The following is a 130968-nucleotide window of genomic DNA, read 5'->3' as shown; positions in this document are numbered from 1 at the left end:
TAAGTGAGTTTAGGTTCCCTTAAATACAAGATGGCATAAAGCAAATCTCCTGCTCCTTCTACAAACTTGAAGTGGGGTACTACAAGTTCAGCATTTGGGGGACGTAGGAGGAAGCTACAGGTTAGAGAATGAATGGGGCAGGAAGGAGGACAGTGACTGAACACTTGGCATTTTTGAAGGGACTTGAAAGTAATAAATTCCTCATGCCTATTTAAGTTCTTAAAAGAAAAATACCTTTTGACTTGACTGATTACAATAAAGTTCAGCTTTTCTTAACAAAAACAGAAATAAGGTGAGCATGTTGAATTAACTGAAGCTTGAATTAACCTGAATAAAGCAAAAAGACAGATAGTACAGTTAATCTATAATGCTGATATAGAATGAGATTTATTTTAGGGTGTCTTGTTTAACTCCCCAAGGGTCTAATGGTGTGTAGCCTCATACATTGCTCTTTCAAGTTTGACTTAATTTCTTGGAAACAATGCTTGTTCCTGTAAAAAGTCCAACAGATTATTTGGACAAAAATACGTCACCATGCCATTTCACATGAAGAAGGTGAATAATCAGAGTCTTAGAGCCTGAGATGAAGGGCATTCTTATTATAAAACTAAATAAAGTAATTGCATGAAAAAAAAATGTTGTGGAATTTGGCAATAGAGGACATTTCTGGAAGGTGAAAGTAAAAGCTGCTTCAAAATAAAGGTAAATAGATTACTCTTGCATCCAGAACCAAAAGAACTAAAGATCAAGGAACAACTTCCAGTTCACGAAGTCTCTAATATCAAGAGCAGGAAAAAATCAGACTATATTGATCTTATACCTGCCCTAAGGACTTGCTATGGGTCTTCTTTCTCGTGCCAAATTGGGGTGAGGAGACATGGAGAATGGTTGACTGGATCTGATATCAAATACATTAATCTGCTACCACTGAGGAAAAAACAGAGCACATCTCAGGTTCTAACCTTGTTTATCCATCAGAACACAACCTCAATGCAATCTATTTCTGCAACATATTCTGAAACACTGAGCACACTTTTTTCTTGCTCCCTGGCCTTTTCACACATGCCCTTAGTGAGACAGGTTACCCATGCAGAACAAAGCTTGAGAGTGTGCTGCTGCTCCTGCAGTTACAGTTGTTCCAGGACCATTCTTATTTTCCTGGATATTTCTAGTTCATCTAATGTTAAAGAACTTGAAAATGGATACGAGTTCTTAGCATTGGTTTGCTGTATCAATTCCAATGCAAGAGAGAATGTTTCCCTTACATCTGACAGAATTTTTTCCCAACTTACACAGAAATTCCAGAAATCATGCAATCTAGCATTGCTTCCCTTTACTGCATGTGCTCAGAGTTACACACTCCCATTCTAGCACCACCCTCAAAGAGCATTCCTTCACAGTATTCAAAGGCTCCTTCTTGTGCAAGTGATTTCACTTTCTGTTTGCAAGAAAAGAAGAAAACTTAAAGAAAACTTCAAGCTGAGCTTATCATTGATGTAAACAAGTGTGTTTAGCCACTACTATCTCAATTAGTCTCAGCTATGCCAAAACTAATGTTAAGAGGCTGTTAAACAGTGAGACATGAAATTTATCACTACCTGCTTAACAAGATTAAAAGGGTATTTGCAAAAATTCCTTAAGCTAAATAACAAATACCTCTACAAAGGTTTTCTTCATTTCCTATTTATATATGTAGGATTTCAAAGTGTAACTCGTCCATTTTGTATGCAGCTACTTATTTTAGATCAGCTCTTTAGATAACCATGAGCAACTATAACTACTTTTTGGTTGCTCATTTCAGACCTTTATGATAGAAAGGGCAGCCAGTGTTTCTTTTGAAATTCTACATCTTACTGTTACAGGCAATCTTTCACCAATTCTGCTTTACTTCAGCTACAGCTGCCCTTGGTTCTGTACCAAGGCTTCATCTGTCAGTTTGTGCCAAGTATAAGGTAAAAATGCTGCTGCCTGAAATGGAGTCTACCTTTCCCTTTAAAACTGCCAACTTAGGAAGCTGGAAGAAGACATTGGTTCATAGATTAAACGAAAGAGTCGGGGACAGCTTAAGCAAAGATCCACTCCTGGGAACCCAAGCAGACACCTGAGCTGGGGACATGGCCGTGGTTACTATTTCTGGTTGGCATACTCATTTTATGGAATCACTTTTGGGTCAGCTTTGCAATGAAACCAAGAAGGTAAAGAATCACTCTTGTTGCTAAGAATAAAGCAAAAGATGAGTATGTTAGTGAAAGAGTAAAATGCTTAGTTTATAAAATCTAAGTAATCTAAAACTAGAAAGTGTTATTTATTAATTGTGTATTTTATATATATATATATATATATATATGTGTGTGTGTGTGTGTGTATATTTAGTTTTCCTGTGTCTGGAGGTAATGAAAGTTTAATATAGTTAGCTCTGAATTATAGCAGGAAAAAAAAAGCTACTTTAAGGGAGAAATCTCAAAAACTGTAAACACCTACTCTGATCTGTCATCTATTTAATCAATTACATCCTTACACTGCTTGAGTTGAGATTTAAGTTTTTTATAAATTCAGAAGCTACTTTTGGGAAGCAAGGGGAACCTATGAGTATTGGTAGTAAAAGCTCACTGAATTCCACAAACATGTTTCCTTCACTTGGACTTGGTGGGCAGAGAAAGAAGCCTCATATAAAAAGAAGCAAATGTGGGGGAAGCATTATCTCAGGTTTCTGAAGCATAATATACATCTCAATAGATACTGTCCATTACATACCCTTCACAAGACCTGAGTTCTTTGAAAAGGCTGTTGCAGATCTCAACTTCTTCCCCTTCCTACCTTTATTACTACAAACTATTTTTTGTGTATAGTTCTCACACCTCCCTACTTTTAAAAGAAGAAAGCTTTAAGATTTTTATGATGACCAAGTATTATCTACACTTTACTTTCTATGCTAACACTGAAAAGAAGTCTGCTTACTAAATTTATTTCTGTACTGAAAGTATTTGTTTAAGTATCACTGTTGCAGGGTCACCATATTATGCATTAGGGAACTGTCTGCTGCCATAGGGATTGGTGCAGCACAAACTCAGGTTGATGAGAACTCCCACTAGCTTTATTAATCTGAGGGAAAGCACTGTAAAAATAGGGGGGGGTCTTATCTATTACAAATATGAGAAGGGTTGTAAAACCGTAAAATTTTAGCAATCACTGAGAATTTACATTAAGAATAATAAGGCAACCCAACACAAAACACAGTCACTCAATAACTTACCTCAAGCTTCAATGAAAGCTTTCAGCCCTTCTTCTGGAATCATTCCTTTCTGACAGGCAGCAGTGCCTGAGCTGAAGGAGATGCTCCTGTAACTCCTACAGAAGGATCAAGGCTTACAACTGAAAACAGCAACTTTATGTTCTCAGTTTCCCTTATTTTTATTTAAGAATTAAGTGTTTCAATTTTAAGGTCTTTTGGGCCTGCATATTATCTTAAAAAAAAAAGAAAAATCTAACATAAGCCTTTAATTAATTCTTAACCAAGCTGACACTGAAACAGTGTGGTCTTAAGAACTAAGCCCTTTAAAAATCCAAACAAAACCAAAATGAAAAAGGGAAATCACATGTATAAATAAAGTAGGCTAACTTGAAGAATTTTTATTTTTAAAAATAGTGAGTAGTTTTTGTGTTCTCAGGATGTTTTGACAAAAAGCATGACTACACAATTAATTATATGTATGACTAAGAAGCAGATTTTGGGCTGCAAAATGTCATCACTACAACTTTGCACACAGGGAGTTTTGATAGGAGCTACAGCAAAGACTCCCTTCAGAGGAGCCAGAATCCTTGAGTGCAGAGAACTGTGATTTTCAGGCGAGTTTGTACACTGCCAGCATTCCTCTTGTTTGATTTGTGACTCCACAATGCTTTAAGTCATAGGCTGTATTTACATTCAAGCCTTGAGTGAAAATTGTATCACTTGTTTATAAAGAAAAATGTTTTTTTCATCCTCTCTCCTCTCCACTGGTTTGGAGAGATTAAAAATCTCCTCTACAAAGGTCAAGGTTATATTCACAGTTAAAATGTAAAAGAAAAACTGAGATAATAATTAACCAGTAACCATTTAAACATGTTTCCCAATAAGCTGCTTCAAACTCACCTACTTCCAGCTACATATAAACTAGACCAAACTGTTTTATTACTGCAGGAAAAATGTGTGCTGTTCTCATTCAACTCTAGAAGAACAAAGAGATGCTGACTGTTGATAGAAGTAAACATTATCTTTTAAAATACTGCAGGGAAAAAAAGCAGTATTAGTCTTTCCCAAGTTCACTATGTAGTAATTTAGTTAAATTGTATAGGTATAAACATAACATGATGGAATAACACTTGAAATACCTGAAACTGTAAAATGTTTAGAGAAACGACACATGGAAACCAGAGCCACTTGGGAAGTAATTCAACCAATTTTCCTGAGGTTAAAACAGCTTTTGGAAAATGAAAAGAAGCAGAATCCAGGCTCAAGTGCAAAGAGCTAAATGGAAAACCTCTCTTTTCACATAGCTTGTTCTGTTGGTATATTTATTATTACAATTGTTTGAATTAATTTTAATGGCTGTCCTAAATCCATCTGAAAATAAAAGGCAGTGTTGACTACCACTGGAAAATTGCAAATAAAATGTTTAATTTCAGAAACTGAGTTCACCATTTATAAATACACTAAAACATAATAAATGCAAAATTAGATTAGGCATAGGTAGAGTATTTTAACAAAGCTACAACTTTTCTAAAAGGTCATAGGCAAATGATGACTTGTTTCCCAAAAATGTATTCAATGAAAACTGAAATTAAAAGATAAGTCTTTCTAGAGAAAAACTAAGGAGAATGTTCCTTTCAAATTAAAATGCTGGCTATTTTTTCCATCTTCTTTGAAGCTTTAAAGGCTTTATATCCCATTTGCCTGATGGACACCAACAGTTAGGAATCAACCCTACTACATAAAGTTCTAAGCAGTGCACCATATCCATAAGGCTATTACTGAAAACCAGAAGATCAGTTATTTCTGTACTAGGAGTTTAAGAAAGGCTGTTCTACACAATTGAAATTACATTAGGAGTAAGGGCTCAATGTTTACAGTAGGGACCTTATAGTTTTGATGCACTAAAGATCAGAAAAGGCTTCAGAATGACATTAGAGTCTTCTTGGTAAGTTCCTTGCCTTTTTTGTACACAGCATTAAATAACAAGCATTAATTCACAAACCTTGAGAGAACTTCCAAAGACCTTTTATAAATACCCAGAATATTTCTGTAATTCACATAAAATGTAAAGCCTGAACAGGAGAACCCAGAATGGGAAGTTTTACTACAGATTGCTGTATAAGTGACGTTCCATTTCATGTTAAATTTAAGATTTATTTTCAGATATTAAGTCAACAGTCTCCTGTAAACACATCTTCCTCAATAACTCTTCTTAATCCTTTAAGTACTTTAGGGCTTGCAGTTAAAAACACCATATGATAAAAAGACAGCTTGAACCCCATCTTTCATGTACAGCTTTCTTTTGAAAACTACAAAACCTGTTTTCTTGCAATTAAAGCAATGTTCAACTAAAATACAGTACCTGGTTTATGGTTTTTACATAATAATTGAATAAAAAACTACAGAATAGAACTGTTTACATCTTTTTTTTTTGCCATTCTATTAAAACAAATGACTGAGCTTTTTAAAGTTCATTTACAATTATGGATTAAAACCTACATAATTTTGTATAATTTGACAAGACAGGCTATCTCTAGTGTGAACTTTTAAAAAACATATATACAATATCTGGCCTGAAGTACTATGAATAAGGCACATGTAGACATATTGAAAGCTGAAAAAAATGAATCTAAAATTTGGAATTATAGTCACTGATTAGATGTCATACATGGCCCCTACTGGAGCAATTTAAAAATCCAAGTTATAGATAGTTAATATCCAGTGAGCAACAATAGATTTAGCCTAGCAGTTTGTTCATTAGTTTCAATACTGGAAGTATATTAAAGGAAGATTGACTTTCAAAAAGATAAGCTTCTCAAAGTGTTCAATCATTAACCTTGACTGACTAAAGTTGTTGCTTTCATTGGATGTATTGAACAATCTCTCTGAAGGAACAATGCTTGGTGGACAACCCAAGAACCTGACAGCCAATTTTGACAGTACTGGCCAAGATGACTTCTTAAAGTTCCAGTAAGTTAGAGGATCACAGTTATGCTCAAGCACTTCTTCCTCCAAGTAAGAAAGCACCATTTCCTCTGGTAACTTTGCTCTCTCTTTCAGGTCTTTTGTTTTCTTCATGTCACCCATGAGTGACCAGAGATTATCTTCCCCATAAGAATTTGTAGATGGTGAACCTATATCACATCCATTGGAAACAGGTTTATCATCATCTGAGGTAGAACTCATTATTTCCAGCTCCCTGATTAAGTCTTGTTTATATTGTTCAGCCTCCTCTTCTGTAAATAACGATGTTTTATACCGGGGATCCAGAAGTGTAGCAAAAATGTACCTTGGATCATGAAGCGTGGAGGACAATCTACTCACCATAGCTTCTTTCAAAGATTTCAGCATAGTATCTATGCCCATAGTTTCCTCAAAAAGCATTTCTATTTTCCTGTTAAGTATATGAATCATTGGAATCACTTGGCTTAAAGTAGACATGTGTGTGCTCATCTCCCTGCTTGCAGCTTCAAAAGGTTTGAGAGCATGACACACTGACTGCATGACTTCCCACTGGTCACAGCTTATTAGCTCACGGAAGCTGCACTCTATGGACATTTCATCAATTGCTCTTTTCTGTTCGATAAGGCGTTCAAGCATATGAAATGATGTATTCCACTTGGATGGAACATCTTGTATTAGCTGATGCTGAGGCAACTCATACTCTTTTTGCAGCTCAGCTAACTTCTCTTTTGCTTTTGCTGACCGATGGACGCGTTCACAGATCTTCCTTGCAATACTAAGCAAATTCTGAACCATTCTCTGGCTTTTAATAGCCTCGTTTACAATCACATTAACAGTGTGACTAAAACACTGTACACTCGAATGATCACCTTCATTTAAAGTTTTCTCTATACTCTGATTATCGGTAACAGTAATCCCAATCTGAAGTCCAATGGAAGTAATCCACGTTTCCCACCAGTATTCTAGCTGCTTTTGAATACTGATTCCATTGTAGTCGCAATCGATCTGTGATACATTTAATAGTGCTGAACAATGGTAATCCTCACACTGCGGTCGAAATGAAGACTCAAATGTTACCCAGTGGGCGGTCAGGGTTAGATATTCTCGTGTTTGGTTGCTCATCCATATTCCAGATGTAAAATGGATCACTCCACTTTCAGCTTCTTTAAGATGTGAAATAATTATTTGTTTTACGTTATCATACATATCTGGAATTGCTGTCCTAGAAAAGTAAGATGGAGAAGGTAAAGAATACTGAGGTTGCAAATATTCAAGCAGCCTGTTAAAGCCAATGTTGTCTACAAAAGAATATGGCTGAAGGTCAAGTGCAATCATTTCGGCTACAAGACTTGTGATTTTTTTGGCAACTGGATGTGAGTCACAAAACTTGTCATTGGTTTCATCAAAATTTGAAGATCCTAGTAATTCTGTGCGGAGTGGCATGTGATTATCCGTAGAGGAGGATAATACTGTCTCTGGGACATCAGGTTTCAATACATTGTTATGAAACCGCTGCAAATGTCTTAGAAGGCAACTTGTGCCTAGGTTTGTTGGCTTTTTCCCCCTACTTATTATACGTCCACAGTGTGTACATATTACTTTTGTTGAATCTGCAGAACAAATTGAAAAGTGATTCCACAGTTTTGAGGTCTTCTTACTATTAACAGGAAATATAATTTGATTATCATGTGTAACCATTGTAGGCAAGTCAGTCAACTTTGAGGATGAACATTCTGCAGAAGCCAAAGTGGCATAAGGTGAATTTGCCAAACTCACATCGAGAAAGCTCTTTTGGTTTCCAATTACATCAGGATGGCGTCTATACAGGTGTCTCATTAAGCAGCTTGTGCCCACATCTCCTTTCTTACCACGACTGATCATACAACTGCAGTATCTACATACTGCTTTTAGACTGTCTGCAGGTGAGAGTGAAAAGTGGTGCCAGACTTCTGACTTAAGCCTTTTCATAATCCTTTTATTTTGCTGAAACACAGCAGTAGGTTCAAATATTAGTGGACCTAATCCCTCACACTGTTTTTCAGGAGATGAAACAAAGGAGACTTCACCTATATCATCAGAAGATGACAGCATTGAGTCTTCCACTAGAGTATCTCCAGAAGTGAGATTAGTATGGATCTCCTCGGAGATTCTGTCTGGAGAAGAGGAAACAGAAGTTGGTTCTTTCATTAGTTTTCCAGGAGAGGATGACATAGAATTCAGATCACTGTCTGATGGGAGTAAAGAAGGCAAGAGAGTAGGAGGTGCGGTGTAGAGAGGTGGTATGCTGGTACCACCCCCATTCTCTTGCAGGACAATGGAACGATGGGCTCTCCACATGTGTCTTATTAAACAACTCGTTCCTAGGTCTTTTCCATTTTTTCCTCTACTGAATTCATTCATGCAGTGGATGCAAACAGCTTTCGAATTATCTAGAGGTGACAAATAGAAGTGTTTCCAGACAGCAGATCTCCTTCTAGAACCTGATGCACTCTTTGGAATTACAACTGTTTTTTCTGCTACATTCTCAACAGTGTCATCATATTGGTTGTTGGCTTGCTGTGGAGATGAACCAACCATGACTTCTTCTTTGCTGCACTTTTCAGAAACTGAGAGGTCTGATATTTCTTCAGAAGAAACAATAGAAACAGATTCCTCAATTATTCGATCTGGAGATGGTATTTTAGAAGCCATTTTCTTGACCAGTTTTATGGGGGATAACATAGAACTCAGATCTCCAACATCTGCAGACTGAGGTGGCAGCAATAATGTAGATGAAGAAAAGGATGATATACCTGGCATAGTTCCATTTTCTTGAATTAGTACAGTGGGATGTGCTCTCCTCACATGTCTCATGAGACAACTTGTACTCAGGTCCTTTTCATTTTTACCCCTGCTAAATTCTTTCATACAGTACATACATATTGCTTTAGTGCTATCTCTAGGAGATATAAAAAAATGGTTCCAAGCAGGTGACTTTTTTCTGGAGCTTATGTTTCTGCTAGAAAGGAGGCTTTGTGTCACAGCTTCCATTGCTACATCATACAGCGTATTACTATACTGAGAAAAAAGAGATCCATAATCATCTTCATTTTCTGTAGACAAATATTTGCCAGAGTTGTTTGTAATGAAGTTCTTTTCTTTGTCTTCCTGTTCATCACTGCTGTCTGCATGTTTAAACTCATCTTGTTCTGTCTTTATATCTGTTCTTTCTAGAGTACACTTAATGCTGTCGTCTTCTTGCTCTACTTTCAGGTTATTGATTTTACCCAACACAAACGTATCATCCATTCCGGGGCAATCTGCTCTACTCATGTCCATGGATGATAAATTCTTGCCAAGGCTTCATTTATTAATAAATATAGATAATTTAAAAGATTATTTAAAATTTGATTAAAATTATGTATCTTGTATACTGAATGTAAAACAAAATGTGTGCATGTGTTAAAATAATTTCTGGTTTATGAATTCAGTATCTGTATTGTGCATAAGCAAATATAATTAGTCATGAAAATGCATTTAAAAATTATAGACTTAATTAATGGAATCCCATTTTTTTTCCCAGGATCGGGATATTTCAGGTCATAGATGAATGTTCTCAAAGACAGCTACTGCTAAATGCTTCATGTTGTAGATATAATTCTAAAAAAAGGATGTTCTGTTCTCTTGTTGAAGAAAGCCATTCTGTTCATCTTGATTGGGCAACTGAGATTCTTTTACACCATCTACAAAAAAAAATCAGAAGACAAAGTTGACTAACACACATTAAAGAACTACAGTAAAAGTGAAATGAAAGCAGGCACTAGGTATTCTGTATGTTTTGGGTTTTTTCTACTTTGAGAAAAAAACAATTCAACATATGCAGCTTTGGTTCAACTTTGACAAAAAGAGTCCAAGCATCACTTTTGTATTTGCTTGCACAAACCTGTGCCTCATCCTCCATCATCCTTCAACCACTGCATGCACACATATACCAAAGTACACACACACATCTAAACCCATAAAATGCACAGGTGGCTATAGCTACCAATATATATGAACACAAGCAGGCATTTAATTACGTTAGCACAGAAATATGTACTTAAAATCAAATGGTGCATCACAGTCCTGTACATGTGAGCCTATCCTTACGGACAGCAGCCTTTAAAAAGAAAACAAGTAACTTCTGTAAGGGTGTTCAGCACTGTCACACTAATCACTCTGCTTCTGACCATAGTCTCATGTTTGTGTTCATGTCACAACACTGCCAGACAACAACATGCTATAGAAACAAGCTACCTTTAGAATTTCCTGATTAAAAACTGACAAGTTTAATTTAGGACAACTGAGCTGTATAAATGCCTTACAGACAGAGGTCTTCCAAAAGCGTAGCAACATCACTCAGAAGAAAAGACACACAGAGCTGCATATGCAGTGCCCAGTGCAGCACTGCCAGCTCAAGTGCCTCACATGCCCTAAGGTTACACTACAAAGCCCATTTAGAAGACAGTTAATTTCAGTTGTGAGAAAAGATTATTCACTACCAATTCCAGTACAAAGAGTAGGTTTTTGAAGTTGCATATAAAGTTGCATACAAAAGGGCCACAGCAGCCTCAGAAACTGGAACCGAGTAGTCCCTCACAAATATGAAGAAGCTGTCTGCATTCATCAGTCACTTTTTTTTCCACCAAACTATATTAGAATTTTAAATTTTGCCAAACCCTTTCTCATTTATTCTTCTGTGTCATTAATGCAGTTATTTATGCCTTCCTTCAAGATAACAAACGTTTCTGGCCATCACATCGGTGATGCTACACTATACATTGCAATTTTTGCAAACTGAATTTTATGGAACTCTCTCTCCACAGCTGAAGCCAAAACACAAATTTAAATTATTTTAAACATTTTCCACAACTTTTATGTGTTGCTAAAACACAGGCAGAATTGGGGTGCTTCTTGGGGTGTCTTGTGCAGGGCCAGGAGTTGGACTTGATAATCCTCATGGGTCCCTTCCAAATCAGCATATTCTATGATTTCAGCAAGGGTAAAATTAGCCACAGCCACAAAACACATTAAAAAGGCTGTTTTTCACACTGACATTTCCCCCCTGTATCAAGATCAATGTCATATTAGCTTTGTAACCTCTTTTAACTAATTTTTCTCTGAGGTTTGTTTGCAAGAGGAATTAGAAACATTCACTTTCTGTGGATTTCTCATGTATGGAAAGCCTATCATGGTGATAACGTCCTTTCTTTTCCAATGCAAGGAAACAGGCAGGGAAAATGAGAGGCAATGGTCTTACTGCAGCTATTTTAAGAAAAGGGAGATGGAACAGTCAGAACTCGCTAACAGGTAGAGAGCAATTCTGCTTTTCTTTCTGTGCAAGTTCAGTATTTGTGCCTTTCTTTCTATTTCTTGGGGAAAAAAATATTTTCAGGTACCAAAAGATAGGAGGTTTGAGCATGAAGAATAATGAAGGGAAAGACTTAAAGAAAAACCTTAGATTTCTACAAGAAACTTATATTACGCAGGACTTTCCCTTGACTTATGAAATCACATCAGAAAACAATTCTAGCAGCCAGACTAAATTTACATGACTCAATATAAAATTGAATGAAACAGAAATTAGGGATCACACACATACTGATGATATGAACGTATGTGGATCTGGGACAAGAGAGAGAGTGTAACACAGTCAACTTTTTAAAACAGCAATCAATTCGAGAGGATTTTTGTTTCATCTTTACTTTGATCTAATCTGTGAATTTGGAGCTTGTACTGCAAACAGGAAAAGCAAGAAAATATAATAAGATGTTGTGTCTTAAGATCACAGAATAGAAAGGCTCACAAGCAAGTGGCTTGATGCAGAGCTTACAGAACATAAATTATGCATGGAGTGCCAAGTTACAATAAGGACGTTACAGATTCCTAGCTAGATTCACACAAAATAAATGCATGTATCCACTGGCATTGGGTTCTAATGAAGCTGTGTGCAATTTCTTTGACTCAAAACAGGTAATCACATCTCCATCTTGTGATTCCTGTAATTTCCCAACGATGCAATACCAATCCTAGGCTTTAAACAGAAAAATCTGCAGAGCCGCTTCAAGTGTCCCTGTCCTGATAAGCAGTTACTGCTTAACACAGTGAAGCTTAAAGCAGCTGTGATGGGAAGATCTGAAAACCTGATAAATAACACCAGTTGCAAACTTTATAACCATGCTTAACTACATTGACATTCATTAACAACACATTGCCGGTGGTTAAGTTCTTAATCATTATCAGCCATTATCACTACATATTCAAACACTTAGCCCTAATCACCTTATCCTAAATTAGCTTTGAGTACACAATACCACTGAGCTGATGCCATGTAGTTAAATACTGATGGCTGTAGTCCTGGACAGCCTTAGTTACTGAAGCTGAGGTAAAGAGGTGAGGGAGCTGTTTGGACTCTGAAGCAGGAACCACGGTGGTAGACTTCTTTCTTCCCTATGTCTCCTTGCTGTAACTGTGTCTTTTTAATAGTCATACTCTCCTGCACCAAAAAATGTGGGAAGCAATCTCATCTGCTCCTGACCCTATTATCTTCATTTCTTTAGGACAAAAATTTGTTATTGGTCCACCAGAAATCTTTCCTGACTATTTTGTATCCTTGGTTTCTGATTGCAGTTTTTACTGCTTGAATTGAATAAAAACGATTCACGTCATTTTTGTCCTCCTTTTGTGCAATTAAACCTAGGTCTCCCTTTGCAGCTACATGTTATTTCTATATTTATGCTTAGCTGTGAAAATGCCTGCATGCTGTTAACAGAGTTATTATGCTATTAGCAATGTTAAAAAGCACTTACAGATGGTGGTCAGTTACACTATTCTAGTGTACTTATGACTGAATGTAAGACAAGAAAAAAATATTTATATCTTATCCACTTTATGGCTGTTATAGGTCTCTGGCTACATAATATGTATTTTTCTCAACCTTGCTGCCTTCTAGAAATGAGCAGAAATAGCTGAGATTAGAGGAGACAGTCACTTCCTGGGAAATCCCCAAAGCTGAATGCCCCGCACAATATTTTGAATGTATTTTTTTTTCCATTTTCTTTCAAACATCTAATAATTATTTTTGTTGCTTTGAGAACTGGCCAAATGGCAGAGCTCAGAGGGTTGCAATCGGCAGGGCAGTCTGGTTAGAGGAAACCTAATGAGAACAAACCTGAAACACAGGAGGAGGGACCATGTGAATACAAGGAAAAACTTTTCTTTTGACAGTGACAGAGCATTGGAAGCAGCTGCCTAGAGTGGTTCTGGAGTCTCCTTTGGAGATATTCAAAACCAGACTGGACAAAGACTTTGTCCAAGCTGCTCCAGCTGAACCTGCTTTAGCAGGGAAGTTGGAGTAGATGATCTCCAGAGGTCCCTTCCAACCCCCACCACTCTCTGATTCTGATTCTGTTATGATGTTACATCATGCAAAATTAAGTCAAGCTCCTTCCTTTCAAATACCCTTGCATGTTCAACTGAAACTTTCTTTAGAATACAGTCCCCAGAATACTATGGGTCAGAAATGTAACTACGTTTTTCATCTCCTCTTCCCATGCCAACTTTATGCAAGAGTCGGTCTGTTTTATTAAGAAACAAAAAAGGATGTTTTAAAATATTTTAGTCATCTAGAATGAAGTATGAATTTGATTATGACCATGTTTAAATAGCTTATTTACCCTCGGACCCAAGCTACTCAAAGTTAAGGACTACTGTTAAACAAACAGGATATTCAAGAAGGAAAATGCTTTCTAAGGTACAAAAAGCTATAAGCAGTTAGCTCCAAGTGATTTATGCTTTTCAAATCTCCACAATGAGATACAGAGACACCCTGCAACAAAACAATCTTCAAAGAATATAAACAGATCTGAAGAACAGCTATCTACTCAAATGCACTACTCTGGACTATTAGTTCCTGAACAGCAGTTTGCTGTGGTAAGAAGCCTACAGAACATTTTATAGGATTTTCCATTCAAAATGGGATTACTGAAAGCGTACAGTGGTTGACAAGAAATGTCTGGAGAACATCACTGATCCTGAGTGCCACAGCAAACTGCCATGACCAGAGGAAATCACTGCTGAAGGAAGGAGGTAAAAAGCAAAACACTGGTGTCTCAGAATTGCAGAGACATACATTAACACATGGAGAAGTATGAAAAGTATGCAAGAACACCAAAACACCAAACCATAAGCCTTTTTTTTTTTTTTTTTTTTTTTGTAAAGCAGAGAGTGGCCTGTAAGCTTTAAACCATTTTAGATTGAATAGTCAGGCAATAATCATGAACTTGATTATATCACAGAATCTTGGTGGAAATAATGGTCTAGAAAAAATTGTTTAAAACAAAAAAAATTTACATTATTATTGAAGAGCGTGTAATGTAAATACAAAGACACACCTGCAAAATGCAAGAAGAGTTTTTTTAAGAAAGATGTGAAATGTGAAGACAGTGAAAGTAAAAGCATTTACTAGTGTGAAAAAAAACCCCAAAAGTAGTGACAGATTTTGAGCATAAGATGTACATAAAAGCTCATTAACAGTATTTTGCACAAACAGATGTCAGTTTTATAATAGCATTAATCTTCTTTATTTTTGGAAATGTACAAGCATCATTAGAGATACCTCAGAGCAAGCAATACAAGCAATAAGAAATACATACTTTAAGAAATTATTTGCTTCAACTGCAATGGCAAGTACTTTGCTAATAAAGGGATATTTGCTAAAGCAAAACAATCAAACAAAACAGAAACACACACACAAAAAAAAACCCTCAAAAATACAGATAATACACATCCAAAATCATAAATGAATCAGCAGAATATATTCGTATAAATTTCTAATCCAGATGAACCTTACTGCTTTTCCAAGTTATAAATCCCTTGAAGAAGGAAAACTAAAACTAGTGGATTTTATCTATAGTAATTTCCTGTGAGAAAATATTAGTACTAGCTCACCTGTATGAAAGAACAGAGATTTGCAAGATACTGATCACTAAAAATGCAAAATTAGAAATGCAAAACTGGCATGTCAGTCCCACTGAAACAAGGTGCGTCCTAGTCTCGTCTCACAGAAGCTCATAGGAATTGGCACAGATGTAGAAGCGTGAACTAGAGGTATGCAACAGTTTAATCTTGAATAAAGTACAGAAAGGCTTAATAGAAGACACAAGTCATTCTGGACTTCATGGGAAGCATGATTTGTACAGAACTGCTGTAAGAGAAAAGAGGTGACACCTTTACTATTCCATTGCTTTTAAGTCACCTGAAAGGCAGGTCTTATGAAAACCAGGAACTGTTGTGGTTTTACAAAGGTTTTCTCTCTAACTTGTAAAACAGCCTCTCACATCCACAACCCCAAATGCTCTGTGTGGACTCAAAGGAATGAAGAGTGGAAACAGCACCACCATAATTGATAATAACCCTGCTCCTTGTTGACATGAATAGTGTTTTGTGAGCTCCCCAGTGCACTCATGCTACTTGTCAGGACATAACACAGAGACCTCTGATTTGCTGAGGCATGAAGATCACTCATGTCCCTTCATGTTACTGGAAAACTCAGGGCTTGGTGTAAGCTGAGGCCTAAATCAGTCATTGCAGGCAGAGAAAAAAACAAGATTTAGAAAGCTGAGTGTAACAGTCACCATTACACTCTGAGTACTCAACTCTAATTATAAATGGAGGAATTTAGCTGAAGCAGAGACTAAAAAGATAAAAATGGCCACTAAATGTAAATACTCCCCTCTTTCTTGCCTCACAAAACTTCAAATAATTTTATGGTGAACACAAATAATTTTAAGCAGTAAAACAGATCTGCTAGGGCCAAGTTACACTTTTCTGGTTTAGCGGACTCTTCTCTATGTTTTCTGTTTTCCCCACCAGCTCTAAATGAATAATACTTCCAGGAGGTAAAAGCTCAGAAGTGAAAATTTTAGTCGTTTGACTATTGTTAAATGGACAGTGTTGAGTTAAAATGAAACCAGCACACAGAAAACACCAAACACTGCACAAACTCAAACTCCTCAAATTTAGCTTCTTACACTTGAAAGATGTTTTTATTTGTACAGCTGTTTTCTTCTCTTGTTGCTGTAAACACAGAAAGTCAATGGGATGCTGTTTACTCATCATTTTCAAATAGTCCCTAAAACTTCAGAAGAGATTCAAAACTAAAAGCTCCAGCTTTGTACCAATATCTCCATCTCAAACCCTAAATCATCTGCAACACAGTGTGCGTGCCAGCTCTGCCTGCACAAAACTGCACTGGCTCATACTCCAATGTGTAAAAGATTGAAAATAATTCATGACAATGGTAAAACTGAAGACAAATAACATGATTTCCAAAACAGTTTCATTAAAAAAATACTTTGGAACAAAGTGGAAATGAAGTTATATTTTTAAAGTAATATTTATTAAAAAAAAGGAAGATCCAGTTCTTCATTCAGTTCTTATACTTGCATATCCTTAATCATAAAACTTGTTAAAAGAATTGAGATAATGCTTTTAAAATATGGTACATTACTATTATACAATATTATACATTTCATATTAATTGAAGCGTGATAGAAATAAGGATGTTCAAGTTAGCATGTATATAATTTACATCAGGCTGACATTTATTTCTGGTATCCCTGTTTAGTGGTGTAGCAGGATGCTCTGCCTGGAATACTGTAAACCAACTTGAACAATGCCTTTGCAAACTTACAAGTGGTAAATGAAGAGGGAGCATCATGCTGCTTTTGGTGTTGAATAACGCTGAAACCAGCCTGACTCGTCAGTCCCAAAGCTAAACATCTGGATAGTGAGATGAAGGTGTGGTAGATCTGTTCTTGGATAAACCAACAAACAAGTGATATTACTGATAACTTGTCCAAAGCTGCTGAGCTGACACAGCTGGACATATCTGACCTGACATCTGACCATCAGTCACTTGACATTATAAAAGCCCAGTCCCAGTTTTTAAGGCAGGGTTTTCTGACATAAGCCTTCTTGGAGCGTATGTATGGAGAGTCCTCCCTTAAATGGGTAACATCCCTCAAGGTTACTCCTCTTACTCCTCGAGGCTAAGCTAAAGAGATTTGCCCAAGGTCATTGTTACGGGTGAGTAACATCAATCTACTTAATTGTTTTGCCAGATTTGATACAACTGCTTCATAGTGCACTATATTATAATAGTTCTTACAGTTCCTGCACCGTGTAGTAAATAATTCTGTAAATTATTTATATCTAGTCATTATCATAATACATTGTACATATTTATATAAATATATATGGTTTGCCATCCTTAATCCTGCAGGACAAAGTTGTATGAAGGGTCAATTACACCTCTGTGATCCTTTAGACAAAAAACCATTGAAAAGTCTGGGGCAAGACCGGATCCAGCCACACCACGGCTCCTCTCTGAAGGAGTTTAGAAAGCTTGAGGTCCTTTCTGTACCCTGAGACTCCACAGGAGGACTTCTTTAACAAACTTTGAAGCTCCCATTCAGCTCAATGGGTTTTGTAAAGAAGCTCAGTACTCAAATGTTTTATCAGACTCAGTGATGCAGGCTCACTGCACAGCATGTGTAAGAATAAAGCAGGTGTCTGATACAGGGTACTGAGTCAAAGCTCAACCTGATTTCTGCAGAAATCAATCTTCATCACTTATCTGCCAATGTATTAAGCATATATCTATTTGAAGCATCGTCCTCCACCACGTAGACTTAAGTAACACTCTTTAACATGTTAAAGCCCACAGCACAGAAATCAACCGTTCCACGCGGTTTTGAGCAGCATTTATCTTAAAAGTAAAATAAAAATGTAAAGCTACAACAACAAAGCAATAACCCTGGTCAAAACAACATTACCCCCAACTTTTAGTAAGAAAACAAAGAAGTGTGTTGCATTACCACCACACATCACCGGAATTAGTAGCACTATTCACACCTACAGCAACCTGATAAGCCTTTAATTGTTGCTATTTTTTTTTCCTTAGTGCTCTAAAAATAACAGCAGATCTCAAATGGGGCTATATCCCTTCACATGTCCTTTACTAACTTCCCATTGCAGCACACTGTAATGAAACACAAAAAAAACCCAGGTTCTACACATGCTAATAATTTGTCCCAGTTTCTACTTAGAAATTACTCATAAAAAACAGATCTATCACACTATCTATCAGGATAATCATGTCAACATTTGTCTAAGATCCAAACTGTCTCAAGTGCTGAAGTGTTACTTCTCATTATCAGGCATGCAATACTTGCAGGATATGTTTCTGAGCTATTGTTCACACCTACCAAATGTCAGATCTTTCATTTGTTAAAATGCCAATGTTTTAAGCAATAGTTTCATTAAAACTTTAAGGAGTATTTTCTCAAGCCTTAACCATCAGTTCAATGTTGCTACAGCAAATTATACATTTATTTTGATATTTTTATACTTTATAATTTTGACAAATACCATATGCTGATATGATGGGGAAAATCTTAGTGTTACAAGAAATAAGCTAGTTTTCTTAAGAAAAAAATAGATTTTTTTTTACACAACTGAAGCATTGTTTGGTTTAGAGCATTTTTAGAGCAGGACATCAAAGCTACTTTTAGTATCACATGCTGTACAATTTGGGGCTGACAGGAGACAAAGGTTGCAGTAACACAACACAAGAGTAAAACAGAGAAGACAAAAATAAGAACAGAGTAGGAAAGATGCATCAGTATTATCACAGAACAAGAAAAGCACACAACCAAAACAGCAGTAACAACAGCTAAGTCAGAAAAGAATGAAAGGCAAAAGACTAAAGATTTACTCCATATTGCTAGAGAACAGCAGCCTGCTTTCAGAAAAGCATGAGAAAATTCCAAGCAAAGCTCCTCTAACAACTCTTCTCTCCAAGAGATCAATTCTCTGAACAGCCCATTAGACTCTTCTCTTTCTCCTCCCATGCAGCCCACAGCTGACCAAGTAAAAGGGACAGGATTAGGACAAGTGATTTTTCTACTGACTACTCTACCTTCCTAGCTTGGAACACAATAAAAACCATACACTTTTGTGAGTTTTATTTTTGTTAAATGTCTATCTTTAAATCCAGTAAGAGTGAAATTTCAAGCACTTAAAGGATTATTTAAAACAGTAAGAAATGAGGCACTTGTGAAGAAGAAAGCTAAATAGGCAGGATGATGAAAAACAAAAACAGTTAGGAGAGACACACCATGTTTTGTGTTGTCAGTCTTCTTGGAACTCTCGCTGAAAACATCCATGTAAGTAGAAAGTAGAAAAAGACCTCACAGAACGTAAACTGAGTTCTTTGCAGAATATATTACATTAACCTGTTACAACTATCATTTTTCTGATATACAAAATGCAACTATTTGGAACTATTAAACTGCTAAGACTACCATATAGCAGAATTTATTTTCATGCTAACCAGATGAAGTCTGAAGATGTCTGTTTTAAAAACCTTTCATAGCTACCAATCAACCAAATTCTGTGCTCATATTGATGTCAATTAGTTATATGTCCTCATATAGTTTCAACAGTGCTATTGAGAGGTTTTCCATGATTTATATAAATAATATTTGTATATGTGTAACATGACATAATATTATGCTTCTATTAAAACATTTGTATCCTGGAATGCTTGTGAACTCCAAGGAAGGTTAGAAAGAAAATGCAATTCATAGTACCCAAAACCACAAAAGCATATTTTCAAGAGTATGAACAGTAGTTTAAATACTTCATAGGGATTTTTTTTAAACGTAACCTTAATCTTTCTTTTGTCACAAAACTTTATTTCAAGTCAGAAGACACCCAGTATGGAAAAGAAAAATTTCTTTAGAGAATCATTTGCAACTGAGGGTACCTTCTTTCTTCCTCATGTAATAAACTGGATAAGCATGTCTAGATTTTTTTTGAAGTAAAGATCATCTCTTTACTAAATCTACTAAATAAAACAGAAAACAACATTCACAATATTGTCCAAGGTAATTAGAGTTCAGGAACACTCAGTTTCACCACCCTGCCAATGACTACAAGAACTGCAACAATGCAAGAGGTAACTTTTAAAACCAAGCTTCCATATCACATGCAGGCATAAGGCCCATGCCCACAATAGGGGTGAACGTCTTATGCCTCTTTCAAGTATTTTTTTCATTCTGTGTTTTCTAAGTAAACTCTACACTCATCAGTAGCATCTGAAAGTTTCACCTGAAATCCCAGTTAAAAAAAAAAAAAACCAAAAACAATGATCAGATCTCTCTCCCTCTCAAAACAAACCTTCCTATTCATGGAACAGGGAGAGGGAGGGAGAAATGAATGTGCATACCTCCTTGTCATCCAGCCTGTTCCTAGCCTCCATGACAAGAGGCATTCTGCTCTTAACCTCATTTAGGGATATATTCTCTTTGTCTTCTTCAAGGTAAGGTGAGATTTTGCAAAGACTTAACTGACTCAGACAACCAGGCTAAGGGAAGCCAACAGTTTCTACCAGCAGGAAGTATACTCTCCCACCCCAAGGAGACAAATAGCTCCTTCTCATAGCTTCTTCTCTCAAAAGAAATGATTTATAGAAGAACCCTCCTACTGCCATAAATAGATTTTATTTTGACCAAATAAGGTTTTGTTCAAGGAGCTAAAAATACAAGAAATTTAAAATTAAGAATAAAGCTTTTTGTAGTACTTATTCTAACCAGGGCAGTTCATGAGCTTTAATTAATGTAATGCAACTTGTTTTTTAAATAAGTTTTGCATAGTACAACTACATGGGTCTCCTATTCAGAGCAGGATCCACAACACTATTAGTACAAGAAAAGCTAAAGAAATGGATAACCCTTTCTATTCACTTTATTATTATTAATAATTACTTTAATAAACCTAATCTTTTTCTGAGGAATAGAAAAGGTAAATAAAAGCATTTAGAGAAAAGGATGAGGAATCTTCCTGTTCTTTATGAGCATCATTGTATTTCCTGTCATAAATGGATTATGATCTCCCCACAGTTCAGTAAGCCACTGAAGAAACTCAAAATCACTAAAAAAGGAAATGAACAGAACCCCAATTTCTCCTGTTTCCCAGTACCAAAGCAAGGTTGCTGCTGACAGCACAATCTGCACACTATTTGACTCCCTGAAAGCTGACCCACTCTTCCCACTGTTTCAGCAGAGCTATTAATGCAAGTCACAGCAAGTGACAATCTCCCATAAAATCAGTTTTACATTCTTGTCTTTCAGTTGTTTTTTTCCCTGCCATCTGTACATATGCTCTCAAATCATGCTTATCATGCTTCCACCTTAAATGAAAAATAAATACGGGGAACCGCAGAGTAAAAAAAACTTATATGATTAAAACAAAAATTATATGATTGCCATGAGCTATGCCACATCGTAGCACTGGGATTTGCAGTCTCGAATCTTATATTAAGAAAAGTTGTAATGATCTAGGAGCCAGTAGTTGGGTGTAAGACAAACAGGCAGAAGTGTTCACACTGCTTTGTTCTCTCCCACCTTCTCAGGCCACATCTAGCACTACGAGATCCCTTTAATTAGGACCTAGATTTTCTTCAATGATCTAAACTGCACATCAAAATTACTGCATAGGATATGCATTGAAAGAGGAATTCTTACAGTGGATGCTAGAGGACTTAGATAGGTAACATTGCTGACCTACCAAAATTTAAAATTTTAACAGAAAAGGTAACATCTGGACAGCAGAATCTTTGCTCTCAGGAGATTGCAGCTCTAGATAAGTATCTGTTTTTAGGGTACCTACTGTCAAGAGAGTGCTGCTTTAATCACAGATTAAGAAAGGATCTATCAGAACACTGAGCTTGCAGTCAACAATTATTTCATATGGGACTATAAATCAAGAAATAGTTCTTGAAGGTACAAAGACCAGATACTCATTTTCATTAGACAGGTAGTACTAAAGTGGATTATTTTCATTGAAGGCATTTAACTTTGAGAGTCACAATGGAAAGGCACTTTAAGTATAATATACTACAGTGCTTGACATCATATAATGAAATGGTGCAAAGCATTCAGTGATCTTGAGAGGAGTATATTAGAATACAGCATTAACTACATGGAGAGTCAACTTTTGGATATTCTGGAAAAAAACACTGTCCCCTTTGTCAGATTTCTTTACAGTGGTCTAAAACTGACCTGGGAAGCTGGTACAAACAACTACTCTCTCCTGCTCTTCAGCTCTCCTCTGTGTTTGGAAAGCACTAGCAGCTCCTTTTTGCTTAGAATGATTAAGAACAATCCACAGGCAGATTTAGTATGTAATGAAATCTCCCACATCTTCTGTATGTGTCACCTAAGAACAGTTTCCTTCAAGGAATGAATCTGAATCATACTTTTAATTTTCTCTTCCTACAGAGACCACAGTCTTACAGGGAAAGGCTGTGAAAGTTGGGGTTGTTCAGAAAAGAAAGCTCCAGTGAGACTTTAGACTAGCTTTTCAGGAAGAGGAGTTTGTAAGAAGGATGGGGATGAACTTTTTAGTAGGGTCTGCAATGACAGGAAAAGGGGTACGGTTTTAAATGAAAAGAGGGTAGAGTCAAAGCAGATATAAGGAACAGATTTTTACAATGAGGATGGTTAAATGCTGGAACAGGTTTTTCAGAGATGTGGTAGATGCCCTGTCTCTGGCAGCACTCAAGGCCAGGCTGGATGGGGCTCTGAGTGATACGGTCTGCTTGAAGATGTCCCTCCTCATGGCAAGGGGTTTGACTAGGTGGCCTTTAAAGGTCTGATTCCATGACCCCACCAAGACTTTCAAGTGCAACATTTTCTCCATCTTAAACATTTTGTCCATCTGTTGCTAGCATGCAACCAATGCTAGCATGTTAACCAATAATACAGATGGCTTTAAAATTGAACTATTTTATTCAGGGCACAGAGGGGATGAGATAAGAAATGAATACAAAGCTCTGAAACACTATACAAGAACAATATTTATTGTTACTCCACATATAAATGCTTATCTTCATATGGACAATTTTTTCTCTATGGCATCTTAGGAATCTCAGGCTTCCAAAAAATCTGTATTCAAAAGCTCAAATGGAATATATAATGTTTTAATATTTTCAGACAAAATCCCTAGAAGAAAATATTCAAACTAGCTTGCTCAGTGAAGACATAAAATCTGATTAGGACGCCTGTAATTTGAGTACAGTATGAATGCAGCACCTAAGTGATCTCCCCTTTTTAAACTGTGTAATTCAGAGTAAGGATGTATATATGCCAGCTGATACCACAGAGTAAGAGGTGCCCCATAAATCATAAAATAGTTACTATTTCTGTACCACTCTAAAGATATCCAGGCTTCCAAACTTAATTTTTAAGGCTCAGGCACTCATACAAACCTCCTGCTAAATTATTAAGCTCCATACAAGTCACTGCACAGGCATACAATTATTCATTACCTTTTTCCATTGTCTTCCTTTAAATTAATAAAAATAATGATACAAGACCCAAAACAAACAAGCTGCTCAATAGTTTATTGAGAAAAACAAACAAACTTACACATCTGCTCCACTGCAGGCAGGCGGCTTCATATGAGGTTAAATACTTGCTACTCAAACTTAATGAGATGATTGTATCTAAGGAAAAGAAGAAAGTAATTACTTTTGTTATTTTTTAAACATATTAACTGTCACAGTGGCGACTCATGGGATGTTTCAAATTTCTCTTTAGGTGACAGCTCCAGGAGCTGCACTTACATGACTCTCGCCTTTTTTCAAATCTCTAGCCCTCACAGCTATCAAGAAAAAACAGACATGATCACTTCTAGAGCTCCAAAGCAAAATAAAAATTAAAAGCATAATAAAAAACCCCTCAGATCATTGCTAAGACAAAATTTAAATGTAAAATTTTTGTATTTATTTTAGCGCTGCTCCTTTTTTTATGCTTATGCTGAATGAAATGGAGTCTACATTACATGCAAGATTTCAAAGGAGCTTGTTGACACCTTTCCATGCACTACAGGATTCACCTTGTTGCGCCTTCTCTTCCTAAGCTAAACATATTGCTTATACACTGCACCAACCAGATGTATTAATCAACATGCAATAGCACAGAATCAACACAAGATTATCATTCCCCACGTATGAGAAAGAAGTGATTGCAAGTGGAGCATATTAGATCACGTATTTTGACTTGGCAACCGAACAGACCAAAGCAGTCCATTGTAGGACACATTTTTTGAGTTTTGCAACTTCAGTCCCACTGATCTCATCAATATACAGACATGAGTGCCATAGTGCAGAGGCCCCAGTACACCGAAAAAACCCCAACCCAACAAACCAAGAAAACATTTTGCCACCTTAGAAAATGCATAATCTATAAGGCATTCTCTCTTGTATATATATATATACATACACACACTCATATGCACATATATACCCACACTTAAGGATATTTTTCTTCAGGAAGGAGATGACCTCTCAGAGGGCAAACAGTCCTGATGACTGGCTTAGTGTGCATTGTGAAATGAACTATGTATCACTTCTCTTACTGACATTTTTTATTTAAAAACACTCCTATAGCGCCTCTTAAGCAATTGAAACACCTCCAGAGCTCTGCCGCTGGCTAATTTGACTGTTGAGATACTGTAGCTATCCCTATTACAGCAACATTTAAATAATGTATGCAGAGAGGAAGGTGTCAGCCAGGGAGACACAGACCCACGGGAGGCAGGGTGCTCAGTGGAGCATTGGAGAACTCTCACATGTGGATTAAGCTCCTCAGGCAAAGCAGGGAAGTGAACCTGGCTCTCCCACATTCCTTGCAAGTGCCAGAGCCATCAGACTACAGGCAAAATAAAGTACAAATATTCATCTTTATGCTTCCTGATGTCTTTAAAAAATACCAGAACCCCTGAACCCTTCTATTTCCATTTTCCCCCTCTCTGGTTTGTTAAAGATGACTATAGTTTCAAGCCCAGCCAAACATTTTGTTCAAGTCAAATTAATGTTTGGGTTTTCTTGATTGCTTATTTTTGTGAGAAGAATAACAAAGAAAAAACATTTTTTTTCTGGATCACAGATTATTTTATTTAGAGGCAGACACTGATTCAGCATATAGAATTACAGCAACAGGTAAGCAGAATAATTATTGAAAAGCCACTTAACCAATTTGGAGTAAAATAGGCACAAATTCTTTGATCATTGTCAAATCAGAGAAACATTTTATTAAATATCTTTTCCCATGTATTTTGCAAATAATTGCAAAAAAGTATTGCTAAAATGTTCAACTGTTAAAAATCCTATTTTCAGCCTTGATTTTCAAGCTAATGAGTACACCCCAGAACTAGCTTTTATATTAAATATACAGAAATTCTGAACAGTCACTGCAAAAATTACTTTAACACATCAACACATCATAGGAAAAACATATCTGTAGGACACCAGTGAATGCAAACTAGAAGACAGTGTAAAGAAAAAAAAAAAAAGGAGGAAAAAAATCCAACAATCTTTCACACAGCTGTAACAAAAAACTAGTAACCTTCTAAACCTTCAGAGAGGGACTGACCAATCCTACATGTCTTTAAAAAACAAAGGGGGAAGGGAAAGAGCTGAGAGATGGAAAGGACGCAGGTGTGCAGGAATTGTTAAAGAGAGCACACAGGTTGTGAGTTTACATATAAGAAATGTTATTATATTTCTATAATCTTTGTCAACATCCACTGAAAACCAGCCTTAGACAATAGAAAATACTCATACCTCACCTTCCAATACATTGTTCAATATACAAAAAAATTTTAAAAATCACTATGTATCCTGAATCATCCTACCTGAATGAAAAGAAGAGCCTTAAAAACCAAGTTATTTCCCTGTTGTTGCTTTAACAGCCCATCATCTTGAGTTCTATCTCATCACAAAAAAAAAAAAACCCAAACCAAAACCAAATCATAACCCCAAACCTAAACCAATACTACCATGGTTAAACTACGTATCACACTAATTTAGGACAGAAGTTCCTTTGCTTCAGAAAACAAACAACCAAACAAACAAAACAACAACAACAAAAAAAAAACCCAAACCAAACCAAACAAATAAAAAGAAAAAAAGCAAAAACAATTATGATAAAAGCTTTAGTTTTTCTTCTTGACCTGAGAGCTTTAAACTCTAGATTTCATTTGAAAGCTACCATTAGGCCACATATAAATTTTTCCCTAATTGGCTGAAATGAAACAATTCCATGATTGTAAATTGACCAGTACTAAGGATGCCAATAACAAATACAAAAAATAGTCAAAGATGTGCAGAAAACAAGGCACATCTGCCATATAAGAACTCTTTCTTTGTGAAGTCTGTTTTGAAAGTATACACTACAACAGGTAACATTATGTAAATTACATTAACTTATGTTGATACTACCAAAATACAAAGATCGTCCCTGCTCCAGAAAAAATGTCAGTCATGATGAGTTAAACATTCTGCTCTATACAGTGCAAAATTCCCCACTAAACTACCTATAATATTCTTTTCTATAAAAAACTAAGCCAATATACATGTATCATCATGTTATTTACATATGGCTGATTATTTCAAGTGTTCATTACAGGGGCAACTCTATAGCAAAACATGCTCACTTTGAAGATGAAACTCTTATAAAATTAAAAGCAAGCTGCAAGAAAACAGGATTTACAAACTCCCCTGTAAATATTCTTCAGTGTGAATGGCAATAAAATGCAGCAAGCTGTTGGGAAATACAACATGTACATTCTTTAATTCAAACTTTCTCAGAGGAAAAAAAAATCTCTCAGAAGTTAATGTATTTAGGATTCTAAAAACTCAAAGAGAACAAATTTCAAGAAAAAAGGGAGAAGAAAACAGAAAGACCCAGCAGGCTCAAAGTCTGCTTCCTTCTGCAATACCTAGTTTTTGAAAGTATTTGATAGGATATTCTACTTTAGTGGATGGACAATTTAAAATAAACATATAAAATTCTGCTGCCCTCCTGTATTTCCAAGGCCCTGTTAGAAGCCTGAGTGATATGTTAATACTTATTGAAGAAGACCTCCTCTAACCACCTGCGACACTGGCTGTTCTACAAACACAGATTCTTGCTCTGGACATTTACTGGCTCAGTACAAAATAAGCCATGGTAAGGGGAAGCAGTGGATAGAGAGGCTGCAGCAGACAAAGTAACAGAAAGATAGCAAACATTACTCTGAGCTCATCACCTCTCTAGCCTTCTGCTCGTCTATACTTTGCCTCTCACATTTTCAGTGAGGATGCTGTCTGTACCTGTTACAATTTTGCCTCACATAGATTTCATGAATGAGTGGTTTGGCTGCTTAAAGAAACACTATCTATGGTACTGGCAAAAGCAGGGTTTAACATGGATATGTGAAAATGCAACTTTACAGAGTTCAATGGCAAGGTTCACTCTACCACTTACTACACAGACTAAAGCATGCAAAGAAAGATCAAATAAGAAGCAATTTGGAATGATTTACACAAAAGCTGTGAGTGCAAAAGCAGTAAGACTGCAAAGGGTATGTATGGGTGGAAAGATAAGGGTGCAGAAGGATTTAGCAGCACTTAAAACCTGAGTACTTTAACATTTACAAAGCGGTTTGATAGTTTTCACAAAACTATAACAATGACTTAACTATGGATTCAAAATATTAACATTTGTACCACAATCAATCCACACACACACAGGTAAATTATGTATACACCTATTTCTACTTATGTAAAGGCTAATATGAAAAATTCCCCTCAAATTCACTACAATATGTCAAATCCCTTTGCATTTCCCAACAGGCAATGGTTGCATCTTGAGGAACATGGAGATGGGGGGAGAGGGGCTGACAGTCCTTGAGTCCCACAAACTCCAGGGTTTGCGAGCTCTGGGAGCCGCTGGCACAGGCTGCTGTGGTCCAGGCAAGCCCAAACAGTATCACTTAGGATTGCCGTTTAGAGGGGCAGAAGATGACTGACTTTGGCCATCAGTAACCTTCCTTCCTGACAGTAAATCAAGCCAGTAACTAGTAAGCTTTTTTCCCCAAAGTGCAATAACAATGGTACCGTTCCACTCGGGCTACAACCAGGTAAATGGTTTACCAAGGCTACAAGAGCTAATTGCTTATCCTTTGTTTCCCACCTTTACCATGCCAGAGCTCCTGGTACGATCAGGGAGTGCCTCGCAGCCCAGTTGGTACAGGCAAGGGACACCTCACCACTCAGCTGCTTTGGTCACAGCTCACCAGGAGCTTCCAAGAAGGCAGAGTAGTCACAAGAATAGGGGGGTGTTACACCACAAGAAGTAAAAGAGCCATTGTTACGTAACAGTACAAATGTTTACAAAACTTTTATCTGAGATGCTTTGTTTAGATACTTCATTTTACTAATTCTCAATAAATTCTTTCATTTGACTGCTCTGGAGAACTCCTGTGGAAAAAATTCCTCAACACCTGTTAAGGCTGCAAGGTACTAGCAACATAAAGTACCAAAACGACACACATCCAGCTGTACAAAAACTGTCAGCACCTTGTCTGTTGGTCTTATACCTAGTGGACAGCACCCAAATTTCTTAAAGTACACAAAAGAATTTGTTTTGTTTTGAACATTTTTTTTCCTCTGCAAAACCAGTCTCCATAGTGAATAATAACTAGAATGGCCCTGCCCAGTATTTGCACAAACACAGGCTTCCTATGCTATGGCACCATAGTATCTTGGGGATAGTTGATAAAGTCTTCCAGACTTCACTCTCCCCAGTATGTAAGCCACTAATGTCCTCCCAAGGGTGCATGCCTGCTCTTAAAGTGGAACTCTGCATTAGTGGAGATAACCTTTAGGAGAAAAGTGCTGTGCTCATGCTCCTGAAAAGCAAAACAGGTACACATGTATAGTGGGTCATAAAGACAACAACACGTAAGGAAAGTCTGGAAAGTACATTCACATTATGGGGGCTTGAAATGCTTTCTCTGCTTAGTATTATAGGTGCAGCATGACAGCTCATGCTAAATTACTGAAATTTCTCGGACCCCCCCAGAAACAGGACTGCTTCTAACACATAAGCACTATGGAGAAAGGTCTCTACACTGCAAAGCTTAACTCTACTAAACTTAGCGATGATAAATAGAATCACCATTAATGCAAGAGACACTTTAACCTTTCAGTACAATAATACATGTTTTTATACTTTTAGTAGGCTGCATACGCAGCAGACAACTTTAAGTGTATCGGACACCCTGAGAACTCCGGTAAGCATTTTAACACAAGCACTCTAACATCAGCAGCTGTCTCAGTGAAGATCTAGAATCTACAAAAGATATTTTTAAGCAAAAATTACCACGCCCCAAGTAGAAAACGAGAGCAGTAGTACATGAAAGCTAAATTCTGCACTTTTCCGAGACACCATTCTTGAGCGACTCTGCCCAGGAGGGATGGCTGGAACTTCACCGCACACAAGCACAGACGCGGTGCTTATACCGCGACCGAAGCCGCTGGCGGGCGCCTGTCCACCTCGTGTCCTGTTTCCCGGTGGGGGGGAAACGCTTTTTAGGAATTCCTGGGCTTTCCGGTCCCGGTACCCGTCTCGGGAGCCCGTACCCGAGGCGGTCCCCGGTCCCGGGCTCGCACCCTGAGGAGGGCGATGGGCTCTCCACGCCGGGGCCGCCTGGGCCATCTTGGGTCGGGATGGCAGCGGCCACATGGTCACCGCGCCCTCCGCGGGCCCGGCTCCTGCGGCCCCGCCAGGTGGGCGCGGGCGCTCAGTCCCGGCGGGTCCCGCCAGCCCAGCCCGGCCCGGCCCGCGCCGCGCACGACGCCGGGGGGCTCGGGGCGCAGCCGGCACCCCTCCTGGGGCGGGGGGCGGTGCTGTCTGCCGGGCGGCCCGGGACAACACCGAACCCCCAGGCACCAGCGACCTCCGTTCACCGGGCCGTCCGGGCCCCCTACGGGGCCCCGCAGACAATAGAGCCGGCACCGCGGGCCTGGTTCGCGGCTTCCTGCACTGCCCCGCCGCCACACGCCCCCTCCCCGGCCTAGCGGCACTGTCCCGCGGGCGTTCCCGGGAGGGACAAGGCGCCGCCGGGCCCGGCACGCAGGTCCCGGGCCGCGCAAGGCACCGAGGCCGCCGAGGCCAAACGCGGCGGTGGCGGGCACGGGAGGGGGAGGGGGGGTGCGGGACCAGAGAACCGTACCGCGCAGCCCGGCGCTCTCCCGGTGCCGGAACAGCGCTACTCACCTCCCCGGGCGGCCGCCGCGGGGGAAACCGGAGGTCGCCGCTGCCGCCGCCCGGCCGGGCCCGAAGGAGTTAAGAGGAAGGGCCGGGCGGGCCCGTCCCATTCATTACCCGGCGCTTTGTCTCCGCCGCCGCCGCGGCGCTGAGCAGCTGCCCCGGCTCGGCCGCCGCGGGCGCGGGGCGCAGGCGCGGGGGGCGGCGCCACGCACGGCGCGCGACATGTCAGCGCGCCCGGCCGCAAAATGGCGGCAGCGGTGCCGTGCTCGGGGGTGCCGGGTCTCTTCGCGGCCGCCGTGCTCGGGGGTGCCGGGTCCTTTCGCGGCCGTGTCCCGACCGTGCCCCAGCGGGCTGGGGCCCGACGCCGGCCTTCTCCGCAAGAGTGCGGCCGCCGGTCGCTGCACTCCGCTTCGTTCCTGGGGCGGCTGAGGGCCGTGGCTCTGCGGGCCGGGGTCGGGTTGGTTCCTGCGGTCCTTCAGGCCTGAGGATGCCTTCAGGGCTTGTGCTGCGCCTTCCCCGGGAGGCCGCGCCGGGCGCTTCGCGTTCCCCGTGGGCCGGCCGCGGAGAGCCTTTCCTGGGCATCGCAGGGACACGCTGTTCCGAGCGCAGCCCTCGGCTTGTCAGGAGCTTAGCCTTCATTGTTCGTATCCGCAGTTAAACCCACCTGGACGGGTGTACGTGGTCTAACGCACAGCGGCTTTGGTTCTGAGCGCTGTTTTGGTGTGCTGAGTCTGCCTCGGGAGGGGCCCTTGGCGTGGCGCTCGAGTCTCACCTGAGCAGGCATCCTGGGGAAGGATGTTCAGGGCTGGAGAGAATCAGGGTCAGGGTCAGGCCGGGTCAGGGAAGCAGTGCTAGCTCTGTGCTTAAGGTCGGGTTCTGGATAAAGCTCCTCCAGTTCCAGTATTCGGTTGTAGATCGATGTTTTTCTTCTCTGATTGCAAAACATTAGTTGAGGTTATCAATGGGCCGAGTGATCCAGGCTTTTCAGGTGGGGTGAAGGTGAAGAAGGGTGGTTTGTTGGTCCTTTTGACGTATGTCATTTCTCCGGAGAGCTGAGTGAGATTTAATCTGCTGTGATTGTGACATTTGTTGTTAAATTCCCAGTGGCAGTCGTAGATTTCACTTTCTTTGCCTTAAGTGTTGATAGTCATAGCTCGCTCCTTACCTTTGGTAGTGAAAACAGGAGAAAAACCTTAAGAGTACTGTAAACAGTACTGGTTTGGAAACAATGTTAAATATTAGATTTAAGACAGTGTTTAGAGAGACAGTGCTTGAGCAAGTCCTTGCTTTTTGATCTGAGTTATTTTCATCAGTTAATTTTCTTTTTTTTTTTCTTTGTAGTTTGAACAGATTTAGTAAAGAGTGTTTTGGTTGGAATATATGGCAGTATATGAAGAGATCAGCATCAGCTTTTTGATTTGAAATAGTGGAGCTCTTCAACTTTCTCCCATATTAGGTGTATGTTTGTACCTAAGTAGTGGTGTGATTTTCTAAATGGATTCTGCCAGTCAACATACAGTAAATGGTCTGTTGTGGTTAATATTTCTTTGGAAATCTCGTGTCAGGTTGTTTTTTTTTTTTATTCATACACTACTCAAACTCCCAACAAAGTAGTTGTTACACTGTGTGCAGGCAGTCCTTTGTTCGTTATTACTTTTTAATTTATATTTTCTTTTTTATTGGTAGAGTTCAACTACCAGTATCAACTAGAGTATCAGTGTGTGTATATATTCATATACAGACAATATTATATATACAGACAATATTATATATATGTATATTATACATATATATAATACATATAGTATATGTATTATACAGTGATTGAGGCTAAAGTGATGTGAGGTGAAGTGATTTGGACTTGCTCAGTTTTCACTGTTACAAAGTGCAGTTATACGAACAGAACTGCTTAAACATGAAGTTTGATCTTGGCTAGATCTGCCAGCTAGACACAGTAATAGAGGTGTGAGAGCTTCGTTAAGAACTCTCTGTCACCAGTCTGTTGACAGGAAATTACAGCAGTGATGATAGCAACAATTGTTATTGTTAGTATTGAAATACATGACCTCATAAAGCATCTTTTGGAGAACCATAAAATTGCAACAGTTGGAATGACATAGTATACTTATCACAATATGTAAAGATTAAATATCAGAGTATGTGGCTTTGTTAACTGCCTTTCTTAACAGCTGTGATTTTGGAGAGTTTCACAATTCATAGTTGAAAATTTTATAGTAAATTAAAAAAGACTGGAAATTAATTTTGCACTTTTACACTGCATATCTCTTTTTCTGTAATCACCTCTCTGTATCTCTTCATTTTTTGATACATCTTATTCTGAAAATTTCCTTAAGGATTAGGGAAGTTGAGATTAATGAAAGTTAATTATTTATTTAAATTTTCTTTAGGTGGCTTGAGAACCAATCAGTGATTCTGTATCTAATCCACAGGTGTATATCACAGATTGAGTGAAATAACTGGAATTTTTCTGTTCTCGTTCTACAAAAATACACTGGAAACTCAAGAAATTGGGTCTTAAAAATCTGAGCAAAGCTGGATCCAGAACATCTTCTCACAAACAACCAAGTAATGTGATGAATAAAACACAGGGGTGGTGATCCGGTGACAGGGAAAAGAAAGAGTAAGTAACTGCAATTCCGAGAGAAGGCTCCAGACTGCCAGCTTGTGGTGAATGCAGCAGCACTGCTGTGGTGATAGTCTGAAGGTACAGATTTTCCCTAGAAGTTGCAGTCTGAGGTGTAAGTATGTGAAAGAACATAATCATTTAGGAAGATAATTAGGAAAATCTGCAAGGCATCCTGACAGGAAGAACCCAAAGCTTCCATTATTTAACTTTAGAAGAGTAATTTTTTTTTTCTTTGATTTTTCTTCCATTTATGCATTTGCAATCTTGTTATCTGTTTCAGATATTGTGAATAAACATCTTTATTTGCATGGTTAACTGAGCCTAGCATGAATTAAAAGTGATATGATATAAATGAATATAAAGAAGTAATTTCTCACTCCAGTCCCTGGAGCAAACTGCAAGTATCTGGCTCTCCATTACGTTTTGTAGAATGGCAGAAAGCTAGGAGAGCATGCTTCCAAGGAAATTGTTTGGGTTCTCTGGAAAAAGCTATTACAGGTTCAGAGAAGGAAGAAACATCTCTGTCATTCTCAGTACTGGGGTATACTTTGAACTTGGAAGGCTCTCAGGGAGCCTATAGCAAGAGCCTAAGACCAGTTGGAAACTAAATTAAATTCTTATATCTTATCCTACTGTGACAGAACTTAAAGTATGCCTTCAATACACCTATTTCAATATTATGTTATTAGCCAAATGTAGATGTTTAGTGCAAAAGACAGAGTTTTGTGTGTTGTGGTCCTAGGGTCAATCCAGTCACTGGGCTGTTCATCTTAATCTAATTTTATTGCTTCCTTCCTTCCATTTCTTTCTCGGTAGTAAACATAATGTTGATACTGCAGTGATAAATTGAAATTGATTTAGTTCTGTCTTTCTGCATGTGCATTCATTTGAAAACACTAAACGTTGATGATAACAGTGCAGTTAGTAGTGTTGATGCGGTTACCTTGTTTTAGCAAAATTAAGCACTTAATATTTATCTCCAAACCCACTCTGGTACACTTATTTTCACTCAAACCTTTGGTTTCACCTCTAGTGACTTCTGCATCAGTGATGCATTTTCTGTATGATGTCATGAAGACTAAGAGATAACAGTTCGTAAATAAAGCAGAAAGAATTGCAGATTTTTGTATGTGCTGAGGTAATGCATGTAATAAAATGATCTCCTTTCCTCCTTGTATAGACTCCAGCCTCTTCCAGGAACCTATCCAGGCAATGTCAGCTTAATGATCCAAACCTTAAAATAGAGGTCAGAAGTACTAATTTTGGATGTCCAATTATCTATCACAGGGGTATGATTTCTAAGAACTTGTGACATAGGAAAGTACTTATATTTAGCATACATTCCCATTTATTGCAGTGGGTACTTGGCTTTACTCATCAGATCCAAGGTGTCAAGGTGAGTGCTCAGGGAATAAGGAATGAGCAATCACACAGTAGTTAGGAGCAAGCATTCACTGCCAAAACCATGGTGCCCTTGTGCATCTATATTAATTACCTCATTTGTTTAATCTGTATCATCCTCACTCTGTAGCACATCAGAGGTGTATGTCACTGACTTTTGACTTGGAGTTGAGCATATAAGAGCATGTTGACAGGATTTACTCACGCTTGCCCTTTATGTGGAGTGAACATGGTGCTGGCGTATGTCTTTCAGGAGTGGTCAGTTTGAAATTCCTATTCTAGCATTTCTCTTGGGCCTATGAAGATTTTGTCTACCTGGTGAAGCCATCAGTATCAGAACTGTTTACATACACATTAGTTTGGAAGTTCTCTTTATTAGGCAGCATCAAGCCTTTGCTGAGACAGTAGCGTAGCAAGTCTGGGACAAAGAAAGTTGTGTTGGGCTCATCACTTGTTAAATGGAACACACTAGTTGGGTTTCTCTGTACAGAGGAAGCTACAGGCCATGTCAATGGCTCTTGGTGGTTCAGGCTTTTTTGTGGATGTCATGTGTTGAGTCTTACTTTTGACTTATTTTTCACATTCTTTTTCCTTCCCAGATTTTGATGTCACCTTCTTGTAGTCCTTCCCCATATAAACGAGGAGGCAAATTTTAATTTTGAATGAGCCCATCTATTTTTGGATTCCTGACAAATGACTAGGGATTCTAACAGTCAAACTTCCTCCATTGCAAACCATCTTAATCATCTGCAGACCAGGTTTGTCCTCTAGAATGAATGAGGAAGAGATAGTAAAGTAATTAAGACTGGATTTGGGTCTCATTACTAATTGAATTTTAACTTAATTATACTAAGGCTGAAGTATTAACTCATTGTAAACATTGGTGATTGTGTCTTTGATACATGTTTGTGAGTGAGCTAACTAGGAAAAGAACTTCCCTCAGAGCTTATGCCTCATCTCATATTACATTTGCAGGTTTTTAAACTGACACCAGAGGAATTGAGAATAGGGAAGTCATTCTAAGGGTTTCAATAAATAAAATAAACTTTATGTATAATTAAAAATTATTAAGGCAATGAGCAACTTGTTTTTGCTTGGATGAGTGCTGTGTAGAGAATCCTTTCCAGTGCAGAGGAAAGGAAGTAGGAAAGAGAGACAGTAACAATGTATTTGCATAATATTGTTTAGATGGGTTATGCTATCTTAATAAGTTACTTCATTTATCACAAACTCAGGTATCTTCTGAAATCCAAACCTGATCAGGAGAACAACCACAGAAACTAAAAGAAATTGTATTTCTCAAAAATCATTGTGTATCAGATACAGGTATGGAGCACACTTTGTTTTCCCTTTGCTATGGCTGCATTTGGCAATTGTTCAGTTCAAGTAGGTCCTTTTTTTTTTTTTGTTGCCTTTCTATAAATTCTGTCTTATGTCTGCTGCTCAGGTTTCCTCAGCGTGTCTTGTGAAAAAAGAGGTCAAAATCCAATGTAGATTAGCCACGCTGTTTTGTAATTCTTTGCTGTGCAAGTATGATATTTTTAGAACTTTTTGTATAGCAATTACTGTTTTGTTTTTTGATTCCTACCCATTACCATTGACGTTGTCTTTACCCATAACTTGGCTCAGTTAGTTGTGCTGTGTGAATTGACAGACACTTCAATTCTAAATATGCAGCTGCTTTTGTAAGCTAAACTAATAACGGCTAATAACTGGGGATGCTGAAGAGGCACTCCCAAATCCTGGGTTTACTTTACTGCTGCTCTCTTGTGCTGGTAATCATTTTCATCTGATCATGCAGGGAGGCACACCTGGGAGCTAAACAGGAGATTGGTGACTTGTTTATGAAGGGGCTGTTCAGATGGTAGTTATCCTGTGGCAGGAATAGCTTCCCACAAAGACTTTTGCAGGGGAAGTTACTATGCAGAACATAATAAAGGTGTCAAACTGTAAACACTAGGAATTGAATAATTGATACTGAAGAGACAATGATGTAAGAGAAGGAGAATTATTATTCTCGTGATTATGGCTCTGTCTACTCTTTTGGAAACAGCAATATCATTATACATAAGAGTGCCAATAAGTCTGTTCCAAGGGTTCTTGATGAAATAGTCTCAAAAACAGTAGATGGTAGTTTTGTGTTTGGCATACCTACAGGTCAGTACACGGGCAAGCTCTGTGCTTGTGTTGCAGCATGTTGTAATTTGGGTGTGGTTTTTTGTTTTCTATTATTGAAGCATAGCTTATAAATGTTTTCATGTATATCCTAATAGTGAAGTTTGGTTTTGTGTCTTTGCAGTGTCCAGAGGAGTGAGCTCAATCCTCGCCTTCCACCATGCAACAGTTATGAGCACGTACTGTAGAGAGCATCTTAAAACTGCAAAATCCTGAAGGTACATGATGTTAAAGGATTCAAGATAGTGGATAAGTAAAGCAGGCAGTAGTTTTCCTTGTCAATTGCATATCTCAGCAAAGTGCTTGGTGTATCTCTCTGTCAGCAAGTGACAGGATACATACTTCTTCTTGCAGTAGTTGACCCCAAGCAGTAGTTTTCCAGCAAATGCTTAAATGGAAATGGGGTAAGGGCCTTTGCATAGCAGCTTTACTACTTGAAGACCACTCTGTCAAATGATCTCAGCTTATCTATAGATAACATTCCATAGGACTGCTTAGCAGATGCAGCTTACAGAGATATTTCTTAGCAAGCACCCTGATCAAGCGTGACTTCTGGTGGAGCTCTGAGAATAAAAGGTCTCTGGACCTTCATCAGTACCATAAAAGGCACTGACACAGCTCCCAGTCTGTTTTTAAACTTGTGTTTTGGTGAAGACTGTTCGTTTGGATTGACATGAACTGTTCTGAAGGGTCAGACTAAAGGGTCTTAGCAATTCATAAACAAAGAACTGCTTTGGCTGTGAGAATGAGAAAGGTGGTATGTGCAGGAAGTAAGAGTTACTGAGGCTGTAAGAAACAAAAAATCCTCAATTCCATAGCAGTTGGTGAACATTATATACACCAATATTATTTAATTTTATTCCCGCTTTTGTCATAATACAGCTAAAGCTTCCAAATCAGAGGAATGAGGAGGAAAATCCAGACAATTCTTCCTAACTAGAGAACAAGGAATGTATTTAGTAAACAAGTAGGAGTAAAATGGACCAACACTTCTTTTATGTATTTGAAGCCAAAAATTTGATCTTCATTCTGGGATGGTCATCCAGGACTTTGAACCATATATCGCACTCAGTCTTGTACGATATACCAGTCTTTTTACGAGATACTAATCATAACTAGGAGATGGATCAGTGATAATGTGTATCTTTCTGTAAATACAAAAATTTGCAAAGATCACCCAGAAGACGCAGAGTGATCCTGCACCACCACCCCACAGAGTGAAAATAAACAGCTGAAATTATGTGAGCACACTGCTGTAATATGTCTGTTGATAAGGTTGCAGTCTTTTCCATGGTGAATGCTGTTCTGGCTTCTGTGAAGTTTGGGAACAACCTTTTGTGAACTTGCCAAGTCATGCCTGCGAGTATTCTACCAGTGCCACATACCCTGACTGATGTAGTGCGTGAGATCTAAAAGTATCCTCATGTAGGATGAGAGGACCATGGTAATGTTGTATCTCGTAGATGAGTGTGAAGGTGTAAATTGTGTAATGCAGAAGCCGAACTTGAAAATACACTGGTGATACATTACCTTAAGGCATCATACAGAAGTATCGCATGCAAGGTTAGGCAGATTTGTCATCATGATAGGAAGGAGACCCACACGTGTATGCTGTGGCAGACAAAAACCTTTCTCAAAATGCATATTGTTGTAGGTTCTGAGGAGAGAGGAGTGAGTTCTGATTCCTTTTTGTCCCTTCAGCAGACAGCTGTCCGGGCCAGGAGAGGGATACAAAGTTGCATCCAAAGTAGGTCAGTACCTCTGCCAGTATTTACTGCTGCAGTGAGTCTTGAGTTGACTTTTATTAGTCTGTGAAACAAAGCTGATACACTTTAGAAACATAGGAATGTGTCTCATGAAGTTTGATTCTATGAGAAAATAGAGGAGGATGCCGAGGCAGATAAATAGTGATTGTGTTTCTTTAGACGTGATCTTTCTGGCAGTGATTCTGATGAGAATTTTAAAACTAGTGGAGGTGAAAGCTGGTAGGCTGAACATCCTCCTTCTGTGAAGTTTTCCATGCAGAGTGGGTCAGCATTGGCAACCTGTTTAACAGTTTGATGCTGCCAGGTAGGGGTGCGAGGATTCTGAAGGACTGGGATTGAAGCCCCTTGCACATGTTGAATTGGTGTGGAAAAAGGTGCTGAGGGGTCTGTTGCCATCAAACTAGGGATCAGAGGGCTTCTTATTTTTGGCTTGAAATTGAACCATATGCTAGTAGAATTGTATTCTTTTGAGTAACCATGTCTCGCTTGTGAAGTGGAAAAGACGAAGGTAACAGATCTTTGAGGTTATAGGCACATGTGCTGAGGACTGGTCAGGTGCCCCCAACAATACTACATACCATTCTACATGGGCTCATGTACTAATACTTGACATGGAGAGGTTGAGCATCCTGCTCTGGTAGCCTGTCATATGGTCAATGAGAAATTATTTAGAAGTCTAACACTCCTACTACAGAGCTTTTGTTGAGCATACCCTGATCTTTGTGCTGTTACTCTGAAATACCATATGAAGGAATGGCATGAGGGCTGTGTCCTAGCCTGGATGCTCCAGAGCGGAAACTCCACACACCACCTTCTTACGGAGAGTAATTGGAAGAATCTAGAAGCATGAGTTTAAATTACAGAAAAGTGGTCAAATGCCACAAATACCAACAAGGAATACTGTGTTATCAAAGGTATGTCCAGGGACTATGGAATGCTGTAGCCCACCTGGCAGAAAAAAGAAACTGGAAAAAAGCCAGACTTGTTGTGTGTCAGACACATTAGAATGAGGACAAGGTTTCTGTGGAAAATTTGTCTCCACTTCAAAAGTATTTGTACAGCTGCATAGCAGATACACATGAATTATCCCTTAAAAGATAAACCAATGTATTTCCTTATCATAATCTTGTTAGGTTTTTGACATTATTCCTATTCATTTTTATACTCCGCACACTAATGTACATGATATGGTATGGTATGATACTCGCTCTTTAATGCGTTTCTATCACAGGTTGTATTCCAGTGCAACAACACTAACTTATATCAGCATGTTGTAAGACTTCTGAGACTGGTGGCAGGATCACTAAAACAATTTAACTGGAGAGTAGTTCCTCACAGGCAAGTACACAAATGACCAGATGGCCTCCACAGTTTGTACAAACTTTCTTGTATTAGAAGTTGAAGGTACTTTGTGTGTCCGAGCCTAAGGATCTATTTCTGCACTGAGTGGACTGCACGAGTGTTAGCTGCTTTAATAGCTTGTGTTTTGTTCAGAGATCAGTGTGCTAAATGGTCCCTGATAAGGAAAAAAGAATTTGGAAAGTACTTTCACATTCTACAAGACTTCCATAGCCTACTTGCTTAAACTCTCTTAATTAACTCTCTTAATTAACTTTTTCTACAAGTAATAACAAGCATATCTATTTCTGATTCCCTAGTCATATATTTATTGTAGGACCAACTGGTTTTTGAGGCAAGGAAACCTCTTACTGCTGGAGAAAATATTAAAATGAATTGGTAAGTTGTTTTGCAGCAATTTAGCTGAGTGGATGTGAAATACAGATGGGGAAAAAATCACACCTACTCTCAATTGCTTTTTACTATATGCAGGACTTGCTCTGGATGATCAGCACAGGCAAGCGTTTGTGTTAGGCTGGGCCAGCTAAAACGTTGTTTTCTAAGTATGTGGGTGCAGCTGCCTTGCAGAAATGTATTGCAGTAAAATCCTCCAGTTCTCGAATATTGCTGTAATCGCTGTCTAAAAATAATACCTAACAAAGGGTGTCCTTCGCAGGGAAAGCCACAAATAACCTTTTTCTCTGTCAAAATGTAAGGCTTTTATCAGTTAACTTACAAGCAACAGCTTGACCCAGAGACCACGAAAGAGCTGACTTTCAAGTACATTTTCTACATAAGGAATCTTGAGCTTGGACTTCCCCCCAAAAGATAATAAATACCAGTCGCTTCAACTTTTTAGCCTCGGTTTTGTAACGAGCCGCGTCCCGCCTCCATCCGTTCCCGAGGCCCCGCGCTGGGCCGTTCGCACGTTGTACCAGGGACGCGCGGCGGGTTCGGGCTCGGGCTCGGGCCCGGCCGGTCCGGGCGGGAGCGGGGCGCTCTCGGGGCCAGCGCGTTCCCGCCCCGAGCGCGGCCGGTGCCGGCCCCGGGCGCGGGGAGCGGCGGCGCGCAGGCCCCGCCCCGCGGCGGCGGCAGCGGCGGGGCTGGGCGGTGCCTGGCGCCCTCACGTCCCTTCCCTCGCTCGCTCGCTCCCTCCCTCGCCGCCCGCCTCTCCGCCTCCCCCCCGTCGGCGCAGCGCTGTGGTGAAGCCGCATTGTTTGTGCCGCGGGGGGAGGGGAGCCGCTCAGCCCCGGGAGCCGAGCGCCGAGCCCGCAGCCGGACGGCGACGCGCGCCGCGCCTCACGAATGCGCCGCGCCCGGCGGCAGCAGCAGCCCCGCACCCAGCGCCGGGTGACCGCCGCGGGCAGCGCGGCCCTCGTAGCGCCCGCTCGGCCGCCCGCGGCTGCCGGACGCGGGGCCAGGCGGCAGCACCGGCGGGGCCTCCGCCATTAACCCGGCCGAGCGTCGGCCGCAGCGGCGGAGCGGGAGGTCTGTCAGCCGCTCCTCGGCGGCTCCCACAGCGTGAGTACGGCCGGGTGGGCGGCGGGGACGGGCGGGCGGGGGCTGCGGGGCCGGGAGCCGGCGGGTCCCGCCGCAGCCGGACGGGAGAGCGGCGTGGGGGAAAGAGCAGGGCGGACTGGGCACGGCGGCCCGTGGGGGAGGGCAGCGGCGGGCGGGCGGAGAGGCGAGGCGAGCGCGGCGGTCTGGGGGAGGGAGGGAGGGCGCCGCTGGAGCTGTTTTGTCAGCCGCCATATTTGTGGGCCGAGTATTTTCGCGGCGGGGAGGGAGTGACTGTTGGGAAGGGCTGGAGATGATGGGCCCGGGCAGGAACCATCCTGCCGGGGGCCGGGAGGGGGGAGCGCCGCGCCGGGCAGGAACCATCGGCGGGAGGGGAGGGAGCGCGCTGGAGGCTGCCTGGGCGTGGGCAGGAAGTGTCGGCGCGGCACCGGCGGGGGCGGGCCCGGGGGCGGGGGCAGCCGCGCGCGGGAGGCAGGATTCCGGCGTGGCCGCGGGAGCCGGCGGCGTGCGGGATCCGCCGGCGGTGGGCTTTTTCCGCCGGGCCGGGAGAGAACGGCTCTGGTGGTCCCGCGTGTCTTGGCCGTGCCCGCGCACGTTGGCCGGGCTCCGTGAGCCCCCGCTCTGGGTCGTGCCCCGGGGAATCGCTCCTGCTGCGCGGCTGAAGCGGCGGGCGATGTCCGCCTAGTGTGCGTGTGAGCGCTGTTTGCTTACCGTCCCTCATTGTCTAGGACTAAAGAGTGCTTCTGTGTCTTTCTCTTTTTAATGGCCTACATGAAAGTGCCATTGAGAGTGGAATTCCCTAATTCCCTAGTCCATTGAGCAGGGATCCTGGGACTAAAGACAGTTTTTTGAAGAGGAGGAAGGTAACTAGGACAGTGATTGTGGTTTAGAAGTATATGGTACTGTACCTTTTGTGTTGGTTTTAGCTATCCTACACCTTGATAAATAGCTTTTTAAAATTTTATTTTTGCCTCATACCATGCATTTCACAGAAACAGCTATCTCAATGTACTTCTGTTGGGAAGGAAAAACGTCTGCTGGTGATTTCCTTCCCAAGTAGCTGATGCAATTCTAGGAGATGAGAGCTGTGGATAACTTTCCTGGTTTATATCCCGCAGTCTTTGAGGGCAGGATAGTGCTAACAGAAGTGCATTAAAATAATTTTGTGTGCGCTTAGTGCAGTATCTTTGTGGTCATCGAATGGAAACTTGCCTTAGTTTACGCTTCAGTTGCACATCTTGGTCCTCATTCCTATTGATCTGCAGGATCCTGGGAAGGGGAGAGGGTAGGAGGGAGAAATGCCAGCTGATAATTGCGTAGGAAAAGCAAACCAATTGTGGGTCATGAATTTGCTATGCAGAACTCTGATCTTCATCCGGAGTATTTATAGAACATTTGCAAACAGAAGAATTTTGGAGAAACATAACACTGCTTTGGCCTCTGGGGCATTTAAGTTATTCACGCTAAATTTGCATGAAATTCGGCCTGAGTACTACCAGTTTCGATTCTGTGTGCACTACATTGTATTTGTAGGGTGTCCATTCTGTGTTTGAGACTGTAACTTCCTTCCCAGGTCAGCTGTATTTACTGTTGAGTATTACAGTATACTTAGGTGTTAGCACAATAATTTTTTTTATCAGTCTGGTTTGTACAGTTCGTTTTACTTTTGCAACAGCCGCCCTAAATCTTTTAGCAAGATTAAAGAACTTGTGCTTTTGAGTATTTTCTTCCTATTTTTAATTCCTGCCTGAAGCCATACTCAAGAATCTTGGGAACAGAGCAGAGTGGAAAGCTTGGAAACATAGCATTAATGTGTTTTTCTGTGGTACTGGGCTAACTATTGGTACTGTAGTGTGGACAAGTTACACATGTTTTTGATTTCTGAAGGTCACCTTTCACCCCGTCCTTCTGTATTTTTTGTGAAACAGTCTCTATCCTCAGGAGCCACTACGAACAGATACACAACCAGCTAAAATGTAGGAAGGGGCATTAGAAGTACCAAAGCAGGCTTTTGCTTCTAGACAGAATTGAAATGCAATTACAAGAGGTAAACATGCTGTAAACCTTGTTTCATGATTGACAAGTAATGTCATTCTGGTCTGTAATAAGTTGCTGTACATGGACACATCAGTTTGTTTCAGATGAAAAATCCATCATTACTTGTTCACCATAACACAAATCAGGGCCATTGTAATGTATTTGGGTCTCTGAATTACAAAATCTCTATTGAAGCTGGAAACTGATTTTTAGTTTTGATTAAATTACTGGTATGTTTTAGTGGTTGGACCTTCTTTGGCAGTATTAGTTTTTTAAACTGTTTTCTGCACTTAAGAAACAAGTATGATTGAATCCTGTGTTGTTTTACAGAATTTAATTATTAAATGCTTCTTCCAAAGTTGTTTGAAGAAATGGAACCTTTAATATTCTTCTGTTGTTTATAAAGAGCAGAACAGAGATCTGTCATGATTAAGCACTGACCGTTGTCTGGCTATAAGGCATAGAATCTAGTAATGAGGGTTAAGAATGAGTTGTGTAAAAGTCAGATTTATGAGAAGCACAATTCTTGCATGAATAATAAAACTAGCTTAGATTATGAAAACAGAGTCTGTTTGTGAGAGCAGACAGATCAGAGACTTTTGGGAACTAGTCTTAGTGTTAGTTGCCCAAGTGATCTAGTAGTCTTCCTGTGAAAGGAGTTCCTTCAGTGCTTTGAGGTCTCTAGAAATTGGCATTTTAGACTTAAGCAAAAGGCAAGCAGCATGGAGTAATTAATGGAGTTTGTTGTTCAGTGCTTGCTGTTTTCTTCCCGAAATAGGTACACTGGTCTTGCACAGCAGTTGTGTTTTGATTTCTCTATTTCTCCCTTTTTTTGGCAATACACGCTAACACTACTTGTGTTACAGTGAGCAGCCCTGACTCAAAATGCAGAGTTGAAATGGGGAGGCCTTAATAATACTTTAGGCTGTGATTAAAGATCAAGGGCTTTTTATGTAGCTGAGGTTGAATGATGCTATTTATTAATGATTTATTGGGAAAAAGGAAGGAGTGAAATAGAATTTTAGACTTGACAATGTCAGTCAGGTTTATAATATTTTCAACCCTTATAGGAGAAAAACCCCACCCAGTGTGAACATGTCAAAAGGCATAAGTATGTATGGACACTTTTAACTTAACCTTTTTTGACCATCTTAGTCATGGGGCTTTGGAGTGGGGGGAGAAAGCTATCTTTTTGTATGGTATGTGATCTTTTTGCAGTAGGTTGTAAACTTAAAAATTGTTTTAACGAGCTTGGGACTGGGTTTGTAAACAGGAAGATTTCTATCTCTCAGCAGTTGGTTTGAGAACAGCTCCTGAAGAATCTGTTGAAGGAAAAGACTGTGTGTACTTAAAAGCAGGGAACATGTTTTGGCCCTAAGTCAAATCTGCTTTACAGGTGAAATATTTACTAGTTGCAGTCCATACTGCACCATATTGGGCACTAAGAATTCTGTCATGTTCTTGTCATGTTGTGAAGAATAATGGGCTCACTAAGGATTGAGGAAAGTAAAAAAAGTATAGGGCTGTCAAACTGCCCACTTGCCAAATGTGGAAGTATGTGTGCTTTTCTAGCTTTTAAATACAGCTATAAGTAGTTGATAACATGAGTGTTTCAAATTGCACTGGAAAAAATTCAGAGAAAACTCATTTTTCTTTCACAATTGCATTAGTTCTTTTGAAGAGAGGTCTAGAGGACATAATCTGTAGCTGTTGCAAAAATTTTCAAACTGCAGGCGCCCCTAAGGTGTTAAGTATTGTATTAAAGGTTTTCTTACAAGGCAACAAATGTAGTTTTTTTTAATGTGACACATCTGAAATGTTTTTGTTCTCATGCAGTGGTCTTGCCAACAGTGCATCTGGAGGGTTTCTAGCAAGGATTTTGTATAGCTGTGTTTACTCAGGGAAGCTGATATTTAGAAGATATATTGATCTTCAGGTTAAACCTGTACGAAACCGAGCAGTCCTGTTGAGTAAGAGTGACGGGCTTTTGGTTTTGTTTACTTTTAGTTAAATAGATGCATAGAGGGCTGTAGAACTGGAGGTTTTTTTCCCTTACTACAGTAAAACTAATCTTTTAATATGATTATTTGGAGTTCATAGTATTAACTGTTGCTCTAATTTTAGGTAAACATTACCAAATGAGGAGAAAAGGAAGATGCCATCGAGTATCGGCAGCAAGGCATTCTTCTTCCCCATGCAGTATTAAGCACTCCCCGACACGAGAAACCTTGACATACGCTCAAGCTCAAAGGATGGTTGAAATAGAAATTGAGGGTCGCCTGCATAGGATCAGTATCTTTGATCCTTTAGAAATTATATTAGAAGATGATCTTACTGCCCAGGAAATGAGTGAATGCAACAGCAATAAAGAAAATAGTGAAAGACCACCAGTTTGTCTAAGAAGCAAACGCCATAAAAATAACAAAGTGAAAAAGAAAAATGAAGCTCTTCCGAGCTCACATGGTATACCTGCTACAACAGCTCCTCTTCCAGAACCAAAAGTACGGATTGTTGAATACAGTCCCCCTTCAGCTCCTCGGAGACCTCCAATTTATTACAAATTCATTGAGAAGTCAGCAGAAGAACTTGATAACGAAGTTGAGTATGACATGGATGAAGAAGATTATGCATGGTTAGAATTGATCAATGACAAGCGGAAAAGTGATGGAGTGTCAGTTGTTTCCCAAAATATGTTTGAATTCCTTATGGATAGGTTTGAAAAAGAGTCTTATTGTGAGAACCAAAAACAGGGTGATCATCAGTCTTTAATTGATGAAGATGCAGTGTGTTGTATATGCATGGATGGTGAATGTCAGAACAGCAATGTGATCCTGTTTTGTGATATGTGTAATTTAGCAGTACATCAGGAATGCTATGGGGTGCCATATATACCTGAGGGCCAGTGGCTCTGCAGACACTGTTTGCAGTCCCGCTCTCGGCCTGTAGACTGTGTGCTGTGCCCAAACAAGGGAGGTGCCTTTAAAAAGACAGATGATGATCGTTGGGGACACGTGGTGTGCGCTCTGTGGATTCCAGAAGTTGGATTTGCCAATACGGTTTTTATTGAGCCAATTGATGGTGTCAGGAACATTCCCCCAGCCAGATGGAAGTTAACATGCTACCTCTGTAAACAGAAAGGTGTTGGTGCCTGCATCCAGTGCCACAAAGCAAACTGCTATACTGCATTCCATGTGACGTGTGCTCAAAAGGCTGGTCTGTATATGAAAATGGAACCTGTGAAAGAGCTAACTGGCAGTGGAACAACGTTCTCTGTGAAAAAGACTGCCTACTGCGATGTGCATACTCCACCAGGCTGCACACGGAGACCACTCAATATTTATGGAGAAGCTGAAATCAAAAACGGTGTTTGTAGAAAGGAGGGATCAGTCAGAACTGCTAGGTCTACATCAAAAATCAGGAAAAAGACAAAAAAAGCCAAGAAAACAGTGGTTGAACCCTGTACAGTTATGCCAACAGTATCTGCTCCTTATATTCCCCCCCAGAGGTAAGCAAACCATCAAAATATGAAAAACCTTTACTTTATTTAATCTATTTAATTTTCAACCAGTGCTTTTAGATGGCACCTTGAAGTTTTTGTACATTTTTACGTGCTTTTTTGTAAGGCCTTTTTCAGAGAACTAACGTTAATTATGTACATTGCGCTTTTGTGGAGTGGCATTAAAAATGCAGTAACTTCCTCAGAGAAATTACTGAGTAATCAAGTGGTCTGTCTTGTCCTCAGAACGTTTGGTTTGAGTTTTTTTGTCAGACTAAGTTACGTTGCGTTTTCACTTGTCAGTCATTGTACTTCTAAGAATTAACTGCTGAATTTGGAATAGTACATGCAGCTGATCTTCATATTAAGGAGAAATCCAAGCTCAAAGTTAAGTTTATTTGTAATTTTGGATTCTGAGCTTCTTTTTCTAATTTTAAGAGATCCAAAATGAAAATTACAATTGTGTATGTAAGTTTTGAATCTTGTTCATGTCACATAAATTAAGAATAAACTTGTAGAGTAATATCTATGTAAGTGTTACAAAAAACCTTCAAGGAAGTATTTTTTTCCTTGTGTAGCAGAATAACTTCTCCAGAGGTGTTTCTGAAATTTATGTTTTTATGTTTACAACACCAGTATATTTGTTTACCTCTTGAATTAAATTCTTACTAATTTAAGAGCAGTAGTTTAGAAAGTTTCTCAAATAGGCACTGGTTCCGTGTGCAGGCTCATTTCCTGTCCTGTGACTGGACTTTGAAAGCCTCTGAAAGAAATGAGGGCTTTTAATATAATACATTGCCTTTAAATAGCTGACTCACAAGTCTCAGGTAGGGAGCAATTAAAGCTGGTTAAATTAATCTAAATAAATATATGTTTAGAGACTGCAGTTCTTTCCTGTAATAAGTTTTGTTAATGTAAGAAGCTACTTATTGACTGACTTTGACAAACAGCCTTCAGCTCCCATGCGAAGTTTCCAAACACCAGATTGATTGCTCTGTTCTGTGTTAGGATTGGCTTGGTGAAATGGCTTTTTTTTGTTTAGTGGTGCACTGTAGAAAAACTTTAGTTAACAGTAGGCAACTAATACTGCTATTTAAACAGGAACTAGTGTCCATTGGTGTACAATAATTTGGCTTTCACTTAATTAGGATAATCCCAATTGGTAGTGCAGTGTTTTTTTGTTTTGCTTTTTTTGGGACACTGTAAGAAAGAACATGAACTAAGAGTTGAGGGTTAGAAAGTATGTTCTTATTTGTGCCTCTAGCATCTCATTCCATTGGCAACTTTTAAAAAAAATGGATCCTAAAAAGATGCTATCATCAGATGGCTTTTTTTAAAATAGTCATTTGATGCCGGGAGCAAAAATACAAGATATTTTATTCTTTCTTTTTTTTTTTTTTCATGTCAGTGATTGACTTTCTTTTCAAGACTGCAGAGAAATTCAGCATTCTTCTATTTATGCATCTGTTCATGTTTCTAGAAACAAGTGCAATTCCTATACTGTATGTTGTAAGTGTAAAAAGTGTACAGTTTAAAGGTATTTTAAAGTTGAGCTTTATTATAAATTGTTTGTCTTTGGCTGAGGGAGACCCTTGCTTGAGTACTCTTTGTAACTGTGAACATCAGTCCTAGAAAACTGATCCCTGAATTAAAAATGAAACAAATGGCCATATTAAAAGGAAAAGTGATTACAGTGCAGACCCAAAACTCTAGTTTTAGTACCAAAGTTGTCCAGTTTTCTTTGGCTGTTCTTCAATTTTTGTCTGTTTAGGAAACAGTCTTGTGTTTCTGTAGGAATTAAGGACATACTCATAAAGTATTAAAAAAATATTTGGATCATTTCACAGTAGTCTTCATTTATGTTATTATTTTTCTCTAATCTGTTTTTTAAATACTCCTTTTTCCCTTGGAGCTGAAGCATGATTTTTCAGAGGCCTTGAGGAAGAGCAAATAAGCTATTTAAGTTACTAGAGAATGAATATATACTTTGGACACTGGTGCTTTTTTACCTGGAGAATTTGATTTTAATATGTTTTCAACATCTCTGGAAATTGAGGCACACGTGGAGATGCTTGGTTTGGATTGCTTTCTTAATACCTAGGCTGTATGCCTCCTCAGCATATTACTGGATCTTCACAGTTGGTAGTTGGAAGGGTGTACAAATATCAAGATCATAGTGGAGGAAAGTACGAGCTGGATGCAGCCCCTGAGTGCCTCTGGTGAAGCTTCAGGAAAACCATCTTGCAATTTATGTTCAGTTTAAGGAAAAGGATTTGTTTCCTTTTCTGGATGGTGAGAGTGTATGAATGACTGAGCATTTTAGTAACACAATTTTTAATAATTTTGTTTTCCAAAGCAATTATCCTAATGTTCAGGATGTTCTAAAAAGGCTGTGTGTGGAACAGCATACTTCATAATTTCTACACAACTTTTGTAGCTCGTAAAGTTCTGGATCAGTTTACCTTAGGTTGAGTTTCTGTGCTACTGCCTTGAATGACTATGACCAGAATTTCTTACACAGATCTCATATTCTCATTGCAGTTAAATGATATAGATAGTGTCATTCTCTAGGTCATTTATCATCTAATTATATGATCTCTCAGCATTTCATCTGTGAACTGCTGATTTAGGGGTGCAGCTCAGAAGTTGCTAACCATTGATCCATTGATGATAGGCGATAAATGCTTACCTCTCCTACCTCTTCTTTTTTCTCTTTTTTTTGGTAATTTATTTTTAATACTGGGCCTGTATCTGTCCTGTTGCCTAGGTATTTTAGAAAGTCTATACCTGAGTATCTACTTCCAAAGGTGAGGTAGTTCATCTTGGAGCCTTAGGGTGGTTTCAGTTTTCAGTGCTGTCAATGCTGACTTGTAACTTGCTTAGCTCTGGTAATAATGTATGGGACTGCCAGGGAACTCATATCTGGAGGTTGTCTGTCAGACCTGACTAGAGAGATGTGTTGTTTCTTTACTTGAAAATTCAGTTCTTATTGAAATACCAAACTCTTGAACATGGTGGCTTACACTGTACTGTTCATACTCACTAGCTTTTTGTATTTGCCTGTTTTTGGTGGGCTTTTTTGTTTGTTTTTTGGGTTTTTTGATTGTTTAAAGATAGAAATGGGGATCATCTGAAAGTTGTATTCCTGGGAAGTGCCAGAGCAGCTGTGCTGTGTAGGGAGGAGAGTGGGAAAGGATATCTAAAACTTTTCCACTGTATGGGAAGGACAGACAGTACTTGCTCCTCTTGGCAAATGGTAGGCAGAAGGTAGCCTCCCACTGCCACCAGCTAGTTTGGCTGAAGAAAATAGCAAATTTGTTCTTGAAGTATAGTATATGCTACTAGGGATGTGTAATGGTTGAATATTGCTTAGTAGAGAGATCCCACGCCCCGGCCCCCCCCCCCCCCCCCCCCCCCAATAAACCAAAACAAAAACAAAACCTAGGAGGATTTTGTTTAGACTGCAGGTCCAGAATTTTCAAGTTAGGAAATCCTAACTTTTAGGGTTGTCTTGGCAATCTAAATCTATCTGCTTCTCTCTGTCAGTTATCTTGCACTGACTGTGCTCAATTTCTTGTGGGTTTTTTTTTTTTTTAATCCGCTGCTGCTCAGGCTTGTCCTTTATAACTGTTACCTTATTCAGCAATCAGGATAGGTACATGAAGCAAAAGTGTTACAATGTTAGCTGGGAGAACTACATGGTTTCTCTTATTTTTGAGGGCTTGATTCTCCAGTACAAATAACATTGTAGACTCTTGATCTTATGTGTCAAAAGAAGAATTTAAAAAATGTTTACTTGTTAGCCAGTGTCAATATTCACATTATTTAAAAATGCTGTGAAACTCTGATATTGTAGCTATATAATTGGAGGGAATTGGAATGTGATATGAAAAATTTAATCTACAGTATTTTTAAAGTATACACTGAGATACAGTGTAATCTCCTTTATTAAAATGCCATTCGTGCAAGTGCTGCTCTATTAAATGGAAGCTGGCATTAAAAGCATATAAATATTTGCTTTCACATTTAGTTTTTCTTTCTGCAAACATGGCATGTTTGTTCTGTCTGAAATTAAGAAAACATTTGAAATGCAATACTTTGTATAGAAAGCAAAGGATAAGTAAAAAAGCCCCACTTTTATCAGAAGTAGGAACACTGTTGCATCAATAATGTTAAAAGAGAATTACAAGATTATTATGAAAGTAAGGTAAGTAATAGCTGACAACTGAGAGCAAAAATTGCTGAGACTCTTATAAAAACATCTTCAGCTGTTTTGACAGATCAGCATTTGTGTGCCCCACCTTAACTGATTTATCTATGTTGATCTTTGGTTTTATTAGGAGGAATAGTGTGCCTGGTAGTACGCTGGATTTCTGTTACTGGGTCTCAAGGCAAAACCAGTATTTTCTTTTGGTTTATAATTTACCCAATTGAGCTATCTTGAACTTTCTTACCAAGTAATTAAATGTAGTCTTCTTATCTTAACATAGGGATATTGATTGTCTCTGAAAGGAAGTACAGACCAGAAAAATAAGTAATAAATAAACAGAAAGTGTTGAAATGCAGTATAAGGGGAAAGGAACATTAACAAAGCCTTCAAGACACTGTTAGTCAGCATTCACAGATCATGCTTTTTGTTCATGTATGTAGCTTGTGAATTTCTTTTGGGGGATTTTTTAAAACTTTTTTAGGGTACTCGGGGTTTTTTTTTTTTGACGTTCAGAAAGTTGTCAAGGTGGGGGGAAAGAACAAGAAATGTGGCTTAAAATTCAACATCAAAAAAGCTATTGAAAAATACTGCTAGGGCCAGCATTGCAAAGAACTTGGAAGCTGAATAAATCCTGACCAGTCTGTTAGCTCTTTATCCTTGAATATACATGTATGTATGATTTACAGAATGGTATGAAAATGCTTATTTTAATTCCAGGGGAGCATGATGTAGGTATGTCTTGTGACTGTACCTAATACTTGGATTATAATCACCTGAGGGGAATGCCAGAAATCTTCAACTGCTGATGTTTCTTGTCTTGTCACATTGTTTGACTTTGAAACCTTTCTGTTACATGTAGAAACTACTCCTGATGTCATCCTGATCTCTTTGCTTAAATAAAAAAGTCATTTTCCCTAAATTAAAAAAGCTACTGTGGTGTTCACTAGTTTTGCCTCACCAGTATTTAAAAAAAGTAAAGGTAACTTTAGAGCATTATTTTGAAGCTAGTTCATCTTGACACTGTTTGGCTTATTAAATAAGGATTAATGAATGTGTTCAAAGAAGTGTAACTTATTTAGTAAATTGTAAAAGTAGATTTTGAGTAAAAATAATACATTTTTTTCTTTTGTTCATTTTATGTGCACAAGGCCAAGAAGCTTAAAGCAAATTAATATGTTACCTGTGTAAGGCCTATCATTAATATTCTATGTGATTTCCAAGGGGTTTGGTCCACAGTGATTATATATGTGATAATGCAGTTATGAAGACCAAGATTTATGTGATTTTGTTTTTCAGAACTTCTGAGTTTCACCAGTTATGTGAACTTCCATTTAATTTTTTTTTTGTGCCAAATAGAGGATGTTGTGATTTGTGCCATAGCAAAACATCTAAAGAATGCATTGTCTGAAGAACCATCTCCTGGCAGGTTTTTTATTCAATGATCAAGTTACAGAGTGCACAAAAAATTAGAAGATAAATACAGAACTTTCCTCTTATTACAAATCAAAATGTGATTTTTGATTAATACATCTGATGTGAAATTAACCTTTTGATTTATACTAGGTATAGAAAGAATTAGATATAGAAATATTAGATTTCAAATCATGTGTGGTCATTATATAAGTATAGGAACTGGCAGAGGTAAACATGTGCATATAGTTTTTCTGAGAAGAGATTTTTCCCGTGTGACAAGGTGGGAGGTTTTCTTTGAGATGGGTTTGGTTTGGGTTTTTTATTTTATTTATTGTTTTGGTTTTTTTTTTTTTTCCCTTATGCAAAGTTTTGGAATATCACAAACTCTAGTTGTTAGAATAAGAAGAAAACAGAATTAACTGAAATAACAGTGTTTTCGTACTTCTTCAGTTCACTGTTCTACTTTTCCTGTCCAAGCAAAATTTTACAAGCTGCTTGCTCAAATAGAAAAATAGGGGGTTCACAGTCATGTAAGCAAGACAGAGTACTTCCTACATTGCATTCAAAATCAAATACTTCTAAAACATGACAGTCCAAAAGGAATACAACCTGCAAAGTAGTTCTAATTAAGAAAGTGTGTATTTGTTGCATGTCCATTCTGCAGACTTGTGTTGCAGAGGTTTAAATGAAATATTTTTCAGTCTTTCCAGGATTTGATATGCTCTATTAGGCATTTGTCTTACTTCTGCTTGGTATTAAGGGAATGTTGTCCTTTTTCAAGAGGAAATAAAGATATGCAGATGGATTCTGATTTTTACGCAGTTATTCATTTGCCCGTGTTTTCTTTCAAGTTGGTCAGACCAGTTTGAGGAGTTTTTTATTTTTAAGTTAATAAGTCATATAATAAGTTTTGTCTTTTATTGAGGAATAGGATAACGAAGTTGTGGTTTCTCACTGTTTTGAAAAAAAAAAGTGTATTGAAAGACAACTTTTACAAACACTTTCATAAGCAGCTGCTGCCACAGGTTTCCACGAGAAGAGTAGAGAGAGTTTCATCTGGGTGGGCATTCTGGTCTTCAAAAACTAAAGTTTCTGGATATGGAGATAGGAGGAATAGTTGGTAAGGCTCGAGAATTAATTTCAATCCACCAAATAAATTCTTCCTAGCTTTTTATTCTAGTTTTAATTGTCTTCCAGTAAGTGTCATTGGAATTACTATAATTATCTGTAGAGAAGTCTTGTGTCTTTTCTGCTTCCTACAAGTCTCAGTCCATTTTGTGGAACTTTGCTGAACAAGGCTTGAAGATTCAAGTGTTCTGGAAACTCAGTTTACTTTGTTGCAACTTGTTCAATAAATTTTTTTAACATTTTGTTGTGACAGGTTTTTAAACATTTCTGCAATCGTTGTGTGGAAAAAAAAGGTATTTTATTTGCTCTGTAAAGTAGAACATAATTTGATTGTTAATGGATATTAGCATAGGTCAAGAGAAACTGGTATGTTAGTGATACTGAATGAAATTTTACAGGATATAATGAAGTTTTCCTGTGTTGTGTGTACCTTTAGTAGTGCTATGCTGGATAAAGGACAATGCAAAATAACAAACAGATAAAACTGGAGACTCAGGACGGGTATGGCAATTAAAATACTAGGGTTCATTCATGTTCAAAAATTGCTTAGTTTTAATGGATATATGATCTTCCTTTGGGTGTTTGATTAATACAGATTTTCATATTGAGTTCCTTGTGCTTGGGTTACTATAGTAATGTCAAAGTCACATACTTGCTCAAGAAAATGCTCTCTCCAGTTTATATTTCAAAAACTTAAGAATCTTGAGGTAAAATAATAACCTGTGGTATTAAAAGGCATATATGGTCTGTGCAGTGGTTAGTAAAGATTGATAAAAAAGTGGCTGATTATCTCTCATTGGCTTTCTGAGGTTAAACTGCCACACCGTTGGTTGCCAAAAATACTGGTTTCACTTTTCCCTGTAACCAGTTGCCACAGTGATATGTAACTGAAACTGGGAGAGGAAGTCGTGAGTCAAAGAAGGCAGTTGTGAGATTTGCTAATATGTTAAAAGTGCATCTCTTACATTGACAAAATTATTGAATGCATTTCTGTAAAAGGTGAGGAAGCAAGGTCTGAGTAACACACTCAGCTCTCTGAATGCATTGACCAGTGCATTAAGTGTCATCCTTTACAGGGTGGATTATCCACCCTGTGTCTCCATGTGAGGAGACTGTAGGTGCTATTTCAAAGGTTTGGTTCAGAAGGGACCTTTGCCTGTTTAAAGACAAACAGGGAATTGTATGATATCCCCATTTGTAGTGCACATCAGTGTTTTACAGGGCTGGGGCTGGGGAAAGGAAGTGGTTCTGGCTCACTCAGTTGGCTGTGGCACAATTAAAACAGTTCTGAAAAATGTTTTTCTCATCCATGTAGTTTCAGCATGTAGCTGTAAAAAAACAAAACCAAGAATTAGTATGACTGCTAGTGCTAAAACATCAAAAGGCTGCAGTGGTCATCAGCTTGAAACCTAACGCTGCTTTTATGAGACCAGCTAGATAGCAGCAGTCACTGAATATCATTGGAACAGGCACCTTTTTAAGAATTTCCAAATTCCTCTATATACTTTGTTTTAAATAACTGATAAGTTGAGGGAAAATGATGGCTTTTTTTCTCCCAGTAGTTGGTATGCTTGACTTGCCTTTAGGAAATAATACAGAAAGCTGTTCTTTTTTGATGTGCTTATACTGGAAAAAGTGCTAGCGTGAACAGATACCTTAGCAAAAAAATGCCTTCGCTGAGGTGTTTTCTGTAGTTTTGGGAGGTGCCCCAAGTTCTCTAAGCCTTGCCTCTGCATTGGGGATTTATCAGTGTACTGTAGCAATTACTCCTGTCATGTCCAAGTCAGATCGTGGATTGCAAAATGATGAAGTCTTTAAACAGCTCTCCCTTACCTAGCCCAAATACATGTTTTTTTGTTATTCTTCAGGGGGTTTTTATTACATCTTTGTTGGGAGAAAAAAAAAAAAAAAGGGAAGTAGAATGTATGGAAAATTCATTTAGGTGGCGGGAGCTTCAAAATCAGTACCCAGTCTGTGCATCTTTCAGGGTTTTACAGCAACGTTGTCTCGTTTCCCCAAAATAGTTGTATTGCCCATCAAAATTGAAGGTGCTTGGGACAGTAAAAGTGCCTGGAAGTATCAGACTAAGCAAAAGGATGGTTGAAGAGCTGTGATACAGGTAGTGGGTAGTTAGAGTGTAACAGCAAATGTAACATCCTGCTAGCACTAAGTTCATAGTGTAGAGGCTGTGCAGATACCTGCCATGTGAAGAGTTGCAGAGCTCTGTATTTTGACAAGTATATAGCTGCTACCCATGTGTGTTGTTTAAATGAAATTCTTGGTTTAATGTAGAGGGGAAGGCAGAGATGAGTAGTTTCCAACTACTTTTAAAGTAGTCTCTGCACTCCAAATTACCTTCTGTCTATTTACGTTTTGAAAGTTGGAAAGTGTTTTCTGTGCACATCTTTCTTAAGCTTCTTTTAACACTCTGCTATTATAATTACACATGAATAGAATGGTTTGCTATGTGAATTGGCAAATGTTCTTAAAGCTGTAGTTAAAGATGTTTGCTTAGTCTTGCCACATCTGATGGGCATGAAGCCAAGGCACCTTTCTTCATGTTATGATTCTCTGATCTTTCCAAATAGTTGTGTATTTGGCTGTGCTTTTTTTGACTTGGTTCAGTAGGTTTTACCGTTTCCAAGAGATTTGTGAAAGCAATTATTTGACTTTGATTGCATTCTATAATTAATTGTAATTATGTTGTTTGAAGTTTAGTAGGGTCACATCTGTTCTGCATTGAGTAAGTCTTTGTGAAGCCTGTGTCTGCCTTCCAGTGAAAGATGTACAAGACAGTCTGAAGTCCATTTGCAGACCTAAGCTTTAAATTAAGGTAGAATTTTTCAAGAATGCCTAACTAGCTTAGTTATTAATTAAAAAAAAAAAAAAGTCATTGAGAAACCAAAGGACACAATAGCACTGTATTTTAAAGAAAATCTGGGTTTGCTCTGCCTTTACCTGGTGATGACTGAAAGCTTTGGCTATGGTTAGTAGCACTGAATAGACCTATTGCACCTTATCTTCTACACAAAAAACCCCACAGATAGACGACCTTTGAAGTCAAAGTACATTCACTTGTATGTTAGTCTGAAAAATATTTAGTTTTCCCAGATATTCTTAAAAACCATTTTACCCAAAGCTTACTTCTAACTTTACATCTTCTTTTGGTGTTTTGACTGCTTAGCTTTTATCACTTACCTGCAAAACTGCTTTCTTCCTAATACAAAAAGGGGAAAAGTAGAAAAACATTAGTATGTATATACAATCATGATTCTTTTTTAAATGTCTCATGGTACTGCTCTACAAATCAGATACTTCTTGAGTTAATATTTGCTTGGTTTAGTATTAAATTTTGGAGAATATGCAATAGACCCTCTACTATCAATTGTAGAGTTTTGCTATGGGTGGTAGTAATATTCTGAGTGAAGAATTAACAGATTTCTTTTTTCATTGTTGCTTTCTGTAACTGTTTCACATCCAGCTCTCTTTCCAGCTCACCCCTGCCCCCAGATGAAGGAACCATCTCTTGCAATGCAGAGGGTTGGTAGCTTGGGGCATCTTGCATTAATTTTACAAGGGCGGCCACTGGTTACAAATACCAGCATTAGCATACAAAGAGAAAATATTTCCATTCTGTAACTATTAGCTTTTTCTAACTTCTCTTTTGCTGTAATTTCAAGATATTGTAGGCACAAACAGCTGAAGATTTGTTTCAGATAAGCTTTCTTAATATGTTTTCAGAAGCCGCTGTCATGTTTGAGACTTGGTCATCTAACATGTCATTATTTGAAAAAAGGAATCAGTATTGTTGTGTGTGATGTTCATAAAACACTTTCCTTGAGTATTTGTAAAAAAGTATATGCATAGATGATTTGCATTTGTTAAAAAAGCAACTTTAGAGAAAATACTGATTAATTTTGATCAAAATATTTTGTTAACTGTTTTCATTGTCTTCACGTCTTCTCTGTTTGGTTATTTTCTTGTATGTGTGGGGTAAAATAATAGTTGTTCCTGTGTTTTATATTTTTTGTTTGGTTTATTTGTCAGAAGTTTAATATTAATAGAGTAATACAAGGCTTTATTACATGTTTTTATGGGAGGAGTTTGAAGATTTATTGTCTGTAAAATAAACTACTAATCTTTCTGTAGATGGCAATAAATGACCTGATGATTTTCATAGTGATTTGGAGCTTTTTATCTGATTTCATTTTCAATAGGAAAATCAGTCTATGCGAAAGGCACATAAAGCTTTATTCTCAGCCCTAATCTGGGATTGCTCTTCCAATAATGATTACAGAAAAATTGATTCCCTTTAGCTTTATAAAGTATGGTAATGTATTTGGTAGAACTTGCAGTGTCAAGCAGATGTATGTGGTTGTAATTTACTGCTCAGAAATAATCGTACCAAAAGGGATCTTACTGAAAGAAGTTAGTAATGTAGTTATTACTTCTGGTTTTACAGCATACATTCATATATATGTGATGTTTAACTTCCATAGATAAATGTGTTATATGCTTTGCTGTGAAAAATACAATATCAGTTTTTCCGTGTTTTAGATTAAATAAGATTATGAATCAGGTGGCCATTCAGCGAAAGAAGCATTTTGTTGAACGAGTGCACAGTTACTGGTTGCTTAAAAGACTCTCTAGGAATGGTGTTCCACTCTTGAGAAGGCTGCAATCCAGTTTACAGTCACAAAGAAACACACAACAGGTATGTGACATACTTTTTATTTATAAGAAGAAATCGGAAATTTTCTGTTTTATTGAGTGAAAAATAAACTAGGAAGCCTAGCACAAAGTAAAGACTTTTTTTTTTACTCAGGACTGAATAAATTCTTTACCCTATTCTGAAGTGATATTACCTATTTTGGCAGTTGGGAATTATTTAATACCTTTTTATATGTGAGATGTAAAACAAATTGTGCGGCTTTTTCTTCTGTTTTGCTTAAATGTTTCACAAAAAATACTATAATCACAAATATCATAATGCCATTATTCTTTGATAAGTGTTGTAGTTTTTTGGAACCCATTTTTCAATGTACTGTCTGATTAAAAATAAAAGTTATTTTAAATTAATCAAAAGATGCAAAGCAGATGTCTTATTTGACACTTGAAAAAAATGTGGATTTTAACAGGGTAAAGGGTGAGACAGTTAGTTTACAGTTTTCAAATTCAGATCTGTATTGCCCACCTTGTTTGGTAATAACTCAGTGCAAGTTGTTGATGAAGTTCGAAGACCTGTTTCAGCTTCTGGTTTTGCTTTTGACACAGTTAAATGAGATTGTAGACAAGCATAAGTTTAGTTGTACAGTCCTATGAATAAGTTGCTGAAAAACATCAAAACAGCAGCTCCAGGTGGTCTGTTTTGGTTTCAAGTTACTGGATAGCTTCAAAAATAATTAAAACTTCTGAATTGTGTGGATCCACGCATGTAGACTTTGAAATGCTGTGAAGCATCGTGATGTGGAAACTTTTACTGCATCCAAGTTACTTTTTTAATGGAATGGAATGTGTAGGTGGGTGTGTTCTTTCCATTCTCGTGGCTCTTCCTGTAAAATAGCTTCTGAAATGTAAGAATTCATTTTATAATAATTTACTCGTATTAAATTGAACTTTTTTTGTTAGAATTGTATTTTTGTTTGCTGATTAGGTCATTGATTGATGTAGTCATAAAAATATTGTGATCAACACTGCTTCCTAATTATTTGATCTGTCATGTTTGTGTGTGTTTATTTTTTTAGTTTTTCTTGTGGAAAGACGAATTAATAATTTCTAGAATAACTGAGACTGGAAAGGGCCTCTGGAGGTCATCTGATACAACCCCACTGCTCAGGCAGGGCCACTTAGAACAGGTTGTCCAGCACCACGTCCAGCTGGCTTTTGAGTTTTCTCCAAGGGTGGAGACTCCACAATCTATCTGGTTGTGTCAGTGCTTGATCCCCCTTGCAGTTTAGAAAAAAAATAGGAGTCTTCTGATGTCTGTTCTTACTTTGTGCCCATTGCCTCTTGTTGTCACTGGGCACCACTGAATGGAGCCTGGCTCCATCTTCTTGCCTCCTCCCTTCAGGTGTTTATTTATGTGTACTGGTGACATTTCTGCTCCTGAGCCTTTTCTCCTCCAGGCCAAACAGTTCGAGCTCTCTCAGCCTTTCCTCATAGATGAGATCCTCAAATTCCACTTACCTGGACTCCTTTTAGGTGAACTTTGAATATAAATCAACAACTTGTTTTCTCCTAAATTTGCCCTAAACCAGGACGCTTGTTTTCATTGTTTCTGTATTATTTCATTTTGAAGTTTGATAAATCTTTTACTTCTGCATGAGAGGTTCTGAAGAGTGATACCTAGCAGTGTACCTAATTAGTGTTACCTAATAATAGTTAAAATTAATTTATTCAGACAATAAACTTTTTTTTAAATGAGCTTGAGTCCTTACAAAATACTAAAGGCAAGCACAGAAGTGGGGTGCTATTGTGGCAGTATAGAACTAGACCATTGTTAGTGTCCAAAAAATTACACAAGCCACTTTTCTTCTGGGATGGCATGATAAGGGTGCAACATTACTATGTATTTAAATAATGACTATCACAATAAAACTATTATTGTAATTGACGTCTGATTAAAATAAAATAGGCATTTGATATGAGCATTTTAAAATTCAGTTGCCTGTTTACACTTGGTACAAACAGTAGTCCTTTATTTTCTTTTCTAATTTGAGAATGATTATTTAATAAGGGAATAATATATTCTAAATAAATTGGAAGCTGTTTATATTGGCCTGTTGAAAAGTTTGTTCTTTTGAAAAGTAAAATCTAGTTTCAAGGTGAGCTGAGTATTAAATGGGTCTGTTGATGAAAAATGTGTGGTTAGTGCTTTTCAGTGAGTATTAAGTGTCCTGTGTATGACACTGTGTCTTTTCCAGAGCACTTTCAATAGCTATTTATTAAAGCAGTCATAACTGCAAGGCAATTAATGTATTTTGTTACTCCCAAGTATAAACCATTTTGTAGCCAAGACAATAAATAGCAATGGCATAGCTGTTGTGAGAACACCTTAAAATTTTTAGATAGGCATGATTATTTTTTTCATTTCAGTCCAGGTGGGAAAATTCTTTTTATTTTATGTGAGGGGTCAGAGTATCAAGAAACCTACATAGATTTTTCAGTTAATCAAATATAAACAGTGATGTAATAAGATTCAGGGTTTTTAAAAAAATGTTCTTTAAACAGAAAAGAAGTGTTATAATGACAAACCAAAACCCTGAAAATGGTTTCAGGACGTGTGGTGGAAAGTGGTTTTGATCCCTCTCTGTTAGGTTACTAGAACAAATTTGGCAAAGGGAGAGGTCTTCATGATCTAGACTTACTTCCTACTGAATGTGTTTCAGAGTTCAGTAATGGTATGGTTTTGAAGATCTAAGAGTTCTAAACCAGGCTAAAAGACCTGGACTACTTCATTTGCAGGTGCAAGGAACTCTGTAAGAGAGTGGTTTGTGCTCTCACTTCCCTCTCCACCTAGAGAAATTACAAAAAGGTATTGGAATACTCTAATACTACTTACATCCTCATTATTTTAGTTTTTTTTCCCTGAACTTTAGGAACGCTTGAATGAAAATAAGGCATGAAATGTAAGTGTAGAAGCTTGCTGCTGCTGTAGTGATGTTAGTTTAAAGCCACTGTTAGAAGAAATAAAAGAGAAGATGCTGATGACTTAAGATCACACTTGCACTGAAGATTTCATTAAGAACTCAAGTTGCAACCACTAAATGGCTTTGTCTGATTGCCATACAAGTCCAGCAGAGCATGCTAATAAAACTAATTGTATTGCTCAAGGTCCAGTTTCATCACTGTCATTCTATTTTTGTTTGTATCATATTAAGTTACAGTCTCTCTAAGGAGTGAGGCTGTTCTCACACATTCACATCCAGCATAAGGAGGGACATGGTGCTACACTGACAGTATTCCTGCTGGTGTGGAGACACTGGCAGCATACTAATGGTGAGAGGAGTTCTCAGCTGCTGCATGTTCTTTGTGTAGACTTAAAAATGTTTTCCTCTTCCCTCAGTATTAACAAATAGGTAATATTTCTAGGTAATACTATGTTCAGCAAGAACTAAGTCCATTGGAAAAGCGTAGACTCACAGAATGGTTTGGAATGGAAGGGTCCTTAAAGATCATCAGGTTCCCACCCTGCTGCCATGAGCAGGGACAGCTTCCACTAGACCAGGTTACTCGATGCCCCACCCAGCCTGACCTTAAACACTGTCAGGGATGGGGCATTAACAGCTTCTCTGGGCAATCTGTTCCAGTGTCTCACCACCCTCACAGTCAAGAATTTCTTCCTAATATCTAATCTAAATTTCTCTTCTTTCAGTTTTAAATTATTGCTTCTTGTCCTATCAGTACAGTTCCTGATGAAGAGTCCCTCTCCAAATGAGAATTTCTTTATAAATTTTTTTTGTATCATCAGCCAGATGAAACTTGGTGGTTGTCAGGACAGTTGTAAAAAGAAGGAAAAAGAAGTTTAATAGAAACTTTCTATGTCAGAAAGCTAAAAAATTTGAAAGGAACGTTTTGTAGCTTAAGTTTTTCCTGGTTGGTTGTTGGAAACCAGTGCATCATGCTCTCTTCAACTTTCATGGACCTTTTAATCTAATTAAGGCATAGGTTTATGTCATATAATAAATAGGTTAGGGCAAAGGAGAGTTATCTTAGCTATTAAACTGTAAACTGTCTGCCAGCATTGCTTTGCATAGAAATGTCAAAAAATGGGAGGCTTGCTATTAATCTCCAAACCAGCGTGCCATTCAGAAAGGTAGTGATGTGTGTAGAAAAAAAAGGGAGGCAGGGTAATTTTAATATTTTGGGTCATACCTGCAGATTAACAAGTATGTGCCTATTATAGGGAATGAAATTGGTAAAACAATGGATTCAGGTAAAATATTTTTATTTGACTGCCCCTTGAGGTTCAGCCAAGTACTTAAGTGTCTAATAAACTACCCTAAGGCCTGCTGTAACATTATTTTTTCTTGCTGTATTTAAGTTTCCAGACCCACCCTAGAACTAGTACACTTTGTTGACTTAGCTTTCATGAGGCTCGGTTCTCCAATTTCTTAAATTATACAGTTAAATAGGGCAAAAGAGCAGGCTCTGAATGTTTGCAAGCAAAGGGCGGACAAGCCTGCTACTTCTGGCAGTTTAATTTTGGTTCTGACAAACAGCAGAACTGAAAAAATTGTACAACTAAGAGTTGGGTTGCATTGAGGTTTATACTCAGAGATGAAGGGGTTTAGGAGAGTAGCATTTAGTGGCAGTGTAGAGTTCCTATTTCAGTGAGTCTCCTCAGAATTGTAAGGAATTGAAAATTATTGAAAATATTAATACTCTTATCTGTCAAAATTTACTTTAAACTATCCTGACCTCAGCAGTTAAATTATCTTGTGTCTATGTAAAGATTTAATTCTTTAAAAGAAATTACAACTGTCAGTTGTAATAGTAATTGGGAAAGGGAACTAGATGTTTCTAGCTCCAGTTTTTAGGTTGTTGGTTTTTTGTTGGTTTTTGTTTTTTTGGTTTTTTTTCCCCTTAATGAATAGAGGAACAAACTGTTATTTCCAGATTGGTATATTCTAGTGCAGAAATAGTTGATATTTTAAGTATTTTCAACTTCTGAATAAAATTCAGAGATTTGAATAAAACTAAGCTTTACCTTTACAAAGTACATGAAGCAATAAAGTACAATGCAGATTTATATAGAATTTATATAGAATTATATCACTGGCAAATCTGCTAGATAATGTTTTTAAGCTTCCAGTTTTTGTAATTTTGTTTTTAGAGCCAACTATCTGAAAACTTCCTTTAGAGGACCTACGGTACTTCTAAATTATTCTTCTCTTAAAGAATTGATGGCTTTTGGTGTAATAATATGTAATGTTGTTTGTTGTTCATCTCCTTAGCCACTTTCCTTTATTCCTCTGTCTTCTGTATATAAAAGCTGATGGCATTTACTGGTTTTATTTTAGGTTTTAGAGCGCCCTCCAAGATGACTTAACAAGTCTATATTGCATTATTCTAGTTGTGGGCAAGCATGCAAGGTTTTGGATATCTCTCAGATATGCTTTTATAAAATACTAGTTTTTCAATTGTAGTAATTTTCCAAAGCAGATGTTTCTTTTGTGTAATTGGTACTAATATCAGGAATTCAGTTTCTTTATGGCCTCATTTCTGATGAATTACCAATCCCATTTGAATCCTGAAAGTAGTATTCTAGTATCCTCCCTTTTCCTTATGAAAAGTAGTAAAGGCAAACAAACACTCTGGGTTTTGTATGTACAAATCAATCTAAATACTACGAGTGTTTAAACATTACTTACTCTGAAAAATGTGTAAATTAAATTCTTTCATCCATTTTCCAAAAGGGTGTATTGCTGCATTATTCACCTGCAATACCATTTGAAGTTACTATATTATTTAATAAAGACCTTTTCATTTCCTGTCCTCACAAGCCATAATTACTTTGTTTTGTTACAAGTGTGTCCCAGTTCTGCTGGGTGTGAGAGAGGTGGACTGTGTTGACCACATGAGTAATTTGTTTCTGCCAGGCTGGAGCTTCTGAAGAAGCTGGTGGTGTTACCTAGTTTGGATTTTGATGTGAAAATCCTGCATTGTATTTTGCAGAGTGTTGTATTTCTCGGTTGCTGTTTGCTGTGTTGATTCTCCTGATGTCAATACCCATTGCCATAGGATTGCTTTGTAGTTTAGATTTTATTTTCAATTAGACCCTTGAGTAACTCTGGAAGATACCCTGACCACAGGTTTTCTGTTGTTGCAGCATGAAGCTTATGAGCAAGTGCCATAACTTGCTCACAGTAGATTCTCCTTTCAAGTGCATACGTTTTGTAGTTGTATAGAACTGTCTTATAAAAAGAGATATGCATTTTTCTTTTCATGAAAATGTTTTGATTCTTTTCTTAGAGAGAAGATGATGAAGAAATGCAAGCCTTAAAAGAAAAATTGAAGTACTGGCAAAGGCTGCGCCATGATCTTGAAAGAGCACGTTTATTGATAGAACTTATACGTAAGCGTGAAAAATTAAAAAGAGAACAGGTAAATGGAGCACCTTTTAATTTGGTGAAGCTTTTCTGAAGGAAAGATAATTTAAGTATTCTCACAGTTTTTTCAATAGGACAGCTGTTTTTTAATCCTTACATAGGGTCAAGTAATATATGTACATGCTATGCACTCAAACTATTTAAAATACATAAAATTTTTATAGAATGGCTTGGGTTGAAAGGAGGGATTAAGGATTATATAGTCCAACCCCTCTTCAATAAACAGGAACATCTTCAACTAGATCAGGTTGTTCAAAGCCCTGTTCAATCTAACCTTTAATTTTTCCAGGAGTAAGGCATCTACCACCTCCCTGGGCAACCTGTTGTTCCAGTGCTTCATCCTCATTGTAAAAAATTTCTTCCTTATATGTAGTATGAATCTACCCTCTTTTAGTTTAAAAGTGTTACCCCTTGTCCTGTCACTACAGGCCCTACTAATCAGTTTGTCCCCATCGTACTCATAAACCTCCTTTAAGTACTGAGAGGCTGCAATAAAGTCTCATTTGGGCCCTCTCTTCTCCATGATGAGCAACCCCATTTGTCTCAGCCATTTCTCTCTTCTGAAGAGAGCTGCAGTCTGATCATGTTTGTGGCCCTCCTCCAGACTCACTCCAACAGCTTTATGCCTTATGATGGGGGCTGCAGAGCTGAATGCAGCAGGCCAGCTGGGGCCAAACAAGGGCAAAGTAGAGGGACAGAATCACCTCTCTCCACCTGCTGGCCACATTTCTTTCAATCCAGCCCTGGATGCAGTTGACTATCTGGGCTGCAAGCGTGCTCTGCTGGCTCATATTGAGGTTTTCATGCACCCTAAAGTTCTTGAGAGGTCTGGAGCTGTTCATCCCTCAGCTGGTACTGATATCTGGGGTTGCCCCAACCCAGGTGCAGGAGGACCTGGAATTCGACCTTGTTGAACCCCATGAGATTCCCATGGGGCCCACTTATTGAGTTTGTCTGTGTCTGGGTGGGATCCTGTCCTTCAGGTGTGTCAACTGCACGATTCATCTTGGTGTCATCTGCAGATTTGTTGAAGGTGCACTTTGGTTTTACGTCATTGATGAAAATACTAATTACTGCTGGTCCCAGTACAGACCCCTGAGGGACACCACTCATTACTGATCTCCATCCAGAGTCCAAGCCATTGATCACTGCTCTCTGCATGCAGCCATCCAGCCAGTTCCTCACCTGTGGAGCAGTCCACCCATGGAATCCATCTCTCTTCAATTTAGAGAGAAGGATGTTGTTGAGGACCATGTCAGAGGCCTTAGAGAAGTCCAGATGGATGACATCTTCCCTTGTCTGCTTAAAAGAGTTACTACATCATAGAAGGCCACTAGGCTGGTTCGACCACTAGGTTGGTTAGACCACTAGGTTAGTTAGGCAGGACTTGCTCTTGGTAAGGCTGTGCTGGCTGTGCTGAATCATCTCTTTATGCCCCACATCGAAGCTTTGCCCTGTGAAGTTATCCATAATGCACTCCAGGAGTCTCCTACAGCTCATCATGCTACTTTTCCAGATGTCAGAATGGTTGAAGTCCTCAGGACAGGAGCCTGCAAAAGCAGTGCCTATCTGTAGCTGAAGCAAGAAGGCTTTGTCAGTAGGCTCCCCTAGATCTGAAATAAATGCCAACCACAGGGTTCCTTCTCTCGCCTTGGTGCCTAAGCTTTCAACCTGCTCATGGCTTTCCTTGAGACAACTCCTTACAGTATATTAATTTCTCAATGTAGAAGACAACTCCACTGCCCCTTGGTATGCTCTTGGTACTTTCTGACCAGCTTCTGACCATCCATAGTCACACTTCAGTCATGGGATTCATCCCATCAAATTTCAGTAATGGAAATTAGGGTGTAGCTCTACCAGCACTGTGACCTCCAGCTCCTTCTGTTTGTTGCCCATGCTGTGTGCATTGGTATAGAGAAATTATTTAACAAGACATTTGCTTAGACTTGGAAAAATGATTGGTTTCTGAAGAACTGTATAAGATCTGATCTATTCAGGTTTCTCAATACGTGTCCATATACTTAGTAGCACTTTTACCCTTCTGTCACGAAAAAAGCAAAAATAAAACCTGCATCTAAAGTCCTACAGCATTCTACAGTTAACATTGCCAAGAGAAAATAATTGAGGAAGTGATAATGCAGAAAGATAAAATCTCACATGAAAACTGAACACAAAATGTTTGCACTTAAAAGTTTTTAACGGTCCTTATTTGTAAAAGCACCATTTCATTTTTACTTTTGCAAACTGTGAACATTCATTGCAAGCTAATATAATTTGTCCTTCTGGAGTGCTTTTTGGAATTCTATGCATCATTCACATGTATTCACGTGTCACTTGCTTTACACATGTGTTTATATGCGTGTACTTGATGTATGTGTGTTTGCTTGTACTTTATTTACATGTATATATCATATATATGTACATACATCTTTAATATTTCATTAAGAATTTACTTTAACCATAGCAAAACTGTTTCATTGTTGATAACTCTTAAGACAGCTTGAGATTTAAGCTACAGAGGAATTGAAATAGTGTCAAAAAAAAAATCAGAAGGATATTGAAGTATTTGAAGATGTTGATTCTGTTTTTTGAAATAATTTTCTTGGAATTTATGTAGAACATTGTCTTTTCAATTACTTTTTGCTTTGGTCTTACGTAGCCTGTAAATCAGATTCTCTTTTTAAACTTCGAACATAGCAGTACAACTGAAATTTATTTTGAAACATTACCTTTAAATTCTTACTATTTTCACATTGTTGGTGAATTGTCAAGCTGTTACTATGTAGCATCTTTTAAGAAAATTCATTTAAGAGTGGAACAAAATTCTTACCTATAAAATATAAATTTAAGTTCTGGGAAGCTGGAGTTGAAGGAATGAGAATGTTTTTTTTTCCTTACAAAATCATTAGCTGAAAACCTATGTCAGATAAATGCCAACTGATGGTACTGAAAGTAGTACTGAGCTCATTTACTTAAATTTATTTATATTTTATGTTACCTAAAATACTACACTGTTGCTGCTAAACATACGGTATGTTAATGGAAACTGCTCAGTTGGATAACTGTTACTTCTTTAGGTCAAGCTTGAGCAGGTTACCATGGAACTTCAGCTTATTCCATTCACTGTACTTCTGCGGTCGGTTCTGGATCAGCTGCAGGAAAAGGATTCTGCTCGTATATTTGCTCAGCCAGTGAACCTTAAAGAGGTATGTTTGCAGCTGTGCTTCCTGATGTTTACATGTGGCTTGGTGGCACTTAAGGACAGGAAACAAGTCATTATGTGCAGAGTTAGAAGCAGTGTTAGCTTTTAATCTTCATTCTGATAATTAACATTATGAGTTATAGTCTACTGCTGTGAAAGCCTTAATATGCTTATATACCAAATTAATTTCTGGGAAATATGTGCATGGAAATACCCCATTCTTGTATAGAATGTTGGGTACATACTAATACTTTTCAGTAAGAGGATTTTGGTAAAGCAAATTCGAAGGCTATCAAAAATTGCAATGCAGATACTGTGTTGTTACTTGAAGGTGAAACTAGACAGACTCAGAGTATACATGTGTGCATTAGTGCATATACTGCATACACATCTATTTATTATATGTAGAATCATTAAGGTTGAAAAAGACCACCAAGATCATCAAGTCCAGTGTTTGACCTAATACCAGTATGCTGACTAAACCATATCACAAAGTGTCACACTTCCATGGATGGCCACTGCACCACTTCCCTGAGGAGCCTGTTCAATTCTTAACCACCCTTTCAGTGTAGAAATCTTTCCTAATATCCAACCCGAACTGCTCCTGGCACAACTTGAGGCCATTTTCTCTTGTCCTGTCACTAGTTGCCTGAAAGTAGGAGTACATAAAACCACAGAATTCCCAAAAAAAAGTAGTTTCAGTGTCTCTTGGTAGAGCTCAAACTTGTTACCCAAGATGCAGAATATTGTAATATGTAAACTTCTGTTGGCATGAAAATGTTTGCAATATCTAGATGTGCAATTCAAAGTTACATCTTTAATTTCTTGTATTGAGGTGTTACAAGATATGTTTAAAAAGTGGATCAGTTACTAACTGATGTTACTTTGTCTGTAATAAGACAATTTTACCCATTTGTATTTTAAATATTTGTTCAAAGGTTCCAGACTATTTGGATCATATTAAACATCCTATGGATTTCTCTACCATGCGGAAACGGTTAGAAGCTCAAGGCTATAAAAACCTCACTGAGTTTGAAGAAGACTTCAATCTGATCATAGATAACTGTATGAAATACAATGCAAAGGATACAATATTTTATAGAGCTGCAGTGCGGTTAAGAGACCAAGGAGGTGTAGTTCTCAGGCAAGCCAGGCGAGATGCTGAAGGAATTGGTTATAACAATGAAACTGGAATGCACTTACCAGAACGGCCTAAGCTTGAGTCACCCCAGCCTTTCTCTTGGGAAGATGGTAAGATGTTTTTCAATTTGTTTGGAAAGCTGCATTTTTCATTGCATGCAGCATGTATGTTCCGTACAGATGTTTAGGATTATTGCTGTCCAGTTTGATAACTAGATTCTCCACCCCCCATTAAAAACATTGCTTGAAAGAGTCTGGTGTTTCTATTCTACCAGATCTGTCATAAGACATCAGTGCTATCTGGATTCTGATTTTGGCAGTGTCAGAGCTTAATTTAACAATTTACATGGAAAAGGTTTTTAAGTTGAGTGCTTTCTTTCACATGATCATATATGCTTGTAAGGCATGGAAAATTAATACCAGTATTTATAAACTTCAGCACATTCCTGAGTAACCTACTTAAAAATTGAACACATTTGTAATACTACGAATTCATTTCTTTTTTGACATACACATGAGTTTTCTAAAGCTTGGCAGTGGAGAATAATTAACACATTTCTTTTATAACCATAATTTTGCCCTTTTCTTTAACAAGAAGGAATTAATCTGTTATAGTGGGAAGGATTAATTATGTCTTCCTTCTGACCTTTTGTTTCTTTGCTCTACTACTTAGTTTTTTTGATCAAAATGCCAGTTAAGAAAAATAGTAAATTTATAGTAGGAATTAATTTCATTATTTCTGACTATAATCTAAATAGGTTTTTGACAGTATTTTTTATTTTGGCATGCCAATTCAGTTTTTTTCCTGTTGTTGGTATTACTATTCTGAGAGTATTCTGGGAAATGCTAACACATTTTCAATTGTACGTGTTTTGACTTCAGTGGATAGGTTACTGAATCCTGCAAACAGAGCACATATGACCTTGGAAGAACAGCTGAGAGAGCTGCTAGAAAAACTTGATCTCACCTGTGCAATGAAATCCAGTGGGTCAAGGAGCAAAAGAGCAAAGCTGTTAAAGAAAGAAATCAGCATTATTCGCAACAAACTCAGTCAGCAGCACAACCAAGCTCCTCAGATAGAGTCAGGTATTGGAAGTTTCGAGGAAGAAAGTGCAGCATTAGAGCAAGATGGAGAAGAAGAAGGTAAGATTGTAAACCAGGTTTAAATGAGTACTGTTCTGAACCACTTCAGTCAGGTGCTGTGATGTGAGTAATAGTGTGAATTAAAGTACTTGTTAAACTAATATTAAATTTAAAATACTGTTTTTAAAATTAAAGTAGTAGTTTGAAAATATGAAAATAGCTGCCTAATCACAACAAATATTTTAAGAGTAGAATGATCTTCTTAAGAAAACCTCCCTCCATTACTTTTCATGGTAGCAAGGCTTAAAAACTTAGGTGTTAAAAAATGACAGTGCAAACAATCTCAGATGAAAAGCAGTTGGAAATGCCTGAGTGGAAAATATCTTTTTACTTTTGGAAATACACTTACATGTCAAAATATGTATTAGGGATCATGTGAGCCTAGGTCAATGGTAATGAGGACTCTGGCTGTTGTACTGTGTTTGTGGCCTTTTTTATTCACTACTCCAGACTCTAGGGAGGAGGGTGGGTAGGCTTTGGGGTTATTTATTTGTTTATCTATTTTAAAATAAACTAACTTCTGATAAGACTTAACAAATTTCATGTTGTAGAATCAAGTCAGCCACATCTGCCTAGCTCTTCCCCTTTTGCTTCTCTTCCTCCTCAAAACATTTGTCTCAGAACTGTGTCTACTCTTGGCTAATTGCTATTGATTTCAATGAGAGCAGTATGCTGGAAGGACTGACTTAATATTTTAATTAAATATAGTATTTGCATTTTTAGATTTTAAATTTAGTTTCTGAGGTTTTTATTGCTCATTTTTAAATGATGGAAAGAAAATCTGTCACTCATATAAGAATTCTATTGACTTTGTTTCATGATTAGCTGTAAGGAACTAAACTTTTTCTTTAGGAGAGTTAAGAGATGTGTTTCATTTTTGAATAAGTGTCTTGAATTGGAGGAGGAAAGAGCTCAAGGGAAAGTGGAAGCATGGTAATAAATAAAATAATCTCTATTTGTTGTGGCTTGATGCTATCAAAATTTTTGGAAGGTGAAGTCAATTAAATGATTGTCCTTAACTGCCATTCAAACAGCAACTTAGTGTTTAGTTCCAAACAGAACTTGCTGGAGATTTGAGCATTGATAGAAAAAGTGTACATGAATCAGCACATTATCTTGTTCTGAGGCTTTTAAGTGTTCTCAAAATGTTTAATGGTTTGTTTTTTTTAAATTTGGGTATTTTTTTAATCTTCAAGGGATGATGGTATTAAAGACAGTTCTTTAGGAATGTGGGGTTTGGCATCTAATGAATCCACAACCTTTTTTTTTATTTGTAGATTAACATTTTGATGCCACAGCCTTTCACTTAAGCCGTTTTTTGTGAAAAAAGTAGTCCAAAGTGAACAGTAGTGGTTTTCTTATATTTACAGTAGGCTTTTTAAATAAAACATGATGAAAGGCACAATCCAGGTTTGATTGGTATGGTTGTTTTGGTTCTGATCTAGTGGAGAGTAATAATTAGTTCAAATTTCAGTTCTTAAATGGAAGGTACATAGAGGAGTAAAGAAAACAAATTGCCCAAAAAAAAAAAAAGAAAAATCCTATGCCCAGGATCTCTACAGAAGCTGACTTCAGTAGAACTCTGAATTACCCCCTTGCAATTCTGTGTCCAGTCTTTGATCATGCGACAAATACAGTACCAGAATAACCCCGTGAAATACAGGTTTTATTTCTAAATAATTCTCAAGTGGTTTTATGTTCTTTAATCTTTCAGTGAATATTTTCTAATTAGTTATAAGAAAATCAGAATTTGTTCACAAAGGACATCACCGTGGAGATTTTGAAGTACAGGATTTTTTAATGGCTGATAGTTTAAATAGCTTAGTGCTTGTTTGACTGTACATTCCATTGTACAGTCTTCCTGAAATACTAGTTACCAATTCTAATACCTGTGTGCCTGCAAATGACGTAAGCACAGTCACACTGTATTTTAAAAACAGGTATTTTTATTATGAACTATGCTATAGTTTCATTAAACCTTAAACAACAGGGTAAAGATTTTTTTTTACACTTAGAAATTATTGATTTCCAAGTAAATATTGCTGGGCCAAAACCAAACAAAATGAACTTAAACACTTTGGGGTTTTACACCTTTCTTCAGGTGGCATAGAAAATTTAACTAAGTTTAAATATTTTATGTGATAGCATAAATAGTGCATTAGTATTATATAGTTACTCTAGAATAAGTATTTCCTTTCTTGTATTTTGAAAGATTCTTTTGGAAGCTAGAAAGATTTTAACATCTTTTTGAGTTGATAATTATGGGCTAGGACATCCTTCTATTTGTATTAGGGAATGCTGCAATAGTAGAATGTTTATTTTCTTTCCCATTACTTGTGCTGAAAAACTGAAACTACTGTTGTACACTCACTGTCATATCTCTATTGTCTTTTCCCAGCATGGATTTAGTAGAATTGAGTGGGACATGATCATACTAAAAAATACTAAAGTGTGGGGGAGAAAAATGATAGAGGGTGGTTTTTCTGATTTCTCATATCAAACCTGCATTATCAAGTGTGTTATTTTTCAGCTAGTGGCTAATCAAGCTGCAAGATATTGGGGGTGTTGAGTTTTTCTTCTCCATTTTTATTACTTTTTCATAGATAAAACTTCTGGTCACAACTGTAAAAAGGTTTTACAAATCATGCCCTTGTGTAGATTTTGTAACACATTTTAGTTCACTCAAGTAGAACAGGTTACAAGTACTTTTTTTTAATGGTTAGCTAATAAAATTTTTCATAGGCAGGTAAGGTGAATATTGATAAGGTGAAAAAGATAAAAACGTATGTTACAAAAAATTTTACTTGAATGGCAGTATAATTGCATTTAACAGATAATCGTCCACCACCCCAACTTCCTAATGAAAAAATAGATTTTGTAGTTTTTAGTTGATGAAACTAACATAACTGCATGAGAAGAAGCAAGTATTTATCCAGGTATAAATTGTTAACACCAACTATAGACGTCTTCTTTTCTACCCCTGTTACATTCCCAGTATAAAAGTAGGAACTACTAACTAGGACAGATTGTTGCTAGACAAGTTTTGGTTTTAAAATGTTATGCTTTGTTTCCAGACAACAATTTATTTGGTGGGCTGCACATTTATAGTGAGTTTTATAATAGACTTTATAACTACAGGTTTTCAAAAATCACACTCTATTTATAATTTTTTCAGGAGATAAATCTCCCCCTAAACTTGAACCATCAGATGCATTACCTCTTCCTTCAAACTTGGAGACTAATTCAGAACCACCAACCCTCAAACCAGTAGAACTCAATCCAGAGCAGAGTAAGCTTTACAAAAGAGTAAAATTTGATAATGAATTATATAGCACTTCCATTCAGAAAGAAATAAATGGACACACTCCAGAACACTTACTTGACAGTAATCTCAATGAGTCGACTGTTTCTGCTGTAGCTGAGTCATCAACTGATGTAAACAGACGTACATCCATTCTCTTCTGCAAATCGAAAAGTATAAGCCCCCAAAAGTCTGCAAAGAACACTGAAACCCAGCCAACTTCTCCACAGCTAGGGACCAAAACCTTTTTGTCTGTAGTCCTTCCAAGGTTGGAGACACTTCTGCACCCAAGGAAAAGATCAAGGAGTGCATGTGGAGATTCTGAGGTTGATGATGAGTCCCCTGTAAAGCGCTTGGATACAGGTAAATGTTTACGAAACTTATTTGAATGGATGCATCTGGAAAGTTAACATACCTGTTAGTTTTTACCTACATGTGATTGTTAATCTTCAGATTTTAGCACTTGAAACAGCTTGTCCTCACAGTTGAGTAGTTACAATTTAGAAAATTATTATTCATATTTGTGTTGGCCCTTGACAATTAGACTTACTGAACCAAGTTTGGGTTCTTCAGTTTCATGATGCAGTTTTTAACACACGTATGGGCGTATATGAAACCTGTAGGAAAGATGAATTGACTGCTTTTTTGCAAATTCCCTGTTAAAATTACATGGAAACTTGACATGTGATGCCAAAACTAGAAGGCTTGTAAGCAGGCTGTTAAAATTACATGGAAACTTGACATGTGATGCCAAAACTAGAAGGCTTGTAAGCAGGAGCATGAAAAATACTTGTGCCATGTATGATTTCATTTTGCTGAGTGTTACTCCAAGCATGTTTTTACATTATGAAACTGATGACTGTGTATGAGGCACTTTGTATATCCATGTACTTTACAGAAGTGTTAAAACCCCAACATATAATGACACTTCATATGGTTTTCTTTTTAGTCTATGCACTTTCAGTCGAGTTGAAGGTGAGAATATGCTCTTAATGAGACTTCCCTAAAGGATATTTGAAAGAAAATGTTATCTTGATACATTAGTGCAGAACAAAAAGCTCAAGACATTAATTATATCTCTCAAGACATTAATTATATCTTCTCTTAGCACACCATAGTTCTTTTTATTTGAGAAGTTCATATAAAACCTTTGAGGAAGAAAAGCAGCGTGAGGAAATTACTTATGGATATTTCCTAATGTCATCCATGGCCATTGCTATGACTTTTATATTACATTTGAAATAAATACTCTGTTTGATTGTCTCTTATGTTGGGAACCCTTAGCAGGTATGAAAACAGCATGTGGGGATTTGTCTCTTTCAATGAAAGAGATAGGAGTTTAATTTGAACATTAGGTGTGAAGATGTGCTCCAAAAGCTGGGGAGGGATGGGAAGGTATATTTTGGGGAAAAGGGAAGTGTTGTTGTTTTTAGGTTGTTTCTTTTTTGTTTGGTGGGAATTTTTTTGTTTTCAGTAACAGGATTTTTCAGGATGTGGGGCAGTGCGCTTTTTTAATTGGTTGGTTGGCTGGGGGTTTTTTGAATGATCAGGTGAGGACACTAATGATTCTAATGCTAGAGTCATAGTATGAGAAAATGTTATATGAGATACAGTGTGGGGAATTGTTTTTAATTTATTTTTTGGGGGTTTTGTTTGGTTTCCCTGTTTGGAAAGCCCCAACTTCCATTCATTTTCCTGACAGCTTGGAAAGAGCATGCAGGTTTGATCTGGTACTTTAGTTCTGAAGTAAGGACCAAGTGAAGGCAGTGTGATAATAGAAATTAGTTAATCTTTATTAATAATATAAAAACCTTGGTTTCCAAATATCTTAATTTGCCAGTGTATAACCTAGATAATTTCATTATGCACCTCTACATAGATTGCATTTTATTGTACACAGTGAATCATTTTGTGCTAGATCACATTGGGAATTAGTACTAATTCCTTGAAATTTTTGTGTTAAACGTTGTGAATTTTTTCTTTAGGGGAAGAAAAGGTTTTTATTTTGTAAGAAAACTGACTTCATTCTTAAAGAGAAAAGAAAGACAGCAATGAAACCAAAATCCACCAGATTTCTGAATACATTTAAATTTCAGCAGTTTTTCTTTCTACAGAGTTAGGTGTATGTAGAGCAAATATGCTTTTGATTTTCTTCAAAACTAGCAATCTAGTTACAGGAATAAAATCCTGTTAAAAGGTTTTTCTATTGTTAGTTTAAAACAAAATTACGTAGTCTTTTTCTGAAGCTAGTAGAGATATAAGGAGAATTAAATTCATGCAGAACTAATACTTAGGGGACATTTATAGTTAGAATTTGTACTTGTTCAGGAAGAGTGAATTGAAACAGTTTGGCCAATTAATAGTCACCTGAAAATGTTCTAGTTATTCTTTACCAGTATCTTGTGTTTTAAGCATAAGTGGTTCATACAGATGTGGCAGTTTATCAGATCTTATTCCTTTGATTAGTTTGCCTGTTTGCAAGAAAACATTTTGCTTTCACATAGGAAATTTTATTCCTCATGTTATTTTCAAATTTGTGTCTCTACACTAATTTAAGTAATTTGCAGTTGGCAGCTATCTTGAGCTATAGTTCAGCAGGAAACCAGCACAAATGTCAGATACTTACCAAGATTTAAAAACAGCTGAGATTTTTTTTGTGTATGCAGCTGGTATTGATTCATGTAGATGTCTGTGTTATGATAAAAATGCATTAGGTGATGTATACAGCAATACATTCTTTCTCTTTGTTTTGTTTTTTTTTTACAAAATTTAATCTCATGCTGTAGGTAAAAATGTTTTTATTCAGTAGAATCCAGCAGAGCTTTTTCTTCCAAAGCAATCCAGTCATAGGAAAAGACATGCAACAGGCTTCTTGTGTGCATTGACATAAGTTATCAGCTTTGGGAAAATCCCTGCAGTTGAAAATGAATTATTGTTGCACAGTTTTCTTTGAAGGGTGTGAATATTAACTAACCTTTAAGTTTACTGAATACAGAAAAAATAATGAAAAAGAACCACTTAATATGCCAAGGATTGAAATTTTTGAGTGGTCGAGAGCTGCACTCTCATATGTCACATATTTTTTCTTTCTTACCTATTCATAGCCAGTATGAGGGTTTTTGACATTATTTAAGGATGTCTTGTTTCTGTCCTTACTCTTCAATCTCTTCAGTGTTTGCCCCTTTCCTGTGACTCCTGTATTCTTACATGACAAAGTTAAAGGAAGACTCTAAAGTTTATTTAGTTGAGAAACCACACCTACCTGGCTGTTTCATTATTCTTATAGATTGCTTTTATTGTGCTCTCTTGAGTTACATTTGGGGTTGATGTTTTTCCAGTTATTTTCAAGAAAGACACATATAGAATCCCCTGCCACACTTCTTTGTAAGTGTGGTGTCCCACATGCCGTTGTTTTTCATACATAAGATTACTGAAATGCCAGCTCTTTTTCAGAAATAAGGGACTATTGAACGATATGAGTTAGCCTTCAAAGAGAGCTGAAAGCAGTTCATTTCAATACTGTGACCTTTCATATGTGAATCTTTAAAATATATGAAGCAGGAGTGTAGTGTAATCTTAAATTTAAATTTTCTAATGTTCCACTAGGGCGTTATCACAGAGTACATCTGTCTTTGTAGTTGCTGTGTAGAAATTGACAGCTGCATAGTAGAGATGTTTAAAAATTTCCTATACATATTTGATGTATTTTGGGTTTGCTTCACATGGTATCTAGCAAAGATTTCCAAAAGAAGATTGTTCATTTACCTAGGAAATTTTGGTGACATCAAAGATTGATGTATGATTCTTGAAGGTTGAGCATGTGAAATCTTAACTGCAACAAGTTTAATGACCTTTTCAAAACACCCATTGTATACTTACCTTGCTCTTTTGTTACAAAGATGAATCATTTTTATTAAGGAAATATTTTGTGCAGTTATTACATCAGAGAAAAATGAAACTAATTAATGGATAGAAGGTGGATTTTACTGACCATTAAAAATCTGCCTGTATCAGTTGTGTATTAGTAAGATAGCAGATGGAACAAATTATTATAAAGGTTTCAAGAAACCTTTTTGAACATTGTAAAATGCTAGATTATGATCAGATGAAATTTGCCTGTGTACTTGGTGTTATTAGTCATCTCTAAGGTTTTGTAAATTTAGGTTTTATAATTTATAGTTGCTGTTATAGTACTCTCTATTTTAATTAGAAACCATAGAATCAGGATTTCAGATAGTGATTATTATAGTGCAGTATGTTGTGTTTCTATTATTTATTGTTCAAATGCAGTAATAGAAAATTTCAGTGAAGTATGTAATTTAGTTCGTATTTTCACTTCCAACTACACAGATTTTCTCAAGGTACTGAAACACATGTAAAGAAGAATTTGGATCACTGAAGTAGAATATTTACATAGTAAAAAGCACAGAGCGAGGGAATTTATAATTTCTTAATATATACTTCACATACAGTTATCAGTATACAACAAAGATTCCTTATTAAATCTCTTAGTAAATGTTGGGCTGACTTTGTTTCTGCTCAGCTACTAGAAAATGATGGCAAGTAACCTGCATATGAATTCCATTTGCATTTGATAGAATTTAATATTGTAGTGAGGACCACTGTTACTTAATTTGACATGATAAGGGTAGACATTGTGTCTGGAGTGAAATGGAACACAGTTCATTTTTTAAATTCTTGAGTAGTTGATTTCTAATGAATCCTTGCCTCTCTGGAACACAGTCCAATAGGGCTAAAAGTCAGGCTTCATATGCACAGCATTCATTAGCATTCACTAAATGGAGGAAGTGAAAGTAAAACATGCATATCTAAGAAACTTATGTCTTCGAAATAAAGAAGAAAACTAAAATAAAGGTTCCTTAGTGAAAAAAAGCCCCAAATTGGTATTATTTCTCTTGTGGTTAGCATTGACAGGAGTGACAGTACATGTGTGTTTATATCTATATATACATAATTGATATTCATGAATCAAGTGCAACAATTTGACTAAATCTATCAGATCCACAGTCCTGATCTGTTGTATTGAAATGCATAATGATTGTTTCATGTGAAGTCTGATTTGAAATTTAATTATTTGAGTGCTTAGTGGTATCCAGGAACTTTAGCTGCCTGACTCCGGGGGATTTGCAAACATAAAACATTTTAAGGGTTTATTTGCAAACAAACAAAGTATTAGAGATTGTGAGGAGATTACGGAGGCCTAAAAGGAATTATTCTCTGGATTGTTAAATTTGTCAGTGTAGAGACGTGGGGAGTACAGGAGTCTGACTGTTCAGTTGTCAGGATATGTTTGGTTAATTGGTCTTCTAGTAGGTTTATAGGCCACTGGGAAATGTAGGACCATTTGCTAAGAAAATAAAGCAAATTAAGGAAAGAAATTAGGAGGGAAAAAAAAAGAACCCCATTACATTTCTTAATTTCTTTTTGGCCCACTCAAACTTTAGACAGGAGTTCTGCCAGGCCTATGAAAATTTCTGCCAATTTAATATCTGGGAGCATTTTGAGAGATAGGGGAGGGTTTTTATAATACACATAGAATAAAATAAGTGCATAAGGCAGAAAGACGGGGTAGGAAGCTACTTTATGCCAGTCAGCACTCACAATGTGTTTTAAGAACATAAACGTTCCTTTTGGTTTTATTTCATATAAATAATCATAGTATTAATTTCCTGAGGGTGAAAAATCCTTTTCCTATTTCTTGATTTATGCTATTAAAATAGGGGGGATTTTGAGCAACATAGTTAAGAGTGGGGGGGGGTTGATGAACACCTGGATAAATGGCAGTGTGGTGCTTTTTTCAAGGCTTGTGAGGTGTGTGCATACATAAGGTACATTATACACTAGTATTCTAGAAATTTTTCTTGGGTCTTAAAAATGTTAATATCTTTGAAAGTGATGTCTTTTGGGTTATTTTTAAGATATTAATTATTAGCACTCAATGTACAATTGCTCTGTTTTCTAAGATGATTATAACCAAATCTTCTGTAATAATAAACAAGTATTTCTGGAAGCCCTTCTGTTTTTCTTGGTGCTTTAGAAACTGTGGAGCCTTTTACTGTATTCTAGTACTGCTTTTTTTAAATTTTTCTCTTTTTTTTAATACTTAGCTCATTTCTTGGCCCGAGTTTGGCTTTGTAAAAAATTAAATGTCATAGTCCCCTATGCGCTTCATTTGTGACATTTAAGACTATTTTTTTCTGTGTGGTGCAGATGGTAAACAGAACTGTGGGATTTATTGAAAATATCTAAAAAGTTAGTGAATTTGGAGATTCACACTATAGTTTTTGTAAGTTGTTCTTAATTTATTGAAGAAGATACTTGCCATAGTGCTGTGGCTGAGTACAGATGACCTACCTTCAAATTAACAGGCTTGGATATGGTGAAGTCCCCTCTTCCCAGATATACAGTGTGTCAAAGTGGATCAAGGGAGCTGACCTGGAACATCATAGAATAATTAGGGTTGGAAGGGGCCTTGAAAGGTTATCAACCCCCCCATACTCACCCACAGGTGTGATTTAAGAGGTGGACAATAGCAAAGGGTAATCCAGTGACTCCAACAGCAGTGTCAGGCTCTGAACCTGGCAGGCAAAAGTGCCAGGCACTTATGGCCTATTCTGCAGTGAGTGGAGAGAGTGGGACAGTTTGCACAGTGTGATTGACTGCAGTTTAGTGTCTCTCAGAGAGGGTTTGTATGTGGATTTGTGGTTTGTGGTGGTTTTTTTCCTTTTCCCCTTTTTCCATGCAGTTGGAACAGATTAGATTATGCATTTGCATGCACAGAGGAATGTCCTTCATGAAGAGTAATTATGGTAGCATGTAGTTGTGCACTGTGTCATACACACAGTCCAGTATTTGGGGATGGTTTAAACTGAATAGCTCTGTGCTGTGTTTCTCATTGTAGTACCCACTGTAGTTTCTTTGGTGTGCACAGGGGAAGTGTACACATTAAGAAGATATCCCATACAAAAAAACATGTAATGGGTAAAATTGAAGTAAAGTTCCTTTGTTTTGTTGCTACCAAAACAGTGGTCATTGGTCATGCTGTCACTTTGACAGGCCATGCTATCCTAATGGGGTAATGCTCCCACTTGGAATTCATTTTCTCTTCTCCTTCCTTTTATTCTGTTTTCTTCCTTGGCTTTTCCTTTTTCCCTTCCCTCCAAAGCTGTAATAATGCTCAGAAATTATTTCCTAACAGCATGGCATTGAAAAAAAATGGAGACTAAAGCAGATGTTGAGAACTAACCTTCATCTGATAAGCATGGTTAACTCCTGAGTTCTCTAAAAAAATTCTGTGTTGAAGAGAAAAATACTTCAGTTCTGAGGGGAAAAAATCAACTATAAATTCATCTGATTAGACACAAAGATATGAACATGCAAGTCAGCCTTATTTTGCCTAAAAATAGCAAGGTTGGGCTGGTATTTAATAGCTCTTGATTATCTTCACTTGAGGATACTTCAAGCACTGTCAGGTTGACTGCATGAGCAGTGAAACATCTCATTTGGTCTTTCCAGATCCTGTTGATGAAGCCAGGAGGAAAATGTTAGGATAGCAGCACTGTTGATTTTTGCTAGGCTGGAATAATTTTTTAGTGTGATGTTTCAGTCTCAAAGGACTCAGGTCATGCACTTCCTCAAGTACTCTGCCAGCTATCACAGAAGGAGGCTGTAAAGCCCTGGATCTTCTATACTGAATCACATGAAGTTTTGATCTCCCAGTCTGAAGTACCTCTCAAGGTAAAAAAGGCCTGGAAAATTAGGACTAGGAATGCAGCTGAGTAATTTACTGAAGTAATTAAAAGATTTACATTTTACTGTGGTGTCCTTTATGTCATCTCAGGAGTGGCAGATCTCTGCCTCGATCTTTCTTTCAAGTAGCAACTTCAGTTTCATTTTCTGTTCCCTATCCTAGAAAGAGGAACAAATTATGCACCAGTTTTCCTAAATAGCTGTAGAAGGCAAATAAATGCTAAATTATTTATTTTTAATAGAATCAGATTGCTGTACCTGCTTACATAGGAGAACTCTGGAGTTTTCTGTTCATCTGTTTCCTTTTCATTGGATAGCATACCTAAAAGTTGTGTTCTCACAATTACAGGGAAACCCTTACTTTCAATGAAGAAAAATCTGTGTAAAATCCTGTAGCTACTAATTTCCAAAAGTTAGCTCCATTCAGGAACATCTTTGTTTAGGAAATGGAGCAGCCTTTCCTTGTAGGTGTCAGGTCCCGCTGGGCTGCTCTGAAAGACTCCTAGGCACTAGGATTTTCATGCAGTGTATTGATAAATAATTATCATACTTTTTCATTATGTAAGTTGTGAATTAAAATAATACATATTGATTTAAGTCTTTAAGAAATCTCTAAAGATTTTTTCATTTATATCAGGATTTTGTAGGTGAGAAAGTAAAAATCTTCAAATGGAAAATGTTTAAAAAATTTGTTTCTTCCATAAGTTTCTTAACTGTTTGGGCATAAATTAGTAAAAAATTAGTAAAATTTTTTACTAATTTATGCTCATAAATTAGTAAAAATTTTTGGAAAAAAGATTCTGATCTTAAATCCTCTTAAGTAATTTTTGCCAAGGTAATTGGAAGCAAATGGTTCTAAATATTACGGACTTTCTATAGTAATTCCTGGGATCCTGAATGATATACCATTGGTCTGTATGTGATTCAGGCACTTAAAGCTTGTTTTCTGCAATCATCTGTTTTACATGTCATAAATTATATAAACCAAAGGTAATTCAAGAATTCAGTTTGTAAAGTTAGTTTTGAATTTTTTAGATTTTGAGTGTGCACTTTTTAATGGCATTTTCTACTCTACTGCTTCATCAGTCTGTACCACTGGAACAGCTGATACTGTCTTAGAAGAAGTTGTAAATTTTTTTTTTTTTTTGAGAAATGTTTCTTCTTGTGTGCTCTTTTTTCATTTTAGAGTTGTCTGGAGTGTTTTCAAACTCCTTCACTAAGGTTGCCTCCCACTTGCATGTTTTAAAATGCCTTGAACAGTCTTCCTACAGTACAGAGATCCTGTTGCAGTGCAGAGCAATGTATGATCCTTATCTTATGGAAGCTGTGGTTATTAAATGGTGATTAGTTTTCCTTTCTGTTGTGTAAATCAGATTTTGCTGTTGGATTAGAGTCTCATCTGATTTGCCAGAGACACTTATTCTCAGATTTGAAGAAAATTAGTAGTGACAAGATGAATTCTTCGGCATTCTTTCGGAACCCGTCAAACAGGCCATTCATTGAGCCACCAAACTGTATTTGTTCTGTGTCACTTAAATCTTTAAAGGTTTAGATTTTCTGGTTAGGATCTTGAAAGGTACTGCTGTTTAGTGTGTAGGTGCCACATCATGGGCTCATACTGAGCTGTCTTTGCTGTCTTTAGCCATGACCAAGTGTTAAAAGCTTTATTTCCAAGGGGACTCTTCACACCAGGCTTTGTACTCTTTGAGTAAATGGCTTCCATTTTGTCTGCATACTGAAGACTGATTTAAGTACTGGAAGCTTTGCTGTGCACTGATATATTCATCTGTGTACTCTGAAAAGAATTGTGTTTAATACTCCTACTGCACTTTAGAATTTACTGTTGGAAGTAACATTTAAAGGGTTTCTCTTAGGGTCTTACACTCTTACTTTTGAAAAAAAACTTAGTGGATGCCTTCCTGTTTCTGCAGTCTGCCCATTTCCGAGGTTTGCATTTTTAAGAATACAGTAACTTTTGATGATTTATTACCTTGAAGTATTCCCTTATCTGTATCTGTGTGCTTATCTCTATATACAAATCCCCCTAAATCAGTGACATCCTCTTTCTTACTCTTACTGGAGGTATTTTAGCTACATTTCTAAACTGTGTTCTTGATGCATATCATGCACATGGAGGTTGTATTCTGTGTTTTCAATGACTTTCAATATTTTCTTTTTCAAGAAAGAGGCCTGAATCAAAGTGAAACTTACGTAGATAGTCGCTTTAGAAACCTTAGGTTTTAGTGATAGAATATGTGGGACATTTGTGCCATCCTCACTGTCTCTGGACACTGCTGTAAGGATGGGTTATTTAATTGAAAGCTCTATTTCCTTTCAGAGAGACTTAATGGCTTTTTCACTGTCTTCCAGGTTCTCATATTAACTAATATCATGCTGGGTATTTATCTCTTTGGATCCTAATTATTTTCTATTATCCTCAACATGGAATGGAATTCAATTAAATGATCATTTTGGAACGCAGAAAGACAATTTCATTTGAAGTAATTAATTTGGATCATGTTGGAGACACCAGCCATCCTTAAAACAAAAAACAAATAGAAATGAACACTCTTGGAGGAAGTCTTTGACACACATGAAACTATGCTCTTCATTCAATATATTGCCCCATTTCCGTAAGTTACAAAGCTGTACGTGTTGTAGTGTATGTGACACACACTGCTCGCACACTTTTGCCAGTCCCAACATTCTTCTTCCCAGAACATGTTCTGTGAGAGCAGATTAGCTAAGAGTGCTACATCTCCATTCTCTTCCCTTCCCCAAACAAACCAGTCTCATCTTCCTTGGAGGAGTGAAACCTACTAGAAAAAAAAAAAAGGGTTTTTTTTAAAATAATGTACACATTTTCCTCTGCTGTATATATATTTTAATGAAGAGTAACATCAGTGGTTCTGGGTAAATGCACAAATCGTGACTGAAAATGAGACTAAATTGTGTTGTAGAAGTGCTGGTGCACTGTGTGCAGTCATTGTTTGAATGCTCCCAGGTGTTTTAGTGGTTGAATCTCAGCCCCTCAGGTCTGGTTTTAGGAGAGCACTTAATCTTACATTTGGATGTGCTTGGTTTTGCATCAAGCTACACATAGTAGAGTATTAATTGCTTTAGAATAATTTTGTGCAAGTTCTGCTTCTTTCTTTTTGTTTCAGCAGAACTGTAAGGTGTGATTACAGTCTGAAATGTACAATTCTGTATTCTGGGGCAGCATTTTGTGCATTCATGGACATGCTGTGCTGCTCTTTGGACTATACTGAGCTTTGTTCCTCTATCATGTTTTCCAAACCTCTGCTCTCTTATGTAAATTACCTTTTCCTGATTCCATTTACTTAGTATGGGCTAAGATTCCAACTTGCTTGATGTAGGTAGTCAGTAAAAGTTTTTTAAATGCAGCCTAAGAACAAACTGGCACCGTTGAGAAAAAGTCAAAACTTTGCCTGATAGATACAGTTTTCAGTGCAGTGAGACACCTGTGGAAAAGTATCAGGCTGATAATCTTTGCTTTACTTTTTTTCTTCTTAGTTAGCATTTCTTTATTTTGAAAATGGTTGTGTTATGCTGTGATTTGCAAGGCAGTAGATTTTCCATGTAAATGAAGTTGAGCTGAAGATTAGAAATGGCAGTAACCCTGCATTTAAGATTGATAGCAGACCTTATTGTTTGAGAATTCCCTTTTTAATTGAAAAAGTTAAGTTCGGCCTCTTGAAAGTGGACTGTTTTTTGAAGAAACTTAGGAACAGAAGGGAGAAGTAAAGGAAATGAACCACTAATTAAAGGCTTTTAGTTTGATCTCTAGGACTTTTGGGGGGAAGAGGAGGGTTGTCATTCAGTGGCATTGATGAGGCAATATGTGTAAGAAGTTTAGTACCTGACATAAAATTTCACTCCATGACTGTAGAGAAAGCTCATTTGATGTAACAAAATCGTGAGCTTGTGGAAAGTTGTAAGCAGGATGAGCTAGGTCTCATGGATTTTCTTTATTTGGCCTTCTTAGTTATATCTACCGATTCTATAAAATGCAAGTTCCTTAAAGCAAATGGAGAGCTTTAGTTTCACTTACTCTAGCAGCCACAGGACATTGGGTGTTTCATGATTCATGGTAGAAAATAGTTTTTTAATGATATAACAGAAACCAAGCTGTGTAGTATATCTGATCTTTTTTTGCACATCAGTGCTACCACCATAAAGCACTTAGGTTTTTTCTGGCAAGTTACAAGATCACTTGTGAACCACTTTATCTATGACTAGATATGAGTGTGTTTTATTTAAAATAAGCCTTGAGGTTTTCCTTTCTTAAAATAATGCCTATTCCTTATACCTTCTGAAACTTGAACTGTATCAACTGGAGTCTCATGGATTGGGTAAGCTCCTGTCATTTGGGGCTTGATGCTCAGGAAAATTACTCCTGCTGATAGATTGCACGTTCTTTGTTTTTCATACTTCCACAAGCAAGAGAGAAATGTGTCCGGGAAGCTCTAAATTCTTTTGCACTTAAGTATTCCTTTTTTGTCAAAAATGTTTTGGGTTTTTTTTCCCCACTTAACCATAGTTTAACCCCAGCTGGCAGCCAAGTACCACCCAGCCACTCTCTCCCTTCCCACTCCTCGGTCCTCACAGTGGGATGAGAATCAGAAAAAGGTAAAACCTCTGGGTTGAGATAAGAACAGTTTAACAATTCAAAAAAAGTAAAATACAATAGTAATAATAATACGAAAAAGGAATAAAACCCAAGAGAAACAAGTGATGTGCAATACTGTTGCACAGCACCCACTAACCAATGCCCAGCCCTGTCCCCCAGCAGTGGTCAGCCCCTGCCAGCCAACTCCCATCATTTTATCTATGAGGCATGGCACTCCATGGTGTGGAATATTCCTTTTGGCCAGTTTGGGTCAGCTGTCCTGGCCACGGTCCCTCACAGCTTCTTGTGCACCTGCTCACTGGCAGAGCATGAGACACTGTAGAGTCCTTAACTTACTGTCAGCACTGCTCATCAACTCAAACATCAGTGTGTTATCAACATTCACATCAAAATACATCACTCACCCCGCTGCTCAGAACAAAATTTGCTCTATCCCAGCAGAAAGCAGGACACCACTGTTAGTAACTATTCTACAGATTGATAAAACATTTTTTACTGTTATCTGAAGTTAATTAAGTGAATAATTAAACTCACAGCTTCTATTTAAACTAGAGTAGGACTGGACTGTCACATCAGAGAGCTGTCTCCATTGCTTTAGTTGCATGTTTCTGCTGTATTCCTTCTTTCTTGACTTCAGCAGTCAGGCAATCACGTGGTTGCTTTGTCCAGTGTGTTGCTGAAAACTGGCTCCTTACCATTTCTTGGTGCTGACTTGTTGACAAAGAAAGACACCATTACCAGGGACTGAGAGTGCCAAAATGTCCATTTTGGTGACAGTGAAGTCATAAACTGATTGAAATAATAAAAATATTAAGCCCCTTTTGTCCTGGGTGCGCATGTACAAAACCAGTGTATGTAACCAGAGATAAGCATCCAAGTCACCTTTGGCTTATAGATGGATAAATGTTTTGCACATGCTCTTAATATAGATACTTCTTTCCAATTTCACAGTCCATTGGGAATGTGAACTGTGCCCTTGTTCTGGCAGCAATCATTACTTGATCTGTCTTCCTGTTTAAAATTCAGTCTGTGATCTGACTTGTTTCTGCTGATAGCTGCTTCACATTAGCCTGAGCGATAACTTGAGTAATGTGTTTCCAGCTTGTGGCAGGATGAAACCAAAATAGTTTATACACCTCACTTGAAAGATAAATCTGACAGGATATTGAAGAATAACAAGTAATTTTTGCAGAGACGTAAGAGATGTCCTTTGCAGAATGTTTTTTTTTAGCTTTTCATTTCAAATGCCATGTGAAATATACTGTGATAACTTAAATTCCCCTGTACACTTTTTCATGAAGCATGCTCTGTTTCAGCACAGTCTAAGACTCAATTCCTCCTTAATCTGCAGATATTTTTATCAACTTGCTGAAAGTGAGAACAAGATTAATTAATACTATTGATGAATAGTTTGGTGCTTGTCACTCAGGACAATGGCTGCCTTTATCATTTTTCTTCTGTTGGAAATCAAAGGCAAATATAGGAGTTACAAAACAAACACCCTTGAATGAATATTTACAGTGTAAACTAAATGACAATGAAAGAGAATGCTTATATGTAAATCTTTCAGAACCTTGAGTTAATATACTCCATTTTCTCTTAAAAATCTGAAATTGTGTTGATAATCCAAGTGGAAGGTCTCCTGGAGTGGAGGGGAAAAACCCTGTAAGTCACTATATGGAAATGCTTGAAAAATTACTGGATTGTAAAAAGTAACTTGCAAAGCTCAAGTTCCTTATTTATCAGCCTCCTTTGTCTTTGTACTAAACAGACTGGAAGAATCAATACAGGGAGTTCTGCTGTAATTGTTTTAGTAAAAGGCTCTGTGGGAGGGGCATATGAAGTTACATAGCCTAGTTTGACTGTGTCCGAATGTACAATGGTCATGATGGCCTTCAAGTCTTTGGTAGTGGTGAGGATGGCTGGGATGGGTAGGTCTTTCTTGTGTTGGGAGTGGTATGCCCAGAATTTGATTTGTTTTAAAGTATTGTTCTCTTCGTAGCCTGCAGTTTGCAGTGGCTGACTGCAGGCTGGTACCATTGCCTTTAGTTGAGTGCATTTCTGATTGTATTCTAGAGTCACTGTGGGATTCTTTCCTTGTTAGTCCTCATGTCCACACCTCCACACACACTCCCACACACCCTGGAAAGTCTTCAGAATGCTATCTTAAAACTTTTCATTTGCCTCTTTAATCAAGTATAGAAATGGCTTAATAAGGACCATACTGTTTGTATAACAAACCCAGAGCCAGGTTATCCATCAAGTAAGTGGATTGTAATATAAAAGCCTTTTTAATGTTTTCATTACAATTCTGGAGTTAAAATGTAATATCCTTTGATGTACATAAACTCTTGTTAGGGGAAGGCTAATTAAAAATAGTACCATGCATATTATTGGTGACAGAAGACAGTCATCATTGTGTCAGTCAGTCTGAATTTACTAAAATGGAATGACTACCAGGAAGAATTAGATAGTGTCATGGAGAAGTACATATCAGTCTTTACTTCCAGTGCTTGAAAAGGATTTTAATGATTATAGCATTGCATTGAAACTTGGTAATCTGCCTGATTTGTAACATCTTTTCTTGTTGTTTTTTTTTTTTTTCTACTTAACTTTTGCAGCGTGATTGTTTTAATAGCTGGAAACATTACTGCAAAGACTGATTTGCAACTCCTATTAGTATTTCCCATGTTACAATCTCAGCTTGCTTTTTTTTGGTACCTTACCTAAGGGTTCATCCTGTTTTTAAAATCTGGACAACAGGAACTTCCTATTTGTAATACTTCCTTGAAATTACATATTTTAATATGTAATACTGTAATTGTAATATTGTGTAACATATGTAATACATTGTAATATATGTTAATATTCACATACTTTTTAATCACACTAGAATACTTGAAGAACAAAACAATAATGATACATTGTGTTAATACAAAAGGTTGTTAATGAAAATGGTGTGGTTTCCAGTTTGATGCAGTTTATTTTTTGTGTTATGCTGCAGGTCTGTCAAATGGTTTTGGAGATGAAAGTAAAGAGAGAGCATTAGATGATACTCCAGGAAGAAAAGTTGAACCTCGTCGCCGCTGTGCATCAGAATCTAGTATTTCATCTAGTAACAGTCTCTTGTGTAACTCAAGGTAAAACTGTAAATATGAAATACAGATTTGAGACTGGATGTATCAGTTTTCTATAGTGCTTGTGACCCACACTGGAGGATTGCATACATTTTGGAAAAAAGAGTATATTTCAATTTTCTCAGTTATGTCAGATCCAAGATACCTTTCAGGATTGGTGGGATTCTTCTGCTGAATTCAGGTTATTGCAAACCCAGGCAGTTACATTTTTAAACTGACTGTGCTTCTCTTGCTCTGTAAAGATACAGATATGTTTTTGCATATAGTATCTTGGCTTAATTACCTTCCTAATCTGGAGCACTAAAAATGTGCGTGTTTATTTTTGTGAGGGCAAGAGAGAAGTAACTTACAAAGCAGAGTCTTGTACACAGGAAAGGTAGTTTGATAGCTTTGGAACTGTAGGTTGTGAGTCTGTGGGTTGCTGGGTAGGTACTACAGTGCTGATAGTAACTCTGTATCGAGTCTGTGGTTAAAGGCAGGACTGTCAGAATGGACACTTGTGCCACCATTGATGTCTCCATCACCTGTGGTGTATCTTCTGAAAGAACACTGATTTCTGGGTGAAAGGTGGCTATGTCTGGAGACATAGCCCATGTCCTGGCCTATGAGGATGGGACATACAGGAGAGTATAGGGTAAATCTGTTAGACAGAAAAAGAGGACTTTATTCATGTGTTCAGGTAAAGAGAATGGTGTTAATGCAGTCATGTCAAACAGGCTTTCAGAAACAAAGAGAATTTAATATTGCATCTATTTTAAATGTGATATTCTGGATTAAATTATCAGTATAATTGTTGTTCAGATTACATGATTTCTTGAAAAAAACTCAAGTGTATAGAAAACAAATTTCTTATTTTGAGTAGAGAGATTTCATAATTGAAAGACTGGAATTTGTAGTGAAAAATTAAAGAGAGAATAGTTGTGTTTTCTGTGTAGTAGAACTGTTAGAGCACTGGAACTGTCTTTTGCTGATAACCAGGCAATTCTGTGTATGAAAATAATCACAGCTTTGGCTTTTATATTGTTTGTATTTGTTACTAAAAATATTTTTAAAGCTTGCTCCACTGATTTGATTCCGAACTGATGAAATTTAACTTCTCATTGAAAATTTTGATTTATATTGAACAATGTTAATTATCAAGTAATGGTTTTAATAATAATACTTTTGTAGTTTTAGTCTTCCGAAGTGTGGGAAAGGTAAACCTGCCCTGATACGGAGACACACACTGGAAGATCGAAGTGAGCTGATATCATGCATTGAAAATGGAAACTATGCCAAAGCAGCAAGAATTGCAGCTGGTAACTATAAATAATGGAATTCTTAACAGTATTGTATAATTTTTTCCATTTATTTGACAGATTCTAACATTCTTATTTTTACTGCTTAAATACATTAAACCCTTCTGAAAGTGTTATTGATATCCTTCCAGAAACTACTGAATTCTGCTTTTGACTCTTAAAGACTTTTTAAAGAATAGCATCTGACCCTGATTTTGATTAATTTTCTCTCCTTACTTGGGGAAATAAAGAGGTTTTGAAATAAAAAGAGAATATGAGTTTTCTTTTGCAGATCTTGTAAAAGAAAAGTAGTAATCCTCTGTGCTAGATTAGTAACCCCTTACTACCATGTGGAATAAACTCTGACTAGGAAGAATTCTGAGACTCTTACTTGTATGTACACCTGAGAAGTCTCTGAGTCCAGCTGCATGCATCCTGTCAGCTTGTGTATGATTTTCTATTCAGCATTAAAATACCATTTTCTTTGCAGCTGAGAATAGTGTAGATTTCTTTCTTGTTAGCTGTCCTGAAGAAGAGAACTTGAACTGTTTTTATGTACCAGATACAGTTCTACATACTTATTTTTTGAAACAGTCTGTAAATGAAGGATTAATTAATTGAAACCCTCTTTCTAAATTACATGTGAATACTTTACAAACTGTTACTACCAGTGCAGAGAAACAGAACTTACTGTGCAGAATGACTGAACTAATTTTTTAAAATGTGATCACTTTAAATACTTTTTCATGGTATTTCTACTTTTAAAAGGTCTTAAACCACTTTTTCCCTCTGGTATGTTTCTGTAATGTCAAGCTAGAACATGTATCTGCATGCCACCTTTCATTATAAATAAGCAATGTCCATTTGAAATGCACTTTCTCTCTGCAGTAAGAATTGCCTGACTGCTGAAAGTGCAGCTGCAGCCCCTGAACTGTATCTTGGTACCAGGTTTCCCCATACAAGAAGTGCTGTCTGACCTTTACAGCCTATGAACTTGGATAACTTTTCCCCCTTTGATCACCACCCCCAGTTCCATCTTGAGGTTGTAGCTCACTGTCTTCTGATCAGTCTCTGGATTGTATCTAGGGGGACCAGTTGTGGTTTTGGTTGACTGAAAGGCTTACACCTGTCTCAGGCTTCAGTCCATTGCTGAGCAGCAGAGAAGAAAATTGATTCTGCTAGAAATGCACAGTAACTTAAACTCAGTTGTTCGTTACCCTGCTTTTTGAGAAGAAATAAAACACTAATGCTGTTGCCTGGAAACCTGTTGACATTTTTGAACTTGACTGCAGGAAAGGGCAGGGCAGAGAGACCAAGAAAACTTGTTAAAAATAAATGGAAATCAAAATGCAGGTTAGAATTTAGGCATAAGAATTGAAAGGTGTACCAGTATTGTTAAGTTATGAGGTGCTAATCTCAGTGTGGGTATCCAGTTATCCAACACTTGAAAATATATACCATGCAAATTGCATCTTGAAAATCATCACCTGTGACAGGACTGTCATCACAGTAAAAGAAACTTATTTGAAGTACCATAATTGTATGTTTTCTTTGGACCTTTTTCAAAGGGAAAGAGTTATTGGAATTTGGCAAACACTTCCTAAGAACTAAGATGTTTTAGATATGCTATTTCTAGAAGTGTCTAAACTCTTGTTCTTTATCTGTTGACTTGGAAAAAAAGTATTAGTATCATGTAAAGAGCTCTTATGAATACTACCTTGTTTTTACTGGTATGTGTGTGAAAGTTGGTTATTAGTATTTGGATTCTAAGGATCATGAGCTATTGATTAGGAAACCAAGAACTGCAGATTTGTCTGAGGTTTCATTCTGGAACATTTTAATTTTATATTTCTTTGTTCTTAGAAGTTGGGCATAGCAGTATGTGGATTTCAACTGATGCTGCAACATCTGTTCTTGAGCCTCTAAAAGTAGTATGGGCCAAATGCAGTGGATATCCCTCTTACCCAGCTCTGGTAAGTGCCCAGATGCCCAGAAGTACAGTAGTAACTGTTTCTGGTCTGAAAACACCATGCACAAACTTGAGGTAATTGGTAAATTCCCATTCAGGTTGAATAAAGGTGGCTTATTCTGCCCTCTTTACTATGCACTGAGTTTTTAAAGTTACTGCAATACCAGATTTTGAGTCAATAATTTCTGCTACCCCGCCAGCCCTTTGAGGTGTGCAATACTCCTGTGTAGTGCAGCTCAGCCTCCTGCAGCCACTTGCTCCCTGTAGATGGGGAAGGAGTCAGAAAGAGTGCAAGTGAGAAAACTCTTGGGTTGAGATAAAGACAGTTTAATGTCTTAAAGACAAGAGAAAGCAAAAGCCATGCAGACAAGCAAAGGAAATTCATTCACCACTTCCCATGGGCAGCAGGTGTTCAGTCATCCCCAGGAGCACAGGGCTCCTTTACATGTGACTTGGGAATACAAACCATCACATGGAATGTCCCTTCCTTCCTCCTTTTTCCCCCCAACTCTATATACTGAGCATGATGGATGCTCCTTAGGGATGGACTATCCCTAAGGTCAGTTGGGTTCAGCTGCCCCAGCTGTGTCTCCTCCTGACTCCTTGTGCACCCCAGCCTCCTCCCTGGTGGGGGCAGTGTGAGAAGGAGAAGAGGCCTTGACTGTGTAAGCACAGCTCAGCATTACCAAAAACATCTTTATATTGTCAATGCAGTTTTCAATCCAAATCCAAAACATAGCCCCAGACCACCTGCTGTGAAGAAAATTATCTCTATCCCTGCTAAAACCAGCATACTTGTTTCAATAGTCTTTGTTTCTACATTATATATAATTTCTGCTGCAAAATTAGTATAAAAATACTCTCAATGATGCAGCTTATTAAAGAAACAAAAAACTCAATAGCTGGAATAAACTGACTGATTGCAGCCAATTGTGAATGATGTACTGGCATCTTAAAGCTGTTGTTAATGGAGGAAATATATATATATGTGTGTGTGTTAATAAAGGAGAAGCAGACACAGTTCTGCTTACATCAAAGCTTGTAGAGGAAATATTGATGAGGTGTTTGGCTTTAGGCCTTTGGGGTTATATGATCAGTGCATACACTGGCTTGATTTAGATACGAGTCTGGACAATCACACCTTTTAAAAGATATGTGTGTTCTAAAGACAACGTGAAATGTAATCATACAGAGACAGGTTAAAACCTCTGGAGGTGGCATTCAGAGCACTTGAGTTTTCACCCACCCTCAGTGAGTGACTCAGACACTTGGGTGAGATGCTGAAAATGTGATGATTGTCTCTTGAAAGATGTTAGCGCTAGATTTAAACTGATGAATACCAAAGGGTTCCTCTTCTGCCTTCTCCTTTGTATCAGCATTGGTGTTTCTGAGAGTGGGATAAGTTAATTGAGGAGTCAAACCTTCTTCAAGAGAAGAAAAGTCTTCTGATTTCTATAAGCTCCCCACAGTATTAGCTTTCTATTAATTTATTTCCTAAAGTCAGTTTGCTGTGGATTAAGATTGGTGCCAGCGTGGATGGTGGAAAAACAACAGGAGTTCATAGAGTAGGGGGTGGGTGGAACAGGCATGGAGGAAAAACCTTTCTTTGAGTGGAAACCAAGCACTTCATAATGCTCTGAGCTGCCTGCAAAGGAGTTTCTCCATCAGGATGGCTAGTTTAACATTAGCAGCATATTCCCTCTCTCCCTCAAGTTTTGTTTAGAAAGATTTGTGACTTAACTCCATGTTTTGCTGAAGACTGAGTCATTAAATTGGATATGCAAGATATTTGAAAGTTACACCTTTCTTTGGTTTTGTTTTTAAATTGTTGCTCCAGAGTTTGAGTATGGAGCATGTATTTTACTGAAATACTTATACCTTAACATAGGTTGGTTCTTTAGGGTATATGAATTTAAAACCCTAAAATTTGAGGCCAGTTACAGCTTCTACAAATCGTGGTTTGACTTTTTCCTTCTAAAACCTGCTTGTCAGTCTCAAAGTTGTACAAATGGAATTCAAATGGGACTTTCTGCCACTAGGTCTCCACTATGCCTAGTCAGCTTATATCAAAAAGTTGAGCGTAACACAAAGTCAGTTTATGTCCATTGGCTGTTGAGTTTATTATTTATTTCTTGTTAACTGAATTTGTAATACCATCTTAAAATGAATTACATAATTTTAAAAATGAGGAACTGTCCTCTCTTCTCTCTTACAGATTATTGACCCTAAGATGCCTCGTGTTGCTGGCCATCACAACGGTGTTACTATACCAGTGCCACCTCTGGATGTACTGAAAATTGGAGAACAAATGCAGACCAAATCAGATGAGAAACTATTCTTAGTACTATTTTTTGACAACAAAAGAAGTTGGTATGTTATTGAAATGTATTGTTTGATGCAGTGACTTAACATTTTAAGAATCTGTAACTTTGGTCTAGAAGAAAATGGAAACATTATTTTTCCATAAATATAATTCCTATGGAAGTATAAACTGTAAGGTTAAAATTTCATGTTTGAGTCTATTTTTGGACCAAGGTATATATCATCACTGAAAGAGACCTTTTTATTGTCAGTTTGGAAAAAAGTATTTTAAGTCATTAAATAGTCTTTTTTATTTATAAGCGACTTTCATTTATTGACCTGATGAAATTGCTTCATTGCTTCATAGGTTTTTGAAAAGTAATAGTCTAACATTTATCTCTATTACCCTTCATCATTGCTTTCTGAATTACAACACTTCTTCCCCCAGTCTGCTCAAGTGCATTTTCTTTGAATTTTTAACCTCTCTTTAATTCAATGCTTTATTAACACTTTCATTTGAAGTTCTTAAGCTTTTCTAATTTTTTTTTCATTAAACCTTCCCTATTTCCATTTATTTTGGCATCAGAAATATGCTGTGCAAAGCCTGAAGGAGAATAGTTCACACAACAAAACATTCTCTTTCCCTCCCCCATGGTCCTCGGTTTTAGGGCTGGTGGGGTTTTACTGGGGAGGTAGGAGGAGACACACAAGGTTTTTTGGTCTTCTTTTGGTTGTTAGGGTTGTTTTTGGTTTTGCTGGGTTTTTCCTAGACATGGAAGCTTCTCATCTACCTTTCATCAAACTATGTATTTCTTTTCTATGTTCTCTGTAGACCCTCTCCTCTCCTAGTTTCCATATAGGTCAAGCTAACTGGTGATCTGTCCACATCTCGTTTTTCTCTTGAATTTGCTTACTTTTAGCTATCAGTTTCCTCTTTAGAGGATTATATGTGGCATTGAGTGATGCTGCCATTCTCCTGACTCCCTCTGTGCCAGTACACTGTCACTTAAATAAATTTCTGCTTAAAATTTATAACGGATGTTTGCTCTTCTTCCCCTTAGATTTCTTGGCATAATTTTTCTGTTCTTCAGTTATTTTCTTAATTAATTGGTACTTTGTCTTAATTATCTTTGTTCAGTTGTTCAAGATTCCATAAGATCCTGCATTTTTCTGCCTTTGTTTGCAGAGAACATCTGCATTTAAACATATTCAGTCTTGTTTCTCTTTTTTTTTTGCCTCTTACTGGTATTGCCAATGTAATGCATGTTTTCCCTGGTCAGTGTCGTAATAGTTGCTCTGATTGCCTCTTGATATGGGGAGTCCTCTGCAGCTTAAACTTTTCTGATTAGTCTGTATATGCAGGTGGTCCTAAATCATGTAAATATTGTGCATGGTCTCTAATGGGTACTCTGCACAGATGTACAGGAAAAGATTCAGTATTTCTTCCAGCCCCTTTCCTTCCCTCCACCCTGACCCCACCAACTTGTCTTGGTAGTGATTTTTTTATTGTGATTTTTTTGGCACTCAGAATTCTATCTGTGTTGTGTCTCTTTTAGTCTTGAACCCCTGTTTGTGATGTTCATTCAATTGCACGGTGTCTGTGCCTGTCACCTTCATTCTGTGATACCAGTGTCTATCCCCTGTGGATTTTCATATTTGTTTTTTTCTTCTTCCCTGCTTATATCTGGAGGACTTGCAAAGCTTTCTTTAAAAAATACCTTCTTAAAACTTCCTCTGATCTGTATTTAAACTGATAATGGTTAGACTGAGGCCTTTCATGCTGTTATCCTACTGTCTGTGTCCTTGTACTGACTTCATATTTTATTTCAGTGTGTATGCTCAATACAATAGGGCTCTAAGAGTCCTTCAAGAAAATGAAAATATTTCAATAGCCAATTCTATTTATTTAAAAGAAAAATTTTAAAGTTTTGACTGTCTGATTTCCTGTTAGTTTGGCTTCAAATGGTTTCCCTCCCAAACTAATGTTTTTACACAAAAGGAGGGCTTCTGCCTTTTGCAGGATTGGGATTGCAGACTACAGTAACATGTCTTAAATACATTCATGAATTGATCTAATTTTTGTTTTCCTCAATGTCTGTAACTTTGGAAAACAGGATTACAATCAACCTTTATGAAAATTACATAAATTCAATTTATACTTTTAAAGTAAATATTTAGAATGCTTTAACTAGAAGAACAGGATGTAGAGCTTTTTCCATTATCACTCCTCCATTGAAGAATTTGAAGATCTTTATGGAGCTTGAAACAGAAAAGTACCCTGAATATGGAGCTAGTGGGATTTCATACTGCAGGGTGAAAGCATGCTGAAGCAGAACTTCCTTGCCAGCTTAGCTTTCCCCATAATGAACAAATCGAGATGCCTGAAATGTAAGGCAAAAATCCATCATCTGCATACTCCTTGTAATAATGGAAGGGAAAGAGTGAGGAGAAACAATAGTGTGTCAGGTGAACCTTGAGCCATGTCCATTGTTAGTTGCTGCTGCCTGTTCTTCAACTGCATCAGTATTTTAGGCTAAGTATTTTCTGTTGAAAAACTTAATATAAATTTAAATTAATATACTTATATACTTAAATTAATATACTTATATAAATTAAATACTTAATCACTAAGTACATATCACTGAATGCATTCTCTGTTTTATGGAAGAGATTTTCTTAATATTTCATGTTCTTTAAATATTTAATGCAAGTAAGCACTATCTTAAAAGGTCTTTTATTGTTTTATTTAAGGTGGTAAAGCTGATCTGTGATATGAGAAACATGGCATAGTAGCCCTGACACTTCTGGACAGACTTCTTGATTTTATTCTGTATTTAACAGATACATTTTTTTACCCTTTTCTTACAGGCAGTGGCTTCCCAAATCCAAAATGGTTCCCCTTGGGATAGATGAGACCATAGACAAGTTAAAAATGATGGAAGGACGGAACTCGAGCATACGTAAAGCAGTAAGAATTGCTTTTGACCGTGCTATGAATCACCTGAGTCGAGTCCATGGAGAGCCAGTCAGTGACTTCAGTGATATTGACTAACAGAGATTCTCTAGCAAGGCATGAAAAATACCAGAGACTTGAACTCTACTAATGAACCTCTTTGTCTAAAAGAATGTATTGAAGATACAACCCCTTAATTGTTGATTCAGTGGCTGAGTTCTGCAAACTTGAAATAGTTGAGCAATTCTTCTAAATCACCATTGCCATATTGATTAATTATTTTATTGTGTTGTAGATTGGAGGATTTTCCACTAAACCTGTTAAAATGTCTTGTTCATAGTGTTCATAATTGTACATAAATGTATATTCAACACTTAACTTATTCTGATTTTAGAAGTAGCTCCTTAATTCCTTTTATAATTTTGTTGGGGAGGGAATTGGTTTTTGTTTTTTCCATGCTTTTTACTTTTTTTTTTTTCTTTTTCTTTCTTCCTGAGGTTAAGTTACCTAAGCACCATCTTCCAGCTTGAGGTGTTTAGTGGATCTTAAAGCCTAATATCAAAATGGCATCAAATATATGTTTGCCTAAATCATATTACAGTATGGTGCTGCTTGTATCATTTCTTCCTTGGTCTGTAGCTTCTGAAAAAGACTTCTGAATGTTTGTGTAAATTGTTGCTTTTTGCACAAAGTACCACATATTTAAGATTGATGTAAATTTACAATTACAAATATGTATTTTAAGAAAGGAAGTTGCGTTATTTTGGAGGGTACTTTGTGAGAAAGACATCAATAAAAATGATACTATGTACATCACTTGCAAATCACCAAAAACACTCCATTGTTGCCCAAAATGACTTAAGGTTGTTACTGTTTTAAACAAACCTGGCTTAAAGCCTGCAAGCACATTATTTCTTTCAAAACCATATCCCATTTATCTCCCATTGGTTTAATTCTGTTGATATGTGTGCCTCCCTGTGTTTTATTTATTGTAGAAAATGTATTAATTTGCTTTATAATGAAAAATAAAATTGACAAATATATTGATATGCATTTTTATACAGGCACATGAGAAGACAACTTGCTTTGGGAGAAAAATGTATTGGAAATTGTATAAAATAACTCGATGGTTTGTGTGTAATTCGGTTTTTTGGTAACTTGTAATCTTTTGTTTCCAATGAGGGGATTTATGTAACTTTTAATTTAGAACACTTTGGTAGCAATAGAAACTTTGGATACATTTTTGTATGGTACATGTGATGTATATAGAATTAGTACTTTATTTTTATTTTTAAGAAGTAAAGCATTATGTTTGGGCAGGGGAAAGAAGGAGGGTGGGTTTCCAGAACTGCATTTTTATATTAAAAAGAAAAAAAAATAAAGTCAAGATATTGATTGTTGTAGCTACTTTATTCCTACCTTCACTGAGATACTGAATTTGTAACAATGAAAATGGCAAGGTATGTTTGCAATGTGATTTATAATGGCTCCATTATTTATAAATGCACTGTGTTTGAACTCTTTTTTGCAGTGATATCGTAAATACTGTACCGAGTTATATAATATGAAACACCAAATAATGCATATGAATGCACGAAGTATTTATGCCCAGCTTTTTTATAAAGGATTAGCAAATACAGCAAAACCAATACTTTTTAAATCTTTTTTTTAAAACTTCATTGAATAGCATACTTCATTGTTAAACCTGCTTGAATCTTTATTTTAAAGGGACAATTACTTTTTAAATAGTTTTTAATGTTTTTATTCTCTATTGTTTGTAATACCCCCGTAGAAGCTTGAAATAAAATTTCTTTCTCAACTGTAAGTTTTGTCCTGAATTTAGCCCCTGAGATTTTGCTGCAGTGCCCATTTTCTTACTCCATGACTGAGCTGTTGCAGAGGCGCTGGGCCAAGAAGCTGAATGTTCTCCTGAGGCACCCAGCATTGTCCTTGGTGAGCCCTTTGCACAGGAGGTGTTCCAGTTAGCTGAGACCAGTCGCCTGCGATGGACCCTGGTGATTAGGGATGAGTTGGATAAATTTCACAAATGATCAAGCAAACAGTTTTTTCAGACTTGACAGCAGACACAGCTTTAGAGAGAGCAGTGATGGCAAGTACCCTGCAAGGACCGTCACTGAGGTGTGCTGCTCTGATGGCCACAACAGCCACATCAGTTAGAAAAATTACAGTCTGGTTGTTTGCATTTAATATAATGACTTCAAGGATCTGACATATAATCATGCTTTTCTTTAAAGGGACTGGAGCCTGCTTTGGGCAGTGTTGAGACAGTAGAACCACTTGTCATCATTAGCACTCTGTTAAGGGTATTAAAAAACATAAGCTGCATCAGATTTTATTTCAGGCTGGTTCCACAAAATGTACTCAGATTTTGTATGTGTAAAACTAGCTAATGATTCACAACCTCATTTTGGTGCACAGAGAAATAGGCCTTTTTTCTGTCTTGGACCTTGGAAAGCTGAAATGCAGTTACAGCCGAAGTTGGAAGATGGCAGTACTTGTGTGATAAGGATGTTGATACCTGTGAAATACAAAGTGCCAGTAAAAATGAAAGCACAGAGTGACAAAATGATTCTTCAGAAGGCTTCCCACGTTCTCAGTTGCCTCGCACACGAGCAACATTGCAGGGGGGAAAAGAGTTCATTTTTGCAATTGTATTTGAACTTTTTTAAAAATCACATTGTCAGGGAAAGCTCTAAATTCTAGTTTGAATTTTGCTCTGACTTCTGAGTTTTATTTTATGACTTTTCTGTTCAGAGATGGTTTCATCAGTTTTTGGAGAAGGAAAATGTGCTGCCTTCATCTTACATTGGACTCTATGCACTTATGAGAATTATGCACTTATGAGCTGGAAAACTACTGATTAAAAGAAGTTTGTTAAGTATCCTGAAAAAGCAGGCTGCATCGCCTTCTGATGAAACTCACACGAAAGGCTCATTTATTTTTGTTTTGGTTATGTGGTGGAAACTGTCCCAGGAATTCTTCCTTGACCCTGTGAGAGGAGGCTGCAGCAGTGTCAGTTGCTGTTCCCATACTCTTGTGATGGAGTCCAGTATCATCTAGTGGCTCTTGAGATTGGGTTAAAGTTTAAAATAATTACTCAGAAATAAATCAACAAAATAGAGTGGAAATTAGTATTCTAATGGAGAGAAAAGCCGGAACACCACATGAAGCTTACCAGCTTCTTGGGGAGTGTTACAGTTATAAGTTCAGGGTGTAAGTTTGCACATTCAATGCTCAGTTCTGGTGTGATCATTTCCTGTTAATAGAAGTGTGAGACCTACATCATCAGATGAAACAATGTGAAAATGTCTTTTATTGTATCAAAATATGAACAATTATTGTATAAGTATTTGGGGGGGAAATGTGAATAGAGAATAATGTTTTTTTTAAAAAAAGTTTGTTACCGATGTCTGATTTTTTTGGGGAATGTTTGTTGTGATTTTCTGTCTTTTACACTAGAGGGAGCAATGCACACAGACCATCAACATCTACAAAATAAGTATTCAGTTTTTTGTTTTCAAAATGCTTCTGTGAAAACTTACTGTTTGTAAACAGTAAGTCTTTTTTGCTTCTAGTGTTTCTAGTCCATCCAAAGTAGCTTTCTCTGTTCTTGCTGCAAGTGGGCTGATTCAGGAATGCTTAATTTTAACTCGAGCTACAACGAAGTACAAATAACTGGATTTTCTGGCTCTCATGTCTCAAGTGACAGATGAGTAACTTCTTACACTTTTATTTAGTTGTTGATTTTCTTTTCACAGTTGCATTCTGTACTGTTAGAAAATGACTCAAAGGTGGTTGCTGCTGGTAGCACAGTGCAAGTCAAACACATCCATTAACAGAAATATTCACGTTTGGAGGTGAAGGTTCCAGGTGAGACAGTTTCTCTGTCCTGTAGCCTGGCAAGGGGAGGTTGTCTTGAGGATGTGTGCTATGGAATCAAATAAATTCATCTCAGTCTTTTGATCATATGGATAAAGGTTCTTGTTATGAGAGAACAAACTTTATCACTCCCACTATATTATAACAGAAAATACAGAAGTGAAATGGAAATGGAGGAGACATTTACAGTCCACATCCTTAGTACCTCTGGGTTACCTTGTTGAGATTTTTGTTTAATATTCAGTTCCTGTGACTTGCCTCTTTTATCAGTTCTTCCTTGAAAGATTTATTTCCTCTAAAACTTTTAATGTAGAAAAGGAGTAAATTCAAGGTAATGGAAGTTTGGAAAATAGTATTTTGGAATAGCATGAAGTTAAAAAAACTTTTTTTAAAACTTTTTGGAGTTGGTATGTGATGGGAAGGGGCTGTAAATTTCTTTTTACCTGCCTACTGATTCAACTTTTATTGGCTGTGCGCAGAAACTGCTATCAAATCTCTGATGGTCAGGAAAGAAAATACAAGATGTCAGCAGCTGTACTTTAACACTATCAATGATCTTTTTCCATTGTTTCTATGTGTTAAACCATCAGTGCAGTGATTGCAGTCACCCCATTCTATTTTCTGCTTATACTGCATGGAGAGAGGCAACAGAATAAGAATTTTCCTTTTTATAATTTCAAATATTCTTTAAATTTTTTAATTAATCCCCATGATATCACATATCTTCTCATCACACTGCTGCTCTGCTGCCTTTGTGCTGTTCTGCTGCTTTTTATTTTCACAGTTCCTCTAAGCTCAGCTCATTTTTTGGTTGTTTTGATCTGTTTTGAAGTCTTCACTGCACCAAGCCAGCACTGTCAGCAAACCAGGGAGGTCTCCAGTTACTGGGCTAAAGTGGCTGAAGTCTGGCTACACAGAGAGGTCTGGGGTAATGTGAATAGTGTCCATGTCCTTTGGCTGCTCCTCTTTACATGCAATTTTATGTATTGATACCAACTTGTCTCCTCTCTTCTATTAAGCTGTGGTTTTGGTCTCAGGTGCCTGGAGCACTTCTCCCCCATGAAGGGCTTCACCTTGTGAATTCCAGGGAGATGTAACTGCACTCCCTGCTCAGCTTCCCTGGCAGCAGTCCCAGGTAGGTCTAGCCTATGAGGATGGGTTAGAAATGCTCACACATCTTCCTCTCCTGTGGTCATTACTGGGCCCTTCACTCCTCCAGACTTGGCCTGTGAGGAGACATTTACTGTCCACACCAAGCTCTATGAGGATAAGAATTTCCACACCCTTACTAAACAACCACCCAATACCCACAGAAAAACCTTATCTCAACCCATGGAAAGTACAAGGAGGACAAAGGAGAATCTACACCTGTCATTTTAATGGGGATACAGTTGCTAATAGATGGTGCAAAGATGATACAGGATTGGAGTTGTTTTGATTGATGATTTGGGCTTTATTTGTTACTTTATTTGAGACTGTGACAGTTCATTTTTTCAGACTCCTTGTTAAAGTTGATAATACCCTCTTTTGTAACTTTGCTTTAGGGCCATGGAAACTTGTTGCTCATGCTCAAGTAGCTGGAGAACCACAGGAACATGAGTCGTTTTTGTCAATAATCAACAGGGAACTATTGAAAAACATTAGCAAGTTTTTACCATGAAACGTGTAGGATTTTGGGACTGAAGACTGTCTAATTTTTCAGTGTGCAGAGTTCACAGAGGTATCATAGCACTGTAAATTACTTCAGTTGTAAGAAAACCAATCATGTCTTCTTTTCTTAGGAGTTATTTAAAAAATAATTTACAATTAAGGTGTGCATAAAGTGTTGCTGCTTAAGATTTTCTGTTTAGCACTTCTATAAAAAAATTTTATAAGGAAACCATTTGATAAGGAAAATAAGATAATAAAACTATCTTAATTAAAAATAACCATAAAACTTAATGTAATAGCTATAATACAGATATAATATTTATAATATTAATCTTAAAATAATGAAGATAATATGTCATCGAACAAAGGGATCCGTTTTATTTACCATAAGGTTTTCTTTTCTAATAATTCTGATTTTTAATGCTGCTTTAATGATAGTCTGTTGTTCTTCAGCTGCTCCTCTTTCACTGAGAATGACTGACCAATACTTGTCAGGAAGCACGAAACAGAAAGCACAAGATGTCACACAGAGCAGAGCAGACATTTGGACAATCCCCATCCAGGTGCTCTGTGCATCAGAGCTTCCCTTGCACAAATCACACAGTGCAGGAACTCATGGGCAAAATGAGCAAACAAACCATGTCCTGCAAGGATTTGACATGTGGCCATTGAAGCAGTGGGGTAGAGACAACTGGGCTTTGAAAGCCAAATAAAAATCTTAATAATTTTGTGACAGGAACCCTGCAATAGCAGGGCATTGTCCTTGATGGCCCAGAAGGTCTCTTCAATGCTGTGGTGTTAATACTTAGTTGTTAAGCTGCCTCATGATAAGTAAACATGACTTTTTACCTAATTTTCTTAAGTCTAATTTTACTATCAATTATTTTGCTTTCTCTCCCCCAATTCATATGTAAAATAAAGTCAGAACAAATAACCAGAATTAACGGTTCCTAGGATGAGAGAAGCAAACATGATGTGTTTTTTGCTCTCCTTTTCGTTTACTTGCTCTCACATTCTGTTTATTATTTACTTCATGGTATTTTGTACTATTGTCGTGGTGTTTATACAAGCCATATAATTAAAAGATATAAAAGTTCTAGTTATATAAAGATAATGATATTTTGTGTAAATAAAATGTGTCATCCAATATTGTAATTTTTTCCTGTTTTCTAAAAGTCCTAATTTCTAGGCAAGGAAAAAGAGGCTGCATAGAAAATGAGAGCAGGATTCTCAGTTTAGAGTTAGAAAAAAAAAAAATAAGGTCAAAGACAGTAAGAGCAGCAGATAGTCACATGACACCTCCTCCAGAGCCTTGCATGCCAGACTGTTGATGCTGCTTATTACTGCAATTGTTCAAAGTGTCTGTCAAGCCTACCATGCTTCATATAAGCTATTTGCATAAAAATAAACCATTAGCATTTTAACACCTCAGCAATAAAAAGTTTTAGTTTTGAAAACTCTGGTCTTATATTTAACAGTCAGTAGTTTCATTAGTCTTGGTTAGAGTGACACTGTCTTCTGCGTGCAAGGTTACCAGAGTTGACAGTGATGTATTCAGTCAGGTTAGGTGTAGCTAATGAACTACACAAGTCTGTTTTATTACCTGTCTCTCTAAAAATTACTTTTGGGGACAGCCTGAAGTTCATATTAGCTTTTGAATTCAACAGTCCCTTTAATGTCAGCTAGATGTGCACAATTACCAGTTGAAGAACAAACAGCCTTGAAAGTGAAAACAGTAGCAAGGCTGAAGCTGAGCCTGTTTAGCTGGTGCATTTGCAGCAAGAGTACGCAGGAAACCTTTGCAGTAGGTATTGGTCCTCTCAAGCACACATAATCAAATTTCCATTTTCTTTTCTGATATTCATGAGATCTGCTATAAAAGAAGACCACAGGCTGTTTGGTTATAAGTTTAGACAACCTCTTACTGATTAATTTGATTACAAACAAGAGGGAAAACAGTTCCAGAGCAAGACAAAAGCAATACATGGCTTAGTGCTGCTGCTGCTACCATTAAATTAGTTTTGGTAAAACTCCTGTTGGTGGAAATTGAGTGAATTGTCCAAGGACAGTAGAAATTCAGATTGTCCAGGGCCACAGAGAAATCCTGGGACAGAACTAGGAATCAAACTGAACACATTTCTGCCTTAGTGACAAAATTACGTCTTTTTTAATCAGTTGATAGATTCGGAATTTAATCACAGGGTCAGCTGCTCAATGAATTTCATTAGAAAAGAAGTGTTTTGGGCTGACCCCAGCTAGCAGTAAAGCAAAGCAGAGCTACTCCATCATTTCCTGTGGGATGTGGGAGTGCAGAGGAAGAGAAAAAGCAAGAGAACTTGTGGGTCAAGATTAAACAGCTTAACGAGTGAGCATGGAATGTGCCTTTGGACAATTCAGGTTGACAACTGTGGCTGCATTTCCTGCCAGTCTCCTTCCCCTCCCAGCAGAGAGGCAGAGTGACAACCAGAAGGACTTGTTGCTGCTTGGCTCAGCAGGACAGACACTTGTATGTGATCAACACAGTTCAGTCCCAAATCCAGAGCACAAGAAAATATCGACTGATGTGACATTCCAGCCAGATCCCGAACAAAAGTTTAAGGTTTTTTTTTTTTCAATTTGCTTTTGTTTTGCATCAGGATCAATGGTCTTGTTACAGTAAATTTTTGATTTTTATTTTAAGGCAGAAGTCCTCTAACCTCTTGTTAGAATAGTCAACAGGGCTGAAGGCAGAGCAGCCCTATGGGATATGAGAGACAGATTCCCATTTCATCCTGTGGACACTGAGCATGGGCTGCTGTTTCCCCAACAGCCAACCATTCTGTAAATAGAAGCCTTGTAAAAAAAGCCTTGTTGAAGAGAATATGCTTTAGTGAAAACCAAAATTTTACCAAAACCAGCTTAATAATTATATCAAAAAAGATTTGATTCAGTACAGTTATTACTTATCTTGGTCTCTTACCTACCCATAAATCTTGATTCTACCTTATTTCTACTCCTGTGTTGCAGATGTGAAACACAATATAAAACTTTCTCTTATAAAACAGATACTAAGTGATCTTAATTTACTGCTATTTGACTGCTGGTACCACTTGTTGCCAGTCTACAATCTATATGGGTATGCCACGACAGTATTGAAATAAATTGAAGTTCTACAGGGAATGCATTTGGGGACTACCAAAGCAAATAGTGTGTGTAGTTAAAGAGTTTAAATTCATCTGTAATGTGTTTCAGGTTATGGGGTTTTACCAGTCTCTGCTTCATTTAGAAACTCCATTTCCATTTCTTTATGTGCTGATAAAAATATGAATGTTTTAACATTTAATTTAAGTTAATTTCATACTGCTAGATCTCTGGGCAAAAAAGATGACAGGTTGTTAAGTATTATTCCCTAAATATATGTTGAAGTAGTAAAAAGAGGAAAAAAATCCTTATTTTGGAAAAGTGGAGGCACTGAGTTTTAACCAAAGGACAGAAAGAAGTTATCACAGTGGTCTTTGAGGGATTTGAGTACTTAATTCTGATAGATGAGCTGCTCAGTTAGTACACATATCCTAGAAAGAGAAAGGAGAACTATGTTAGGCATAATTTTTCTTGTGAAAAACTTTTCTTATTAAGACCAGCTTATTGTGAAAACACAGTAAAATTATAAACTGCACTTATATATTTCACAAACATTATTCATTTTCACTAAATGAGTACAACCTTAGTTAAATAATTTTCCCTCAGAAGCAAAATATAGATACCTTAATGGGCTGAATTTTGCCCAAACTTAAGGCTTGGGCTAAAATTCATGTATCATCAAGGAAACATTTACAGCCATGGACCAAATTTTTTGCTACAAAAATCTAAACCTGACTCTCTTCCTCAGTTAAGGTTGTTTGCTTGCTTGTTTACTTGTTTGTGTTTTGTTGCTGCCCCTCTCTCTGCTCACCCCTTATAATTTCTGATAATCATTCCCAAGGAACTGTAAAAGTAACTGCCTGGAGACAGAGATGAAGAGGACATGGCCCTGCTTTCCATCTTCTGTCTTGCTTCATCTTTAAGATTTCTTAGGGTCCCTTTTAACAGTCATGGTCAGGTTTCCCTTGAGTTGATTTTCTTTCTCCTCCTCTGCTGTGAGAGGCGAAACGAAATTGTTCACTCTGAAGGAGGTGAACAAATGAGCACATCTTCAGCATGGGGCTCTTACCATTGCCCAGTGTGAGATTAGGAGGGTGCACAAGAACCAGTTCATGTGGATCCTGGTCTGTGCGCCCACACAGGCCTGCTGAAGTAGGCAGGCTGGATTTTGGGCAACTAACATTTACAATTGCATGAAAATACATATCCAATATGAAATTTTAAATTAGCTGCTTGGCTGGATTTCTTGTATTACCTATTTTAAAACAAAACATATTACAGACAAGCCTGCAAAGGCGCCGATTTCCAGACAACTAGCAGGTCAAACAGAAGAAATACACACAAATAATGTAAAGGTAGTTAAACCAGTTTATTCTTCAGTAAATATGCCTGTATTCTGCAGAGTAGAACAGACTCATGTCCAATTTGTTTTGGTAAACCAATGCTTTTTAGATAGAACCCTCTTTTTGTATTATGGACCTCTAGTGAAAAATATTATAATATATAAAATCAGTCCTTTCACTCAATTTATTGCTATTTGCCATGGTTTGATTCATGCAGTTCACAAATGAGGGGGAGTTTGCTGTGTGTGTCCTTTGACTGTAACTGAAGACACAGAGCTGACTTTCTGCCAGTGGTGCCTCCAGGAGAATGTAGACACCAGCAATATCAACAGGCCTTTGGCAGAGAAAGATTATAAGGTTCTAAGATTAAATTATGAAAGTTAACTACTTAGAAGGTCATGGGAATCTCTAGGGTGGGACATAATTAAATCCTGACTTGTTCTCAGAGGAAGAGTTGCTGGCAAAGGATAAATGTAGGGCATTAGGCCTTAAGCAACTTTTCAGTTTTAAAAAGTTTGTTTTATCAAAAAAGATCACTTACTGAATCCCATGCTTGCATGAAATAGAGACGTTTTGACACTGGCTTTGAAAATTAAGGTTCTGGAGTCTATTTAATCCATTGGAGTGGCAAGGTCTTAGTAGCAGAGGGGCTATAGAGGTATGTCCTGTGAGCAGATTCCAGAAGGTTCCCCCATGAAGCCAATGCCCTCAGGTTCCAAGACACATCTGGTGCTGCCCAAGGCCGAGCCCAGCAGTGATGGCGCTGGTGGTGCCTCTGGGTTAACAGGTTTAAGGGCGGCGAAACAGCTGCACAACAGCTGGAAAGAGGAGAAGGAATGTGGGACAGAGCCCTGCAGTACAAAAAGAGCTGGAGGAGGTGCTCCAGGCAGTGGAGCTGGATTCTGCTGCAGCCCCTGGTGCCCATGGGGAGGCAGCTGTGCCCCTGCAGCCCAGGGAGGAGGCTGATGCCAGGGAAGGTGGACACTCAGAGCAGGCTGTGATCCTGTGGGAAGTCCACACTGGAGCAGGCTCACAGGGAGAGGAGCCCATGCTGCAGCAGGTTTGTGGCAGGACTTGTGACCCGTGAGTGATCTACTCTGGAGCACAGCAGGAAGGACTGTGGGGTGGGGAGGAGTGTGGGGAGTCTCCCTCTGAGGAGGAAGGAGTGACAGGGACAGTGTGTCCTGAATTGACATGAAAGCCCCCATTCCCCATCCCCCTGTGCTGCTGGTGGGGAGGAACTGGAGAAATAGGGAGCAAAAATGGAGCCTGAGAAAAAGGGAAGGGTGGGAAGATGTTTTTAAGATTTTATTTATTCTGAACCTACCGGATTCGATTGACAATAAATTAAACTAATTTCCCCAAGCTGAGTCTGTTTTGTCTGGGACCTTCTGATCAAACAGCTGAGTACCCTCTCCCTGTAACTGCTGAGTGATATCTCCCTGTCTTTATCTCAACCCTGGAGCCTTTTTTACATTTTCTCTCCCCTGTCCAGTTGTGGAGGGGAGTGAAAGAGTGGCCTGGGTGCCCAGTCAGATCACGCTCCCCCCCATCAAGGAAGCAACTCTGATGGTCCTGGCAGTAACCATGCAGGATGGATCTGTGAGATCACCTCTGTGCCCTGCTTCAGCTTGCCAAGGAATCCGACCACAGCCATGCAAATACTTCCACTGCTACCCTCATGTCTACACTGCAAGCTGATATTCATGGTTTTCTTTTCTGGGGGGCTGCTGAGCTCTGGCAAATTTCAAAGTGTTTCCACAAAGACTCACTCTGTAGGCCAGGGAACAAACGCAAGAGATAAAATGTCTGGATTAATTTCTTCATAAATACTTAATTGATTATTTAAAGTGGAATAACTTTACCAGTGACAAAGACCTTTCTCATCACAGGCAAAGTAATTAACCACGAGGATTTAAGCTTATCTATGTGACTTTGCTTTGAAACAAGAAAACTGTGCTGACCCAAAGAGATCCTGTAGTCACCTGGCAAAGACCATTTATTTCTGGTTTTCAGTCCATGTTTTATGCAATATATTATGTACTGGGGGGCTTAAAACATGCTGAAAATGGACAGGTCTCCTTCCAGACTTTCTGGGGCTTTCTGGAGTGAAGGGCGTCTCAGCTAAGCAATAATTCAATAGATTTTAAAGAATTTTTGATGAAAAGCTTGGGTTTAAATCATACATACAATGTAGATACTTTCACTGCTTTCATTTCTCTTACTTTATTCCAGAATTTTGAAGTAAATAAAAGGCATTGAATTTGAATTTTTCAAACTATTTGAATAGTCTTCTGAAACAAATAAACTTATTTATCTGAAAAATGTTGTTTTCCTAACTAAATCAACAGAAGTCCTACCCAGGTATTCACTGAATGAGCGCATGAGCATAGAAGTCTACCCATGGAAGGATTAGAGTGTACTGCTTTAAGCTGCTACACTTTAAATGTAGAGCTGAAATGTACTGCTGGGTCACTCCTGCTTCAGAATTAGCATAATTTGGGAATGTCATTTGGTGACCCTTTTATTTATGTTTTCTAAATTTGTTTTGTGTAGGCCATTTGCAGAGTGCTATTATTCCCCACTGTCCACAAGCCACCCAGCTAGAACTAACTTCTTACTCTTCCTGATTTTCAGGGCTGCTGTTTCTGCATGCTAATTCATCACTACCTGGCCAATATATCAAAATGCATTTGCTAGTTTTCTCTAAAATTTACTGAGAGTATTGAGTGACTTTCCATTAAATCAATATTTACTGGACTGATGAGCTGTAAATCCATCTGTCTGAAGTGTAAAGTGTATGTGACCAACACAGCACAATTTGGAGGGATCTGATGCTACAGCAGATATTTCAAGGTAGCTGCTCTTCTGCTGTTAATGAAGAATTTAAAGTGAGAACAGATCTCAAAGGCTGAGTGGTGACTGTTTTATCAGTTTCAACATAGTACAACTTTGCTTTTATATTTAAATAGTCAGCTGGAATCACAGAACTATGTAGGGTAGAAAGGACTCCTGCTTCAAAGGGAGCAGAACAAGCAATAATTTCAGGTATCTTGAGAGTATATGGCAAATGAATCTATGCATATCATTTTTTTGCAGCTCTGTTGTTGAGCCTGAAGCAAAGACTTTAAAAGTTTACTGAGGTCTAGGAATAAGAAACAGTATCTAATAATTAAAGAAAACATTGTTCTGATGAGTGCCACCTGTATAATTCAGTTTCTATGTGTCTACATGTATAGGCAAAGCCATATGATTGAATGGGTTCACACAGAGAATTTTCATTCATGCTGAGTGCTCTTTGTGGTGCACAGACATCTGAAGAGGACCAAAGCTAACGAATGGTTCAGACAACCTCTAGCCATGTCCCAAGACCCTTAAGGAGGCTGAAGCACCATTTCTGCTCCCCATCCTCCTCATACATTGACATAAATAAGGGTACTGTAAGACATAAGGTTACAGAGGAAAGCCAGCAAGGAACAGTTCAGTTGTTTTAAGCTCTGCTACCAGTTTTGCATACACCTGACAATTACTGCAGCTTTTTGACACGCTGGTCTGGAGGATGGCCATGTCCTTCCCTTGCAGTGTGATAACAAAGTCTGACTGCAGGGTTCAGGCTTATGTAAATAAGGTTTGCAGAAAAAGAGACCATACATGCTTAGCATGTGCATTTTTAATAACAGCTGGGTGAGAAACATCCAAAGATAATTTTCTCCTCATGAAGTTACTTTTCTAGTCAGTTCTTTCCCATCCCTTTCTTGCTCTTAATTCTCCTAACAGTAGCAACAGAAAAAGACAAAGCAGATCAGTCCTGCTGTCTTCATCCTGTGAGAGGTTTCATGCAGTGTGAAGCTGTCTCTGGGTTCAGACAACAGGAAAAATTTCATTTTCAACAGAAAGAGGAGTATCTGATAGTCCAGCCTCCTGGTGGTGTTTAACTCTGAGAAGCCAGAAGTAAGCCTGCAACATATAAAAAGTAAATTAAAACAAAAACAACAAAAAAAAGAGAAACAAAACAAAATCCCACAACAAAACCCAAAAAAACCCCCAAACCCCCAAACAACAAAAAACAAACGAGTAAACTACTTTTTTCTGCAACAACTTTTGTGTACGAGAAGCTTCAATTGATGTCAAGATGTTTTAGGTTTGACATTAGGAATAAAGCTCCCTAATACTGATATTTTCATAGTTCAGGTTTAGGTGGCTGACAGATTTTGTGGAATTTTTATAATTTAATATATTAGCAGAGTAATTAATTAAACTATTTCAGGACATTGGGGTTTTTTTCCCTCTTTTTATATAATAATATTAAATTGTCTTTTTCTTTAAATATCATTATGGTTAAAACTTTTACATCTGATGTGAACCATTTTTACTTTTGCCCTCTTGCAGGCAGTTAAAGATAGACCAATATCTAAAGTAAAATATTTCCAAGTGGAAAGCTACAAATTAAAAAAGGACCAAGGTTTTAGAAATTTTCAAATAAAAAGACAAACTGCTTTACGAGATGTAATTGCCATCAATACTTCACTGATCAGTGACAAGTGACACAGATAAGTAACTTTCTTATTTTTACTGGAGTTTCTGTTTGCGTTAAAAAAAGGAAAACATCAAAGCTAAATGACTCCATGGAAACTGCAGTTACTCATGCTCAAGGCATTTCACATGATCTATTAAACACAAATATGTTTTGATTTGAACACTATTTTTATGTTCCTGGTGCTATCCATATTTATAACATTGATATAAGTATTTATAAAAAGTCTCATCACATTTCTGAGTATTTTAATTGCAAAATACTCAATGGTACTGACACTTGAAATAGCATAATCAGTATTAGAAATAATACTGAAATTAATAGAGTAGTGGAAACTCTAAGAACATCTTTATATTTACAATGACATTGTGTAGCACTTTATTATATTTTTAATAGGAAATAATTTCATTATTATGGGTTTGTTATCAGCTCATAAATGCACCCTGAACAGGGAAGGTGTGTGTGGTTGAAATAGAAATCTTTTACCCTAGCTTGATGCTGTATTTCTTATTAGCCATCTGATAAAAAATTTGCCTGGAAACATTTTGGAGGCTCACAGAAAGGAGAGCCTAAACTACAAATCTAGTTTAGCTGTCACCAAAACCTTATCTAACCTCTTTCTTCATAGAAAGTTTCTTAACACCTGTGCCTTAAACCCAGGTGATTCCTCTATTTGCTACCAGAAATTAGCAGAATACAGTAATTTGTGGGGTTTTTCCATGTCAGTCTTAATTTAACTTTACATTCAAATCCTCTTTTAATCCTTCCAACGACCATGCCCTTTTTACTTGCACACAACTTTTACCCAGAGAACATTCCAGCTATGATTTGAGTAAAGACTCCAGAATATTGACAGCTTTGAAGAGAATTGTGTGTTTTCCCCCTTGCAGGCCTGCTCTTTATGCTGCAGGTACTCTCTTTGATGGGTGATACCGCAGGGACGGTTTTGTTTCAACATAACGTATTGCCTGTTAAAATAAATCTAAATGAACACAGAGGTCACACTGAGCTGGTCCCAAATGTCCCTACAGACACATGTACAGACAGGTGGTTAACACAGCCTCCTGCCCAGAACCAGATCTGGAGGGATTTCTCCTTATTCCTGACAGATGGTCAGCTCTTCTCAGAGAGCCTAAATATGCTCATTTAAAATATTTATGTGATTCTAAGATGGAACTACAGGTTCTTTGGGTGCAAAACCATGATCCACCCTTCAAAGATAGTTTACTTGGGACTTCGAAATTAATTTCCTTTTCATGCAAAAAACAACTACAAAAGTACTGAGGACAAAACTTGAGTTATTTAGGGATAAAACAGCAGAGATTAATTATATTGCATTATGCTCGGCTTCAATGTTTTCAAGACCTCTGGGGTACATCTGCTCTCCTTCAAAGTCACTGCTGTTTGAGAACAGTGTATGATTTGGGGGTCTGTCCATCCTGAACAGGATGCAGGTGTCCTCTGCAGCAGCTGCTCCTCTCTTGTGCAGCAGCACTGAGCCAGGGACAGGGAGTCCCTCTGTGTTCTCTGGCTGTAACCACACAGAGCTGTGTCATGCAGCCTTTCATGGCCACTGCAGCAGCTTCTCATCCTTCACCTTCCCTTCCTCAGGAGCAGGCTCTGTGGGGGCAGCCCAGGGCTGCCTGTGCAGCTCAGCTCTGTGGAATGCAGCTGACACCATTGCTGCAGCAGGAACCCTTTGCTCTAGTGCTCTGGTCCAGTTGCTTGTATGGTTGGTCCCCAAATGGCCATGGAAAATAACACCCACAGCTTGAACTTTGTTTCTCCATGAACTGCCAAGAACTGAGAGGAGCCCAGAATATTGTTACATCAGAAAAACCCAGCCAGTGATTCATAAAATTGTCTGTAAAAAGTATCAAGTATATACGCAGTGATGCAGTATTAATATCTTTTCATCACTGGGTTACAGACAATTCCATAATGTGACAGACCTGTGGGTGATAATGGCAAGGCTCATGCTGTGGCACTGCTTAAAATTATTACTGTAATTCCACCAAGATTATCTGCTTGCACAGGTAGAGAAAGTAGGTTCAAAAATGTTTAGGCTTAATATTCAGAGAGATTAAAAATGTGTCCTTTCACAGGCAAGTGTGGATAATCTAAGCCTTTGGGTCTTAAGCCCTGTATTCTGCTATAGAAATATCTTTTAAAGCCTATTCTAAATAAAACCCGCTAAAACTTAAAGCTGGTTTGCAAAGAAATTTTGCTCAGTCAGCTTCTGCACAGTGATGGTTTAGTGTCCTTATAAATACAGAGGCTCTGTTAAACTGAGTGAAGCAGACCAAGTGTCTTTAGAGAAGAACATATTTCTGAGAAAAGCTGGGACATTTTTTAATCAATGGAGGTTTTAAAGTGAACTTCAGCACATGGCTGCAGGAAACATATGGACCAGAAGATGATTAATACATGTACACAGAAACTCCCAAGAAATCCCTATTGTTTTGATAGATGACAAGGACTCCCAGTAAGCACCAGACTCTATTCTGTGCTAAAATAACAATAATAATAATAAATTACTTTGCATGAATAAAGTGTGTTAGCCATAGTCAGTCTGGAGAAGTTTAGCCCTTGCTTGGAAGGTGCTGTTGGTGACCAAGATAAAAGTCTGCAACATTTCTAGTGATGTTTGATGTTTTCCCAAAGGAGAAAACCCCACATAACCTGTTTTCTAGTATTAGTTTAAACTTTTGACATTTGTAGATTACTACTCAAATTGTGCAAACAATGATTCTGCCCTCATATTCCTATTAATTTCATTGAGGAATTATTAGCTGTGGTCCACAGCAGGATTCCTTACATATTTCTCTTTGCAGCACCAAGCAGAAGTGGAATTTTCATTAAGAGTGGAATTTTCTGTGTCCCTGTGTCTCTCTGGGTGGTAACATAAAGTATAAGCTACAAGTAGCTTATCTCAGGAACTCACTGGTTTTATTCCTTTCTGTTCTTTTCAGTGGAAATACTGGTCTCCATGCCATTAGTATTGCATTAGGCAGCTCTTTAAAAATAGACCCATTTAATGTTCCATGTTGAAACAGTAATTAGAACTGGAGGAGACTTAATGATTATGTCTTTAGTGCCAGAAGACACTTTCAGAATTTTGGATTTAGTCAGCTAATATATACAGGGACATTGACAGTACATGGCCTCTTTAGATACCCATATTAAGTTATTCTCTATAGGTACAATTTATTTTCCTTTTTATGATGTTTGATGTCACATCTGATGTTTTCTTCAAAACTGCAATTTAACAGAAAGGTGATAATGTAAACATGTCAAAATACATCACATGAGGATACGTATATTTGTTATTGTTTTGACACAACATCTGCTCCTACTCATGTGCTTTGAATGAGCATTTTATCACAATGAAAAGTTGCAAAATTTGAAGAGAAGATGAAGCAATAAAATGTACAAAACTTACTGCAGCAACACACACCAAGAAGACATTTTTTTTTGTTTGGTCTTATCTCTGCTTATGTCAATCTTGTCTGTGTTCACAGATTTAATAACAGCAGAATGGAGTCTGTGACCATCATTCTGCTAAGGTGTGAGTGTGTTAACCTGGGAGTGCCTTTTTTCAGCCAAATCCACACCTTAGGGGGAAGAGAGCCAGCCTGTTTGCTTGCCTTTCTTGCTTTAAAGGACTGAAATATTCCCCCACACTTTGCTCTAGAGTGTGCCATGTGTGCTGTACTACAGACCTGAGCTTTTCAGACACGTGCTGATGGCCATTGAGGCGTTGAGTTGTATGATCTCAAATGCAACACTCTTTTGTACATGGCCCATTCAAGATATTCATGATTCTTTTTCAAAAGTGGAGCAACATTTGTCTTCATTTAATTTAGACAGGAAGAATTTTAAAGCTTCTTAAAATCAGGTATGAATAATTTCAACTTGGAAAGTCAAAATAAATGTTCACTGCTAAAATGAATCTGATTATTATGGACACAAATGGTTGAATACATTTGCATTTTTTCAACTTCTGTGGTAGAAGTCATGTGTGTTTACTTGAATCTCCTCTGTGTATTACCACACCAAATGAAGAGCAGAGTAAATAGAGCTGAGACAAAGTTAACTGAGAATGAGTGATCATTATATAAAATATTATGGAAAATTGCACTAGAAATCTCTTACAGTTAACTAGCTGATATTATATATTTAATGCACAGTTTAAAGTGACAGCAATACAGTATAAAATATTAAAAGAAATCTTCCACTTATGAAAATGATACTGTAAATTAAATGCAAATTAGGCTGATAGTAATTGGTTGTTACTGCATTGCTACTATGTGATTAGATTTCAGACTTGTTATTGTTTCTCACGTGTAGCTCTGAAATAAAATGCAAAATGTTTAAAGAAAAGTAGTATATCTTCAATAATGACCCAGTTTGACACCCTCTATATCATGTATCCCCAATATATTGTTATTATTGACCAAGGGCCCCTTTCAACGCAGCCTCGTTGGCTTCTCAAACGAACGTGGCATTTTGAGGTCTCATGTAAGCTGTGCATTAACAGACAAGGAGCTGCACATTCTGCAGGATCTTGGAAAACACAAAACAATGATCTTAGCTTTTATCTTTGGATGAAACAGTCTCATTGGCAGCAGATGACAGAGCAGGGAGCAGGGCTCAGTGCTGCCCATAATGAACCTGCATTCTCCAGATGCGCCCTGTTGTAGGGAATGGCTGAGTGCCTGAGATTTCCAAGCCCAGCAATCCCAGTCCAGCAGGGCAGTGTGCTTACAAAACAGGCAGTTCCAGAAGTATGGCAATGGTAAACCTAAGTAAATCAAACACACAGCATATATGTTTATTGGATATATGCTGTCTGGTCCAGATAATGGTGCTTAAAATCTTTCCTTATTACACACATCTTTCCTTGAGAACAGGCTGTTTGTTTATGTGTTTTGGTATTTTTTTTTAATCAGCATTCTAAAATATATTTAAGTAGGATGTAGATATGTCAAAATATTTTAGATCCAAATAAAATAGTTTATGCCCACTAACCTTTTTAAAGAAGTCAGTTACCTGTGTAACTTGATAGGTGAGAAGTTTTCCTGTATTAAAGCTGCTTTTCTAGCTAAAGTCTTTTGGGAGAGAATATTACTTTACCAAGTCACCTTCTGAAAGGTTTAATTAAATTTTTATGTCTAAATTTATAAACCATTAATCATAGTCTTAGAATAGAATATTATGGGTTGTAAGGGGCCACTAAAGGTCATCTAGTCCCAATCTCCTGCAATGATCAGGGACATCTTCAACTAAATTGCTCAAACCTAACCTGATCTGGAATGTTTCCAAGGATTGGGATCTACAATCCCTCTGAGCAACTTGTTCCTCCATCCACATTGTAAAAAATTCCTTCCCTATAGCTTGTCTAAATGTAGCCTCTTTTAATTTGAAACATTATTCCTTGTTCTGTCACAACAGGCCCTAATAAAAATATGTCCCCATCTTTTTTATAGTCCCCCTTTAGGTAGTGGAGGGCTGCAATGAGGTCTCCAGGCTGAACAACCCCAACTCTTCCAGCCTTTCTTCAGAGCAGAGGTGTTTCAGCCCTCTGACCACCTCCATGGCCCTCTGGACTCTCTCCAAAAGGTTCATCATGTCCTTTCTGTGCTGGGGACCCCAGAAGTGGACACTGTATTCCAAGTGGAGTCTCTTCTGAGCTGTGCAGCATCCTCTCCCTGCTGCCCACGCTGGTTTGGATGCAGCCTAGGACATGTTTGGCTTTCTGTGCTGCAAGTGCACATTGCAGGGTCATGTCCAGCCTCTCACCCACCTCTCCTCCAAGTCCTGCTCAGCAGGGCTGTTCTCAGTCCCTTCATCCCCCAGCCTGTATATATTGATAATTCTTGCACATAAAAATGTTCCCTGTAATTGTAAAATGTCGATGCTGTAAAATATTTATTATCAGATACTATTAATTTTTTGTAAAATGAAATTCCTGATTATTTCAGGAGAGCTGAACATCCTTAATTTGATCTTAAAGATTCATTGAAAAGTAATAATTTTTTTTAGAGTGCAATAAATTTGTCATCACTGATCACAAGATAACAAATACAGATTGTAAAAATTTTCTTCTGCCGCTGCAGTCCACAAGATGGCAATCTTGGACTGAAATTGTCTCCACAAATTATTCTGCTGCTAGTTTTGCTGCTGTCTCCAACTCTGGGAGCATGTTTGCAGCCTGTTATGCTGTGCTCATGTCTGGGGCTGCACTGCGAGCAGCCATGAGGCACGTTCTGATGGGCCCCAGTACCCTCAAACCCAGCAACTCCAGCAGCGCAGAAACATGCTCCTCCTTTGGTCTAACCAGTCTTCACTGATACTCACTTTCATTCAGGCACCTAGCTTTGAAACAATCTTTTTAGAAGTACAGAGGCTATTTAGAAGTAGGAACATCTCTTAATGACTTCTGTATTTTTAATTCAAACGAAAGCCTCGAACATAACCACACATTGCACATTATCAGCTCAGCATACATGTTACCTTACCCCACAGCATTAAAACCTCTGATAATATTTTGGAAAATATTGACCAAAAATGTAATCCTCAGCATTAAGAAACCACCATAGTTGCAGCTTCTCAGCTGTGAGAACTCATCTGGCTCCACTGAACTCAGCATTACCACCATGGTATACACACACCCCAGGAGGAGTTGCTCCTCTCTCTCCTGGGGCACTCCAAGATTTGAAGGCATTATGCTAATCCAAAACTGTCTGTTTAGCAGGGCAGAGTTGCTAGTTTAGTCCTAGGGCATAAATCAGCCTTGCTGAGAATGGTTTCAGAAACGGGCAGCACAAGGCCCTGAGGAGGTGTTGCAAGATGAGGTGCAGAGCATGAGTGTCACTGTGTTATCAGCCCTGGAATTCTGGTTGTTTAGTTTTTTCCTCCAGCTTAAAATATTATTTCAAAACCTGGACAATGACAAACCCTCATTTGCTAATCATACTGGAAAAAAATCACGATTAATTTTGTAATTTGTCTGTATTCATTCAATGAACAAAATGCTCAACTCATTACTATTTAGGGCATCTCATCTTTCCAAGGCCTGAACTTGTGATATGGAAATGTCAAAATTCAAGAGTTAAATAGGAAAGGAAAATTATCTGAAAGGAAGCCAAGAAAAAGAAGATTAACAGTTTTATCTTTTCTTGCGTTGGATTTTATTTTTATTTTCTGAGTTACTGAAGACTTCTGAGCATCAAAAGCTGTTCTATACCTTTCTTTAGAGCATAAAGTGGACAAAGGCCATTGCGACTTCTCTATCAGCAGGCTTAGTTAAAAGAATAAAGATTGGTGGAAAGGAAATGAAGAAATCCAGCTCATTCTTCTATGTCCTTCAGAAAAGGAGACAAGAGCTAAGGTGGTCACAGAGATCAGTATAGGCTGAAGCCCTGGTCTGAGGCAGTGCCAGAAAAAAGAGGCGTTGGCTCACTTGCAGGAGTGGGGGCTGCCACATGGTGACAGGACTGTGCCATCAGCTCTGATGTAAATGCTTTCCTGGTTTCTCCTTCTTTTCATGTTTTGATCTACATGAGTCTTACTCAGAGATGGGACTGAAGTGCCTTAAGTTGTCCCACTTTTTGACACCAAATTTCAAACTTAAAACTTAAAATATCATAAGATACCTTTTTTTTTTCTCAAATTTCCTTCCGATTTTCCAAATTTGATGAACTTCAAACAAAACTGAATCTTCAATACTTCTTCCCACAAATCAAACCTTTATATTTATCACTGTCATGTATTTATGGCTATTTGGATAGTTTCCACTTAGTACTATTTTGGTTATTACTATTCCAATTGAAATAAATTTTGCAGACATTAAGGTTTTATGAGACATTAGACAAAGTATTTAAATAAATATATCTTACTTTTTATTCATCACCTGCAATATTTTTTGGTTAGGAATGTATAAGAAAAATCATATTTTGCACATTCCAGCTAGTATTTCTGGGAAAAAAAAAAAAAAAAAAAAAAGAAGAGCTTACCAGAATGCAATATTACTGAATTATAGTATCTTTGTCTTCCACTGACAAAGTTGACTGTGAGATAAATTTAGAATAGGCTACAATAATTTTCCCTTAGTATCTCAATCTTATTAGAGAAAGGTCTGCTTCAGAAATGCAGGTTAGACCTGATCCCCATAACTGTGTAAAAAGTTCATCAAAAGGTATTCTAAATACTGAGAAAATCTACACATGTAATTTCTCTTTTTATCTCAAATGCCAGCAAAAAACCACACCTACATCACAGTGTAGAAAGGTGACAGAAAAATTAGAGGTCTTGTCTTGGTCTTGTGATTTAATGGGGAGTTTTTCAATTGCTTTTAATAAGAGAGAGATAAGGTCTTGAGACTGTAAACAGTGAAGAGTTGTGTTAATTGCTTTTTATTCTTAAAAAGCCCCAGCAGGAACTCTTTTTTAATCCACACTGCCTGAAGAAACATAGTGTGTATACATGAGTGAGTTTCTTCTCTTCCTTTACCATTTCTTATAACATTGCATAAACTACTGGCTTATATTTTTACGCTTTAAGCTGTATTATTTCCAGAATAATTAAAATGAGACTGTTTCTCTGCAGTAAACACTGCATGATCAATATTGTCCTTTTATTTATTGCATACACTAAGAAGTACAAGAAAAAGTTATGCTTAAAATAAAAGCATGTTAAAAGAGAAATCACTTCAGAGGGCACGAAACTGTTTGGATTTGTAGGTTATCACAGGGAAACGATTATAAAAAGTGTTATAATTAAAAACTTTTTTCTAAAATTAATTACTGTGTTAAAACCCACTGTATTGGAAACTGAGATTTGTATAACAACACCATGGAAAGCATTTGTTCTTCTAAACCCAAACTATAATACCACTTTGTTTTACTTTGAGGGAGATGCAGAGTTGGGTGCAGTTGGATGTTCCCATTGCACTGCTGCTCCAAAGTGTCTCTTGGCAGTTCTTCCATACTTAGTTCCTGCTGGTAAACTGTGGGAGCGTTCTCTAGACAAGGAGGAAGGGGTAAAAAAAGAAAATTTACTAAAAGGTTCTTTTTTTTCCTTTGAAGTTGGGACAAGAGCTGAGCACACAAGGACCCTGTGTGTGTGCCATTTTGCTGGGACGCTGCTCACCCGCCACGGTGGCAGCCATGGCAGCACACGCACCTGAGGGGCTGTGGTGCTCCTGGGCTTCCAACTTTTCTGAAATTCCCCTCATCCTGCAGAGGTGAACCACCCCTCTGGGAAGGGTTACCTTACTGCCACATAGGTGTGGGATTGTGGCTTCCTACAAAATGGGAAAACTGCAGAGTGTGAGTGTGACCGGCTCACCGTTCGCAGACAGTGCAGCATCTCGCTGTCAGCACCGTGGCTGAGTCAGGATCTGCTGACAGGATCCCATCAGCCAGGGAGGATGGAAGCTGGTGCTCCTGTTGCTCCCAAGCAGTGTAGGAGCTGCTCCTGGGCCACGAGCTCCTGGCACACTGGAGACCCCCTGACAGCAGGGGCTGGCTCATGCCCATGCATGAGTGTGTCCCAGAGGGCAGGTGCTCCTCGCTCTCCAGAAGGGACCACAGTTGGTCAGTCATGCAGCCCCTCTTCCCTCCTCTATGTCAGAATTTTATCGACCTCCTGTCACTGGCACTGCTCTTCCTTCAAACAGGAGCTCAGGCTCATTAGTGGGGCAGCTTGTTCTGCTTCTGCCCTGGCTGCGGCTGCTTTTTGGGGAAGTTACAAACTATTGATGAGATAGGTCTCATGAAGATTTATTCCTTGTCAAAAATAGAGGTCATTAATACACTTTCCAATTAAATTTCTTTTCTCCTCTCTGAAAGGCTTCTTGCCAGCTTCCAGTATCATATTTAGTTAAGTAATCTGTGAGGATTTGTTACATTATTTACACTGGCATAAATTACTTTCACACAAATTTGGCTAATCATCTGTTGCTGAGATTTTCCACTGAGTTACAAGGCATGGAGAACTGCATGCTGGCTTAGAGTGAGGGTCTCTGGCTTTCCAAAACAGAGTCTGTCACTGCAATCACCCTGAAAGGACAAGGGTTGATTAGTTTTCTCTGAGGCAATAGCTCATTACATGATGATGAAGTCCAAAAGGTAGATGAACATATTCTGAACTTTTATCTGGCGCTTTTGGGAGCCTTAGTGGTCCCTCCTGTCTCTGAACCCTTACACCTGGCTCGTTTTCAAAGCACCTCACCCTGATCAATCCAAAACATCATTTCAGTTTCTTCAATTGTGAAATGGGACTAACAGCTGCATTGCCAGCCTCAAAAACTGAAATATGATGAACAGCTTTCTGGAGCATTACTAGTTTGTTTTCAATGTTCAGGGGCTTTGTGGGGACTCTTGTAGGTTTGGTTTTGTTTTCTTTTTAAATTGCCATGTAAATTTTTGATGTCACTAAATATTATAGACATATTTTGTGATTCTTGTTGTAGTTAGAACCTTCCTTGGAAATAAAAAATCAAGACTGGACATTTTCATATATTCACAATACTTACTAGTAAGGTGCTGAAAAAAAATCCAGCAATTATAGGAAGAAGATAGTTTGCAAAATTATCTGAGGACTAGCCTGCAAGAATCAAATTATTCCTTATTTACAGTCAAAATTGCAAGGTGCCAATCATGATAATTTTAGTTTGACTTCCAAAGAATCTAAATTGTACCATTTACATATAATATGGGTATACTTACTTTAGTGTTAGGTATCCTAGAATCAAGGGAAAAGTAAATTTCTTCTAAGCACACAGACACTGCTGTGGCAGAAGATATCCAACGGGTTTCAATAACAAGATTCTTTTGCCTTCAGCAGAGTTTTCAGATTGACTCTGGTTTGGGATCTGGCCCAAAATGAAGAGGACTCATCCCGAATTAATCTTGTCTTTCAGATATTCTGTTTCTGAGATCTTCACTTCCCCAGTGAAGGTCAGGGCAGTAGGAGGTAAAACACTGCCATGATTAATATTCCCCACATCTGTCTGGAGCGGAATGTCTAGTGCAGAAAGCCAGCTGACCAGAGGGCATTGTTAAAGAAGGTGATGCATTCCTATAGCTAAAAGCACAAAGACTCTAGTGAGCAAACTTTTCTTTTGTAAGGAGTAAGGTTCAGGTCTCAGTCTGGCCAATTCTTATCATCTCACTTTATTCAGAGATAGAGGGCAATTGGTTTGAAGTAGGGTTTTTTCAGTCACAATGAGATGTTGCTTTGTTTCAACACTGAAAATAAAAAGTCTAAAGCACAACATGAATTTGCTTAGTAAAATCATTAAAATTTGTGGGTTGATTTTTTTTTTTTCCCCTAGAAAATTTTAAAATGGTAAGATTTTAGCATTAGGAGGTAGTACTGTTAGTAGTCTCACAGTAATGTTAGGAAAATAATCTGCAAAGAATTATCTTCTATACTTTTAAGGCTTATTGAAAAAGCTGCATGGGACTAAGTATAAGTTTGCACATTTTATCTGTGATTCAATACCACAGGAAACATTCTGCAGCAACCCTGGAAATACCAAGACTCCACAGTGCAAATAAAGTATCACTGTTTTTCTGGTGAAGACTGCCTTAATGTCCATGTACAGGCTGAGTACTTCCCTGCCTGTGAACACCTCGTGATGTGTTGAAAAACAAGTCACCAAGTCACCTGTCAGATGTTTCCTTTGAACTTACTCCTTTCAGTGAAGTTTTTGATGAGAAATGAAAGAATAATTCTCAGTTTTTCATTTAGTGATGAAAATGTTAAGTATTTTAAGTAGACTATAAAGTGCTCTAAACAGATACAAAATCCAAAAGTGAACTTTTTCAGTATTAACTTTTCCAATTTACTTTTTCCTCTGTTCCTATTTCATAGGCTAACCAGTTTATTATCTAGATCAAAATGTCAGAGTTCCTAAAGAGAAGAGAGCTCCTAGTTCACATGAATGGCAGTTATTCAGCATTTTAAAAATCTGTTATAAAGGGAAATCTGACCTATGATGTCTGGAGAATAGCTGAATTGTAGCTCACTTGCTGCTTTTCTTCCTTGTCTAAGTGGGGGAAAGTGTGAGTCTGCTACAGAGAATGAAGCACTTTTGTAGGAAAGAATATGTACTGAAAAGTAATGTTTTCCCAACTAAAGTCACTGCTGTTAAGGTCAGTGCATAAAACACATTAATAACATTTTGATTTGCTCTTCTCCTGGAATCTCAAATCAGAAGTTCCTGGGAACAGGAGCAGGGCCAGTCTCTGGTGTAACACATAGCTTTGCACACTGGAGGTTGGTGACAGGCAAGTTCTGAGTTTCCTAAAGAATAATGGCTTGTGTTACCACTCGAGCAAGGGAGGGTAGGACCAGTACTTACAGTGCTCCATCACTGACAAACCTTGTGCATTAAATGTCATCAGTGACAGCCCTCACTCCTCCACAGCCTCCTGCACTACCAGAAGGAAAAGACAAAGAAAGAGCTTTAGCCTCAATTCATTTAAGTCTCACAAGAAGGACAGGAGCTTGACTGCCTCCCTGGAATCTTTGGGTACAAAGTAGAATGCAATGTAAATTACAGGACTCAAGATACCAATAAACATCAGTTGTGACAATACTGAGCAAATGGTCTTTAATTAAATACATGGAAAACCAAAATGTGTATTTAAAAACTTTCCTCCGAGATCCTGTTTCTTCACATTCCAATTGTTTGAGAGGCTGCTTCTGCAGGAGTCCTCCCCATTTTACATTCACTGTAAAGAAGAAAAAAAAAGAAGCATCACTGAAATTCAGTAAATAGTTATTTAAAGGTTGACCAAAGCTATAAGAATATAACTTTTATTTCTTCAGTAGTTAGGCATACATTAATTACTTCAGTCATGTTAAGAGTCATTTGGAAATGTAAAGCACCAGCAATAATTTCAGGAAGTACTTCTAGTTGTAATTGTGTATCCTCTCTATAATGATGCTGTTAACCTGAGATTTCAGCCCCTAAGCTTACCAGAGCTATTTATATGTTTACTTACCCCAAGGTACTAGCCTTGAAAATCCTTGAAAAAGCACCATCATTAGCACCCAATTAAAGAGAAAACTTGTGCTAATAAAGCTAGGAGTTGCTTTTTAATGCTATGAAAAAAGAAAAAATATTTAATGACTGTATTTCTGGAAACCTTTTGATGTTCATGATAATTAGTTCATCTTGGCTACTAAATTAAGGGCAGTTAAAGTATTAAACAGACATTTGAAGGCAGCTATATTCAGAAAAGACCTTTTGCAAACCTTTGGCAGTGAATGGCATCTTAACCAATATACAGATTTAGTCAAAAAATGTCAGCAGTGGAAAACCAGCTCAGGGATTCTGTTTGGGTTTTTAGAGGCTTTGTGTAAATCTTAGATGAGGAAAATAAGTGAAAATATTTGAAAAGGCAGCTGTAGAGTTGCAGAAAGTTACAGTTCCTGCATCTGCAGAAAGTTAGATTCTACATTCAAAATCATTGTTATTACCAATGCATTCCACTGAAGAATCCACAGTACATCTGTCCTGAATATATTCAATAACAGTTTAGGACTTATTTCAACCACAATACATTTCTGAAGTATTCTAGTACTGTGCAAAGACCTCTCTCAGTTAAGTGACTTCAAGTGTCTGGTGCTAGTTTCAGAGGACTAACAAATACACATTTTTGAATAGCCTAGATAAGCTTTTGATCTTCTCTCAGAGCAGTTCAAACGGATAAAATACCTCATTTTCCAGGTACCTAAGAGTTTGCTGGGGCAGAGGTGATCTAATGGAGTACAAAGAAACTGTGTTGAGGGGGTATGGTTCTTTCCAGTCCCTGGATGGTCTTACAATCCAGAGGATGGTCTGGTACAAAATGGTGCAAATTAGGCCTAAAATTGCTTTACATTGTATTAATTTTTTCATGTCCCTGTGGCAGCATTGCTCAAGGACGCTTGCAGAGATCTAAAGCCATCCTGGTCCTGCCTTCTTCAGTGAAGGCCAGGGGCTGCTTTGGCCATATGTTGTACACCTAACTCACCTTTCATCTGATAAACCTATACACAACAGATGTAAGTATAAATAATGAGGGATTATTTTCAGTACATAAAAATATGATAAAAATTTAGGATTTTTTTCTGGTTCGTTAAGAGGGCGTTGTTCTCTGTGCAAATTACCAACACAGTCAGCAACTATTTAATATTTTGCCTCTCCTCTCCCTCTCCCTCTCCCCTCCCCTCCGCTCTCCCTTTTCTCTCATTTAAATATATTTCCATTCTTGTTTTTTTCTTGCAACTTTTTTTTTTTTTGACTTATTATACTAATTCTTAATGGGAACATCTGAAACAAAACACTTACTGAGTGCAGCCCAGAGCTGCTGAAGAAGGCATTGATATTAAAGAACTTGCTAAAGATACATCTTAACCTCCACAGTCCAGATCCTTCATGATCTACACAATACAGCTCCAAAAAACATATATATCTGTCCCTATAGTATAAAATGGTGTAAATGCCATCACTACTGCAAGCCATTTGGCTATTTCAGTAAGGAAAGCTGCAGGAGTTTTGATTGTACATTTGTCAGAATACACCAGGTTGCATTTTTGGTCTAAGACGCTGCACTGAGCTAAACACGCTGCTGACTTTGGAGCGAACCGAAGAGATCAAAGGAATCAAAATGTAAAAAATGCAATGTAATAAGTAATAAGTATAGCTTATTACTTTTCATGTAATAAGTATAACTCTCCAGTCATGGACAAAATGACAAAAACATCCAAAGATGCTTAAAAAAAAAAATCAAGAAAGTTCTGCTCTCTCGAGTTCCCTGCGGTCAGAGTGACTGCAAGAGTCTTTTTCCCCAGCCCGGTGGTCGAAGAAAGAGTCGGAGTTCTTCGGCTCTGGTTCACAAGGTTGTTTATTATCTCTTTTCTAAAACATTCTTTTTCTCACCCACAGAGCTCTGTCTAGCAGGTCTGTCCGAGGCACACTGCCTGCCTCCCGGGCTGATGTTGTCTTTTATACTAAAAACTACGTGTACTATATTTTTACTAATGTTCCAATACCTATCACCTATGTTAGACAGTCAGCTTCTACTCTGAACCAATCTAAAAGTGGCAACATCATCCAAATCATGGAGGTTAGGAAGAAGAAAGAAGAAGGACAGGGCACACCCAATTCCCTCCATCTTGGGACCCCAAACCTCCATTCTAAAGATCCCAAAATCCTACTTTTCACCCTGTGACAATTACTATTATGCTACTTAAACTCTCCGGACTTGTAATTCTTCACACAAAGCTGGTAATTTGTTCCATGGGTCAAAGTCACAGGTGCCTTCAGCTGCAAGCCAGGGTCTCAGAGCCCCCTGCCCGGGGCTTGAGCCTTCCTGGACAGTCAGAGGAACGTCCTGGGTTCCGACACTGCTCAGCTGTGTTTGTGCATAACCGTGAGCCAAGGCGGCTGCTGCTCGTGCTCTGAGAAACTGGCACACGGCGAGCGGCAAAGCCCGGCTGAGGCCACACTCAAGTCAAGAGCTGGAGCAACCCATTCAGCCTGTCTTGAGGTGTCTTTGTGATCTGTGGGCCAGCACATGGCCATCCTGCCCCCTGCTCCCTGAGGGGCCCTGCCCATCCCAGCCCGCCCACCCCCAGGCAGGCCGCATGGTGAAAATGTGTTCAAGGGAGGGCACAGAAAGGCCACAAAGGCTGAGGAAAAGGGAAAAAGGTGTAAAAAACAGCTCTGCAGACAGCAAGGTCAGACAAGAAGCTGTGGAATGATGTACCGTGGGTGCTCGATCACATACTCCCCTGGAGAAACCCTGCTGCAGCCCATGGAATAACCCACTCCGGAGCAAGGATCATCAGACAGGAGCTGCTCTGTTCTGATCAGTCCCCATTCCCCATCCCCTCCTGCTGCCCTAGGGCTGGGGTGTTGTTTTAATCATTGCTTCTCACTTGCAAATCTATTTCAATTGTCAGTAAATTAAATTAGTTTTCTCCGAGGTAGGTCTATTTTCCCCATGACAGTCACTGGTAAGTGATCTCCCTGTATTCATCTCATCCCAGAAGCATTCTCATGCTACTCCTCCATCCTGTTGAGGAGAGGCAGTGAGAGAGCAGTGAGAGTGCAGCTGGGTGGGCACGAGCAGCAGATGGACAAGGTCAGCACCACAAAACCACGGCAGGGGCTGCCAGTGCTGCAGGTGCAGGAGTGCTGGATTCCTGCTCACACGCTCCTCTCAGGGCTGCCTGCTGTCTGCCACACACAGGAATGGCCCTGTGATTGTGCTCCTGTGTGAATAAGGAGACAGCTGTTAGGTGAGTCAGTGCTGAATTAGGGATCTTCTCCTGGGCTGTGGGGCAGTGCTGTGTTGACAAACACACTGTGCTTGGATAGGCATTACATGATAGTCAGCACTCTGGTGGAGCACAAGGCTGGCAAGCAGTCCTGTGCTTGATGTGCTAGATTAGCTTCCTGACATAGAAGAATGTTGCAAATTATACTGCCTTTTTTGGATGGGGTTGATGAGTCCTGAGGCTGAGGCACAGAAGTTTACATAATATCCAGAAATGAATCAATCTTCCAGATCAAAATTTTACAAAAAAACCTCAAGGACAGCATGTTAGACTGAATACAAAGTGGAGACAAAAATATGAGGCAGATTTCTGCTCTATGATAAAGGTTTACCTAACATAAACAGCAGTGCACTACTGCACATCAGAGTAATCAATCCTGCAGTCAGTTTTGAAGAGAAGGGGTCCCTACATGTTTCTGCAGTGTTTGCTGCAGTCCTGCATACTCAACTCAGAGGTGATTTCATCTACACTGTCAAAACAGCTGGTTTTCCTGCCAAAAATTCCTGCTTACATTAATGTGATATGCTGCTTGTCTGTGGATATCCCTTCATAGGCATCTAAAGCTTTTTAGATATTTATTAGGATAACTTACTGAATTTTCTTCAGATACAGATTTTTTTTTTAAGACATTTTGCAATCCTTGGCATCTCAGTGATATTTTTCCAGATGGAAACATACTTCAATGAAGTTCTGGTATGTTCCTCATCACACTGATATCCTGATTTAGGGACATATTCCTCAGGGTCCCTAGAAATTAACAGTATAAATAAAAATATACTTTATATCTAACTAAATATTAATAAAATATTGCAAAATTGCATGCATGCTATTGATATGGGTTCAGCGTTCCTTCTTTTCAGGTTACAAAAGACATCAGCCATATTGCTAGAGAAGAGACGTCCCTTGTCATTTTAAGAGCCCAACAGCATGGAGAGTGCAGAGACATTTGGCTCAGGTAAGACTTTGGGGACAGTGAGGAAGAGGGGATCCTGGAACGCAGAAGGAGAGAAGTGCAGCTGCATTATTCTGTAGCTCAGTCATGCAAGGGCAGATACATGGGTACCAATTAGTCAGATGAAGCACTGAGCAGAAGTTGCTGTGCTGCTTCCAGACGGGGACCGTTCTATTTGCATGTCCCCTCCCTGCAACAGTCACTGCAGAACCAAAGAGCTTCCTGCTGGGCACTGATGTGCTGTGGAGTCCTGCATATTTCAAAGTAGTCAGGGTCAGGTGTGTGCAGTCCAGAAATGAAAGAAATGCAGTTGCACATGTACATTAATAAAGAATGCAGTCTTTTTCTAAATTGAAGCTAATTATGAGGCTAAGTTTGAGATCTTCCCCTCTGTTGTTCAATTATGCTGAAAATATTAATTACCAAACATTTGTATTAAATGTAAGACTTACCTGAATATGTTTTGGTTTGGTCTTTCTTTTCCCTTTTTCTCTTTTTCGTTATGAAATGGTTGACATGGTGGTAATAACACCAAAGTTTGGGTTTGATATTCATATGAGCCATTCACCTAAGAGTTGAACTTGATCCTTGTGAGTCTCTTCCAATGCAGAATATTCTGTGATTGGTGTGATCTTAACAACAAATCCACAGCACATTGCTAATGTCCATGGGAATTGAAAAATAGAAAGAAGAAAGATGCAGCATAAGCATGGGTGAATGTATTTCAGTTAAAAAAAATAAAAAAGTGAAAAATAACTCCTTGAAGCGCACGTACAGAACACAAGATTGTGTAGAAAATTTAGGCAGGAGATTGCAGAAACTGAATGAATCACCATATAGAAAAGAAATAAAGAATGTAGGAAGGCCTTTAAACTAGAATTGCAAAGGCAAAAAAGAAAGTAGAGATGACATAAAAAGAGTGAAAATAATTAGAAAGGACAAAATGTAGAAATGGAAGAACAGATTAAAAAAAACATAATTTGATTTGGCAAAATGAGCAGGAATGACAATGCCAATAGGAAAAAAATTGGTGAGGAATGATTGGTTTTATTTGATGATAAGTCTGTTTATTAATTTCTGACTCCTTTTGGTAGATTGTTATGTGTTGACTTAACTGACTGAACACTCAGCAGAGTCATACATTGGGATTATTTCATCCTGATAGCTGATAGAAGCTGCATATGTGTAGCAAACAAGGCAATCAGCTAATCACAAATTATATCAGAAGTATTTAATTCAGTTAAGAACATGGGATTTATTGGATTGTTTTCCTGGTGTTCATCCTGTGTTTCATGAACTTTTTATGCACAGGAATTCCCCTCATGAATTCCAGTCATGAAGGCTTTAAAAACTATTTTAAGCTTAGTCAAAATCTCTCTCTTGTGTCAAGGAGACTTGTATTCACTAAGAGCTAATAGCTAAAAACATTTACACATTTGATAACTCCTTTAAAACACAATATTGGAAACTCTTTTTTGTTTAATGTATTTTTGGTAATGAAAAAGATGTTAGAAAGCAGAGACAGAAGAATATGAGGCCTCTCCTATTTCACCCATCTTGAATGGTGGATCTAGGCATGACAGTGACTGTCACAGGACAGCTCCTTGGTTTGCTGTGCCAGGCAGGATGTCGTTTCAGATGAGAATGTAAGCAGAAAGTT

The 130968-nt window shown here is 37.9% G+C and overlaps 2 protein-coding genes across 6 annotated transcripts; one reads left to right on the top strand and one right to left on the bottom strand.

The window, feature by feature from the left end:
* Positions 1-4635: 4635 nt before the first annotated feature.
* On the bottom strand, positions 4636-30578 carry ZBED4 (zinc finger BED-type containing 4). Of its 2 annotated transcripts, XM_038154872.1 has the most exons (3): positions 30388-30578; positions 23710-23786; positions 4636-9918 (listed from the first exon to the last, which is right to left on the bottom strand). In XM_038154872.1, the coding sequence occupies exon 3, from the start codon at positions 9512-9514 to the stop codon at positions 5996-5998; it is 3519 nt and encodes a 1172-aa protein (XP_038010800.1). In that variant the 5' UTR covers positions 9515-9918; positions 23710-23786; positions 30388-30578; the 3' UTR covers positions 4636-5995. The 2 variants fall into 2 exon arrangements, with proteins under 2 accessions (XP_038010800.1, XP_038010801.1); XM_038154873.1 differs by lacking the exon at positions 23710-23786.
* Positions 30579-40823: 10245 nt separating this feature from the next.
* Positions 40824-101580, top strand: BRD1 (bromodomain containing 1). Of its 4 annotated transcripts, none has more exons than XM_038154868.1 (13): positions 40824-41229; positions 45388-46768; positions 58068-58224; positions 64485-64616; positions 67699-67827; positions 68762-69074; positions 69846-70106; positions 73282-73770; positions 88833-88968; positions 90136-90263; positions 92106-92215; positions 94427-94581; positions 97381-101572. In XM_038154868.1, exons 2-13 carry the CDS (start codon positions 45402-45404, stop codon positions 97562-97564), a joined length of 3561 nt encoding a protein of 1186 aa, XP_038010796.1. In that variant the 5' UTR covers positions 40824-41229; positions 45388-45401; the 3' UTR covers positions 97565-101572. The 4 variants fall into 4 exon arrangements, with proteins under 4 accessions (XP_038010796.1, XP_038010799.1, XP_038010797.1 ...); XM_038154869.1 differs by having other exon boundaries at positions 40825-41229; positions 73666-73770; positions 97381-101577; XM_038154870.1 differs by lacking the exon at positions 73282-73770 and having other exon boundaries at positions 40825-41229; positions 97381-101580.
* Positions 101581-130968: the final 29388 nt, after the last annotated feature.

Source organism: Motacilla alba, chromosome 1A (assembly GCF_015832195.1).
Source record: "Motacilla alba alba isolate MOTALB_02 chromosome 1A, Motacilla_alba_V1.0_pri, whole genome shotgun sequence".
In the NCBI taxonomy this organism is placed as follows: domain Eukaryota; kingdom Metazoa; phylum Chordata; class Aves; order Passeriformes; family Motacillidae; genus Motacilla; species Motacilla alba.
The sequence above is the reverse complement of the archived record's forward strand: the minus strand, read 5'-3'. Positions and strand labels throughout refer to the sequence as shown.

What these genes read in the sequence shown, in the direction of transcription:
- ZBED4 (XM_038154872.1), bottom strand. Translation starts at nt 9,514, where the DNA reads ATGGACATGAGTAGAGCAGATTGCCCCGGAATGGATGATACGTTTGTG.
- BRD1 (XM_038154868.1), top strand. Translation starts at nt 45,402, where the DNA reads ATGAGGAGAAAAGGAAGATGCCATCGAGTATCGGCAGCAAGGCATTCT. An exon ending in AGCCAGTGAACCTTAAAGAG is followed by an intron (nt 67,828 to 68,761) that starts GTATGTTTGCAG and finishes ATTTGTTCAAAG; the next exon opens with GTTCCAGACTATTTGGATCA. An exon ending in AGCAGCAAGAATTGCAGCTG is followed by an intron (nt 90,264 to 92,105) that starts GTAACTATAAAT and finishes CTTTGTTCTTAG; the next exon opens with AAGTTGGGCATAGCAGTATG.